Consider the following 121,896-nt stretch of genomic DNA (forward strand, 5'->3'; position numbering starts at 1 on the left):
ACCACACAGGAGATGGGCAGGACCAGAACCCCCGGTGCATGATCCTTACTCGGCGCTGTGAGGCTTCGGGGGGCACGTTCCCCAGGAGTGGGCTCCAGCAGCCCGCTTAGGGCAGGTCACTGCCGATGGGTCCAACCATGACATCCTGGTCCCAAGCAGGGCCTGGCACATAACCAGCTGCTGAATGCCACTCCGTCAGGAGGAAATGGGACTTGGGGACAAGGCAAAAGAGCCAGAGTGGCCTTGGGCAACCGAAAGAGTGTTGGGAAACCTCAGAGCAGGGCAGGTCTCGGGCATATATGGAGCCGCCTGGGGACCCGGAGGGCCTGACACACACATGCCATGTTTCCTGAGCTGGGATCACACCTGCTCGCCATCGTCTGCCACAGAGGAGGGAGTTGACCCTAAAGCCAGACTTGCTCCTGCAATGGTCCCCATTCTTTATAGTTTTGGGCACCAGATCACTTCTCTGGGGCTTTCGATGGAAGCAGAGCCCATCCAGCAAAGATAGCAAATTGGACAAAGATTATATTCGGGGCCCTTTCATTCCCTCTGGGACTTTAGGTCCCTAAGCCTTTTGTGACCCAGGTGCTTCCCCACCTTTCACTTTTCTATATGGCTAGCTGTCAGAGGGCAGGAGGAGGGCAAGCTAATACTAATTCTCACTAAAGTGTAAAAGATGGATCAGGTTTGTGTTAAGTTATGCCTCATGAGAGAGTCCCATTTAACCTAGAAACCAGGCTCTAACAGTGGCTCCCAGCCATTATTGGCAAGGCTAATAGAATTCATTCACTCATTTCACTGGAGAAGCAGATGAAACCAACCCCCTCCCCACCCCCAGCCCCCGCCCATGAAACCACCACCAAGGGGCAGGACACAGGCCATGCTTACTTCTGTGTGGGACAGTGATACCCTTTGCACTTGCGCTCCACAAGTGTTCCCAGGGTGGAGGCCGGGGAGGTGTTCCCCTGAACCCTCCCTCCAAGAAAGCCCCACCTAGGAAATAGGAATTCAGCTCCTGGGCAGTCCCCACCTCCTGGGAATAGCCCGGAAGGACTGCATTGCCCCTTTGCCCTTTGGATTGCAAACCAGTGTTCAGAGAGCCCTGAGGGAAATCAACTGTAGGACAGTCTTCCAGATAACTCAGCCAAGGCCAGATCTAATTTAAGAAAATGTTGGGGGAATCTTTAGCTCAACGGCTAAGAGTCTGGGTTTGGAATTCAGACTCTAACAGTCACCAGCTGTTGGCCATTGGACAATAAACTTACTATCCCTAAGCCGCCATAAAATGGGACGGGGGTGGTGCCTTCTCTACAGATTTATTTACCGTGATACACCTAAAAGCACTTATGATGGTGAGTCCTTCATCCGGCACACTCGACCTCTGCATGACCCATGCCTGCTTACTGGGCAGGAGCAGGTGCATAGAACACCACCGACAGACATCATCCGGTCCAACAGGCCAACTGCAAGGAACGCGTGCTACAAAACCATAAATTCTGGGGGTCTGAGCCCATCGAAAGGTCAGGGAAAGCTTCATTGAGGAAGGAAGGCCTTGAAGCAGAGCGGAGGGGGATTCCGGCAAAGAGGAGGGAAGAGCATCTAGGTAGAAGGAACAGCATGTGTGGGGTTCCTGAGGCGAGAGTGAGTGAGCAGTGAGTGTGGCAGGAAGAGAGAGCAAGGGAGAGTGTGCCCTGCAGCTGAGGGTGGATGAGACCCGGCATGAGCTTGAGGTAAGGCTTCTGTCTTTACTCCAAGCTTTTGGCAGGGTTTTACCAGGAAGGGGATACGCTCAGACATCAGAGTTTATTCAATTTTCCCCTTCTCACTATTTGTCTCCATGCATTGAATCTAAAAATCAAACTAAAATCCATATTTTCCTGATTATTCTTCATTAGATTATGGTGATGACTTTCAGCACACCACAACATTAATAAATAACATCTTTCCTAGGGGCACCTGGGTGGCTCAGTTGGTTGAGCGACTGCCTTCGGCTCAGGTCATGATCCTGGAGTCCCGGGATCGAGTCCCGCATCGGGCTCCCTGCTCGGCGGGGAGTCTGCTTCTCCCTCTGACCCTCCACCCTCTCATGTGCTCTCTCTTTCTCTCATTCTCACTCTCTCAAATGAATAAATAAATAAAATATTTTTTAAAAAGTTTAAAAAAAAAATAACATCTTTCCTAAAGATCAAGTAGAGTAAGTGGGTCCCAGAACACACACTATTTACACAACACTGAATTTTGTGTCATTTCAGGGAGATCCCGATGACAAGCCGTGAATTCTGCCAGCCAATTGTAAACACAACCTTTGGGAGACATAATTTAAAATGCATATTGAGGGGCGCCTGGGTGGCTCAGTCGGTTGAGCGGCTGGCTCTTGATTTCGGCTCAGGTCATGATCTCAGGATTCTGAGATCGAGCCCTGCATCAGGCTCCGTGCTCAGCAGGGAGTCTGCTTGAGATTCTCTCTCCCTCTCCCTGCTCTCTCTCTCTTTCAAATAAATAAATACATCTATTTTAAAAATTCAAAAAAAATAAAATGCACATTGACAGTTGCTTGAAAGACTACCGTATAATAAAAACCTGTTTGACTCGACTCTTCAGACTGATCCACTACATACTGCAACACTAACATCTGAGTAATATTATCGGGAGACCTACTCAGAGTTCTGGGGAGAAGAAGAGGATCACGAGGGCATGAGCAGCAGGTGATGATTCCACATGGGAACACGCCGTGTGTTGATTAAGGACAATGCCAGGGCACCAGGAAATCAGGTACCTGTTCTTGAGCTGTTGGGGATGGTAAATCATATGAGAAGACAAGGAGAATAAAAGAGGGGACTCCCCGAGGAAGTTCACGCTGCGCTGAATATCCCTCAGACGCCCTTTGATTAGAAAGCTCTAAAAAAATGATCATATTTAGCAACAAGGAAGCAACCAGGCGCTGGGGAAACTCTAGTTTCTAGGGACAAGTGACTCATAAACCACACCAGTCACCCCGAGAAACCAAGCATTTTGCCGAAAGGTGGAGAAAGGCACGAGGTGTCACAGATGGGGCAAGTGTGTTGTAGGCATTCCCTGGGAATTTACAACAATTATTCTAGTGTCTCTCAGCAAGAAACTGGCCGTGGGCAAGGTGAAGGTGACCAGGGTCGCTCACTGGAAATGCCAGACCCAGAGTCAGGTCTGGCTGCAACCCGCCTGCCCCTTCTCCCCGGGCCAGTCCCTGAGAGCAGACCTGCGAATTCCAAAATGTTTTCCTTCACAGAACATCATGATCCCCAAGCTGAAAGTACACGCATGAGGTCTAAAATTGAAGTGAGTCGTAGTGAACCTCTACCTCTTTCTAGAAGCATCATAAAAACGAAGCATGAGGGATGAAGGAGGGCACCTGCCGTGATGAGCAGCGGGTGATGGATGGAAGTGTTGGATCACTCTATTGTACACCCGAAATGAACATAACCCTGCACATGAACTCTACTGGAATTAAAATACTTTTTAAAAAGAACCCATGAGGGGCACCTGGGTGGCTCAGTCATTAAGCGTCTGCCTTCGGCTCAGGTCATGATCCCAGGGCCCTGGGATCGAGCCCCACATCGGGCTCCCTGCTCGGCAGGAAGCCTGCTTCTCCCTCCCCCACTCCCCCTGCTTGTGTTCCCTCTATCGCTGTGTCTCTCTGTCAAATAAATAAATAAAATCTTTAAAAAAAAAAATAGATAAAAGGACCCATGAAAATGACCCAAGGGGGTGGAGGCATGTGAGTCTTCCAGATACGACCATAAGAACACCCCCCTGTCCCTCTCCTCGGTCATTGCTGGCCGTCTCCGACTTCTGTCCCCTTCCGTATCCCAGCTTGGTGAACATGCCGGTCACCCAGAAGACTCTGAGTCTTGGAGGCTCCCCTGGGACCCGTCCCCTCCCTCTCCCCGTCTCAGAGCCTCCGGTTCTCAGGGTAGCTCTTCCTTACTTGCCCTCGAACGTCCCGAAAGAGCAGTGCCCCGCAGCTTCCCCACCCACCTGCTCTGTCTGCCCAGCTGGCAGCCACCGAGACACGCTCCTCGCTGCATGGAAACTGCTGGAACGAGAAGCTAGAAAAGACACCTTCCTTCCAGAGCTGCTTCTGCTCCACCAACTGGGGCCCCCACTCCACCCCCTCCAGGCCCCTTGAAACCTGGGGGCTAAGGATCTACCAGCTGGGGCTCCCGGGCCCCCTGGGCCACAGGCCACCCCCGGCTGGGGGAGCAGGGAGGCCTGGCTGTGTGGACGCGAGAGCAAAGGGAGGGCAGAGGCAGGACGGGAGAGGCGGCGGCTCCCGGTGCTTTCCGCAGGGCTGGAGCTGAGCGAGGGGCAAAGAGCCGTCTTTTCTACCCTCTGTCTTGCGGCCTCTGCTCAGCCGTGTCACCGTGGAGCCGCAGGTGCCCTGGAGTAGCCCCTCCAAGGACGCGGGGGGGGAGGCTTCCTGGTCCAGAGCTGCCCGAGAGACAGAGCGTAGGATGGAGAGGCGGAAGGTCAGCTGGTCAGAGCAGGACACACAAGGATGCCAACGGGCAGAGTGTCGAGGGGAAGAAGTGAGGAGCATGGAACCAGGGACTCCTCGATGGCATCCCTTTGGAGGCGTGAAGGAGGAGCAAGCAAGGGCCACAGCGCGAGAGAGGCAAACATTTCGAGGACGCGCACCTGCTGGCAAAGTCAAGGTCCGGGGAGCATGAGGACCGCGTGACGGCTGGCGGACGGACTGAAGGGGGGTGGTGTCAGAGCCGTCTCAGAGCAACTTCCAGAGTTCCGGGTGGACGCCGGATGGCAAGACATTGCAGAGCGGCAAGCAGCAGGTACCGCGCCGGGAGGTTCCACCGGACGGGCAGGGAAGGGACGGTGTGAGGCTGGGTAGGCCTCAGTCCAGGCCCCTGCAGCCGCGTACCATACGCTGGGGCTTAGAGACGACGGCGGGCGTTTGTCCCTCACAGTCCTGGAGGCTGGAAGTCCAACATCCGGGGGCTGGTGGGGCTGGTGTCTAGTGAGACCCCCGTCCTGGTTCCTAGATGGCCGTGTCTTCCTGCCGTGGCCTCACGTGGTAGAGGGTGGCAGGGAGCTCTCTGGGGTCTTTTTTATAAGGACGCTAACCCCATGCAGGGGGGCCCTGCCTTCATTCCCTGAGCAGCTCTCAAAGGCCCACCCCCTAATACCATCACCAGGGGCGGGGACAGGATGGAGGGTGTTAGAATCTCACATAGGAATTGGGGAGGACACAAACATGCAGAGCACAGCAGGGTCAGAGTGGACATCACCTGCCGCCTGCAGGAGCCACATCCCCATGTTGCTGACCCCCCGAGGCAGCATTTGTTTGGAGACAAGCCCAGCCCTTGAGGAGTTCGGGGGTGCTGGAGGGATCCAGCGAGGGCAACTGTTCATAATTCTCTTCTTCTATAGAGTGGCTGCTGGGGTTTGCGTGTGTGTGTGTGTGTGTGTGTGTGTGTGTGTGAGAGAGAGAGAGAGAGAGAGAGAGAGAGGCAGAGAGTGCTGTAAGCCCGTTACCTTCCCTCCTGAGAGATAAGAGATGAGTTGGCAGACTCGCCAAGTTCCATTCAAGACAAGCCCTGAGCAGGGAGGGTGACCCTGCTGCAGGGAGAGCCGCTCTACGAGCAGGGGGTGATGACGGGGCGGCGTTTGGGGTCCCTCCCCACCCCCACCTCGGTAGGGCGACAGACCCAGGCTCCAGACAAAGGTCTCATCGAGTCAACACACCGCAGACATTCTGTGCTGAAGGAGAAGCCCTCAGATTGGTGGGAACCGGCTCCTCCCAGGCGTCCACACAGGAGAGTCTGGTGAGGCAGGAGGAAAAGGGGCGAGGCTGGAGGGAGCAGACGGTCCAGAGGAGGCCAGCTTCTGTCTCAGTGCGGGACCAGGGGGTGCCAGTCGCCTCTGCGAGCCTCAGTTTCCCTATGTGTAAAACGAGGGGATCGAACCGGCCCAGCGCTCTCAGAGACACACTAATAACCCAGCCCTCACAGAAGCACGCCCTTAGCGGGGACCCCGAACGGTGCCATCAGCCTGGCCCCGGATGGCCATGCAAGGTGACAGTGTCACCATGGCAACCGAGTCTACAGCAACGCGGCATGGATACTCGTCGCGTGTTCCAGGAAAGAAACCATAAACCATTGTTCCGTATCCTCACGGCAGCTAGTCAGCTAAGCGGTGGATTTCGGGGCGTTGCGGCAGTGACCCCTGCTCTGGGGACATCAGCCTCAGGAGCCGCACGGCAGACACACCCGGCCGTCGGAGGAGGATGGAGCCTGGGGGAAGGCGGCCCCAAACCTGCAGAGAGCGGGGTCACGTTTCTCCAAGTGGGACCACTGGCTCAAAATGCAGATTCCTGGGCCCTGCCCCGGGCGCACTGACCCGGAGCCTCTGAGGGTAGGCCTGGGGAGTCTGTGTTTTGCACCAGGTGCCCAAGTGGTTTTCATGCACAGTAAATGTGTCGGAAACACTGACAAGCCAGCCAGCAGAATTTGAGCTTTAAAAGGGAGTACCTGAATCCTTCTAAAGTGGGCCAGCTTTTATTTTATTTGAGTCAACAGATCTCACCTAAATCAGCCCAGAAATGCGCTGGTGGAGGAGACAGCCGTGTTGATGAACACCTTGATTTGAGCGCGGACACAAACAGCCTCTATTAAGGCATCTGCACCCCCCCGCCCAGGATCATTGTCCGTTCCTTAGGCATTTAAGTTTGCAACTCCTGTTCCAGGAATGGTTATTCGGGATGGATTTCAAGTTTCAGGGCAGGGATGGTGTCCTATTCATCCTAGACTCGGCTGTATCAGGGCAAGAGGCTGTATGTAGTGGGTGCTCTGTGTAAATAAATGCCTGCTGAAATGAAATAAAAAGAAATGTTTGGACAAAAGTCACTAGGCTTCCACAGAAGTCCCAGGTAACCACCCTATCTTCCATCACCACCCAGTGCCTTCCTGAGAGCACGATATCAGGTGACTCCCTAACCACATGTACACTCGGGACTGGTCAGGCCTCCCCACCTCACTGTTAAGGAAGTAACCCCAGGGCGCCTGGGTGGCTCAGTCGGTTAAGCGACTGCCTTCGGCTCAGGTCATGATCCTGGAGTCCTGGGATCGAGTCCCACATCGGGCTCCCTGCTCAGCGGGGAGTCTGCTTCTCCCTCTGACCCTCCTCCCTCTCGTGCTCTCTGTCTCTCATTCTCTCTCGCAAATAAATAAATAAAATCTTTAAAAAAAAAAAAAAAAAAAGGAAGTAACCCCAGCAAACAATGACTTGATTTGTCCAAAGTCCCCCCAGGTAACAGCATAGCTGAGATAAGAGTTTTGAACCCATCACGCTCCCACGAGCCGACAGGGGCTCCAGACGTGAAGTGCAGAAGTGGGTCCAGGAGAAAGAGAAGTCAGCAATACTTCAAACTAGCTACAAATTCTCTAGATAGTGCCAGTGAGTCCAAAAGACATTAATTTGGTTAATGCATGAAATCTTTGTCTAAAATAATCGTGAAAATGAGCCATATTTGTACCTTTTAAAGGGCTCGGCAATCCATTAATTCTAGGTTTCCAGAATGGTTCAGTCCCTGAGTCTGCTTCCTCTGCTTGTTCTCATGTCCTTGGCAGAAAATTCCTAACTCAGTGGGTCTCCGTCTCGGCTGCCCTTGCGGAGATCTGAGAGCCCTGTCACTGTGGCCTCACCCCGTAGGCGCTAAAGCGGAACCTCGGGGCGTAAACCCTAAGCATTAAAAGGTTTGAAACACTCCCCAGGTGTCTCCAGCATGCTGCAAGACGGGATCCGCTGCCTTCCTGCGTGGACTCACGCCACTGAACAGACCTTTCTCCTCCAAACAAAGGTCGATCCTGTAAAAATTCACCTGATATAGAATGAAGCCAGAGAAATTAGATTGTCCAATAACCAGCTCACCCAAACCGACGAAGTTATCGTGGAGGATTTTTTTCCCCCAAAACAATAGTCCATGATATTAACTGACCTACTTTATTGATTCCTGTTCTCTTGGGAGCCTCTCCTGGATCCGTTCTCCTTCTTCCTCAAGTTTTTAGGTAGCATAGTGATTTCAACACGGGCTGAACGTTGGACCCACCTCGGGAGACATGAATGAGCTGACGCATGGCTCTGGGTGTGGTCTGGGCCCTGGAATTTTTTAATTTCCCCCCAAGGTGGTTTAACGGGCATCCAAGGTTGAGAGGAAAGCCACTGATTTTGTCTTTCTTTCATCAAAAGCCTGTGCTAAACTCTTCATTCTTTCTGAGTCTGAAGTCTTTCTTCTGTATTTGATCTTAATAGTAATTTGGTCACTTGTGGAATTCTGGGTTGGAAGTCATTTTCCTCTGCCTTTTGAAAGCTTTCTCTCACCACCCTCCACTGTCAGTGTGAAATGTCGGCTATCGGTGTAAGTATCATTCCTTTGTGTAGGTTGTGTGTCTTTTTTCCTCCCTGGCACCCCTTAGATGTTCTCTCTGTCCCTGACGTTCTGCATTCTTACTGCAATGCATCTGGCTGGGGGGTTGTTGGTGCGTATCCTGCTTGCTCCTCGGTGCTATCTTTCTATTTGGAAAGTCGTGCCTTTCTTCAGTTTTGAAAAGTTGGCAGCTATTATAATTTGGACACTTCCTCCACCCCTTCTGTCATCTGTCATCCTGGAACTTCTATTAAGATGCATATTTCAGGGCACCTGGGTGGCTCAGTTGGTTAAGTGACTGCCTTCGGCTCAGGTCATGATCCTGGAGTCCCAGGATCGAGTCCCGCATCAGGCTCCCTGCTCAGCGGGGAGTCTGCTTCTCCCTCTCACCACCCCCCTCTCATGCTCTCTTTCTCTATCTCATTCTCTCTCAAATAAATAAATAAAATCTTAAAAAAAAAAAAAAGAAAGAAAAGAAAATCCTTTAAAAAAAAAAAAGATGCATATTTCAGCATCTCATTTCATCCTCCGTGTTATGCCATTCTCTTTCACATTTTTCCTTTTTCATCTGTCTCATTAGCATGAATTCCCCGGCGCATTCTTCTATTTCACTAACTCTCTCTTTAACTATGTCTACTTTAGAGCAGTTGTGTTTCACTAAACCGTTTATCTCAGTATTTCCAGTTTTCTTTTTTTTAATTTCCAGGCTCTCCAATCAGTCATTTTTCTCACCCACTTCTTGATCCCTAGCTGCGTGAGCTGTTAGTTTCTCAACAAAACCTCTGCCTCTGTGTGTTTGAAGAGTGTTACAGTGAGTTGAAGTTTGGATTTCCTCCGAGGCATTGTCCCATTTGTTGTACTTATTGGAAGTGCTTTCAAGGCATTTATTTCTCTCCTGTGCTTGGGGACATTATTTTGCAAGCTCCTATTGTTTTGTCCTTAGTGACTCTCTCCTATTATGGCTGCAGGCTTACGGTTAACTCCACCTGTGTCTCCAACCCTCCTCAAAGCCAGAAAAACAGCCTTTATCGAAAGCAATCAGTTTTTTGTTCACAAGAGGAAAGCCATCGCCCTGCTCTTTATCTCCCAGAGTGAGCCAATTGCAGGCTCTTGCCACACATGGGGCACCATTGGTGTCCTTTCCTGCTTACAAGTTGATGTCCCGGCGGCACTGCCTGTGTCTAGGCCTGGACACCAGTAGGCAGGTTGTTTTGGGCCCTTCTATGAGTTTGCACAGTCAATTTATAGCCAATATATATTTATATATTTAGAATAACTGTGTATATAAAGTATTTTGTGTGTGTATATTAAGATGCTTTGGGGTGCCAGAAGGAGAAAAGCCAATTCAACTTGACTTTAAAATAAGGAACTTCGCTGTGTCATGCAGCTGCAAGCCTGGCTCTACTTGGTCCATTTGCTCTGTGATGTGTGGGGAAGCTTCCATTCACCCTTCCAGACTGCCTCCCAGCCGTCTCTGGGCTGTCTACCCCAGAAGTCTGCCTGGATGGACGTCCAGTTGAATTTTCCTAAGGGCAAGCATCAACAGAAGATCCAAATGGGAAGTGGCTGTGAGGTTGGGCATTTTGTCTCCCAGCTCTCTCCTTGCAGGGACCCCTCAAGCTGGCTGCAGCCCACACAGATGGACCCAACTCCTCAGAAGGCCATCTTCACACAGCCCCTCTGCCTCCAAGTTCTGGGAAGGATCCTCTCCCCTTTCAGGACTTGAAGTGTGGAGGTCAGGACGGAACAGCTGTCCTCATTGCTACTAACTCCAAGTGGGTACCGTACTTACCTCTTGTACACTTTTTAAAACAGTTACATTATTAGAGTCCCCCACATTATCCCAATTCTTTTTTTTTTTTAAAGATTCTGTTTATTTATTTATTTTGAGAGAGAGAATGAGAGACAGAGAGCATGAGAGGGAGGAGGATCAGAGGGAGAAGCAGACTCCCTGCCGAGCAGGGAGCCCGATGAGGGACTCGATCCCGGGACTCCAGGATCATGACCTGAGCCAAAGGCAGTCGCTTAACCAACTGAGCCACCCAGGTGCCCACATTATCCCAATTCCAATGTGCCATCTACTGGGACTTTGCCTGGTTAAAAAACAAAGTCACCAAAGATCAAGGTATTTTTGAATCTCCAATCTGCCATCTACAGAGCAACCTTCCTCCTAACAGTGGTTGGTTGTCAGATGGCGCCAGCAATAACTGTGCATACATGTTAACATTCAGTGAGAGAGAAGAGACCATCCCTTCAAAGACAAAGGAGTCTTTCCCAGGGGCTGCCGACCAACTTCCCTTGATGTTTCGTTGGCCAAAACCACTCATGTGTCCATGCCTGAGCTAACTCCTGGCCACCAGAGAAAGGCCATGTATTGGTTGGCTTCCATAGAGTGTTCAGACCCAAGCTGCTATGGTTGGCTTAGGTTTTCTAGCCCTGAGATCCATCCTCCAATCACAGGGCTGTTGCTACATAATGGGGCAGGGATGGAATGGGTGACAAGGAGTCATTCACCATTTCTGCTAAGTTTGGAGAGACCAGAGGATGACATGGTGAATCTGAGGATGTATTTCCATGACAACTCCCTTTGTTTGGCAGTCCATAGAATTTTGTGGTTCCTTTTTTTTTTTTTTTTTTTTTAAGATTTTCTTCATTTATTTGAGGGGGAGCAGCAGGGAGAGAGGGAGAGAGAGAGAAGGACAAGCAGACTCCCTGCTGAGCATGGAGCCCAACACAGGGCTCGATCCCAGGACCCTGAGATCATGACCCAAGCCGAAATCAAAAGGCAGACACTTAACGGACTGAGTCACCCAGGCGCCCGGAATTTTGTGGTTCTTCTGAAAACACTAGTTATTTGAAAGTAATGACTCCTGAACCTTCATAAGTCCCCAAATCCAAGACTACTACCAAGATGCAAAATGCTCTCAGTTTCCTTAACTGAGAGCATTGCCTTGAATCCTTGAATGAGATCTTGTGTCCCATAAGGACGTCCACACCAGGTAGGGTGGCAGCCAGCCAGGTTCAGGTATAGCTCTGGGACTGGCTCTTATCCTGCTCTGTCCGTGATGCAGTCTGACCGTGGCAGCATTCCAGAGGACCATTGTCAAAGGCTAGGGGGGTTGCTCATGATGGGTCCAATGCCAACTGAGTGTCAAGTGTCAGGTACCACACCCTCTCTCTCTTTTTGTGAAACCAGACCTGGAGACAGTTTTATTTCAAGATCCATCATTTACATAAGTTTCTTCATTAGAAGAGAAATGAGAATTTACATGAACTACATCAGATCACCACATATACCTATAAAAGGTGATTACATATATCCAGTGTATGAAACTTGTAATGATTCTTCACCCCCTTTCCTTCTTTCTTCCTCCCCTTCTCCTGTCAGCAGGAAAACTTGAGGCCAGCCCACTCTCTCTGGGTGAATCTTGACCTAGAGAATAAAATTGTTTTTTCTATAAAAAAAGAAGGACTTGGTGACTGCAACAGAGATGAACAGAAGTAGATACTCAACTTGCCCTAGAAATGTATATTAATCATTTAGTTACACCCCCATTAGAAAAGACTACCAGTCTATCTATACTACTTGATATTATAAACAACACTCTACAAAACTCTAAATCATCCAATAATTTTAGTATGCTTTCCCTGAGAGAATTTTGCAAACACTTTAATCTGTGTGGATTCACAGGCAGCACGTTGTCATAGCTCCGAGCATGAGCCTCCATCCACGCCTGCCTGGAAGGGGGCGGGTAACACACGTGAACGCCAAGGGTACAGGGCTTAGTTATTAGAAAGTTCTAGACCAAAAATCCAATTAAGGCATTACTGTAACCAAACAACCCAAAACCAGTTAAATTAATAATAAAACTAACCTAACAGCAATTGATAAGCAAAAACCATAATAGTGACAACTAAAAGCCACTGATGATACCATGACATCCAAATCTTCAGCAATCACAGTCACTGCTTATATCCCTCAGTAAAGTGGTTTCCCCCCAAAAAAGTCATCCCCCAGAAAAGATTAGGTTGCCTTCTATTAAAGTTCATATAAAGTTTCTCATATTATAAGGCGCTCCTACTCGCTTTTCAAACAATGTTTGTATTGTGAAGTATAACATTAGCTGCTTTTTCACAAAAGGCAAACTTCTGTTTCCTGGAAGCATGATGGCCTGAAATGACCTCAGTCCATGCTCATTTGGGATGCTTTGAGTAGCCACCTCCTTGAATCACTAACAAGAGATAAAGAAGAAAAGATACTTAATGCGGGTTGAATGATTCCAGAAGGTATGACCTCACACTCAGAGGACTAGAGTGTTAAAAGTAAGCTTTTTTTAAAGACCACATTAAAAGCCATAGGGTGTCCATGTTATGCCAACTCAACTACAGAAGGAATGACAAAGAAACAAAGTTGTTATGTAAGTAGTACAGTTTGAGATAAAGTTTCTCATGACAACACCCTGCTCCGGTCAGCTGGCTTTAGCTCAAAGGAATTAGAACTGAAGACCATATATATGATGGAGAGCTGGATTGCTGCCCGGCGGCTCAGCCCACAGCACCCCTGCACATGCGTAGAGCCCGACAGCACCGCTCATTCAGCGGGGCACGGAAAACCAGCCCTATTGTAATTTGGAATTTATTTGTATGATAGCTGATTTTTTTTTTAAGATTTTATTTATTTATTTGACAGAGAGAGACACAGCGAGAGAGGGAACACAAGCAGGGGGATTGGCAGAGGGAGAAGCAGGCTTCCCGCCGAGCAGGGAGCCCGATGCGGGGCTCGATCCCAGGACCTTGGGATCATGACCTGAGCCGAAGGCAGACGCCCAACAACTGAGCCACCCAAGCGCCCCGATATCTGATTTTTTTAATGTGTGTAAGGAAATTAATAAATGCTATATTTTAAGTAAAGTTTCGACTATTTAATCTGTCATTAAATCCTTTATGGGCTTTCTCCACTTGATCTTAGCCAAAAGGCCGAGAAAATGCCTTTGATGGTCCGTGTCCCTTGTCTTCAGGGACATGAGGCAACTGTGTGAATTTAAGCAAAGTCAGAGGCACTCCGGGCGTCAGCACTGGTTACTGCTTTTGATTTTCAGCAAAGGAGCAATACGTTAATTGTATCTAGTGCCTATAAAACATCAGTAATCTTCACTAATTCATTTTATAGGCCACAAGTAAATAGCCCACTGTTTTGCACAAAAACAAAAGTCAACATAATTATGCCTTTTTTTCCAGATAAGAACCAAAAAAAAGTCTACTTCTTTCCACCCACCTTGGCTCCTCAGTAACGCCCTTCCTGCCCTCTGGCTCCTCTCCTTGAGACCCCACTGGGGGGCAGCTATCTTCAAGTTTTCTCTTGTATAACTTCTGAAGTATTTTTGCAAGATCATGTGTCCCTTGTCTTTCCTAAGCTGATAGGTAAACACCAGCATACATTTAAGCAGTGAAGTATGGAATCCAGCCCATTGTGAATATTGACATTTTTCAGAAAATTTTCATCATCTTTAAAGTGTATCCAAGTGAAGGCACCTGGGTGGCTCAGTGGGTTAAGAGTCTGCCTTCCGCTCAGGTCATGATCCCAGGGTCCTGAGATAGAGCCCTGTGTTGGGCTCCCTGCTCAGTGGGGAGTCCGGTTCTCCCCCTCCTTCTACTCCCCCCCACACTCCTGCTCTTCTCTCTCACTCTCTCTTAAATAAATAAATAAATAAATAAATAAATAAATAAATAAATAAATAAAATCTTTTTAAAAAAATATAGTGTATCCAATTGAATCTAAATAACTCAGCGATTTGACACCAAGAACCAGCTCTTCTTGGATAGTCAAAAATTTTACGTGGATCCTTTTCTCTCTGAGCTTGCATCTCCACCCTCTTAGCCCTACAGATGTCACCCCAGTGTAGTATATTAAATACTGACAGTGTTGAATTTTGCCGGAGGGTTAAGAAATCCCCTTTCCGGGGCGCCTGGGTGGCTCAGTTGGTTAAGCAACTGCCTTCGGCTCAGGTCATGATCCTGGAGTCCCGGGATCGAGTCCCACATCAGGCTCCTTGCTCAGCAGGGAGTCTGCTTCTCCCTCTCCCGCTCCTCCCTCTTGTGCTCTGTCTCTAAAATAAATAAATAAAATCTTAAAAAAAAAAAAAAGAAATCCCCTTTCCCTTTTATGTCTCAGTAAATGATTGATTCCAAGGAATGCCTTTCCTCACGTGACTTGGTAGGACTCACAGATGTCCCCTTGTTTACCCGGGACAAGTTCAGGCACAGATCTCCAAATTCCCATTCTTTGCCTTATAAATAATTAGCTCAACTTCTCATCCCCACTGATCCATTGAAACAAAATGTTTGTTAACAGAGTTAAGGTCCTTTCCTTCCAGGCCACTGAACTTTGGCCTCAGTGGGCAGCAACCTCTCCTAAGAGTAGCAGGTGTCTCCAGCTTACTGTGGGATCTTGCTGTCTCTCCGCCACCTCACTTCCCCATACCCTGTTCCTTCAAGATTTGTCTACTCTGTTCTAGGAACAACCCTCCCCCCTTGTGTGGCTCTTGAGATTCGGCCAAATCTTCAGTCAGCGTGACCTTACTATGACCACGGTCCACTCCCCTTGGTCAGTGTCCCTTTCCTCCTTTGAGACTTTGTTCAGTCTCTCCTTACTAAAGTCCAGATTGGTTTTTGATTTGATAATATATATTTATGGCTATCTGAGTTAACCTGACATGCTCTCTTAGTAGAAAATGAAATTTTTAAATTATCTGGGACATAAGGCACTGAGTATGGGAAAATGGTCCCTGCTTTGTAGTTGTCACCCTGATTAATGCACAGCTGGGGACAGTGATGATGTAGGTACATAGTACAAACTTTGACATGGTTGTAGCCTCTAGCTTGACTGTTTATCAGAAATGCATCTATTAATAAGATGAACTGATTTGAGAACAGAAACCACACACACCCCTAGGTCTAAGTGAAGGATACCATCCCACTGTGTTCACTAGCATGACTTTACCACTCCTGGCATCTGCTTCCAGGCAAATTGCTTGAGCTTTCAGTGTAGAAAATTCCTGAATGACCCATCAACCTTTCAATGGGCAGTATTCACAGACAGCCCAAATAATCTCTCAATACCCTCTCAAAATCCTTTCCTGTCTGATTCCACCAATCCTGTGACTCTAGCCAATTCCAAATCAAGCCCCCGCCTAGACGGACTTCAAAGTTACAGTGAATCCTGACCCTGCCTTCCCCTCAGTGACCGGACTCTCCTGGAGCCTCTGCCCACCATCGACCGTCCGCCCAGTCCTAGAGCAGCCGGGACTCGAGAGGGACCCGACAGAGTGACCTCATCCCACCATCCCTTGCGCTGGGTCCATGGAGACAGTGCCCCCTCTGTTGAAGGCACCCTCAAGTTGTGACGAGGTTACCTACATCACAGGTCAGCCCCTGAGTGACATGCAGGAGAAGAAAAGGCATTACCCAGAATCGTCAGGCGATGGTTCCCAAACTGTGCGCCGGGGCAGCCTGGGGAGCCTCCGCAAACTTGCAGGGGCACTTGTGGCTTATTTAAGATTTCTCAGGGGTACACAGAGACACCTGAGGGACACCACACAACCTCTGTTACTGAGCTGTTTGGACCTCACAGCAACAAGTAATCGATGGAACTCTCCGGTATTTCTTTTGGTCGGGGTGAAGGGGCCGCTTGGCAGGAGGATTGTCTTGAGCTGAAGGCAACCGAGACCCTGCGGGCTCAGGAGAAACTTTGCCCCTCCCTTAACTCCATACAAGAATCTGAGCTGGGGGTCTTTCCAGAACAAGGGTTCTCAGCAGGGATACATTTTATCTATATGGCGGGGCAACCATCTAATCAGCAAACAGCTGCCCTTCTTGCTCTTCTTGTCGCCCCGTGAAGGGCGTCCCTCCAGAGTCCCAGACCCCCGGCCCTTCCTCCTCCGTTCAGGCTGACATGTGTGCCTCCCGCCGCCTGACCGTCCGGAACATCCATGTTTGTGTGGATCCCATACGCACGCTGTTAAATTAGATTTTCTCCCGTTAAACTGCCTCGGGGCAATGTGATTCTCAGTCCAGCTTCAAGGACATTGAAGGGCAAGAGTTCTTGCTCCCTGACACCCTGTGCCCTCCCCTCCGCCCGTGGCACCTGCAGCCTGCGTCCGTCCCCCGGCTAGGGTGGGGCTGCCCAGCAGCGGGCTTTCCCCCATTTCCTGCGACGGCTCCCTCGTCCCCAGGCCTCCCGGGTTTGTAAGAACACCGTAGGAGAGAGGTCTGTACAGATCTGTTCCAGCCCGTGCGTCAAGCCCCAGAGTCTGATCCCGGTTCCGCATCTCTCCAAATGGCCCTGGGTGTCCATGCCCCCCTCACCGGGAGCCCACCCCAGGCCCCCTCTGGTCAGGCTGTGGTGCTGAGCACTCTGGTTTTCAGCCTACGTCTGTCTTCTCTTTACATACTTCTTTTTTTTTTTAAGATTTTATTTATTTATGTATTGAGAGAGAGAGGACGAGCAGGGGAGGGGCAGAGGGAGAGGGAGAGAGAGAATCTTGAGCAGACTCCATGCTGAGCACGGAGCCTGACATGGGGCTCGATCTCACGACCCTGAGATCATGACCTGAGCCAAAACCAAGAGTCAGACGCTCAACTGACTGAGTCACCCAGGAGCCCTTTCTTAACTTAATAACTTAATAACTTCTTGTTATTACTGGGTGTTCAAGACAATGAAAACGTTTCAAGATACCAGATACTGTCGAACCTTCTTATTTCTTTATAGATATATAAATTTCTGCAACATTTGAACTATTTCAAATATTTATCTGCCCCTTTGTTATCAGACAAAAATGCAAAATGCAAACTGGGAAGGTCACGCTCAGTCCTCACCTGACTTGACCCCCAACAGCTTCGTGACTGATCACCCCCTCCATGGGGCACAATTTCTCTTGGGTTTCCACACCCCTCACCCCAGAGGAGTCCCGCTGGGGCCTCCGGCACAGTCCTACAGCCTGGGAGGCTCAAACAACAGGAATCTCTTCTCTTACAGTCTGAAGGCTGGAAGTCTGAGACCCAGGTGTGGACAGGACTGGTGTCTCCTGTGGCCTCTCTCCGTGGTCTCTCTCCACGGCATGCAGACAGCCGCCGCGTCCTGTGTCCTCACGTGGTCATCTTCTGTACACGCACCCCTGGCGTCTCTGTGTCTCTGCATTTCCTCTTCCTCTGACACCAGTCGGCTTGGACTAGGGCCACCCTCATGCTCGCGCTGTAACTGATCACGTCCTTCAAGGCCGGGCCTACAAGCACAGTCACCTGCTGAGGTCCCAGCAGCCAAGATTTCAACGTATGAACTTGGGGGGTGGCGCACAATTCAACTCAGGACCCCACCCTCTCCCATTTCCGCCCTGCCCCACTCTGCATCCTCTGCTGCCCCCAGGGCTCCATCCGAGCTGCCGCCACCAGCTTGATGCTCAGGACCCCGTCCAACCTCAGGCTTTACATTCGCCATCTCCACTTCTGAACACTAATGATGCCAACATTTCCAGCTCCCCCCAGGCCTCTCCCCACAGCAACCCCAGACTCAAGGCTTCAGCTCCCTCCCTCTCTGCCCTCTCCATGTGGGCCTGCAGGTGGAACTTGTCCAAGCCTGAATGAGTCCCTCCCCGCCCACGCTCTCCTTCTCATGGGGGGTCCACCACGACGCGCTCCGTCCTCCCTCCTCCCCGTCAGGCCCAAATGCCTGAGGGCGCTGCTCCTTCCCGCTCATCATTAGGGAAACGCAATGAGCTACCGGTGCCTTTCTTCTAAACTAACCAAATGAGGCTGCCGAGAAATCAAGGCACAGGGGCTTGTAATCATAGATGGTGCTGGGAGGATGGGGTCTGGGCTCAGTCGCGTCTCCTGTCACCTGCAGAAGCAGGCACCAGAAGGGCTGGGGTGGGGGCAGGTGGAGGCCTTCCCAGCAGGCCCGCGCTGTCCTTTGGCAACAAGTTCAGCCCTTCAGGGCCCTGCAGAGAGGCCGGGCTTTGTTCCAGAGGCTCGCGGTGGAGCGCAGAGCGGGGTTTCCCCGGGAGCCCGGGAGGGCGCTCATGTGGTCACAGCTTTTTGTGAACATGGCAAAAGTGAAATATTTCAACTGCCATCATGAGGACCACAGCCTCTTTCTGCTCACAGCTTCCGTTTATTCCAGCTCTCTTGGTGATGCTACAGCCACTTGGGCATTTTTGGACAGGTGCTGAGGGGAGGCAGGGTGGGGGGTACGGTTCAGCTGGGATGAGTAATTTCTACATTGTCTGCCGTCATGTGTAGGTAATTTGTTGGTAACTGGAAGGGGTGGGAATGGCTTCCAAGGATGCTCCTACCACCCACAGTGCCGGCCGGGTGCGCCGATGGTGCCCAGCACCCTACGTGCGTGGGTTCTAGATGGACGGAGCCAGAAGCTACCAGGCTGAGGAACGGCAGAAGGGTCCATCCATTCCCTCCACAGAAATGCTGTGTTTAAATTGTGGTCATAAGAAGTAAGCAAAGCATATGCACCCCAAAATGGAGTTAAAATGTTATTACAGAATTAACAACACTCTTAGGTCGTTTTTCTGGATTTATGATATTGTGGTACTGTTCGCTTTTTAGCATTCATCATTTACTGTGGTTTCTTGTCTCCTTTGAGATACCTGCTTCGGATCTGCTCTTGTATTTATAATTTTGTCTCTTACTTCTTAAAGACAATCCTCTTCCCTTGGATAAGCTTCAGTCCCCGCACAATACGGGCCCGACCCGAGTAGGGCCTCTTGCAAATATGCCCTACCCTCTCCGGCACCAGGAGATGCTCAGGCCTTGTGTAAATAGACTGGTTGTTTCGCCATCGGTCACTTCAGGCAAGAGCTTGAATACGCCAAGACTGAAGAAAACGCAGTCCCACCAGCCCCCAGTGACTGGGTCCTGCTGGTCAGGGTTGGGATTTTATGTTTGGTTCTGTGCGTTGGTTTAGCGCTTTTATCTCTTTTTAAATCACCTTCAGATCCATCATGTCCTGGGACCGCTGGGGCCATGACCGGCCGAAGTGAGGACTCAGTCATTGGCAATGGGGGCTCAATCCTTGGGTCCTGGAACCCGAACCCGGGCACTCAGTCCTCGCCTGGATGCATGTCCAGTGAATATGGACATAGCCAGTGAGGGTCACGGTCTGAAATTTCCAGGGACAGCCAGGATGTGTGCAAGGAAATATTCTCTCCTTCAGGCCCAGAGGAGGATGCTCACAAGCCCCAGGGGTTAATGTACCTCAGCAGGCATTTTCTGGTCCAACTGGAAAAACCAGGCCAGGCCCGGGGTGATTGCAGGCTGCTCAGTGGGAAGAGGAGAAGTTTCTCCAAGCCAGCAGTGAGAAAAGAAGGTAAGAAAAGAAGCTGAATCACTCAGCAAGTAAACACACACCACCCAGATTCCCACTAGCAGAACCGGTCCTGGGGGGCTCTGGGCCCCTCACCCCAGGCACCCTCCCTGGCTGCACGCCCTGGCTGAGGAAGGGTCAGGGTTCCCGCAGTCTCTTCTCCTCACTGATTCCCATTTCTACCTGCTCCCCTGGCTCTTCATCCTGTCTCCCCGCCGCCCACGCAACTCCCAGATAGGACCGGTGATCCTGCGCCTCTTCTAACAAGCTGCCCAGCTCTCCCCTTGTGGCCTAGAAGTAAACTTGGAAATGTGAGAGACCCAACCTCCTGAGAGAGGCCATCGGGGTGTTGGGGGAGGGGGCGACATAGTCTCCAGGGCTGAGGCCTGGGCCTGATTCTGTTGTCACCCACCCTGAGGGCAGGGGTGCTGGCCCAGCCTGGTGCCCACCCCCACATCTCACCCACCTTGATGGTGGTACTGATGTGGGAAACAGAGACAGAAGAAAAATTATTACATTTCCTTACTACCTACAGCCTACTGACAAGTCCTTGAAACAAGCAGAGTGACCTTCCTCCAGGGACTCAACTGCCTCAATGTCAATACTTTGCTAAGGGCAAAAGGCAGTCCTAGCCTGAGGCCCCCAACCCCCACCCCGCCCCCACCCCCAGGATCCTGTAAGTCTACTTTAACGTATAAAAATTCCTTTGGAAACTTCCTCTATCTCTACCTTCCCAAGATACATGTTGACAATCATCCCCCAAGCATATGACCCACCGATATACATGCGAAGGGTCTCATGATTAATTACAGTAATAAATGACCTTTTCCTAACAACAGCTAGCCGCCTTAAGGTCCTGGAAACCTTGCTTCCAAAATTCCTTAGAGACTGACGCTCTCCCTAACCGCCTCCCAACTTGAAAGTATATAATGGGCCACTGTTCATGACCCCGGTTCAGCTTTTTCTGCCCACGGGTCCCGTCCCCAGGCTTTAATGAAACCACCTTTTTGCACCAAAGATGTCTCTAGAATTTTTCTTGGCCATCGGCTTCGAACCCTAACTTCTTTCCTACATCAGTACCACACGGTGCCCAGCCCAACTACCCAGCTGGAGGACATGCAGGAGACGTGAACTTCACTCCGTCCCCTCTCCCGAATCCTGGCCCAGCCCCTGACCACTGTGCAACTCAGAAAGACACGCTCAAACTCTGTGCCTCATCTGTAGAACCAGCTAATAGCCCCTGACTCCTAGTATCTGCCCAGAATCTAAGGAAGTCACATTCAGGAAGCACCATCAAAGTCCTGAGCACAAGGTAAACCCTCTTAAAACTTAAAAAAAAAGAAAAAAGATGAAACTTCTTGTCTTAGTCCATTCAGGCAACTACAACATAGACTGGGTGCTCAAACAACAAACATTTCTCACAGTTCTGGAGGCTAGGAAGACTCAGATCAAGGTGCCTGCTGCCTGTGAGGTCCCTCTTCCCGGTTCATAGCTGGCCGCCTTCTCCCTGTGTCCTCACATGGGGCCAGAGGCCAGGGAGCACTGCCGGGGGCCTCATCCGTGAGGGCACTGACCCCACTCGTGGGGGTGTCATCCTCATGACCTACTCACCTCCCAGAGGCCCCACCTCCTACCACACTGGGGGTGAGGATTTCACCATGCAAATTTGAGAGGGGGCCAGAAATATTTAGTCCATAGCATCTATGTGATTACATTTCCATTAAAAATAACAAAAATTTGGGGCGCCTGGGTGGCTCAGTCGTTAAGCGTCTGCCTTCGGCTCAGGTCATGATCCCAGGGTCCTGGGATTGAGCCCTGCATCAGGCTCCCTGCTCCGTGGGAAGCCTGCTTCTCCCTCTCCCACTCCCCCTGCTCGTGTTCCCTCTCTCACTGTGTCTCTCTCTGTCAAATAAATAAAATCTTAAAAAAAAAAAAAATTTAATTTGTGTATTTATTGTACTCATTTAGTATAATTGGTATCACAGATTCTATGTTCCAAAAATATTGACCATAAACTCTCCCTTCTCAAGTACTCCTCCTGATGCTTTGGGTGCCTTTTGTTGGCTGCCACTGAACAAGAACCAACATGGCGCCCAGAAATTCCTTTATCCTCCCAAACTCCTCCCTGACAAAAAGGTGCCTAGTTACTACCTTCCCACAGGAAATTACATTAGTCTGGGGTTTGTAAAAATAAGAACACACATGGTTCTCCTTTTACCACCTCTTCATTACATTTCAGGGGGAGGGAAGACATTTCACACACAGAAGTCAAGCTATCCTTGGGTAGGAGTCAAGCTTCATGTCCATATCACCAATGCCATGGTGAGATTACGAGTTTAAAGTTCATAAACAACCACACAAGAATGCCCAGGTTCTGAGAATTGGGCCACAGGCTCCTTTCTCAAGACGAGGACCTCGGTGTTTTTAGTCCTTGGGAGGATCATCCCACTCACTCCCACCATCACTGTTATTCTGTAAAGATAGAAAGACTCTTCCTTTCCCTCTCTATCTTCTTGGTGGCCGGGGCCTGGAGAACACCTGTGAAGGAATTCTGACATTTTTCAGATGCCATCCAAATGTGGTAACAACAGGCTGGGTACAGCAGAGCCTGGCAAGTGCGTGTTCTTGCCTTCTACACCTGTGTCCCTTGATCGTCCTCATAACCCACTGTGTCCGGCTTGGAGAATTTCAGCCACTTTTCATGACCACATTTCATGAATGACGGTGCCAGGGCTTAAAACCAGTTGTCTGGGGCGCCTCAGTGGCTCAGTCGATGAAGCCTCTGCCTCTGCCTTCAGCTCAGGTCATGATCCCGGGGTCCTGGGATCAAGTCCCACATCAGGCTCCCTGCTCGGCGGAGAGCCTGCGTTTCTCTCTCCTTCTGCAACTCTCCCTGCTTGTGCTCTCTCTCTGTCAAATAAATAAATAAAATCTTAAAAAAAAAATTAAAATAAAACCAGTTGTCTGACTTTAACCAGCTTGACCTGAACACACTGGTCAGCCAGCCCCTCTCCAGGGAGCACCTACGCATCCCAAGCAAGAGTTAATTATTGGGATCAGAAGGCGGCCGAGGGGGCCATGGCGTGTGGCTTTTAGTTCCAGCAAAAGTGTCTTTCAGGTAAAGAACCACTTTTTAATGTTTTTTTGTTGTTGTTGTTTATTTTTATTTTTATTTCATTTATTTTATATTTTATTATTTATTATTTATTTTATTACTTATTTATTTGATTTATTTATTATTATTAATTAATTAAGAACTGCTTTTAAAAAAAATTTTTTTAAGATTTTATTTATTTATTTGAGAGAGAGAATGAGAGACAGAGAGCACGAGAGGGAAGAGGGTCAGAGGGAGAAGCAGACTCCCTGCCGAGCAGGGAGCCCGATGCGGGACTCGATCCAGGGACTCCAGGATCATGACCTGAGCCGAAGGCAGTCGCTTAACCAACTGAGCCACCCAGGCGCCCCAAGAACTACTTTTTTAAAGACCAGAAATCATCCTGGTCATTCACTTTTTTCAGTATGCTTCTCTCCCTGCTTCCCTTTCTATCTTACACTGTCCAGCCAGCCCCACCCCCAACCCCCGCCTCCACGGGGAGGCACCACAATGGATTCTGCTCCCAATCCCTCTCCAAGCCTCCTCCAAATGCTCTACTCTGCCTGGCACCCCCTGCCACGCCCAGCAGCCCCCTTCAGTCCCTGTCAGTCCGCCACAACGCCCCCCACATGTCCTCCAGTACCCGGTGCAGGTGAGGCTCCTCGGGCGGGTTCCCCACTCAGTGCTTCCAAATGCTCACATGGGTCATTTAACAGGAGAGCCCGGTTGGCTCTCAATATGACTTGTAAAATACAAGATTATCAAAAATACTGATTATCAGTAGTGGATGTGGTCCCTTTGGCTACTCAACCATGGAACAGAGTCTAAATCCAGTCCTCTCTTCATCTCCGTGCCGAGGGCATCCCAGGGACAGCATGCTGGGGACAAGGTGGGGAGGTTTGTCAAAATATTGCTTCATGACTTGGGATTTAATCTTAACCATCACAACACCGGTGTGAAAGCCAAGCTGTAAATGTGTCACCTTAAATATGCCATTTTCTTTCCTGATGATTTTTAAAAAATTTAAATTAACCAAAGAAAGCCAGCAAGACAGCAGCCTCTGGGGGCCTTTCGGTCCAGGTGGTCACCATGGAGGACAGGAGGATAGCTCCCCAGGGAAGTCACAGTGCAGAGCTGGCCCTCACCTTCCAGATGAAACCCCACTCATCTGATGACAAGACAGAAAACCCTGCTTGGGGCAGCTTCCCATCCCCCAGACCCCGGGGCGGCTTAGAGGGGGTGTACAGACTGCATTCCAGACCACCAGCATCAGCCTCACCCCTGAAACCACTGAAGAAGGCTCTCGGAGGCAAGCCTCATGCATTTGCATTTTTTTATCGAGCTCTTTAGGTGATACTTCCAAAACATGACATTGGAGAATGACTGGAGACATCACACTCATACATACATGCAGATGACCTCCACGATGGCCCTTTTCCCATCTTCCATGTGTGAGCAGCCCTCTCCTGTTTTGTTTGTTTGCTTGTTTCAGCTGTATCCACACGTTCGACTGAATTCAGGTAAGGTCTGGTGCCTGGCTATTTTATCTCCAGCATGTGGCATTGGCCACCTATGCTCTCCTCCACTGTGAACTGACTTGCACAATTTTACTGTCAGAAAGCAACTGTTCGGCGCGCCCGGGTGGCTCAGTCGTTAAGCATCTGCCTTCGGCTCAGGTCATGATCCCAGGGTCCTGGGATCCAGTCCCGCATCCAGCTCCCTGCTCAGCGGAAGCCTGCTTCTCCCTCTGCCCCTCGCCCTGCTCATGCTCTCTCTCTCTCTATCAAATAAATAAAGCCTTAAAAAAAAGAAAAAGAAAAAGAAAACAACTGTCCCATTATTTTCAATTTCTTGGGTCACCTCCCTGTCCCTCCGTGTAGGACAAAAAGGGCTTTTAAACAATCCTGTTGTTTTTTACTAATCTCCAGTGACAAAGGAGTCTGCGAAGCCACCTCGTCCAGTGCGGTGGTATTATCTATGGTTCCGTGTGTGGCTGGATAGTTTTAAGCATTAATTCATATGCTTTCTTACTCTCCCACTTTCCTCCCGGTCCGGACCAAGCTGGCTCTGGACTTTGTTTCTCTGAGCTCAAGGTAGACTGAGGGAAGTGACCAGAAGCGGGTCTTTCTGGTTAGAGTCCAAAAGCCTAAATCCTTAGGAGAATGTTCTAGAAGCGCCCTTTTAAAAGGCTGTAAAATGAAAGGAGGAAGGGAGTTTGCTTTGAGGGAGAGGAAGTTCTCTTTGCCAGGGCAGGTCCTCCTCCTGGCACTGCAGGGCCCAAGGGGACAGCGCTTTGCAGGCGGTGCTGGTGACAGTTTCCCGTCATTCTCAGCAAAACGTTGAGGCCCGACGTGCTACCTGGCGGCAGCGACCCCTTATCTCCAGCTGTGCTCTGCGTTTGTGCCTTTCTTTCTAAGCCACTGCGAGGTATCAAATTGTAAATTTTTATATTGAAATGAGGAGATTCATTTGGTTTGAAAATTCGAGAATTAGATGTCATCGTCATCGATGTGATGAAAAAACATACCCTAAAAATAAATCCAGGGGCACCTGGGTGTCTCAGTCAGTTAAGCGTCTGCCTTCGGCTCAGGTCATGATCCCGGGGTCCTGGGATCGAGCCCCGCGTCGGGCTCCCTGCTTGGTGGGGAATCTGCTTCTCCCTCTGCCTGCTCGAGTGCTCTATCTCTCTGTCAAATAAATAATTAAAATCTTAAAAAAAAGAAAAAGACCTGAACAATAAGGTGACTGAAATAAACAAACAACAGAGCGTGAAAAGCAAGCAAAACAAAGCAACGGACTATAGAGGGGGACACAGTCAATTTGCTTCTGAGCTTCCTGGAAACCAAGGGCAAGGCAGGGGGGAGCGCTCTGAGTCATATGGAGGGAGAAGCAGAGTAGCTCACCGTAGCGGATGATGGTCCTTTCCAGAAGGACCCGATTCTGCGCTGCCATCCCCCCGCCGGCATAGACAGGGCTGCGTGGGGTCTGGGAGAGCCAGTAGGAATGCGCATTCTCTACACTGGCTGTTCCTTCTATAGACAGCGTAGAAGGAAGTCCTCTATTGTCGGAGGGCCCTTAAGACTATGCTTCAGAAGGGCATAAGGTGTCACCTTCTCTCGTTCTCTCCTGACTCCCCAGCCAACCAAGCTTTTGTCACCGCAGGTCCCCTAGAATTGTCTCCGCCACGCCCCCTGGATCGAGTCTGGCCTCCCGCACGCCACAGTCCGCTGCTTCCTTCTCCTTGGACCCTTTTGTCACTCAGCCTCCCAGGCGCTTCCCTCCCTGGGCCGGCCCCCATCCCACCTGATGACGGGCTGCCCCTTCTCATTCTCCTTCCGTGGGTCCCCCTCACCCTCACGCAGGTGCTCCTAGTAGCATCTCTCTGCTGACCCCCACTCTGTGTCCACTCCCTCGACTCCAACGGCGTACTGACCATCTCCACTTAGAGGGCCAATGGCCTCTGGGTTAATTTCCCAGGGCCACCGTAACTAAATACCGCAGACCGGGCAGCTCAAGGGATTTCCTTCCTCACAGTCCTGGAGGCCAAAAGTCCAAGATCAAGGTTGGTTTCTCCTGAGGCCTCTCTGCTTGGCTTTTGCGTGGCGGTCTTCTCCCCATGTCCTCAAATGGTCATCCCTCTGTACATCCAAATTCCTCTTCCTGTAAGGACTTGAGTCAAACAGGATTAGAGCCACCCCAAGGTCCTCATTTTAACTGAATCACCCCTTTAAAGGTCCTATCTCCCAAGTGCAGTCACTCTGGGGCCCTGGGGTTAAGGCTTCTGCATGTGAATGGGAGAGGGAGAGGAGAGACAATTCAGCCTTTAGCAGTATCTCAAAATCAACATGCCCACGGGCCATGTTCTTGGTTTCATCTCCCAAATCTGCTTTCCCCATCCCAGTCTATGGCACCTGGTTTCATCCCGCAAATCTGCTTTCCCCATCCCGGTCAACGGCACCCCCGTTGCTCTATGTTGTTCAGACCGAAGTCGCTGGGGACCTCTCTGACTTCTCACTTCAAGGCCCACATGCATTGGGCTAATGTGAATCCTATCCGCTCCAAACCCGTCCCCAGGCACCATGACCCTCTGGGCACCGCTGGACGCACCTTCTCCAAGGACCCTCCTCACCTGCATGGCTCCCCAACAACTCGCTCATCACAGGAGAGAGCATAGTGCTCCTTCCAAACACAAGCCCGGTCGTGTGATTTCTCTGCCACCACCCAACTCAGAATACAACCCCAAATTCCTTTTCTTGCTCTGAGGATTTGCATCATCTGCCCCACTCCCAGTCTCTTATATTTTACGGTTCTTGTCTCTTGGGCTTCTCCTCTGGGCCCCATGCCTACTCCTGCAGGGACCCCTGCCTGGAAAGCTTTTCTTCTGGCAGATGCACCTGTTACCTCTCTTGCCCTACTGAGGGCCTCGCCTTGCCTCTGGTATGATCCTATCATCAGCCCCTATCATCACTCTGCCGCCTTGCCCTGGTTTTTTTTTTCTTTCTAGCCCTTAGCACCATCTGATTCTATGTATTTATTGTTTATGAGTTTCTGCCTTCTCTGATGGACAAAAGCTGCAGGATGACTCACCGTGGGCTCCCTCTGTGTCCCCAGCACAGGGCCTGGCACTCTGCAGTTGCCCAGTAAATGTGTGTGGCCACCCCGCAGGTCAGAAGCAGAAGTGTGCGAGTGGGGACCCCCTGCTGTTTTCCTCCTTGCCTCTAAGCTGAGGAATTTAAGAGGTGAGGAGGGAGGACAGAGAAGGCAAAGATGTTTCCTACTTAGCAGTAGCTTCTGACCTCAGCCCTCCAGGGAGGCAGGGACTCTGGGACAGGCTGCGAGGCATCAGGGGTCACCCAGACCCAGCACTTTCTGGAATAGCCCATGGCAGTTCCAAGCCTGTCCCACGCCAGGGCCAGCCACTCGGAGGCCATCCCTGCTCCCTATGACCCGTGCAAGCCGGCAGCCAGATCTTCCAAGTTGTAAAGAGAAGGTGGATTTTTATGTGAAGTTTCTCGATTTTAAACTATTAGTGCAAATGGTTTTAGCATTCTGTTTCTAGTAATACATGTCACACTGGGTTTGGCCCACCTCAACCAAGTAAGAGCTTTGTTATAAATCAATCTAAAGTGGCTTGACCCATTTTTAAACTGATTGATTAATGCCTTTACTTCTGGTCTCTAATCATATATTTAAGTCAAAGACTGATTAAGATACAAAACCATGATTCAACTTTACAGACCACGACGTGGAGGAGAGTACTGCTGTATGGTTAGTTTCTCCTGTCTTACAAGACAGTGCACGGACAGACAGCCTCACGAGGGGCTCGTGCAACACTTTCATATGAACTGGAATAAATCACCTTCTCCACTAGACATTTTCTGGCATCTGCCGGAAACCTGACATATTAAAACTGCCATCCAGGGGCGCCTGGGTGGCTCAGTCGTTAAGTGTCTGCCTTAGGCTCAGGTCAGGATCCCGGGGTCCTGGGATCGAGCCCCGCATCGAGCCCTGCATCGGGTTCCCTGCTCTGCAGGAAGCCTGCTTCCCCCTCTCCCACTCCCCCTGTTTGTATTCCCTCTCTCGCTGTGTCTCTCTCTGTCAAATAAATTAATAAAATATTTTTTAAAAAAACTGCCATACACATGACCACAAAAGTGAAAAGCACTCCCTGGATTTGCACAGTACGCAACCTGCACAGCCACACAGGACAACCCCGGGTATGGATGTCTCTGACCAGGCCATCCTAGGCCTAAACTCGTTTGAGAATTGTCTGAATTCTCCCTTCCTTAGAAAAGATGACAACTTTTACTTGCCTAGCTCTTCATGGTTTGCAAAGTCTCTCTTCATTCATTGGCTAATTGAATCCTGTGCAATACAGAAAGATGTTATTATGCCTATTTTATGGATAAAGGAATTCTCAGAGAATTTAAGCAATTTGCCTGTGAGATTCTGCAAGTACTTAGAGGCAAAGTGGAGCACCAACCCCAATGCAACCCCAATGCTCTGACCTAAGGGGTCCCTGAGGTCTGGGCTGCTCCATCTGACGTGGGTGGCACTTCACCCTTATCCTTTTGGCTGGTGGGCACTCTCACGCCCACTCGGCCCTTTGGCTCACTCAGCAGTGATCTCCAGTCCCTCCCAGGGCACACAGCCAGGGAGATATCTGGGGGGGACTGTGAACAGTCCTTTTTGCAGTCAGCAAAGAAGGAAGTAGATTTTTGTTTTCTTCCTTCTTTATAGTGGAAAAATTTACTGTTTTACAACCGACATTTTGTACCCAGGACTGAAAGACTTTTACAACCGGGAACATGACCACTGTTGTATTTTATTACTTTGCTGAGTAATTTATCACTCTGCGGGGACCTTGGGTGGCTCAGTCGTTAAGCATCTGCTTTCGGCTCAGATCATGATCCCAGGGTGCTGGGATCGAGCCCCGCATCGGGCTCCCTGCTAGGCGGGAAGCCTGCTTCTCCCTCTCCCTCTCCCCCTGCTTGTGTTCCCTCTCTTGCTGTGTCTTTCTCAGTCAAATAAATAAATAAAATCTTTAAAAAAAATTATCACTGTGCATCTACATAAAATTGTCCATTATTGTGAGGTGTCGGCTTCCCAGATAACCATCAACACACCAAGACAAAGACCAATGTATCAGTCATGGTGATAAAGAAGAGCCTGCGAGCGATGTCTGGGAGAGGGGAGGCCCGGCAGGACCGACTGAGGACTGGAAGTTTAGCTTAAGGCGGGGCCTTCAGGGTGGGGTGGGGGATGGTTTGAGCGGAATTGGGTGTGGATCTTGGACTCTAGAAACAGCCCGGCAAGGGGTTTGAGGCAGGGATTTGAAGAATCTCGGGGCATAAACTGTTGCTACTTGCCACTGAAGAATTGGTGGGCCTTCCCAGAGGCTTCAGTAATGAACCATCAAGTCACTGGCCTGGGCCAGAGCCTCCTGGAATAGGGAAGTCACGCTACTGAAGACAGCAGAACAGTAAGACCTTGTTAATGGAGACAGTGAGCTGTTTTGGGAGTGGGCCTGAGTGGTTTCCGTGCTCATTCTTGAAAGGACAGATTCACTAAAGCAGTTGTGGTTTCTGAAAACCAGTGAGAAAAAGCAATATATATATATTTACACATACATATACATATTGTATATATGTGTGTGTGCGTATTTAAATTGTGCTCAGCATGTCCTAGATCCCAAATGAATAGAGCAAGAAGCATTCAAGTCAATATAAACTATGCTGTTTGTCGACCAGCTACGGGTCATTTTCTAAGTGTACGTAGGTGTGACAAGCCAGTTGCAATGTGGAGTGTCCTCGTGCCTGAAGAAAGGGAAGGAGGAGCAGGGCTCACAGCAAGCTCTTGGCTGTCCCGTATGTTCCTGTTCTGTTTTGGAGTGCATTGACCCATCCCAGCATAGCTGTGGCCCACTTCACATGTTATAGTGGCTGTCATGGATGGACATTGTTTCTCTGGGGAGAAAGATGTAAAGGTTTTATGAAACTCTGGGCCAGCCATTACCAGGAAAGAGACAGAGAACAGGTACAGCTCCCTAAGTTGACTTCCTAACTCTGAGTAGTAGATTTGGAGAGGGGGGCGGGTCAGGAAGGGATGGTGGTAAATTCAGCAGCTGTACCAAGGTCTGGCTATGGAGACTTTGGGAGTCCCAAATGTCCACTCAAAGTCTGAAGGATATTTAAGTGTGAATACCTAAGAGATCATCTGTAGAATCACCAGGCTGGTTTAATCTTTTTTTTTTTTTAAGTTATTTTTGAGCATTTTAGCCAGAAAAAAGAAATCATATATAAGCAAGGCGGGGGGGGGAACATGTTTAATGATGAGAAATACCTTTAAAAATTTTTTTAATTTTAGATCTTTAAGAACTTACTATGGGGGTACCTGGTAGGCTTAGTCAGTTAAGTGTCAGACTCTCGGTTTTGGCTCAGGTCTTGATCTCAGGGTCATGAGATTGAGCCCCACATCAGGCTCTGTGCTCAGCAAGAGGTCTGCTGGAGATTCTCTCTTCCTCTGCCTCTCCCCCTGCTCACTCATGCCCCCTTTCTCTCTCTTTCTCTTTCAAAAAAAAGAACTTACTATGAATGAAATATTTCTAATTCTTCTCTCATTCAAAGAAAAAATTTATCCAGATCAACACCCCTAAAAAGACTTCTCTTTGTAAGGTGGGGGTGACAGGAGGGCAAAACTCCAGGGGTCACACAAGGGGTTTGGTGAGACCCATTTCATCAGAGCAACCTTTCTTGAAATAGAATTGCATTTGGTAGTTTAATACATTTTAATTTCTCTTGATAGACCAGAGGTAACGTGCTGATGGGGAAGAAAAATTTTCCTGTACCCTTTCGAAGTTTTTCGAAGTTCTTGCGGCTGGTCTAAGAATTAAATTGACATGAGACAGATTAACAGGAAAAAGTAAAATTTAATTTCATAACTTGAAAACCCTACATCTATGAGAGATTCCAAGACAGAAAGGTAAAATGAGGTTATCTAGTCCCTCTTGAGCTAAGGAATGGGATAGGGGTCTGGGTTTCAAAGGGGAGGAGGGCACTTCACAGGGAGATAAGATGAAGAACAGATGTCTGGTAATCAGATGTCCGCCCTGCCCGCAGATGGGTCACCCAGATAAACTTATCTCTACTAATAACACCAATTCTGGGAAAGACCCTCAATTTGGATTCTTCTATGTAGTTAAGGGAGGGGCAAAAGTTTCTCTTGAGCCCAGAGGGTCTCAGCTGCCTTCAGCTCAAAATAGTCCACATGCCAAAGGGGTGCATTTTGGGGAGACTTACTCTGAACCCCTTCAGTGCATTCTGAGATGAATAATAAAACCTGCACTACTCATTTAGAAACAAATTTAATAAAATGCTAAAAAAAAATAAGAGGGATGGAAGAACATTTGCTATACAAATGAGGCTGAACACTATTCCTGGCTTCTAACTGCTCCCCCGCCCTGCAAACACCGCCCCTCCCTGCCCTGCACCTGAGTGGGGGAAGGGAAGGAGGCAGAAGCCAGAGGTGCAAATTCATCTCACCTTCCCTCTTAAACCCTTAAGGATGCCCCCCCCACCCCCCCCACCCCACCCCCGCACTGAGATCAAACCAGATTCTTTGAATGGATCTTGGAGCTCTGATCCAGCCCACTTTCAAATGTTGTCAAATGTTTGTTCTTCCAGTGAAATCTGGTGCACCCTCTGCAAAACGCACCCCAGCAGAGGACAAAGGAGGGGATTTGGACCTGCCAGTGCCTGCCCTGCCTTGGTGCCCACCACAGGCATCTCCACGCCTGAACAGGAGCGGCCCTGCCCTATGTAGTTTGTCCCAGCACACACAAAGTGAGTGCACAGGTCTCCCTGTCAGGGGGTGGGGTGGGGAAGCGGCTCCTTTATGTTCCCTGTCCCATACTGGAGCCACTCACTGCCTCCCTCTTGCCTCACCTTGAGGAGGCTGCCAGTCTGGCTTTGTACACGTTTCTGGTGCAGAGAGCTTCCAGTCCCTCCCTGAAAAATCCCCATGGACAAGATAGGCAGCAGGTCTGCTGGGCCCTGGTTCTTCTGGAAAGCAGGACGTGCAGAAGAAAAGGCTATGGGGCAGCCATCCCACCTTGCAAAGTAGCCCCGGTATGCCTCTCCAGTCCTGACTTCTATCACCTCTCATTCAAAGCCCAGGAGGTGGGCTTGAAATAGAGTTCTGGAGGCTGGCCTTTAATGAAGTTTGTTTAACGATAAATTATTATCGTTAGAGCTGGTGCTGCATTTATTAAAATGTTTTAAAGGGCCCTGCAGGTACCCGGGTGGCATCTGCACTTTCCCAGGAGCCTGTGATGATGCTGTCATTTATGTCCAAAATGTTGGCATTCAACAATGGAATGTCAACCTTAGTCTTGACACGATGAAAACAAGTTTTGCATTCACTAACACAAACTGAGCATCTTCCACTGGGCCCCCTGAGAGAGAGTAGATGGAGTGTAGACTGCACTGGGGAGGGCAGTCTTGGATGCTCCAATGCAGACATGTGGCTTGACAAGAGGCAGAACTTAGGACTCCCCAGGCGGAGGTTGGTGGTTCATCCACCCAGAGGCTAATTGTAGAGTGGATTAATTAGAAATGGATTAATTCACATAGGTAGGAAGTGAGTACCTTTATTTTATGGTTTTTAGAGCCACAGGTACCATCTTGAGAGTCTGGAATATGTCCCCAACGTGATGAGGGTAGGTGTTTTGCTAGACGTGTTTTAGGAGAGGCGGTGTAGCTGAGCGTTTTCTAGTAGTAGGAGAAGTAGCAGTGGTAGTAACTGGCATTTAGTAGGTGCTGGGTGCTCTTCGAAACCTTTAATATGTTGTAACTCCTTTAACCAGAGTTGCATCTCTATGAGACTCTACAGAGGAGTCTGGGGCATCGAGAGGTTAAGTAGCTTCTGTCCTGTTCTGGGTTCTCTGGGAGGCAGAAAGTTTCTTAGGGAGTGGTACTGGGGTCGACCTTTCTGGGAGTGAAGGTGGCACAGTCAGGCAGAGGAAAGCATCGAGCTGTGGGGCCGTCAGCCCTAAGGTGTCCTACCCCACCCTGAGCAGCTCTGGCTCCCAGGGCAGCCCATCCGAGTTGTCCCGCCTTGGAGACAGGGGCTCCAGCCGACCAGCCATTGGATGCAGATGGCCTCAGAAAGGGGCTGAGCTCGCAGGTCAGGTGGCTGTCGGCAGGGTAGCTGTGGATTTTGTAGGCCGGGGTGGGGCGAGGTGGGGGGGATTAGGAATCGGGGAATCAGCTTCAGTGCAGGGGCTGGGGGAGGGGGGCGGGCAGGCGGGAGGTGGGCGCGCGTGGCCAGGAGCTGACCAACATGCAAGTGAAGAGCCCGCCCTCTTGGCGGCACAAGCCCGGTAGCTCAGGAATTCATAATCTGTAGAGAGAAGACATCAAGCAAGAGAAAGGTCGCAAAGTCCTGTGAAAGGCCAGAGGGTGGCCTCCCCTTCCAGGCCTGGCTGGCAGAGGGGGGCGTCTCCCAGGGAGGCAGTGGGACCTCTTTCCTGCACCTCTGCTCTCTGTGACAGGACACCGACCATCAAGGCCAGAGGCCCAGGCTTGAGTCTAGCTTGGAGGAGGTGTCCGACCAGCGCTCTGGCAGATGGATACCGCACCCCGGGAAGCCTGGCACAGACCTGAGGCCAGAGATGCCCTGGTCTAGCCCAGAAAAGCCTGTCCTCCCTCCCTCCCCCCACTTCCAAGTGCCTCCCCCGGGTAACAGAGGGTGGCTCAGGCAGCTCCGAAGCAAGCAGAGCCCCCCACCACCACCCCCAGCCCACTGGACCCAGGAAGTCCTCTGAGGGCAGAGCTGGGGGCCACCAGGACCTCTCAGGTTAGCAAGGCAGGAATCCTGGTCCTTCCTGCTGGACAGGGTCCGAGGGAAGCCATGCGACCACCAAATGCTGCTTCTCCTTCCCTCCTTCTCAAGCGAAAATTTTTTATCACAATTACCCTATTTTCCATCCATCGTTATGAATCAGGTGTGTTGGGGACAGTTAAAGTTATAACTTAGCCTCCGGAGCCAGGCCCAAGGAAACTCACTGATCTCAGCAAGGGCACACCAGCCAGCACCCCGTCCTACGTCCTGCCACGTGGGGTGTCTCCCCCTGGAGGGGAGAACACCTGGGAACGAGGACCGAGGTCGGCTGCGTGGGACTTGGGGCACGGCGGGAGGCTGACAAAGGGAAGCGGGAGACGAGAGGGGTTCTTCCGTCACTAACAGCTTCTGTGGGCTCCCCGCACTCCCCAGCTCACCCCCTTGCCCCTGGAACTGCCTGCCTCTGGGTTCTGGAGCCAAGGGGCCTTTAGGATTTGGGGGCTCTGAGAGCAGAACGGCCTCCCTTGCAGGAGCCCCAGCCCCTCGTTCCTCCTTAGCTGTCCAAGAGACACCCAAGACCAGACACCCAGTTCTGGTCTCAGCACACCTGTGGGACCCTGGGAGCTCTGTGTCCTCCCGGAGGCCGTGTGTCCTCAGCTGTACAATGGGGATCCCCATGCGCCCATCCCGTAACGAGGTCACCGGCATGCTGGATGTTTAAGAAAAGGTCATTGTTGCTTTTACAGAGCCTTGGAGCCAAGCCTTGCAACTTGCTTCAACGGTGACAAAGAACAAATACTGCAAACTTGTTCCTTGTTTGAACAACCGGGATGCGGATTCCTCTGAAGAACTCGCTGAGAGCAAGGTGTGTGCCGCAGGGGGCGTGAGGAGTGGTGGTGCTTTGCCGGGAGTGGTGTTCAGGAGGGCCCCGCGCCCATCTCTGCAGGAGGCACCAAACCTCCTGCGCTCACGTTTCGAGTGGCTGAGACACTTGTCACTCCTCAGAGAGCGCCCCGCTGCGAATAAATTCTCTGTCCCATCTTTTCCAGGGATGTGTTCATTCTCTTTCGCTCCTGCTGACTGTGGGTCCCAAGGGGACTCTTGGAGCTGGTTAACTCGACAACTAAAGTACAAAATTATCTCCTCCATCATGAGTAGCATGGGGCCAAAGTTCTTATTAATGGCAGACCATGAATTATTCCCATCAACAGACTTGCTTTCAGGGCACACATTTTAAAACCAGTCAGTTCAATGGCTATGTGTACAACACTTTTTAAAACTATGAAATATTCCATACATAGAACAGAATGCATATAATGCAAAAAGAAGGTATAAAGAGAAAAGAAAGGGGACACCTATGTCGCCCTGGTCCTGGCTAACAGATCGTCACCAACACCCACCGGTCAGTCCCCTCACTTCGTGTCCTCTCCCATTACACGCCCCTCATTCCCACTGGGGGGAACCACAACGCCAAATCTGGGTTTGCCCATTTCTTTCTATGGGTTTAGTATGTATGTATATCTGTAGATACCTCTAAGCAATATATCATCTAATGTTGAACGTTTAGATATTTATGTAAATGGAATCACCTGCGTGTGTCCTGGGACAACTTGCTTTTTTTTTTTTTTTTTTTAAAGATTTTATTTATTTATTTGAGAGAGAGCATATGAGAGGGGTTAGGGTCAGAGGGAGAAGCAGACTCCCTGCCGAGCAGGGAGCCCGATGTGGGACTCGATCCTGGGACTCCAGGATCATGACCTGAGCTGAAGGCAGTCGCTTAACCAACTGAGTCACCCAGGCGCCCGACAACTTGCTTTTTTGCTCAACGTTTTGTGGGATTTATTCATGGTAATGGGTACAGCTGTGGTTTACGCGCTTTCAATCTTTTGAACATACCAGTACATAGGTATCCTGTTTCTTATTAGAAAGAGCTGACAGGAGTTTCCTGTCAGCCTTTGGGTGATTTCCAGGTTTCTGCAATAGAAACAGTGCTTCTGTGAACACTCCCGTGGAAGTTTCTGGGCACACTGCAAGAGTGTCTTTAGGACGCACACTCAAGAGGAATTTCTGGGTGAAAGGTTTACCTATCTTCAACATGATACTGAAAAGGTTTCCAAAGTGGTTCTAGCACTTTAAACCCTCCTCCCTTCTCGCCATCCCCTCCACCCGCCCCACTCCTCTAGCTGACTCAGTTTGGGCCATACATAGTATTGAGCAACTTTAATTTTTGCCAGTCTCGTGTGTATGTTTGTGTGTGTATGTGTGTGCGCGTGTGTTAAAATATGCACTACATAAAATTTACCATCTTAACCGTTTTTAGGTGTGCAGTTCAGTGTTTTTTTTTTTTTTTAAAGATTTTATTTATTTATTTGAGAGAGACAATGAGATAGAGAGAGCATGAGAGGGGGGAGGGTCAGAGGGAGAAGCAGACTCCCTGCTGAGCAGGGAGCCCCATGCGGGACTCGATCCTGGGACTCCAGGATCATGACCTGAGCCGAAGGCAGTCGCTTAACCAACTGAGCCACCCAGGCGCCCCAGTTCAGTGGTTTTTAAATGTATTCACTTTGTTGTGCAGGCATCACCACCCTCCATCTCCAGAACTTTCCATCTAGTCCAGTTGAAACTGTTCGCCTTAAACAGTAACCCCCTCCCCCCTGGCACCCCCCGCTCCATGAATCTGACGACTCTGGGGACCTTGGATCAGTGGAATCGTATAGGATCTGTGCCTTCGTGTCTGGCTTATTGCACTCAACATAATGTCCTCAGGGCTGCTCCACGTTGGAGGACTCGCCGAGTTTTAATCTGTGGTCCATGTACTATGATGGTGTGTGTGTGTGTGTGTGTGTGTATTTTCCAGGGGATGGGTTAGAGGACTTGAGACCACGCAGTTGAGGGAACTGCCCACCAGCCCCTGTGCGCCCCTTGTCTTCACATGTGATGCGGAAGCTTGAAGAGCACAGGGCAGGGAAGGATGTTGTCTTGGTCAGCTCGGGCTGCTACAGCAAAATACCACGGGCAGGGCACCTTCCTTAAACAACGGATGTTGATTTCTCAGAGTTCTGGAGGCTGGAAGTCCAAGATCAGGATGCTGGCCGGTTTGGTTCCTGGTGAGGGCTCTCTTCCTGGCTTGCAAATGGCAGCCTTCTTGCTGTGTCTTCAGCGGGCTTTGCTTCAGGTGTGCGCATGAAGGGAGGGAGACTGAGACAAACAGACACACATACAGAGATCTCTCTTCCTCTTCTTCTTTTTTTTTTTTTTTAAGATTTTATTTATTTATTTGACAGAGAGAGACACAGCAAGAGAGGGAACACAAGCAGGGGGAGTGGGAGAGGGAGAGGCAGGCTTCCCGCAGAGCAGGGAGCCCGATGTGGGGCTCGATCCCAGGACCCTGGGATCATGACCTGAGCCGAAGGCGGATGCTTAACGACTGAGCCACCCAGGCGCCCTCTCTTCCTCTTCTTATATGGGCCATCAACTCTTCCACCCCATGACCTCAATTGTCTAAAAGCCCTATCACACTGGGGGTTAGGACTTCAACATACCAATTTGGGGGATCATAATTCAGTCCACAACAGACGTAAGGTGGGGGACAGCAAAGACAAGCTGGAACCCATATGCGCGGGCTGGAGCCCATCAGGCCAGACGGTAGCCCGTGACCTTGATGAGGGTGTCCTACGGAAGCTGGGGCAAGGGCTCATCGTTGCAGAGCCAAACACACATCTGGCCCAGGAGCTGGAGAAGCCGGAGGATCCGGGGGCGAAGCCTGGCTCCTGCTCGTGCACGGCGGTGTGTCAGCTGACCAGCAACACGCAACAGGAGCAAAATCCAGTCCTGCTTCACTTCTGCCCTCCAGACCCCCCAAGATCCCTTATGGCCCAACCCCATCCCCTTCGTGCACACAAAGTAGGGCATCCTGGTGAAGTCATGTCATTGCAAAGCTACCATATCTCCCAAAAGTTCTAGCACTTTTATTTTCACATATGGTCTTTAATTTACCCGAATAAACTCACACGTCTGACGTGACATAGGATTCTAACTCCATCTTTTTCCATGTGATACTCGGTTTCCGTGAGACTTCTCCACACATCTGTACGCCACCTGTTAACACTTCACATCTCCATACATATGTGGTTCTGTTTCTTGGCTCTCTGCTCTTCCCCATTCACTGTTTCTTCTTTTCCCCATGCCAGGACCTTGTATAGTTTTTTATAATGAAGTCATCAGACTCAATCTCCTACAGTTGGTCTTCTGAGACCAATTTGGGAAGAATCCTGCTGCGTCAATGCTTCTGACTGGTGTGTCTTGGCCCTTTGCTCCTTCATGCTCTTGCATAGACATTTTAGACTAAGCTCAGCGATGAGCTCCAACACACAGGTGTCAGAATTTTGGCTGCAGTTGTGTTAAATGTATGACATCGATTTGAGGGGACAGTTGACAACCTTATAATACTAATCTTCTATACATGAATTGTATTTCTTTCTGTTTATTTAGTCTTTAATACCTTTCAGTAAAGGCTTATAATTTTTTCCGTAAGAGTTTTCCCATATTTTGGTAAGATTTATTCAAGGTAACTTATTTTTTATTGCCTTATTAAGTGGTATACCTTTGTAGTTTTCTTTTTCAACTTTTCATGATGACACATTTCAAAGATGCAGAAAATCTGAAAGATTAGTACAATGAACACATGTACACACTCCTCCTAGAGCCAACAACTATTAACATTTTCCCATAGGCGGCATTTTTTGATGAGCCATTTGAAATTAAACTTCACACATCATGACACTTCATGCCTTAATATTTCCACATGCCTCTTCTGAGAAGGACATTCTCCCACAAAATCAGCTACCAATTGTTACGGTAAACGATACATTTAAAAAGAGCACTTCCAGGGACTGGTTGGAATCATCTACAAATAATGACAGACTAGTTCCTTCCATTGTAATTCTCATCACGTTAATTTCTCACCTTTGCTGAAACACTCCATACAATGTTGAGTAGAATGCTAGCAACAATCCCTTCCATTTCACCATTAAGGGTGATATTTTTGGAGATTTTTATGGATCTCCTTTAGCATGTAAGAAAGCTTCCTTTTATTTCATCTTTGCAAAGGACTTCTTTTTTTTTTAATCACAAAGGCATGTTGAATTTTATTGAATACTCTTTTTAAATATATTAAGATAGCTTTATGATTTACGTTATTGTGTTGAACTATACCAATAGCTTTTCTAATGTTAAAGCAATATTCTATTACCAGGATAAATCCAACTTGATCATAATCTTTCTTGTAGGGTGGTGGATTTGTTTTGTTAATATTTGTTACATTTATATTCATGAGTTAGATTGGCTTGTAATTTTCCTTGAACTATTTTTGCTGGTTTAGGTATTGATAAATAAGTGAATATTTTCTGTTTTTCGATTCCTTGGAAGAATTTCTGAAAGACTAGAATAATAAGTTTCTTAACTGTTCCTAGGAGTTAACCTGGAAAATCATCTGGTCAATTATTTGGTGTAAGTGTCTATTTATGTTCATTAATATAGTCTGCTCATTGTGTTGACGAGGGAGCAGAAAGCTAGCTGAGGAGAAAGCAGACACCCTCCCCCCACACCCAGATGGGATATATGTGACATTCTTCAGGCACACCCGGGGGCCCTAAAGCTAAGGAAAGGAAAAACAAATAGTTAACTTATTGAGATCACAATCCTGCAAGACAGAAGTCTCCCTCAGTTTACAAAAGTCTCAGCAATTTACAAGAACAAAGCATTTCTATCAATAACCTAGCTTCCAGAAAGAAAGGTAGATACAATTAAATGTCCTTATAACCTGCAGCCCATTGAAAGATACTTGAATTGGGCAGAGTATACTGTTCCTCCAGGAAGCTCCCAACTATTTTAATGTTAATGTCCTGCTAGAGGGAAAAACAGCCTTCACTTGACAATGGCAAAGCCTCCGGTATCCTGTGAGTCTTTTTTAACATATGAAAATCCTTTTGAGGGCGCCTGGGTGGCTCAGTTGGTTAAGCGACTGCCTTCGGCTCCTGGAGTCTCAGGATTGAGTCCCGCATCGGGCTCCCTGCTCAGTGGGGAGTCTGCTTCTCCCTCTCACCCTCCCCCCTCTCATGCTCTCTTTCTCTATCTCATTCTCTCTCAAATAAATAAATAAAATCTTAAAAAAAAAAGAAAAGAAAATCCTTTTGAAATCTCCCTTTTTCTTACCTCCCTCAACTCCCAAGTATATCATCAGCCACCACTCACAACCCCGGTGCAGCAACTCTTTCTGCCCACCGGTCCTGTCCCCTGGCTTTAATAAACTACTATTTTGCACCAAAGACCTCTCAAGAAGTCTTTCTTGGTCGTCGGCTCCGGACCTCACCCCACCGAACCACACCTATATTCCAAAACTACATCAGTGTTGTTCACAACTTCTGTATTTTCACTGATGTTTATTTGTTGTATTTGACCTTTGATGGCCAAGAGAGAAGGTGGTGGATTTGTAAAGATCTTGTAATAATAATAATAATATATCCCCAGGTCTTTATTCCCAGGTCTATTTTGTCCATTATTAATGTAGCCATACCAGCTTTCTTTTACATATGTTCATTCTACATATGTCTCATAAATAGCATAGCGTATGATTGTCTTTAAAAACTAGACAATCTGATAATCTATGTATTTTTTAATCCATTCATATTAACTGGACAGTTTAGAGTATTTACATGTATTATGATTGCTGATGTATGTTGCATACACTTCTCCACATATATTTTGCGCTTTCTTTTTGTCCCTTTTTTTTCTGGGTTGAGTCTTACTCCTTTTCCCCCCTCAGCATTCTTTGTTTCATTTAGTTTGGCTGCATTGAGTTCTTTCCCACTTACTCCATTTTTTCTTCTTTAGGTTGGACAGAATCAATATACACTTTATTTCTTATTCTTTTTTTTAAGGTTTTATTTATTTATTTGGGAGAGAGAGCATGTGAGAGAGAGAGAGAGCGTGCGCGAGCATGATCTGGCGGGGGGGAGTGGAGGGCAGAGGCAGAGGGAGAACAGACTCCCCACTGAGCAGGGAGCCCAACACAGGGCTCTATCCCAGGACCCTGGGATCATGACCTGAGCCGAAGGCAGACGCTTCACGACTGCGCCACCCAGGCAGCCCTCTGCTAAGTTATCTTTAAAAATCCTTGCTTCTAGGGGCGCCTGGGTGGCGCAGTTGGTGTCCGGCTCTTGGTTTGGGCTCAGGTCATGATCTCAGGGTCGTGAGATCCAGTTCCATCTCGGGCTCTGGGCCTGCCACTACGATGCCTTCTTCACTTCCCCAGATACATACTCCCATTTCACTTTTGTTGCTGAGGATTTCCCCCAAGTTTTCTTGCACATTCGGCTGTAATTTTAAAAGACATTAATAATATACACTCTAGCCAGCCTTGTTGGTTGTTTTGTAGTGTGAGCATTCTTTCAGGATATCTACTCTGCCATATGAACAGAACTCTGTTGTCGATTTTTAACATATAATAATAGTATTTTATTTTCATTGTATCACAGCTACTGCCCTTGGTAAGCAATTCTGATTTTCCACTTGTATTCATGAACGAAGTGGTAATGTGGGCTTGACTTCAGAGTCGATTTGATTCAGTGGTTCAATGATGCCAGGAAGAACTGGTTTCTAGTGTTCTCTATGCTGTCATTTTTTATGGAGGAGCTTTCTTTATCTGCAGCTAGCTTCCTGGTGATGGAAAGACGGTGATCAACAATTCCTGAGACTACTCGCTTCTCCCTCCAAGCACAAGGAAGTGGGTCTCTGCAAGTTCCCTTAAAAGAGTGCGAAAACCCCCAAACCTCCTTCCCTAAGCCCCACATCTCACTGGTCATAAGTGGGTTGTGTGTTCATCCCTGAAGTGGCAATTCTGGCAGGGAATGAGATTAAGCTGCTGAGCCAGAGACTGGCTGCATGCCCACTTCTAGCGCTGAGCTCAAGTGGGCTACCCAGGCTGATAGCCGGCTCCAGGGAGGTGTATATACTCCAACAAAAATTCCATGAAGCTGTCAAGAGAAGGGGAAATGCACGTTGAGAGAGTAACCCGCAGAAGAGGACTGGATATAGAGACACACAAGCCACCTGGTATGAATGTGGACATCAGGGGTTTGGTGGAACAATGGTGTCATTCCTAGACAGCTCCAAGCCACTACACAGAAATAAGTGACTTGCCAGGAGGACACAGTCTGACCTATCTGCTGTACCTGGTCCTGGAATGTCTTCTACTTGGGACGACCTGGACACCCATGAAGTACGAGAGATGGGTGGGTCCTGGCATATTCAGGATGGTCCCCTTTGTGGATCTAAGCATGGGAGCCCAAGGACAGTGTGGGAGGGAAGAATTTACTAGGAAAGTCCAGCTCCCAGGCCAAAGAGGCATGTGATTTGGAATGAATTGGGTTTTCGTCTTCCACTTTATTGGAGAGCAATCCAGGTTGCTTTGTGTTTTGCAAACAGCACTGGAAAGAGCTTCTGAAGGACAGGGAAAAGACAGGCCTTTTGGACTAAGGTTTATCTCACCCTCTTTCCTCTCCCCCGTCCCTTGCCTGCGGCGCGTGGGAAGGCCTCTCGCCACTCCTGGGGGCGTCGGGGGGGGGGGGGGGGGACTTGGAAGCTGAAGGCAAAGAAAGGCTGGCCCAGGCAGGCTGGAGGGTCCTCGGCGCACAGCCCTGTGTCCTCGGCGCTGGAGCCTGGGCCAGGGGTCCTCAGGGGCTGGCTCTCGGGTCCAGGAGCTCAGGGGGAGCAGCAGCTCCTGGGGCTCACGCGGGGACCCAATCTCCCCAGAATTCCCTTCCTTAACCCCAATTCGAAGCGCTCACAACAGGAGCGGTCCAGGGGAGGAGGGGAGGGAGACACGCTCCTACCGGCCCTACACTGCCCGGGGGGTGGGGGGTGGGTGGGGAACGAAGCCGGGAGCTTCAAGGGGTCCCCCCAGCCGGCCTGAGTCAGGAGCGCTTCTCGGGCTTTCCCTGGGGGAAACTCCTCCTCCCGTCACCCCTGCCCGGACCCGCCCCGCGCGGGGCCGCCGCACCGGCCAGTCCCCTCCCCCTGCCGGAGGTGACCCGGGACCGCGTTTAGGGGTGTCGCCCTGGGCACTCGGACACCGCCTCCCGGGATTAAAGCGAGAGCCGGGGAGTGTCGGGGAGCTGGGCGCCGGGCAGGGGAAGACGAGCTCCGCGGGAGGCGGAGGAGGTGGAGGAAGAAGAGGAAGGGCAAGGGGCGGAGAGCGCCGGGCCCCGGAGCCCGGCAGGTAAGCCGCGCGCTGCCGGTTCTGCGTGCCGAGTCTGGGGTGCGGGTCCCGGGCGCGAAAGGAAGGATCTGGGCGGCGCTGGGTGGCGGCGGCTGGACGTGAGGCCGGGCGTGAGCAGCGCGAGCGCAGCAGGTGCGTCCTCCCGCCGGCGGGCGCTCCGGGCCGGGCCGGGCCCCGCAAGGGCCCTCGGTGGGGTGGAGGGCGTGGCGCGCCTGGGACCCCTTGGTGCGCCGCTCGGAGGCTCCCGGGCCGCTGCGGTGGCTTCGCGCGGCCCGGGCACGTTGCTCCGAGTCCCTGGCTCATTGGTCGGAGCAGAGGGTGCCTCGGGGTCGGCCCCCTCGGCCGGGGTCAGAGTCGGCTCCTGGACCACCTGCCCCCTGCGGCCCGGGGCTGGGGAGCAGGGGAGCCTTTTCTTTGAGGGCGACAAGGAGGACAGAGAGTTGTCTGTCCGTTTCTTTGTTTCGGGAAAATCTCTGCGGCCCCGGAGCGTTACCTGAACTCCTCCTGCTTCTTGGTTCCCTCCCGAGGTGGGGAGAAACTGGAAACTCGCTGAGATTCCGGGAGCGATACGGCGGGCGCGGCGGGGAAAGGCTCCCCGAGGGCCCCCGGGCGAGGCGCGAAGCTCGCCGGTCCCGGGGAGGGGGTGTCGGCAGCCCGGACCCCGGCGGCGGCGCCCAGAGTCAGGCCGCCCGGGCACCGGGGTCCGCAGGAGCCCGCCGGGGAGGAGCGGTCCTGGCCCCGGGCGCGCGCTCCCTGCGGGGGACCAGGCCGGCCCCTGGGCGCTTCCGTGCGCCGCCCGCGGTCCAGCGGGACTCTGGAGTGTGGCCGCGCGGCGGAGCGCACCAGCCTGGCAGCCGACGTCCTGCCCGCCGCCCCACGGGCCTGCGGGAGAATTGCCTTACGCCCCGAAGGTCGGGCGTCCCCGCCTCAGAGGGCACTTGGGTGCCCGGAGCCCCGAGGGCACAGCGTGGTGGCCCAGAATTGCGAAGCCCGAATCCTTTTTCCAGCGCAGCGGCGGCGGGCCTGGTCAGGAGGAATCCTAGTGGCTCGCGGCCCTTGGTCCACCTGGTGGTCAGGCGTCACCCCGGGCTCGGCTCTGACACAGCGCACTCCTCGAGTCCAACTGGTGCAGTGGTCCTGGGACTAGGATGGGGGCGCCCAGGGGGCACGCTGATCTTGGGTCGTGGAGCTGGCAGCTGTAGAGGGTCACCCGAATCATGGAAAATTACAAAGGCTGCCACGCCGAGATCAAGGTGTTGAGGAAACCCGAAGTGAGCGGAGGCTTGTTGACTTAGCCTAGGAGGTCGGGGAAGGTTTTCCAGGAAGTGAGGCTGGCACTAGTCTCCCCTGAAGCCGGGGGGCCGCTAGGAATGTGGGCAGAGATGACCCAGGCCCAGGAACCTGGGGGCGCAGGCCCCCACGGAGCCCAGGCTCCCAGCCTGCCCCTGCTGTGCCTGGTGAGGGGAGTCTGGTGGGCCCGGTGAACGGCAGCTGCTTCGGTTTTCCCAGCTTTTGCAGAGCTGAGGCTTCCTCCCTGCCCCCAGCGCAGCAGACCTTAATGGGAGGTTGGGGTTATCTGGAAAGGCAAGGGCACCACCAAGCAAGCAAAGGCTAAGCTCCCTAGTTGGGGGAGTCCCCTCAGTGGCGGGCTTGTGCCTGGAGGTCCGTCATTCAACACCTTCCTCTCTGTTTTTGTTTTGCTTTTTGTTTTTAAATATCAGCGGGTGGGCAGCATGGGCCTTTGCTCTTGGCCTCGACAAGTCCAGCAAGCAACTTTCCTCTTCAGCATTCCCAAGGTCACCCTTCTCCGGCCGAGTCTGCGCTGCTGCCGGAGCCCTGGACAGGGCTCGGAGCTCGGGCCTCGCACCCTTGGCTGCTCACCGGGATTGTAGGAGAAAATGTGGCCACGTTGGTATTATAATAACAGCAAACATGGATGAGGCACTTTCTTCCTGTCAGGCGTCATTCCAAACTCTTTATAACATCCTTCACTTCACTGTGAGTTAACTGAGGCAGAGAGGCAAGATGCTTGCCCAAGGTCTGTGACCCGTGGGGAGCCATGGGGCTGAAGCCTGGGCATCCGGCTCTGCAGGGCTCTGGCCGGTCCTGTGACTGCCTTTTCCAGGAGATTGGAATGTCACAGGTACTAGTGTGGAAGGCCAGGGTAGCTGAGAATGGGGCCCAAGGACTCCTCAGGCAGCAGGGGCTTGCTGGCAGGTCGGGCTGGTTCCCCCTGCCCACAGCCCCACCTGGGCTCTGTGCTGAACCTTCCAGAGTGACCAGGGCAGGAGGGTCTGGGACTCCTTGGTGGGGCAGTGCAGAGGGCTGAGCTCCCTGGCTAATGGGGCGATGAGGAACACGACTCGGGTCGAAATGTCCGGTAGACAGTGCAGCCCGGACACATGCGGGCCTCCCGGGAAGTGAACACCAGGAGTCCAGGCTGGTGACCCTCACTCTTTCCCACCCACACCCTGTGGCAGGAGTCCCGGGAGAGCTCTGTGATCATATGGGGTCACTGCCCCGGTTCCAGTCGCAGCAGCAGACGGCCAGGGGATCTCAGTTCTCTATTTTTCTAAGCCCTCCAGAAAAATCTCAGGTTTGTGGGGCTGGGAGTCAAGTCCAAGCCTTGGTAATGGGAGCAGGAAATGGAAAGGAAATGGACTGGGTCAGTTTAGTGGTCAGTCAGTTTTGGTTACTTAAGGATTAGAAGCTGGCCTGCTGGTGAGGAGGGTGAAAGGGGGTCTGGAGAGGCACTAGGGCTCTGCACGCTTTCCCACCTCTGCTTACTCCCCCTGCTCAGGATCTCCTGGGGTCATCCCGCCCCACAACTGCTGAGCCTTTCCTGCTTTTCCTTGCCCCCCTTTCCAGGGCAGCTGCAGGGACCCCCCTGACGTTGGGTCTGCCCCAGGACATGTTGGTGGCCCCTGGGGATGGGGTGCAAGGGCATCACGTGAGTCCCATCCTGGCTTGGTACCGGGGGACCCTAAAGGCCATCTCAGGGAGCCCTGGCTTGCAAGCCTCCAGGAGTAGTGGGCCTGGCTGTGGAGGAGGGGACTCGTACGCTCTGTGCTGTTGACCATCGTGGCCCCAGCTACGTGTGGAATGCTGGGGAGTCGCAAAGGGCTTGGCTGATCAAACAGGCAGTTTCGGGGGACAACCTAGAGGCAAAGCTTGAGGTCAGGAAGGAGAAGAGCCAGCCTAGGACTTGGTCTGTCCTGGCCACTGGACAGTGGTCGGGAGCAGAGGACCCAGGGCATGTGGAAATGTCACGGTCAGCCTTAGAGGCATCGAGGAAGAAGGCAGACGCTGATTTTCTGGTGGGGATGTGGGCAGTTACTTGGATTGTGAACAGGGAAGAGGGAAGGTGGCTCAAAGACACACTTGTAAGGGCACCTGGGTGGCTCAGTTGGTGAAATGTCTGTCTTGGGCTCGAGTCGTGATCTCAGGGTCCTGGGATTGAGTCCTGTGTTGGCTCCCTGCTCAGCGGGGAGCCTGCTTCTCCCTCTCCCTCTGCCTCCCCACCCCCACTCCTGCTCTCTCTGATGCGCGCTCTCTCTCTCTCCCTCTCTCTCAAATCAGTGAATAAGATCCAAAAAAAGGAAAGACAGGTTTGTAGAGGTGAGTGCAGGGGAGGAGGATAGGGCTTGCTCTGGGTGAAAACTCCAGGCATTTTGTCAGTGTGGACTGCGCTCAGCTGTGAGGCATCACCGGGGTGTGTGTGCAGGGGGCCGAGGGTGCAGAAATAGGATAAGAAAGCACAGAATGGGGGCACCTGGGTGGCTCGGTCGTTAAGCGTCTGCCTTCGGCTCAGGTCATGGTCCCAGGGTCCTGGGATCGAGCCCCGCATCGGGCTCCCTGCTCAGCGGGAAGCCTGCTTCTCCCTCTCCCACTCCCCCTGCTTGTGTTCCCTCTCTCGCTGTGTCTCTCTCTGTCAAATAAATAAATAAACTCTTTAAAAAAATTTTTAAAAAAAAGCACAGAATGTTTAAAGGGCACCAAGTCTTGGCAGGCACCACGGCTGAAGTCTGGAAGTTCATGGAGGTTCATGGAAGTGCAGAATTGACAGAAGGATCAAGTGGATCCTTCAAGTGGAACCGGGAAGAGGCTGTGCCATCAAGTGGACGCTCGACAGAGAAATATCTTCAAGTGAGAGCTGAACTGGAAAATGAAACAGCCCGGGCTTCATGTGGCATGAGACTCAGCGCCAGCATCCCCCACGGCCACTGCTCCCCAAGGGGCCTTCCTGGTGGGACACCACACTCACCTCACTTCAACCCTTGATCAGAACTCAGGGGATGCGGAGCCTGTGTTTTCTAGGGATGTCAGGCTTGGAGGTCCTTCTGCGAGTGTCTGACCACAGGCAATATAAGATCATCCTGCCTAATCCCCCAGCCAAAGCTCAGTTCTGTTCTAGAACATGCTTGGATAAAATACTTGTGGATAGCCCGCCTTCCATATTGGATCAAACATTTCTCAGTTTGAAGAACTCTTCTTTCGAAGGCAACTCGTCGATATTTTTTTGTTAAAGATTTTATTTATTGGGGCGCCTGAGTGGCTCAGTCGTTAGGCGTCTGATTTTATTTATTTATTTGACAGAGACATGGCAAGAGAGGGAACAGGAGAATGGGGGAGGGAGAAGCAGACTTCCCACTACGCAGGGAGCCCGAGGTGGGGCTCGATCCCAGGACCCTGGGATCATGACCCGAGCTGAAGGCAGGCGCTTAATGACTGAGCCACCCAGGCGCCCCCAACTCATCGATATTTAAACCTGCATTGTTGGAAATGTGGTTTTCCCGGGTTGAGTTAAACCTGCCTTTCTGATAATGCTGACCATTTGGATCCTGCTTGCTTTTGTCCTTTGGATTTGCACAGAATAACTGAATCTATTTTGCACGTAACCGCCCCTTCCATACTAGCAGGTAAACCTTAGTTGCCGTCATGATGTTATTATTGTGTGCCCATCATGTGTGTTGGCCACGGTGCTAGAAACAGACACACTTGGTCCTCGAAACAACCCTGTTTATTGATTATCTCATTTCACAGATGGGCTTGGACGAGGTCTTGAACCCTTGGCCGTGGCCTCTGCACAGCCTCGGTTCTCCTCCCTCCCGGAGGGACCTGGGCTCCTCTCCAGCCAGTCTGTCACATTAGGTATGCAGTCAGTGCTGTTCACCTGCGACTGTGAGGTCACCCATGCCCTCACCTTGGAGGCTGGTTTTGTCCAGGTGTGGACTTCCCAGCCTGCTCGCTCTCTCTCGAATTCCATCGTACTCATTTGGCCTCTGGAACTCGGAAAATATCGGAACACTTTCTTGTCTGCTACAGAGCTTAGCTTGAAAGAAAGAAAGCAAGAAAAAAGGACCCGACCCAATTCTTGCCCTAAAAAGTTTGCAGTCACACCGGGACAATGAGGCATTCATAGAAAAAGAAACGTTGAAGACGCAGGCAGAGCCTCTCCTGAGATTCTGTCTCTGCCTCTGTCTCTGTCTGTCTCTGTCTCATTCCCGTGTGAATCACTGTGCGGACCTCTCGTCCATCCATCTTAACTGTTACTTAAACCCACCACTGGCCCATAACCGGCATCGAACTGGGCTTTGTATCCGCAATAGGATGTGACAGCAATTTTTTGGGTGATGTCATTTTATGCGGTGGTTGAGACATTAGGGGCTCTGAGCGACCATTTGTTTATTGGATAGGGAGTGTCTGTTGGCCTGGCTTGCTTTGGAGTTTGAAGGAGGGGTACGGGGGTCAAGGACGGTGGGGCCTCGTCATCCTGTCACACCTCATCCCGGGGTCTTAAAGGCGTCCGGTGGGGTTCCACAGCAGCAAATGCTTGAAAGGTGGTGTGCGGTGAGCTCAGCGGGGACTGCATGATAAGGAAGACCCCAGGGGGCCCCCTGGATGGGAGTTCGAATCTATGCGATTGGCCTCATTTGCATTGATTTGCTTGTTTTCAAAATACGTCTCCAGGAAATGCTTTCTGAGATCCCCAGAGAAAAGACCTTTGTGGTTGGAAAGGGCTTCGTCACGCCATGGGCAGGCAGGGACTGCATCGCATGGCCCTGGCACTGTCCTGCTCAGCCGCCGCCCGGCAGGTGCTCAGGGATGACTCAGCTCTCCGAAAAGAGCCCGGAGTGACTGAAACCGCCGGGTTGTGTTGTGTTGTGCTGTGTTGTGTGACTCAAGTGGACCACTTTGTCCGTGTTGGCACGGGAGCCGGCCGAGGACAAGGAAGGACGAGGAACTTTGTCACATATTTGCTCTTGTGTCACTTGCAGGAAAAGTGCATTGTTATGGCTGCCTTTCTGGAATCAAGGACAATCATCTGTGTCCTCGAAGTGACAGGAAAGCATTTGAGAGACCGTGTCGTCTCTCACTCCCTCGGCTGTCTTGTTCTGTTCAAAACCCAGGGGCAGAGATGCATGTCACTGCGGGGATGCCTGTGGTTTGTGTCTGTGTGTTTTGCTTGGTTTTGTGTGTTTTTTGGGCGCACAACGTTATTTATGTAAATGCCTGTTTTGAACATGAACGGACCCAGTGTGGCTCCTGGTCCTGTTGGACGACGGTGGCTCTTGCAGATCCAGTTCCAGAGGGAGGCACTTGTCCTTCCCTGCTTTTCAGCCAGAGAAATTACAGGCTGAGCACCACTCCTGTCTCCTGTTCCAAAGTCCACGGGGGCCCATCTGGGCGCACTGGGTGTTTCTGGCTCAGGTTTTGCGGGCCGTGGGAACTCTGGACGAGATAGGATTATCCTGTGATTACTTCAGGGTCCTGTGGCTTTTACTGGACCGTTCGTGGCCGCGGCCGCCTGCACTCCTTCCTCCCCTGGCTTCCTGGTCTCTCGCTATTAGGGATCACGAATGGATAGGAAGCGTGGATTTCGAGGCCTGACTGATCGTTCCTTTCAGAGGGCTCTTAAACTGGGAACGCCGCCAGGGGGATCAAATTCTCATTTCCTGAAACTGCACCCAAGCCTAGAACTGGTGAGATAGCTCAGAGGCCTGAAAATGCTCAGGCAGGACGCTTCGGAAAGTAACCCCAGGGATGTGCCGCGATTTTCTGCCCCGTGTGGACCAGCGTGGAGTGGGGGTACTGTCTTGATGTATCTAAGGAGCAGAAATAGGACAGGTTTATTAGTAGGTGAGGATCACACCATTTAAAGGCTTACATGGTGATCCTCCCACCTGTATATTGGACAGTGTACTTTCCTTGTACCCAGAAAGGTGTTGACCTTTTATTTAAATTAAAAAAAATCTCAGAGCTGGGGCGCCTGGGTGGCTCAGTCATTAAGCAGTTGCCTTCAGCTCAGGTCATGATCCCAGGGTCCTGGGATCGAATCCCACATTGGGCTCCCTGCTCCGCGGGAAGCCTACTTCTCCCTCTCCCACTCCCCCTGCTTGTGTTCCCTCTCTCTCAGTGTCTCTCTCTGTCAAATAAATGAATAAAATATTTTAAAAACATCTCAAAGCTATTAATATGAACTCATTCTTGTATTTTCTTTCTTTCTTTTTTTTTAATTAAGGAGTCTTCAAAGCCCAGCATAGATCCTGACACGGGGCTTGAACTCACGACCCTGAGACCAAGACCTGAAATGAGATTGAAAGTTGGGTGCTCAACCGACTGAGCCACCCAGGCGCCCCCTCATTCTTGTATTTTAGCTTTACGTGAAAAGTAAATAAATGACCTGTGCATTTTTATTGTGACGTATTCATTGGAGGCTTCCCAAGACCAAAAAGCCATACTCGCATTTTTATTTATAGCAAGTTGATGGTTTTTTTGGTGGGTTTTTGTTTGTTTTTAGTTTAACGAGTCCACTAATAATTGTGCTTTGGGGATAGAAGGCAGTAAGTGGGCTGGGGCTGGTTCTATTGCATTTAGCTCCACCAGCTTTTCAGAGCTGGTGGACTTGGGACTTTGGGAGAAACACCAGAGGAAATCTGCAAACCTGCAAACGCCGCATATCGGGTGCCTCCCCCTTGCCTGCTGGAAGCAACATCTATCGGTTTTATAATCACTTTTTTCTTTTAAGATTTTTATTTATTTGACAGAGAGACAGCGAGAGAGGGAACACAAGCAGGGGGATTGGGAGAGGGAAAAGCAGGCTCCCCGCGGAGCAGGGAGCCCGATGCGGGGGCTCGATCCCAGGACCCTGGGATCATGACCTGAGCCGAAGGCAGATGCTTAACCGACTGAGCCACCCAGGCGCCGCCCCTATAATCACTTTTTTTTTTAAAGATTTTATTTATTTATTTGAGAGAGAGAGAATGAGAGACAGATAGCAAGAGAGGGAAGAGGGTCAGAGGGAGAAGCAGGCTTCCCGCAGAGCAGGGAGCCCGATGTGGGCCTCAATCCCAGGACCCTGGGATCATGACCTGAGCCGAAGGCAGTCGCTTAACGACTGAGCCACCCAGGCGCCCTATAATCACTTTTATTTGACAAAAACAGAGGCAGCACTTACCATATGCCAGGCACTGAGAGCTACATTGGTACCAACTCATTTCACACCCCAACAGCCCTGTAGTGGGTGCTACTCTTAATCCCCTTTTGCAGATGAGACCACTGAGGCACGGGAACATTAGCTGACGTGCCCCAGGCCACAGGTCCCAGAGGTCATGGGCTTAGCCACCACACTGCCTGCTGCCGTTTGGGCAACTACCGTGTGCCGGGGGGTTTACAGGTGGTGTGAAGCCCAGAGCTTTCTCATCGGGAATGTGGTCTTGCGGATGCAGGATCTGGAAGACTATTTCTCGAAGTATTCTTTGGTCATTCCAAGACAGCAGGGAGGGGCGGAGAGAAGCCCTTCACGTGCGCTCAGGAGGGAAAGAGTGATGCCAGAATGGAGGCATTCCGTGCTGATGGTTTTTCTAGAAATTACTATTAACTGTTCACAAACATCTGCAAACAACAGATTTTACTGCAAACGCTAGAAACTGTCAAAATTAGTTCTGAAATGTTTTCTTTTCTGGATTTGGGGTAGTATGTGAAGAAATGGGTGCGTGTGGATGTGTTTTATGGAATTTTCCCCCCAGGTGTTTATTAAGAAGTGGGAGATTGCATATGGCTTATTTAGAAAGTCAGGTGTGGCCTCCATCTGGTACTAAGTTCTGGGCCACCTGCTGCACAGTGGGTGCCCACCCCTTCCTCCCCGTGGACTGTCTGCAGGAGCGAGCCAGGGGCATCTCAGGGCCTGCTGTGGCTCACTGGACCCCCTCCTTAAGTCCTCACCCGAATGGGACCGTGCCCACCTCCACATCCATTTCTGTCCCAGATTCAGAGAGGTGCAGGCACCGGCCTGATGACGCAGGGAGTGGCAGTGCCGTGAGCTGACCCCCAGTCTTTGCCCCCCCTTAACCTCCCCTGAACGTGAGGGTCGGTGAGTCACCTTTGCGTGCTTCCAGTCCCTGCGACCTCCGTAGCCAGAGGCAGCCTGGGGGACCTCTCGGCCGTGAGAGCCGTGGTACCTACAACCCATCCCCGGAGCTAAGGCAGGTGAGCACCAAGCTCCTTGCACGTGCGTTGTGTGGGGAAGAGGTGGCCAAAGTGAAGGCCAAGGTGAATGGGAAAACTGCCCTTTGTTCCGGAGAGAGCTAACTCTCCTCTAGTCTTCTAGTTCTTTCTCCATGTGTCTCCTAAAAACGAACTGGTATCGAAATAACACAGTCTTATCGTTCTTTCTTCTAGGTCATCTTAAACGTCCCAAATCTTTGCCATTACCTGATGCTGCTGATAAAATCAGGATGGCTTTAAACTCAGTAAGTGGTTAATTATTACCTTCCCAGACTTCTCTTTGTTTCCTTATCCCCACTGTGATTTTCCAAAGTGTGTGCTGGGCGGCATTTTAAGCCCTGGCTGCAGGGACAGCGAGTGCTCTGTGGATGCTGGTCACGGCGCTCTCTCAGGTAGGGTGCGTGGGAGCGGGTTAGGGTGCAGACACACCACAGCTGCTCCCGCGGAGAGCGCCCCAAAGCTGTCGGGTGGGTGTAAGGTATGTGCACTGCTCAAACCTGGGCCTCTTCTCTTCCTGCCCTGCGGGTGAGTTTCAGGGTGAGCAGTCGGGACAGCCAGGGGCAGAAGGGTGCTGGGAGGGAGTAAGTCCCAGGGGAGAACAGGTGTGTGGGGCATCACCAGCCGGCAGACCCCTGCGCAGCCCGGTGTCCTGATAAACTGGGGGCGGCCGTGATGGAATGTAGCATTGGGCTGACTGTCCCTCGCCCTGGATGCTCCCCAGCCCCGCAACAACTCTGGAGACAAATGCAGTATCTTTGTTCCCCATTATATCTCACTGGTTCATCTTATCCCTGCGAATGGGTGCATGCAATACAGAGTTGTGGTCAATAACCAATATTTTCCATATCTTGTATCTGGAAAAGAGCCCTTTTGTTTTTCCTTCTTTAGCAGTTGCTGGTTTTTAATTTTCACTGGTTCCATTTTAAATTGCATATCCCCTGCACAGGGCTTCGCCGGGACAGACCGCCGTGCCTGCCACAACCTTTCCTGGGTGGGACAGCATGTTCTTAGATGCTTCCGATAGAGACCAAACCCATGTGCTCTTTTTCTTTTGGCCTTTGGTGCCCCATTTAGATTAGAGATTACACTGTTTCCCTTTCTGTCCACTGCTCTGGTTCAGAGTTACAATCTTTGCACTTCTGAAGGAGAGCATCGGTGACTTATTAAGCAGAGGTTAACTCTGGCCGACGGCACTTGGCTCATTCCGGTATAATCTCGCTTCCCTGGAGGCCCCCCCTTTAAAATGCTAAGCATTGCGTTGCCTCGGCTCAGAATACCGGCCCTGTCCTGAGACCACGGTCAACAAGAAGCAGGAGAAATGAATGAATGAGTGGGAGGAAGTTTGAGGGGCCCTCAGATAGGAGGGCAAATGTGGCCTCCCCACATGGCCCCGCCAGTGGGTGATTGGGGAGGGCGGAAGCAGGGGACATGCAGGCTGGCCGGCGGGGGTCTTGCAGGGGCAGCCAGAGAAGGCAGTGTTTAAGTGGGCAGAGGGCGAGGAGAAGGGTGTTCAAGGAGATGGATGAGGCAGGAATAAGAGCTGTAGCTGGGGCAGCACCTTCCATGTCGTGTGCGCAGGGACCTGGCGGCTCCCTGCAGAGGCGCTCGTGCCTTGGGAGGATGCTCCTCGCAGCAGGACTGAGCTGCAAACCCTTTACATGTCCCGTAGTAAATGGTGACACGTCTCCTAAGGGAGGAGGAGGTAGAAAAGGAGCTTTTAGAATAACATGTATAGTGTGAACCTTCAGGTAAATTTTTTAACCTCTATCACTCAACGTTCTTCTCTGCAAAATGGGTCCACGAGTCACGCCTGCACCTTCGTAGGGGTGTGGTCGGGTCTCCAGGAGGCGGCGAGTGCAGACGCCTGGCGGCCCCTCGACCATTACCTTTCTCGCTATAATCTCCATCTCAGGTTTGGGTGTCAACCGCTGCCCAGACTTCCACACATTTTTTTCTTTAAATTTTTTAAAAAATTTTTTTAGTAAATCTCAGTGTTGACCATTTACTTTCTCTTTATTTCAAAAAATGATCAGTGAACGAACAAATGCAAAAACCGTTGGCAATTAATTGAAAGTTCTGGTTTAGTCAGTCTGGGTAAGTTCAGAGAAGAATGCAGCAGCTTTTCGGCCCCTTGTCTAAGTGTGACGGACGCGCGCCTAACCTTGAGGGTAACCGGGGTTTTATATCATGCACCTTCTCTGTCATTGTTTAGGGGTCACCGCCAGGAGTTGGACCTTACTACGAAAACCATGGATACCAGCCTGAAAGCCTCTATCCCCCGCGGCCCGCCACGGTCCCCAGCGCCTACCCGGTGTATCTGGTCCCGTACTACCCATCCGAGGGGCCCCAGTCCACCCCGAGGGGGCTGACGCACACTTCGACACCCACCAGCCGCGTGCAGCCCAAGTCCCCATCGGGGACGGCGTGCACTGCAAGTAGGACCCTTTTGCGTTTCTTTCCTACAACAGAACCGGCGCTGGGGTCTGTCTTCTCCAGGGGGCTCTGTCCTCTGTCGCTGACTGCCCTCCTCCCTCTGCCGGGGCTGGTCCCATGCTCTCCCCCTCTCCCTCGATGTCCCAGCTTTCACCCTCTTGCCTCCTGCCTGGGGCCCTTGGAGAGCTGCCAGGCTGCAAAGCCCTTCCTTCACTTTCCTTGACTCTCCTGGGCCAGCTTGGCCCATACCACCCAGGGTGGTCTTCCAAGCCGGGCCTCTCTGCCCTGTTCTTACCGGCGTGGCTTGTCGGTGCGTCATCCTGAGTGAATGGTAAGCTCCGATGCGGGAGTCACCTACCCACCCTTTCTCTGTGGCGTGGTTCCCTGGACCCAGCAAGTCACGCTTAAGGTGCTGGACGAGGGTGGCTTGGCGCTCAGCGAAGGAAGTGGCTGGTGTGGTTGGCACTCGGAAGGATGTCTGGGCTTTAAGGGTCTCGTGGACAGAGCAGAGTGGGCGTAGAGCGGTGAGGACTCCAAGCACTGATCCCTCCAGTGCCACGTGCTTCTAACTCTTACTCATCTCCTTTCTTCTTGCAGTCCTCCCAACTTTTTTTAAAATTTTTTTAATTGTTATTTTTTTCCCAGCTTTTTTTTTTAAGATTTTATTTATTTATTTTTTATTATTATTTTTAATATTTTATTGATTTATTTGACAGAGAGAGAGAGCAAGAGAGGGGACACAAGCAGGGGGAGTGGGAGAGGGAGAAGCAGGCTCCCCGCTGAGCAGGGAGCCCGATGTGGGGCTCGACCCCAGGACCCCGGGATCACGACCTGAGCGGAAGGCAGATGCTCAACGACTGAGCCACCCAGGTGCCCCTAAAGATTTTATTTATTTGAGAGAGAAAGAGAGAGAGCAGGAGCGGGGGCGGGGGGGAGGGTGCAGATGGAGAAGGAGGTCCCCGCTGAGCAGAGAGCCCGAAGGTGGGGCTCGATCCCAGGACCCCGGGATCACGACCTGAGCCGCCCAGGTGCCCCGCCCCTCCCAGCTTTTAGTGCCAGCCAGTGCGAGTGCTGAGAACTGCCGGGTACCAGCCAGTCGGAGTACTGGTGGCTAAACAATTAATGTTTTTGCTGACGATGTTTTCTCTATTTTGCGAGCGTGCATGTACACGCAGGGTGCACAGTTAAAGAGTGAATTTCCACGTGCCCCCAGCACATCATAAAGCATGGAAAGGAGTCCCTAACACCTGTGTTGCTAGAAGCCCCGGCGTGCCCCTCCCCAGACCCCGCAGGAAGCCCCGGCGTGCCCCTCCCCAGACCCCGCAGCCCTGAGCCAGCGCTGTCCCCCTTCTTCCCGCCTGACGCTGGCCTCCGCGTCCCTCACCCTTTGCAAACGGCTCTTGGTCCGTCCTTCTCCCCGTCAGCGTCTACTCTTGTTTATTCCCTCCTCCACCCGTTCCTGCCTGATCAGGGAAGTCCTGGTCTCGCGCTTTTGTCTCTCTGGTGGCAGCTGGGGATGCTGAGACCAGTGGTTCTTAATCGGGCGTGATTTTGGCCCCCAGGGATCTTGAGAGTATCTGGAGACAGTTTGGGTTTGTTGTAACTGGGGAGAGGCTGCGACTCTGGGTGGGTGCCTGGGATGCTGATGACACCTATGTGCACAGGACGGCGTCCCACAACTGGACACCTGGCCGAGAAGTCAGTAGTGCCCCGCCCCGGGGTCCTGATCTGAGGTTGTCATGGGGGTTGGGAGGAAGCCAGGGTCAAGAGAGTTCAGGAACCCCGGACAGTGGTATCTGCCTCCCCCCAAAAAAGGGCTGTGGTCCGAAACCAAGGGTCCCCTCTAGAGGTTGGCACGTCCAAAGGGTGGACTTCATACGAGTGACCGTCCAACCCAGGCGGACAAGATGAGCCCACTTGCCTGACGCCTGCATCTCCACTTTCCCGGGGAAAAACCTGGTGATGGCAAGCAGTCGGACGGGAACCTATCAATCCCTCATCAGTGACTTCATAAGGGAAGAGCACCAGCCTATGGTTCTACATGATAAAACCGGCCTTTCAACTCAAAAATTGCTTAGCGAACTTATCTTGCTATTTTATTTTTTTAAAGATTTTATTTATTTTATGTAACAGAGAGAGAGAGAGGGAGAGCGCACAAGCAGGGGGAGCGGCAGGCTTCCCGCAGAGCAGGGAGCCCGATGCGGGGCTCGATCCCAGGACCCTGGGATCATGACCTGAGCCGAAGGCAGATGCTTAACCGACTGAGCCACCCAGGTGCCCCTAGAATTTTATTTCTGGGTAGGGAATGAGGTAAGGGTCTTTCTATGTTTTCACATCAGAAAATAGCAAACTACATAAACAGTGAATTCAGTAAGAAATGCTTTTCCTGCTAATTAGAAATATTACTTCAGTAGCATATTAAATTCCTATATATATCTGAATGTTTCTGGACTCTGTCTGGTTCCATTTCTGTGTGAGTACGTTCCGGGGTTTTTATTCAGGTTTTTTTTTTATTAAAATGTTTTATTTATTTATTCATGAGAGTCAGAGAGTGAGAGAGGCAGAGGCAGAGGCAGAAGGAGAAGTAGGCTCCCCGCCGAGCAGGGAGCCCGATGCGGGACTCGATCCCAGGACCCTGGGATCATGACCTGAGCCGAGGGCAGACGCTTAACCAACTGAGCCACCCAGGCGCCCCTTACCTTGCTATTTTAAAAACCATTTTATTGACTTACACAGAAACATGTACATTTTATAAGTTTAATGTTTGGCCTTGGAAGTATTTTTTTTTAATTAATAGACTATTTTTTAGAGTAGTTTTTGGCTTACAGAAAAATTGAATACCAAGTTCCCATATACCCCTTCTTTCACCTCCAAGTTTTTCCCATCATCTTGCCTTAGTGTGCTACACTGTACTAAGTCCATAGTTTTATTAGGATCACGCCCTTTTTGTTGTATATTCTGTAGCTTTTGACCAATGTATAATGACATGTCCATCATTACAGTAAAATACAGAAGAGTTTCAGTGCCTTCAAAATCCCCCGTGCTCCGCCCACTCGTCCCCGTCTTGTTCCCCCAGCACTTGGCAACCGCTGATCTTCTGTCTCCGTAGTTCTGCCTTTTTTCACAGTGTCATGTATCTGGAATCATGCAGTACGTAGCCTTGTCAGAGCCTTGATAGTGTTTTGCAAGTTACTTAAATAGCACAAATCCAGAAGAACCCATCAGGAGTGCAAGGGCCATCCAGGGACTCCCTGGATCTATTTGCTAGAGCACCAGCCCTCAGTGCTTCACACTGAGTCCCCACGCATACACATCTTCACATCTGGGGTTTGGAGAACTGAAGGTCAACAGTCTGTGATGCAGGTGGTTGGCCCTGGACATGGTAGGGCTGAATCAACCACAGACGAAATTGGTAATGATGAAGGCACATGAATAGTATGTTGTAGTTAAACGCAACAGTGGTGCAATTGTCAACCAGACAACTGATTGCAAGATGCCTGCCCACCAAAAGTAGGATCGGGGGTTCCCGCTGCCTGAGTGCTCCTCGCAGGAGCTGGGCGGATTGCCATACGCTCGGCGAGAGGTTCAGAATACTTCATTTAATAGCTCTTAGCTCACCAGGCATGTTATTTTATGCTACAACAGGAAGCCCCCCCCCGCCACAGGAAGAAATCGTTCTTGGCTAATGAGTCAAATTGGGCATTTGGAATTTCCCCTGAGTTTCCTCTGCCACTCCGCCCTGCCCAGCCCTGAGACATAATCACTGTAGGCCCAGTTCTGATCACGTGGCTCGGTGGCCCGTGGCTCTCCTCAGACCGGTGGCCTCCCCCGTGAGCCTGCTAGGACTGCAGATTCACACCTCCCCTTCCCCAGCAGACTCTGAATTCCCGGTGATGAGGGCCAGGAAACGGGGCGGGGGGGTCCCCGGCCTCCCCCACACTCCGGGACACCCAGCTGGCTGTCCTCCTGTAAACTGAGGGGGTGGGAGGGTCTATGAATGCCCCCCCCCGCCTCTCCCCGATTCCTCTGAGGAAAGCTTGCACCTGCGTAGGAACTGCTGGGCGTGGTGTGCTTGGCGCTTGCTAGGCTTTTGGTTTACACGCTGACCAGCAATGACCTGTCGGCTTGTTTTAACTGGAGAACGTTGGTGACCTTCTCCAAATGACTTTATTCTTAGGTGCGATGTGAGCCCAGTGCTTGCTGCTCCTGCCTCAAACCAAAGGGCGGATGTCAGCCCTGCCCGGTGGAACATTCCACAGGGACGGGATTGGTCTAGCTCTGCCCTCTCCAGTAGGGCAGCCCCCGGCCACAGGGGGCTGCTGAGCATCTGAATTTACATAACTATGAATAAAAGACTTTAATAAATTTCATGATAAGTGACTGAAGTGCAAAAAGCCTCACGTGGCTAATGGCTGTCGATGGGACGCTGCGGGTCTGCGTCATCTGTTCCCTAAACTGTCTCGGGTAAGACCGTTTACTCTGCCTTGAGCACCACCACCAGGGAGGTGACAGTCGGGGACGTTATTGTTTCCCATGCTAGTGATCACCAAAACAAGGCATTTTTCCTCTTTCAGGCAGTTTTTTACATGAATCATTTATTTGACTATTCTTTTTTTTTTTTTAAGGTTTTATTTATTTGACAGAGAGAGACACAGTGAGAGAGGGATCACAAGCAGGGGGAGTGGGAGAGGGAGGAGCAGGCTCCCCGCAGAGCAGGGAGCCCGATGCGGGGCTCGGTCCCAGGACCCCGGGATCATGACCGGAGCCGAAGGCAGACAATGACTGAGACAGCCAGGCACCTCCTTATTTGACTATTCTAAGACCATACTTTTTTTTTTTTTAAGAGTTATTTATTTATTTATTGGGGGTGGGGAGCCCAATGCAGGGGTTGATCTCACAACCCTGAGATCGTGACCTGAGCCAAAACCCAGAGTCGGATGGTTCACCGACTGAGCCACCCAGGCGCCCCAAGACCATGCTTTTTATTTATTTATTTATTATTTATTTATTTATTTTTAAAGATTTTATTTATTTATTTGACAGAGAGAGAGAGAGAGAGAGCAGGAACACAAGCAGGAGGAGTGGGAGAGGGAGAAGCAGGCTTCCCGCGGAGCAGGGACCCCGATGCGGGGCTCGATCCCAGGACGCTGGGATCATGACCTGAGCCGAAGGCAGACACTTAAGGACTGAGCCACCCAGGCGCCCCAAGACCATCCTTTTTAAAACTTAAGTATAGGTCGCTTCATATCATGGCTTCCTGCTTTTGTGCTCTAAAAAACTGAGTGCTGTGGGAGAGGTAAGACCTCCCCAGATATGTTCTTAAAATCGCAAGTCTCAATAAGTGTCTACGAAGTTATTGCTTGATATGCTGTCCTCTAAAAGTAGTGGGTAAAATTTGAGAGTGTAACTTCTAAGAAACTCTGCAACTCCATTGTGCCCCCCTCTTTCCCCAGAGGCCAAGAAAGTGCTGTGCATCACGGTCTCCCTGGGGGCTGTCCTGGCAGGAGCCGTGGTGGCCGCCGTCCTGCTCTGGAAGTTCAGTAAGTGTCACAGGGGGGCCCAGTCTTCCCGATGTGCCTGCTCTCCGTGGGTGGACCTCCAGCCCTTCCTGCAGTTTCTCTCCCCCAACCAGCTGTCTTGTCTTTCCTTCTCTTTGGTGATGGGGACACATGAGTAACCATTCTCGTCCGATCGTATTGTCCGGGTGGTTATGAGCGACTCTTGTGCTGTGAGTGGAGTACTGACCCGCTCCGACTACATCCAGTGCTTTGGGGCGCTGGGCACTGCCCGGCACCGGGGAAGCACGGACTCCCCGCCTTGGGGCCACACCTGTCCCCGAATCTCAGTGTGCCACATCACCTGCTAGGTGCTGGGGCGTGCCGTCCTGTGCCAGCTCGTGAGCCACAGCCAGCCTTTTCCGTCAGCCCGGGGCAGTGCACACTCAGGCTTTGATGGGGCACAGATTCACTGTGGCAGAGGGGACGTGGGCCGCTGTCCGAGTCCAAGGCCACGGGCCCCTCCCACTCGATGCACCGGGGGCTACTTCGCTGCTGACTGCCGGCCCTGTTCGCTTTGCTGTCGGTGGTGGCAGGGACACATCTGCTCCTTACTAAAATAAACGGGGGAAAGGTTCTTCTCTCCTGTTGCTTGGGGCCCGGAGAGTGGACTCCAGAACTCGTGGCGGGTACGTGAGGTTTTCTTGGCGTCTCGGGCTGACGGGGTCTCCCTCCTGTCTCTCTGCAAGTGGAGAACAAATGCTTGGTGGCCGGGGTAGAGTGCGGCTCCTCGGGAACCTGCATCAGCTCCTCTCACTGGTGCGACGGGGTCCTGCACTGCCCCAGCGGGGAGGACGAGAACCGATGCGGTAAGTCAAGGCACCGTGTGCACCTGCGGAGGCCACCAGTCTGCCCTGGTGCCCAGCCTGCGGCCCGTACCCGGCGTGGTGGCCAGCCCTGTGTCCGGCGTGGCCGCCCAGTAGGTCACCGAACCGCGACCTGGAGGCTGCGCCTTTGGTCTAACCCCAGATGAGGAGCCAGGCTCAGAGAGGGTGCGCTCCTGGCCCAGCATCACACAGCGATGGGAGGGAGGCGGCGGGGCTGGGGCCGCTCGGACGGTGCGCTCCCGAGCGGAGTTGGGAGTGCGCTCTGCTCTGTATGTGTGATGTGTAGGTCTTGTCACAGAGCGGGCACCTGGCTCTGGCTTTTCATTATTTCCTGTTAATTGTTAGGAGTGATTTCAAGGGTGGTGAAGTGGATGTCCTGGAAATGGTGCCTGAGCAGGCGGGGTGCCCATATCCACTGGCGGCCACCCCCAGCGTGACCCTGACCCCGGGGTGGGACCTGTTTCCCAGTCGCCTCCGTGTCGTGCGGGTGGGCGGACCCGGAGGGGCCAGCCTCGTCCGCCGTGCATTTAACTGACCCCCACCCCTGCTGTGGAGCTGGCCCATTTCTCCTGACGAGCTTTTAGTTTGTCCTCCCGCAGAACGTGTTAACCAACCAGCCTGGCCGGACGCGCGGGGCCGTGGCCGTGGTGCTGTGGGACTGCGCCCCCGAGTCCTGCTTCCTGCTGCACGCTCTGACGTGCTTAGCGGAGAGCCTCTTGTTTTCAAACAAACAGGCAATTCAAAATTGCAGCATCAGAGGGATCACCAGGAATACCACGAGCAGCTTTCCTCTTCTCCCCTCGGGTTTCTCCTAACTCCTCAGGGTTTCATTTAAACACGGGCGGGGCCCTGGCGGGCGGAGGATGGATGCAGGTCCCCTTTCTTGTCCTGCACCATCCCCTGTGGGGATGCTGCCCTGCACGCCCTCCCCGCCCGGTCCCAGCTCTGTGCGGCCCTTGGGGTCACCTGTGTCCAAAGTGGATGCCACTGTGTCCCGCGATCTGCGCCCGCGTCCCAGGGACTGTCTGCACTTGGCAGTGACCCACTCGAGCCTTAAACTTTCAACACAGCGCCTTGCCTGTGTGTTGGTGATGATGTGTTTGTCACCATCCCTTAAGTAGGGGGTGTCGAGGCTCATAGTGCGTGGTTAAGCTATCACGCGTGATGGCTTTTGTGTTTTCATACATGTGCACGCATGTGTGCAAGGAGAAACTCGAGCAAGACAAACTTGTTCTGTTCCCTGCAGACTGTCCCCTCCCTCCCCCTCTTCTTAATGTTTAAGTTGTGTTTATTTAAATACTTTGAGTTAATATCCTCAAATAGATCAAAATCAGGAAGTACCAAAGGATGTACAGGGAAAACTTCTCCCCCACTGCGCTCACACACACACACACACACACACACGCCCATTCACCAGCCAATCACGCTTCTTTCTCAGGGGCAACAAATACACGTTTCTTGCTTCTCCTTCTGGAGAGTTTTTAAGTGCGAAAGCAAAGACGTGTGTGCGTATTTCCTACTGTCCTCATCGCTCAATGCTCACTGCCCAGCTGACCGCACAGGTCTTGGTGACACATCCTGGGGACCCTTTGTGGTTGGGACAGGAGCCCCCGCTTTCCCGTGGGGGCACACCCCATGCTCCGGTGTATGGCTCCAGAGCCCTGGGCGTCCTCTCTTCTCGATGGACAACACGCGTGTTCCAACCGTAGGAGCGCATCGGTCGGGAACACCCCCAGAAGTAGAACTGCGGGGTCCGGAGCATTTGCACATTTGTAATTTGGTAGACCCACCTGAATTGGGGATTGTAGAATTTCCACATCAGTTATTTATATAAAACAAGATAGATGAACACGGCATTGTGTATGTATTCTGTATCAGATCAGAACACACATTTGATGTGCTTTTAATTTGTCCACCTGTCGAGCGGAAATTATTCTCAGTGAAATGCACATCTTCTGACGATAAAGAGCATCACCCGTCCCGTGGATAAAGTTCAAGTATATGTGGAGGGCTTTCTTTTCCTAAGAGTATGTGCGTATATGTGTGTGGGGGGGTGTATGTATATATATATGTGGAACGTATGCACATCGTTAAGATTAGTTTACTTTCTACATCTGTTGCCATGGTTTCGGTGACCGCTCAATGTCACAGGAGAAACTGAAGGGCGGCTCGGGGTGACCCAGTGAGCACACGGTTTTGTACACTTGAGCCTGGCTGAGAGGGAAGACCTCAGGTGTTCTCACCACAGAGGAAAGTGGTAGCTGTGTGAGGCGACGGGTAGGTCACCCAGCCTGATCGATCGTGGCACCCACTTCACAGCGTGTGCGTGCCTCCGAATGCCAGGTCATACCCCTTAAGTATATACCGTTGTTCTTGGTCAGTTGTACCTCAGTAAAGCCGAAAAAATTCCCAAGACTTAAAAAAAGAGAAGAACTTGAGCTTGAGACCATCTCCAGCTCTCCTGTCATGTTCTCCTAGTTGGCATTTTTTTTAAGTTTTTTATTTAAATTCCAGTTAGTGAATGTACAGTGGAATATTGGTTTGAGGTGTGCAACAGAGAGATGCAACCCATGCTCATCACAGCATGTGCCCTCCTGACTCCCCATCACCTCTCCTAGTTACATTTGACCGCAGAGACACGGAAGGGAAAAAAAGTCTCTAAAATGACCGTAAATCAAGAAGGCAATGTCTCCTTTACTTTCTGCTGTGCCGCAGCGTCTGTTTTATTTTTAATTTTGGAATTATATTTAATTCCAGTGACTTTTTAAAAAATCTAATGAACTTTATTTTTCAGCAGGGGTGAGTGTATAGAAGATTAAGCAGATAGTACGGACTTCCCGTGTCCCCTCCCCACCCCCACACCTGCCGCATGTTTAACACCTTGCGTTGGTAGGGGGCTTTCATTTTAATTGATGAGCCAGTGATTAATACATTCTTCTTTTTTTTTTTTTTTAAGATTTTATTTATTTATTTGAGAGAGAGAGAATGAGAGACAGAGAGCATGAGAGGAAGGAGGGTCAGAGGGAGAAGCAGACTCCCTGCCGAGCAGGGAGCCCGATGTGGGACTCGATCCCGGGACCCCAGGATCATGACCTGAGCCGAAGGTAGTTGCTTAACCAACTGAGCCACCCAGGCACCCCCAATACATTCTTCTTAATGGAAGTTCTTAGTTCATACTAGGGTTCTTTCTTGGCGTATGGACAAATGTACAATGTATTTACATTTGGACAGTGGGTTTGAATAAATGCATCATGACCCATATCCACCGTTACGGTATCATACAGAGCATTTCCATTGCTCTGAAAACCATCTGTGCTCTGCCTATTCACCCCTTCCTCCCCTGGCCCCTGGCAACCACCAATGTTTTTACTGTCTCCATAGTTGTGCTCTTTCCAGAATGTCACGTGTTGGAATCATATACCTTGTAGCCTTTTCAGATTGGTTTCTGTCACTTAGTGACAAGCACTTAAGCTTCCTCCCTGGCTTTTCCTGGCTTGATGGCTCATTTTTTTTAGCACCAAATAATATTCTGTTGTCTGGATGGAGCACAGTGTGTCTATCCACTCATGTAGCACGTGGCTAGCTTGCACATGGGGTTTGGGATCACTCGTCCCGGAAGCATCAGGAAATAATCAGACCACGGCTGTTCATTTCACAGGGAATGAGCCTGGAGGTGTCGGTCAGAAGGTCAAGGGAGCTGTGGCCACAGAACGGGGGATGGGGGTGGGGAGAATGAGGTCTGTGATAACCAGGTCCTCATTTTATATTTTACATCCCGTGTATCCACCCCCCCCCCCCAGACCTCTGAGCACGGTTTCACATGCTTTTAGGCTTTGCATAAGTGACACCGTGTGGAACACAGCATTCAGCAGCGTGCCCTCACGCTGTTTTCAAGGTCGTTTGTTAGTGCCTGACTGGTCAATCCTCAAGCCACATGGGATCCCGCTCTGTGGCTGTGCCCCTCTGCACGCAGCCACCCACTCAAGGAAAATTCTCAGGATTCTGGATTGTGGGAAAAGGCACTGGAATAGAGAGAGGCTTGAACTACGTCTGTAATGTTTCATTTCTTTAAACAAAAGAGTTGAGGTCGTTTGGGCAAAGCGTTGCTGGATTTAGAGGTAGAGCCGGGCACCAGGGCACTTGGCACATCTTGGGGTGCTTTGCCAGGATCCAGGGTGTTGGGCAAGAGGGGTCAGTTTGTTGTTCAAAATGATTGTTTAAAGATCATTTTTAAAAAACCCTTTACCTTATTCATTTACTTAAAAAAAAACATTAGCTTTTTCAAGGTATAATTCACATACCATAAAATTCACCCTCCAGAATATAAAATTTGGTGGTTTTTACACGTCCGCGAGTAAGTGCGGCCATCCCCACGTCAGTTTTGGAATACTTTCATCACCTGCTAAGGGAACCCTGAGCAGTCCCCCACTTGTCCCTCCTCCTGCCCCCAGCCCCACCCCAGGCCCCAAGCAACCACTCATCTACCCTCTGTTGCTGTGGATTTCCTACTTGGGGCAGTTCATAGAAACAGGGGCGTACGCGGGTTGTAGCATGGGCCAGCGCTTGGCTCCTTCCAAGGCTGGATGATGTTCCATGGTAGAGATGGACCACACTGTGTTCGTTCATCTGCTGACGGTCGCTTAGGTTTTCTCACCCTCTGGCTATTGGGAATAGTTCTGTTGAACATCTGCAGGCGAGTCCTTGGCTGGTCACCTGCTGTCAGTTCTTTGGGGTAACGAGCACTTGAGGGCCCGGGAGGGATAGAGCAGGGACACCCCTCGGGTGTGATCAGTGCCTAGGGAACAGGGGACCCAGTGCGGTCACCTTCGAGCCTTTGTGTCGAGGGCTGGGAGGGCTCGGGTGGTGTTAGGACAGCCTCCCGAAACTCACAGAGCCTCTCCCCTACTGCAGTTCGCCTCTACGGCCCGAACTTCATCCTCCAAGTGTACTCGGCCCAGAGGAAGTCCTGGCACCCAGTGTGTCAGGACGACTGGAATGACAGCTACGGGAGGGCCGCGTGCCAGGACATGGGCTACCGGTGAGTGTGGTCCCAGCCGCAGAGACGCAGGAAAGATCCTCTCCGCCCCTCCCTGGACATGCCAGCACACCGATGCTGGGGACAGTGGTCTCCTGCCCGGAGCTGGTCGGGGAAACCAGCAGGTGCCTCACCACACCCCCCCAACCCCCCGGCATCCAGTGATCAAGACTCACTGCCGCCTCCTGGGCCTCCATCCACACCCGGTTACTCGGGGATGGCCGGTGCTGCAGCCACAAGGTCCAAGGTGCCATCTGAGGGCCTTGGTGGCTCTTTTGTCCCAGAGCCTCTGGCAGCGTTGAAGCCTCACCTCCCCAGCCGCCCTGGGTGGGACCTGGGTGGAGCCAGGCGGGGGCGGGGCCAGAGGGAACAGATCGTCCTTGACCTTCACTGTATGCACGCTTGGGGGAGGCCCCAAGCTTTTGAACGGGAGAGAAGTGACATCAGATTTATATGGAAGAGAATTCAGTCCTGCATGGGGCCATGGGGAGGGTGGAAGAGGCAGGAGGGCCCCTCCCAGGGATTCCCAGCTGGGGGTTCACCAGAGCATCCCTTGAGTGCATGGCAGCCGTCTGACCCCATGGGGTAAGGCTGTGTGATCTTATTGCCACCACCTCTTCCTTGGGGTGTCCCCATATGACTTCTGTGCAATACTAAGGGGTTCTCCATATGCCAGTTTTTTAAATTAATTACTGCTTAATAAGAAACTTGGCATCTTAGCTGGTAAAATATTTCCAAATGCCATCCTCAAATTGCAATTGAATGACATAGTGAGGCCCCCGTCACAGTTCAGGACCTTATGGGATTTTATAGCTGAGGGTGTTTTAACTTAAGTTACATCTACTCACACATCCCTATTCTCATGGTTTCTTTATCCGAACCCAAACCAGATTAGAAAAAGACCAACCGGGAGCTTTTACCCGACATTTCTGGGTTATTGTGGGGAAAGATGGTTCTAACACAACCTCACTTGATTAGAACTTGTGATTTTGTTTTCCAAATGCTAAGGTGTTCCTCTTAATCCGAACACTGTGCAAGAGAAGTATGATGATATCACAGGATTTGCAATTGCTTATAACGAAGACATTGTTCTAATTAACATTTTCTGCCTCTTTTAGGAATAGTTTTTATTCTAGCCAAGGAATTGTGGATGACAGCGGAGCCACCAGCTTTATGAAGCTGAACATAAGTGCTGGCAGTCTGAATCTCTATAAGAAACTGTACCACAGGTATTCGGTGACTTCTTTTTTCCTTTAAGAAAATTTGTAATGAGAGCGAGTAGGAGACACCATGGAGAATCATGGTGCCGAGGCTGATTTCTCTGAGCCGTAATTCTGGGTATCGATGACTTTCTCATTGGGAGGAGATTGGACTCTAAGCGGGGCTGGTTGTTCTGGGTTCATTCTTGGGAAGCAGCTAAGGGTTACTGGCCATTTTGTTTATGCTCTTGATGGCATTGGATAACATTGTAAAATGGAGAGTCCTCCTTGCTGCTTTTCTATTCTTTTTTTTTTTTTAAGATTTTATTTATTTGAGTGAGAGAGAGCAAGCATAAGCGGGGGGGGGGGGGCGGGGAGGGGCAGAGGGAGAGGGAGAAGCAGGCTCCCCATGTAGCAAGGAGCCCAATGCAAGGCTCGATCCCAGGACTCTGGGATCATGACCTGAGCCGAAGGCAGATGCTTAACCGACTGAGCCACCCTTTACTCCCTGGACTTTAGAGACACACATGCTACGTGAAAGGGTGTGTCTCCAGGAATCCCAGAGAAAGCCTCAGGGTCCCAACCAGGGTGACCAACTGATCCTGCTTTGCCCTGGACTTTGCCAGTTTCAGCCCGGAAGTCCTACTTCCCAAGGATCTCCTCAGACCCAAGCAGCAGGGACAGCTGGTCCCCCAGCCCTAAGCCACCTTGTCAGATGATGCCGTGCCAGGGGTCGGCATCATTCTGGGGGCCTGGGAGGGGGTGACTAGTTCAGTTTAGCCGATGTATCCTGGACCTCGAAGCCAACTTGTGGGCCTGGGCAGGTCATTGTGTGTCCAGTGGTTGGAAATGAACCTGAGCAACCCATCACATGATTGATGGCTTAACTGATTGGGGGGTGGAGGAAAGGGTGGGTTTAAGCTGCTTGTTCTGTTTTGCATATATGTTTAAAGCCTTTGCAGTCTCCTAGGATCATCATTATTATCTGAATGTTCTCTAATGTAAAGGTCACACAGCATCCTTTGTGCATGAGCCTTGGTCAGCTCCCAGGTCCCTATCACTCATCCCCAGGTGGCTAGCCAAGCCATCTCCTCCCTATCGGCCAGGTGCCAGGGGCTGCACTTGACGGGAGAATGTGGTAACCAACCATGCCGCCCCTCCTTTCCTTTGAGTGGGAGGCTGGGAGCAGTTTGCATTCCTGGTGCCTGCTGACGGCGGTGGCTAGGGGGCTGACTTCCGCCCAAGCCGCTCAGCCTGGCTGTCCCCAGGAATGTGACAGGGTGAGCCCAGGAGGAGGGCTGAGCTCGCCAGGTGCACGCAGGAAAACAGCGGGGTTGTGTTCTGCCTGCCCGGGAAGCTAAACACAGCTGCCGGGGCTCTTTGTAAATGCTGGGTGTTTCTGTTCTTCTGCGAACACTTACATGCAGCATCGGGGCTGAGCAGGGACGGAAGGCTGCCTCCTCTCCACAAGAGCCCCGGGGACTCACCGGGTGGCTGCTGGGTTTGGAGGGAAGACGAGGAGATCATTGCCTGGCATGGGGTGTCCCATACATGTGGGGGGGGGTGGAAGGCTCCTTTCTCTTTGCTTTGATACCTGAGTTGCGGGCTCCCAGTGGGGCTCACCTGAGCGGCCGTGGCATGCCCACAAGCTGGTGGCTGCACACTGCACGTCCACATAGAGGACAGTCGGCTTTACGGTTCTTAGAAAACGTCTTCTTTTAATGGGAACGTGTCTTCTCTTGGCATTGTTATGCCCCGTAGCCGAAGACCACCAGGACCCGCAGGGTCCGTGGAACCGTGGGGCCTCTCGGTGTGAGGGTGTCAGAGGGGACTTTGTGTATAGGACTTGGGCTTGTGTTGGATCATTTTGGGGAGGTTCAGGGAAGCGGGGCTTTGCTTGGGTTAGATGCTATTAGGAAGCGAGGTGATTCTGTGATTGGTATCTTAACGCTATTTTTCTAGAAGGGGGCGGGCATGAAGGCGGGCTACCTCGGGATTGGCAAACAAGTGCCATCACTCGTGGTGGCCAGCAGAGGGGGCTGTTGGTCACCGTGTGGCTTGGACATGGTTCGTTGTCTGGCCCCGTGCGGACCCTGAAATCGCCGTCGTTCAGGGGAACACACAGCCGGAGGCAGATGCCTGCATGTTAGGGCTGCTTCTCTCCCTCACGATGCATTAGGGGAAAATTCCCTTTGAGACAGACTGCATTGGTTATTCGTCTTTCAACTGGAACCTCAAACACTTACCTCGCAAACGAGTAACTTTTCTTTGGCTCCCGAGCAGATGATTGGTTGTCTTGCTTTCTGTGCAGTAAGTTGTAAAGCAGTCATAGGAACCCAGACAAAATCAGAGGGTGATTTCAAGGTCTGGGAATAAAAATAGAAGCTCATGTTATTGGGTGCCTGCCCTGACGGCCACTCTGATGGTACCCTCATTATCCCACTCTACAGATGGGAGAAACTGAGGCACGGGGCCACAGGGTACACAGCAGCAACTTGAAACCGGGCTTTGACTCGGTGTCTGCTCTTGGCCGTGTCCCCCGTGCAGATCTAATCTCCTCATCTGAGTCCTCAATCGTGGGCCCTTCCACGCCTGGGGAGGCCGGGGCCGGGGAGTGAGAACATTGGAAGAAAACGTGTATTTCTAAGTATTTTGAGAGTCAAGCATCTCCTACTTATTATAGTGACCAGAATGCTCCCTGTTCTTTTGCAGTGATGTCTGTTCTTCAAAAACGGTGGTTTCTTTACGCTGTATAGGTAAGTGATTCTTGCTTGCCCGCTTTTTTTCCTAAATAGGGAACACACTGAACCTTCAGAAACACCTCCCCTGTGTCTAGGGAGGTGGGGTGATGGGTTGGGATATGCCCAGAGGCTTCACACCATCTGCACCCCAGCTGCCCCCCAAGGAACACCTTTCTGGAATTGCGGTGTGCTGGAGATGCCTTCAGCCTCGGGTCCAGAAACAGCCGTCCCGTGAAGATGGGCAATCTCAGGAAACTGACGGGCGCCCCTCTCCTGCCATCCCCAGCCGGGGCTGTTCCCATCTTCATGCTGGGATGAGTTACAGCTTCCAAACTTTGATCAGTGTGGGAGGCACTGTCCCTGCGCTCCCCTCTCTGGGGTGGACCAGTCCTGTTTTCCAACGGGACACTGGTTCCGAAGCTCAGCTTTTCAGCATGAAGAGGTGAATCTAGCAGCTGCTCCCGGGGAGCGGGAGGGGGGCTGCGTGACCCAGCGGTCCCGGCCGGCCGCCACTTCCCAGCCAGGCTTAGCTCAAGCTATCTCAGGCCCCAAGAAAATGTGCCCGCCCCACCCTCCAGCCCTCGCCATCCACCTCGTGGGGCATGAGGCCCACACACTCGAGCAGTTTGCAGGTGCACTGGATGAACACTCACGGAACCCCAGCGTCTTTACGCTGGCGGTGAAAGGGACAGGACAGGGGACTGGAGGGGCTCGGAGATTGATCCAGGGAAGCCCCTGGGACTTCAGCACCCCCTCTAGTCTCCCCTTCTCGTTTGGTTCTGGTCCACCGTGAACTTCTCCCTGTGCCTCCGAGGCCCCCGCACCATGTGCCCCCTGCCACCAGGAGCCTCTGTCCTGTAAAGTGGGCTCTTTCCCCACCGGTGCTCCCGAGTTTCCACAAAGGAAGCCTCGTTGCCCTTTCTGGCCAAGAACTTGGCACAAGTGGGACCAGGCCAGGCCTGGCACTGAGGGTTCACACTCTCTCCCCCACCTCCCTCTCCCTCCTCCCTCTTTCCTCAGTCTTCTCCCCCACCTTCTTCCTCCCCTTTCCTCCTCCTCTTCCCTCCTCCCTCCTTCCCATCTTCCTTTGCTTTGTTCAGGAGTCTTGGGGCCTCTGAGCCTTCAGTCTCCCCATGAGTCAAGCAGGCCCAGGCCCTTTGTTATCCAAGACCCCCACCTGGGTATGCAGGAGACACTGATGGGATCCATGCCCGATCCCGAATCTAGTGCCAGCAGAAGTGCGCTTCCCCGCGGTCTGGGGGGCTGGCGGATCCTCTCCTCCCCTCAACCAGATTCAGACCCCAGACGAATGGGAATAGGAGTCAGCTACAGTGGCCCACCAGCCTGGCAGGAGACCGGATGGAGCCGGCTGGGCGCACGCTGCGGGGGCCGTGGGGCGGCCCTGCTCCTGCCCACGGGTACTGTGCTTGTCGCTTTCAGAGTGCGGGGTCACAGGGAAGATGATCCGCCAGAGCCGGATCGTGGGCGGGAGCAGCACCTCCCTGGGGGACTGGCCCTGGCAGGTCAGCCTGCATGTCCAGGGCACGCACGTCTGCGGAGGCTCTATCATCACCCCCGAGTGGATCGTGACGGCCGCCCACTGTGTGGAGGAGTAAGTCCATGGGGGTGGAGGGCTCAGGGGGGTGGAGGGCTCAGGGGCGTGGCTCACGGGTTTGGAGGTGGCTCGGGCCGTGGGACCGGGAGTGAAGTGTCTGACCTCTTCAGGCCCCCCGGTTTCTTTGCCTGTTCGTGGGGCACAGCTCCCGCTTCTTGGCCTGCTGGAGGGGCAGGTGGGCGCATGCGTGGGCACCGGGGGCCGAGCCCATCCCCCACCCCTTCAGCAGGTGTGTGCGGGCATCCCCAGTGGGCAGGGCTCTGGGCGGGTCACAGTGTGTGAGGGGAGCCTGCATCCTAGCTGAGTTCTCAGGAGCCCTGACCTTGTGGGAGGCCTGGTCTCCCCCGATGCTTGTCCTCAAGACGGCACACCAGGGGACCTCACATTGCTCTGCCCGAAGGTTCCCTGGGACCCGCAGTTAGGCAGCCTTGGCCACGGCGTTGCCCACACAGATGGGTAGGGAGCGGGGAGGGTAGCCATCATTTATAGTGTTGGCCTTTATCCTTAAACGTAGAGTTTTTTTGTCACATGCCTATTTTGGAAGAAAGTTCGCTCCGCAGAGCTGTCTTTCTGATTTGTACCTGGCTTGGGTCCTGGCCCTGCCATTCTCTGGCTGTGTGGCCTCAGGCCAGTCACACAAGGTGTCTGACCACGGCGTCCCCTCTGCACACCTGTAGGACAGGCGAGCCTGCTCGTCGCAGGGGCTGTGGGGAGGGTGGAGGGAGCGATGTTTCCTTCCTTACCTCCTCCCACCTCCTTCCTCCTTCTGATCCCAGGATCTGGGATTCTCTTAAAAAGGGAACACCTAGATAAAGCTAATGCCCTGATGACTGTTTGACCTAGAGTCTAGGCATCCACATACATTTATTAAGCACCTATTGTGTGCCAGAAGGTACCCTACCACATAAAGGTAGGTAAGACCCAGTCCTGGCAGAAATGAGGTTTGAGGGTGCCTGGGTGGCTCGGTCGTTGAGCGTCTGCCTTCGGCTCAGGTCATGATCCCAGGGTCCTGGGATCGAGCCCCGCATCGGGCTCCCCGCTCAACGGGAGGCCTGCTTCTCCCTCTCCCACTCCCCCTGCTTGTGTTCCCTCTCTCGCTGTGTCTCTCTCTGTCAAATAAATAAATAAAATATTAAAAAAAAAAGAAAAAGAAATGAGGTTTGAAATCTCAGGGAGGCATCAGGCCCAAGAGAAAGTGTTCTTAGAACCTGGAGCAGGGCACAGGAGGGACGGGCTGCGTGGGGATGTAGAGGGGGCAGGAATGGGGGCCACGGTGTGGTGCCAAGGGAGGGGAGCCTGAGATCTCGTCAGCCTCGCCATGTAGCTTCTCGCGGGTCCTGTCACCTCTGGGAGACTTGGCTCCAGGGTGTGACTTCCGGATATCACCAAATGAGTGTTCACGTTCGTGCTTCTGAGACGCTGAGTGGTGTTCGGCGCTGTCTTCCAGACCGCTCAACAACCCCCGGTATTGGACGGCCTTCGCAGGAATCCTGAGACAATCTTTCATGTTCTATGGACGTGGATACCGAGTGGGAAAAGTGATTTCCCATCCCAATTACGATTCCAAGACCAAGAACAATGACATCGCTCTAATGAAGTTGCAGACACCTCTGACTTTTAACGGTACGTACGCGTGTCCGTGGGGCTCAGGGTGCGTGGACGACTTTGACCACACCTTACGGACAGAGATGGATTGGAACGAACCCCGGGCCGTGTTAGCCGGAGGGTGGGATGCGGAGGGCTGGCTCACAGGGCACCCTGCACAGCCGAGAATGTACCTGCGGCTCTCGGGGGAGGCCGTCGGCGGCTCGGCCGTCCTGCACGGATCAGAGTGATGATTTCACCAACGCGCGGAAGTCCAGAAGGGGTTTCCAGCCACAGCACTGTTGACATTTGGGGTTGGCTGCTCTTGGGTAGGACAGGTAGCAGGAGCCCTGGCGTCCACCCCCTAGATGCCAGTGGTGCCCTTCAGTTGTGACAACAATGTGTCCCGTCCCCCGGGGGCGATGTCACCTCTAGTTGAGAACATTCGTCAGTACTTTCCTTTTTCACAAGAATCCTGAAGGTAAGATACTTCACCATTTACAACAATAAAAAACACACATGGTTTCCCTTAGCTTCGTACTCGGCCCCCGTTCTGGACCGTCCAAGGGTCCCTCTGGAATGTTCCAGCCCACATGGATACAGATGAAGCAGAGCCTTGTCCCTCTCCTCGAGGTGTTTAGATTCAAGTTGGGATACAGTTTAGACCCAGAGGAGCCGGTCGGGGGGGGCTGGTGTCCAGCAGGGGCCTCCGAGGTGCAGGCTGGGAGCGCCCGTAATTGTGAATATTTAGAAGCAGAACTAGCACATAATCCCATTTCCAAGCAGCATACCTTCCAGAGGAGGGAGCAGACTGCCTATAAGAAGGCAGGGCCGCGGGGCCGCGGGGCCGGAAAGTGGGAGTGCCAGGACACGTCGGAATCTGGAATTTTCCTTGAGCGATGGTGGCAGTCCCAGGCCTAGCTGCGTACAGGCGGCGAAGGTCCAGGTGAAGACTGTTGCGGGAAGCCTTGCGTAGACCGGACCCGTTCACCATGCTTTCTCTTCCTGGAACAGACAAAGTGAAACCAGTGTGTCTGCCCAACCCAGGCATGATGCTAGAGCCGGATCAGTCCTGCTGGATTTCCGGGTGGGGGGCCACCTACGAGAAAGGTGAGGCTCCAGGGCACGCAGCTCTGCGGGTCCCCCAGGACAACAGGATGGGGTTTGGAAGTGGGAGGTCCTGGGTTTAATCCTGGTTCTATTACCACATGATTAGATGACTTTGGGTGATTCACCCAGTCTCCATGCCTCAGTTTCTCCACCTGCTGAATGGGAAAAAATCGTACCTGCCCTACTTAGCACAGTATTCCGATTAAGCTCCAGCGGAACAGTGTGTGGCAACTGCTTTTCTGAACTATAAAAGCCACGTAACTGTGAGAGGTGTACAAGCCCTGTGATCGCACCCCCTTGTTGCTAACGGGTTGCCCTGGAAGCCCGCCATGCCCTTCGATGGCTGAGTGACCGTGGGCTCGCGTGCCCCATGATGGCCAGCGGCAGGCTGCCAGAGCTTTGTCCCCGTGCCCTGATGCCCCAGAGAGACAGGAGGGCCCGCACCGTCCCGGCACAGGCCTGCTCAGCTGGCTTCCTTATAATTTGCTTTCATCTCCGAGAATACTTTTCAGATCAAGGAATCCTAGCTGTTTCATGTTTATGAAGTGCTGGAAGTGCTTACTGGTACAAAGAAGCATCTTATGTATGGTTTACACCCTTCTGAAAAGTGTTTAAGGCACACACACACACCTCCTTTAAAGCAAGGTGAAAAGTACCAGGCAGGGCGATGTGGGGGGGCGTGTCAGGGAGGTGGTGGTGGGCTCGGCATCCAGGCGTCTAGCGTGAACACAGTTACTGCAGGTGAGCCTCCGGTTGGTGTTCGTGGCTTCACAGTGGCCAGGACAGATGGGAAAATCACGGATTTGTGGGGCACCTCCCATGGGCTGGGAATGCAGCACTGAACAAAATAAGGCAATCTCCATGTTTTCTCGTGGATATCTGGGGGCAGAATGTGGTCAGACAAACAGGAAACAAATGACGGAACTAGGTGCTTTCAAACAGCAAGAAGTTGTGACAGCAGGGGCCTGGCTGCTTTGAAGAGGTGATCAGGGAAGGCTTCTTGGAAGAGGCAACATTTCAGCTGAGATCTGAATGACCAGGCTGTTTAAGGAACAGAAGGGTCAGTGTGGCTGGGGCACAGTGAGCCAGGGGTGAGGGTGTAGGCCATGCAGGGCCTCCTAGGCTATGGGGAGGACACTGGCTTTTATTCTTAGTGAGATAGGGAGCCATCAGGAGGTTTTAAGGAGAATAACAGGCACATGGATGGCTCAGTCAGTTAAGCATCTGACTCGTGATTTCGGCTCAGGTCATGATCTCAGGGTCTTGAGATGGAGCTCGGCTTCGGGCTCCATGCTCAGAGAGGAGTCTACTTGAGGATTCTCTCTCCGTCTGCCCCTCCTTCTGCTCACGCATGCGCTCTTTCTCTCAAATAAATCTTACTTTTAAAAAAGGAGAATGACATGATCCGGTGGCCCTTTGGGGAGTAAAAAGGATGCCTCCTGCCTGCAGGAGGGGGGCTGAACTCAAGTGTGGGGAATCATTGCTGTGGTCCTCCCTGACCAGCTCAGCTGTGGGTGGTGGGCTGGGAGGTGGGGACACCAAGCATGTTCGGTGCCACCACCTTGCAGATGGAGTGAATATCAGCAGGGGGGAGAGTGAGGGATCCAGGGAGGGCAGCTCTTTGCTTCGTGATCTGAGCCCCAGGGTGGGCGGTGGTGCCACTTCCTGAGCCAGGGAGTACGGGGTGGTGAGGATTTGGGGTGGAGGAGAGCAGTGAGAGGCTCTGTTTTGGCTCCTGAAGCCCGTGGTGCCTGGAGGACAGCCATGTGGAGGCGGCAAGATGGGAGGGGAGTGGTAGAGATGACAAGGGTCCACGCTGGTTGACAGAAGTTTTAACGTGCATGGAAGCCGAGAGGTGGGGCGGTATGTGGAGGGCCACGGGGCTGTTGAAGGTGGAAACACAGAGCACCCCGTGGGCCCGGGAATGGTCTGGTGAGGAGGGAGCCCCAAACCAAGTCGCTGGGTGGTGAGAGAGGAGGTTCTAGAAGACGGACGGCATTCCAGAGCCCCCGGGGGCAGGGAGGTGTCCCTGAAAAGGAAGAGCCACGCTCGGCACACTGCACCCGTAGCAAGGATGACCCAGTGTCCCGGGACGAGACTTGGGGGGAGCAGTGAGGGCGGGGAGGGGCCGTGCCCATCGGTCTCCTGTCGCAGGAGCATGTCCCCAGGAGGGAGTCCTCTGTTCCCGTGGGAGCTGCTGGCCCCACAGCAGCTCTGTGTCGACCTCTGTCTCAGGGAAGACCTCGGACGAGCTGAACGCGGTCATGGTGCCCCTCATCGAGCCTGGGCGCTGCAACAGCAAGTACATCTACAACAATCTGGTCACGCCGACCATGATCTGCGCGGGCTATCTGCAGGGAAGCATCGACTCCTGCCAGGTGACTGCAAGGGGTCAGGCCCGCCGTGGCCCACCCGCCCCCACCGAGGCGGGGTCCGCGCTCCCGGACCGGAGGCAGCTCCGGGGTGGCCGTGGCCGTGGCCGTGGCCGTGGCCAGGCTCAGCGCTAACGCTGGGGAAGCGCATGCTGCCCCCCACCAGCCGCCTCCGCTTCCACCGCAAGGGTTTTATTTTGTCAGCTTGTCAGTGGGACAGAAATATGCTTTTGAACTATTTAAAAATACGGTCCACAATTTATTTAGTAACTCCTACTTGGTACAGACTAAAACTCGTCACCGGCGCAGCCTCTGGGGGATTATATTGCTGTCCCTCGCCGGGGGAGACACGAAACCCGCACACCCACTCGTAACTCACATGGGGACGCCCACCCCGACCCCCACCCTCGGTGCGTGGCCAGTTGTGTGTGCGGGTTGTGGTCTGAACTTCTGCTCTTGCCGCGTCCCCCAGGGTGACAGTGGAGGTCCCCTGGTCACTTTGAAGAGCCGCATCTGGTGGTTGATTGGGGACACGAGCTGGGGATCCGGCTGTGCCAGGGCTAACAGACCAGGAGTGTACGGAAACGTGACCGTATTTACGGACTGGATTTACCGACAAATGAGGGTAACGTCCCTGTCCCCCTCCTCACCGAGCACTCTGAGTCCGGTGTCAAAGCCCAGAAGTCTGCGGGGTGTGGCCTGCCTGCAGGAGGCTGACGGCTGACCCCCCCCCCCCCACCCAGCACCGCGCAAACTCTGCCTCCCGGGGCCCCGGTTTGCAGTCGGCATCGCCCTCCCCGTCCTCCGCCGTCCACCCTCACTGCTGCCCGGGTGCAAAAACCCAGGGCGGAGCCTCTCCGAGTCTGGAGCCGAGTGAACACGGGCTTCCCTGTGCTCTGCTGACCATGCTTAGCTCTGACTCAGCTGGCTCTGCTCACCACCACCACCACCCCCGCCCCCGACTCATCAAATCAAATTCCGGTGATGGGCAGAGAGCAGAGCGAGGCAGATCAGCCGGATCTCTGTGCCCCGGGGTGGAGGAGCAGCTGGGGTTCCCTGGTACAAGGAAAAAGGGTGAAGACCAGGATTTGGGTATAGCTTCCCTGGGAGCCCAGGAGCAGGGCCCACAAACACGGAAAGTTGAAAATATCCTGTATCAAACCAAAGGGGTGCCAGCCCAACTCCTTGACCTTCGTGCCGTGGGAGAGATATCTCTTGGTCCCGCTCAGCTTGCTCATTTGGTGAGAAGTCAGTCTAGGAGAAAAAAATAATTTGCTACTACCGTTTTATGGCTGAAGAAAATAACATCGTTTCTTTTTTCCTTTTTGAACAGGCAAACAGCTAATCCATGTGGTCTTTGTCCTTGGTACCGTTCTTCGAGGAAATGAAGGGGCTGATTCTTCATTCCCTGAGCATAATGTATTTTTAGAAAAGATTTGAAGGTCCTTTCATTGTTATTAAAGAGTGAATTCGTCTGTCTTTGGCACTCTCCACAGTTCTGTGCAGGCCACAGACCCTTTGCTCCCTGACCCCTAGTCTAAAAGGGGTGACCAGGCCCAGCTGGCTGCGGGCGCCTAGGGGCCGAGGCAAAGCAATGGGTTGGAGGCTGCTCCGTTGGGATCTTCCTTCCGAGCCCACTGCGGGGGCCGCTTCTGGATGTACCTGGGGCCGGTGACTTCTCAGCTGCTGGATGGCTGCAGATAGAAAGGGAGAAAGCTGGGTGGGACCATCAGCGGCAAGCTTCTGGGGTCACTGCTGGGGAGGGCTGCCCGCGGCCAGTCTCCCCACGGGGGTCTTCGCTGATCAATTTTTAGTGCCTTCTCAGCAGCCCCGGGTGGCGGCTGGAAACAAAGGGACCAGCCCTTCATGGCTGAAGACAAGAACCTCTGCTCCTGCTCGCGAGGGCGAGAGTGTGGACAGTTCCCCTCCGAACAAGGAAAACCATTGCAAACACGAGCCCCCTGTGCGCAGCTGGGCTGGCGGCCGCCGCGTGTTGGGGAGACACCCCCGAGGGAGACCCAGCCTCACTCCCCACCCTCTTCCTTGGAGATTGTGGGGTGCCATGGTGACCCTCTTGAGGCCTTGCTGATCACATGGAAATTGAGGTCACCCCAGGGGAAATCAGGGATGATCGAAGATACACTGTTTCCATGTCAAGCTGCTGCGTGGAACTACCTCAGTGCTCAGCGATCTGCCTCTAAGTAGTTGCTACTTTTGGCTCTTTGAAACTCTTGTCCTTGCCAAGTGCAAACAGCAGTGGACTTGAGCTGCTTTGCAAAGCGTTCTGTACACCAGCGTGCTGAAGAGCAGCGCCTAGGCTCGCAACAAAGAAGAGAAAGGGGTGTTTTGGACTCTGCCCCTTCCTGCCCTTCAGGCTTCCCCTGGAGGGAAGGGCCATGGTTGAATCGCCGAGCGTGGAGCATCAGTGGTCATGCTGTGAGTACTGCTTTCCTGCCTCCACTCTAGCACACTGGTTTCCCAGAAGAAAATGAATGATTCTACTGCTGCCACTTAACCTTAAAGCGGAAGGTCGTGGGGTCCCGTTCCCAGGATGCTTCTGATCCATGTGCCTCCTCGGCACCATCCCCGGGGACCTTCCAAACCCTCCGCACCCCACCTGCCCCTCAAGCCAGATTTTAAAAAACATTGTCGTGGTGAGAACGTGTTCCTTCCTTAGCGTCTTTTTCTGTGACCACTGTTTGTCTTACTTTGTATCTTCTTTTGTTTTGTATCTTTTTTAAACTGTGAAATTCAATTGTGAAATATTGTAAAGATAAATTATACATTTTTTTTCCCCAAATGTTTATGGATTCTCTGGAGATCTGCATGGTACGCAGAACCAGTCTGTATCTCCCTGTAAGGCAATGATGCTGGGTAACTGCTGTCCAGGGGAGGCAGGGGCGAGGGGGGCTGGTCTGAAGGCTGAGGTGAGGCAGGGAGCGCGGGCAGATGTGGTCTTACGGTTGGTCCGGTCGGCCCCCGGGGCTGGCCTGTCAGAGATGACCCGTGGTATCTCCTGCATGGGCATCACCCATGGCTCCCACTTGCCCCAGACTCAGACCCTGAGACCCAACTCTTCCAGACCTCTCTGCCCATTATCCCACACATCGCAGGCCCAGCCTGTCCAAAAATGCATTCAGCATCTTGTCCCCTAAAGCTGTCTTCTTGAAGTCCTTGTCAGTTCTTGGGGACAGTGCCACCCTCAGCTCTCATGGATGCTAGCCCCGTGGAGTCAGGGACTGTGAGCAGGAGAGTAAGACTGGATGAGTTTTTTCTCTGCCTGAGAACAGAAATCCATTCGAATCCTTTGCATTCCGCAAATCCCGTGGGTCCTCCATGCATGACAGGGAATTGTCTTCATTATATCAAGATGTGTTAAAATTATGGAAAAAGTTGTAATAAAAGGTAAAACACGCCTTTTTGTTAGGCAATAATACCCTTAAACACATCTGAGTCATTCATGGTAATTATGTACCGTAAAATCAACACAAACACTGAAATAGCGAATCATTGCTATTGATTCCCCACAAACAGGGACAAGGTCAGGTGCCCGTGAGCCTCCAGTCTTTGTGAACCGACCAGTTCATGACCTTGTTTTGTGGGTGTTTGTGTTTAAGGACACCTAACTGAATATACACTGTTGTTGCATTAACACTGAGCTCACGGCCAATGGCACCATGAGTCCTGTAGGAGCTTAGCCACACACGTGCTTTCTCTCTGAAGCATGTCACAGCCTGGGGCTTAGGACAGCACTTCCCCACGACACCTGGGGCCATTTTAAACAGCGAGATCACCGGCAAAAATACCAAAATGCTGGAAACGTGGCACTAACTAGACCAGGAAAGCATGCTTGTTCACAGCGGGAGCTGAAACCAGGCGGTGCTTCACCTTGTCAGTCCTCAGCTGGGAACATCAGGCGCCCCACGTTTTTGGCCGCTATACACATGTCCACCAAAGCGCTGCGAGTGTTGAGTATGAAATTGCAAATAGATTTTAGCAAGTAGGTGGATTAGCAAATAAAGGATCCGCGAATAACGGATCACAATTCCTAGAATGTCCACATGGCATGGCAGCTGACAATCTCAGTTATATTTTCCATGCTGGAGTCGCCTTGTGAGTGGTTTTACTTGTGGGTGAGGCTGTTTTCACTTAGAAGATCTAGCCAGAATGCTGAAGCTAGGGAGATACTGATACTTTGTATTAAAATCTTTCTAGGAGGACCGCCTGGGTGGCTCAGTCGTTGAGCATCTGCCTTCGGCTCAGGTCATGATCCCAGGGTCCTGGGATCGAGCCCCGAGTCAGGAGCCCTGCTCAGTGGGAAGCCTGCTTCTCCCTCTCCTTCTCCCCCTGCTTGTGTTCCCTCTCTCGCTGTGTGTCTCAAATAAATAAAATCTTCAAAAAAAAATTGTCTTTATTAAAAAATAAATAAATAAAATCTTTATAGGAGCACGTGGGTGGCTCAGTCGGTTGGGTGTCTGCCTTCGGCTCAGGTCATGATCCCAGGACCCTGGGATCGAGTCCCGCATTGGGCTCCCTGCTCCGCGGGGAGCCTGCTTCTCCCTCTCCCACTCCCCCTGCTTGTATTCCCTCTCTCGCTGTGTCTCTCTCTGTCAAATAAATAAAATCTTTTTTTTTTTAAAGATTTTATTTATTTTTTAGAGAGCGAGCGAGAGAGAAACAGCATGAGAGGGGAGAGGGTCAGAGGGAGAAGCAGGCTCCCCGCCGAGCCGGGAGCCCGATGCGGGACTCGATCCCGGGACTCCAGGATCATGACCTGAGCCGAAGGCGGACGCTTAACCGACTGAGCCACCCAGGCGCCCCTGTGTTGAACTTTCTATGGGTTTTGAAAAGCGTGCTGTGGGGTGTGTGCATCATGATGGTTCGCTGCCCTGCAGGGCCACCCGCCCCCTCTCCCCCTTCCTTACCCGTGACTTCACTGGAGTCCTAGCAAAGGGTCTGAACAGCTTTATAATCCCCGTTCCACACTGCCCCTCTGCTCGACACGCAGATTTCTTTTGCCATGCCACGTAGAATGTAGAACTCTGTCCCTTTCCTTAACCCTTTAATATTGGATTTTATTGTTTTAATTATTGTAGCTAGCTTGAGATTAAACACTTTATTTATTTTTAATTTTTTAAAAAAGATTTTATTTATTTTTTTAGAGAGCGAGCGAGAGAGAAACAGCATGAGAGGGGAGAGGGTCAGAGGGAGAAGCAGACTCCCCGCCGAGCCCGGAGCCCGATGTGGGACTCGATCCCGGGACCCCGGGATCACGACCTGAGCCGAAGGCAGACGCTTAACCATCTGAGCCACCCAGGCACCCTAAATAAAATCTTTAAAGTAAAATAAAATAAAGCCTTTATAAACGATGTAAGTTAATTTACTTAATATAAGTAAATCCCAAATAGTAATTAGAGAAAAGTGAATACACCAGTGTTGATTAAAGTGAATAATCTGTGCTGGTCATTATGTTGCCTCTTGATGTGGCTCTGCAGGTCAGTTCCCAGCATTGAAACCTGTGCCTGCCTCGATGTCCCTCCAGCTTTGTTAATGGGGGACAGTCCTGTCTTGAACCCAGGCTCTGGGCCGGTTCTCAGCCCTTTCTTTCTGTTCTCCTATGGCTTACCTGATCCCGCTCTGATCCCAGAGTCTCTTCCCTTCCATCCAAGCCCTCACCCTGAGCCTGGCTTCGTAAGGAGCTGCACACGCCCCTGGTTGGAGCCAAACCCCACGGCCCAAGCCCTCTGCCACACTGGACTCCGCGAGGGTGATGCATGATACGACACACGCCAGAACTCCTTCTCCCAATAAACCCGGCGTTTTAAGAAAAGTACCAGAGTGAAGTGACATCTAAAAATTCACTAATGTCCCAGCTGCCCCATTTTTTAAGGGACCAACCCCAAAAATGGTGTTTGCTAGAAGCTCACTGTGACGACAGAGACTGAGCTTATAGCCAACTGAAATCCCACAGAACCACTTAGAGCTTTCTTCCCTGGGAGGAAAAGAGTAGGTCTGACAAATGGAGAGCCAAGGTCCCTGTGCCTTTTGCTGTCTTCGCTGCTCCGTAGTGGAGGATTTGTCACCTGATTCTTGTCCTCTGAAACAAAAACTGGCATCTGGGGGACTTTTCTGGCTGGCTGGCTGCTTTCATCTTCGCTTTTCCTCGAGAAGGACAGTAATAAAAGCAAGGGCTCTGAAGCTTCTCAGAAGACCTTCAAGAATCCAGAAAGTCCTCTGAACAAATGCCCAGTGTATCCCAGACCCCACTCCCTCTTACAGCATTTATTAAGCGCCTACAGCATGTCAGTCCCTGTGTCCTGGAAAAATCCAGACTTCCTATTTCAGTCAGTTCAATTCCATCCAGCCCTTGTCCTTGCTCTGCTCCAAACTCAGCCCCATCCTGTGGGGTCATCGGAGCCCCAGACCAGACTTACCCAAAGTGAGGGTTCATGAGTGGACATTGTAGATATTCTAGCATATTCTTCACAGAGAGATGGACCTTCCTACTAGTGTTCGAGAGTGGGCAGCAGAATCTGGAGAGGCAGACTCTGATCCTGGCAGCGTCCCTCCTGTGTGGGGTAGGGATGGCGGATGGGAGAGCGGGGAGGGCACTTCCACCCCTCGTCTGAGCCTGGCTGTCCTCTGAGCGAAGAAGTCACACCAAGTGGACTCCAGAGCTCTCTCTCTCCGAGTCGCGAACACATGGGAGAAGGGACAGTCCACTTCTCCCTTGTCGATGACTGGTCAGAACAAGCCTGGGGGATCCCTAGACACCTGCTGTTTGGGGCCAAAAAGAAAGTGACTGCAAGCACCTTGTGAGCAGGCGTGCTCCCTGGGGAAATTCCATTCTCCAGAGCACATACTCTCCGTTTTCTCCCTCTCGCTTCTCTTTCAATCTCCAGGAAAAAAAACCATAGCAAAGAAGACCCCTGAGCCACACTGACATCTCTCGGCTGCTCCCGGAGATGTTAATCAGGCCGGCCCGGCGGGGGGAGCAGAGAAGCTGGCCTGGATCTATGTGCTCAAGGGGCACGTGCCCCCGACCGCCTGCTGGAGGAGCGCCTGCACCACCCGCCTGCCTTCACTCTTGCAAAAGTCTCTGTGCATTGGTAACAGCGTTTCCTTTTAGCCCGCGGGAAACCCGCCCCTGCCAGTGGTCAGTAGGTGTGTAACTGGCATGAAAGGCCTAAGGTGCTGCCCCACGCTGGGAGCTGATTGCGACTTGTTGAATGCCCATTCTTCTCCCGGCATCCTCTCTTGTAAGCAAATTCTGATTGTGCCAAAGCACTGGGGATTGTAGCCTCCCAAGGGTCATAAGGGACCTGGGAGATGGGGCTGGATGGGAGGGGACGTGTCACTAGTCGGCTACCTGGGAGAGGCAGTCGCCCGGCTCGGCCTGAAGCCCCCAGTGCCTGGGAAGGCACGGCTCCTGGGCCAGCTCTCCCCTTTCTGGACACCTGGTAGAAAGTGCTCCCACTGCCCACACTGGTTGTGTAGGATGTCTCCCCGGAAAGCATTCGCTCCCAGCGCTCCTTTGGACGGCTCTCTTGCAGGCAACCCGACCCTCTTTACAGGACCTGCTGGCAAATCCCTTTGTGCCCCGCCTGGCCACAGCCCGCTGTTCGCGTTCCTGCGCCGGAGGCCCCCGCGGCTGGGTGTCTGCGTGTGTCCCCAGCCCTGGCCAGACCAAGGAGAACAGTCGGGACTCTGCAGGGCTCCCCCAGGGCAATTCAAGGTCAGACATCTGCCTGCAAAACCCCGCCGGGCGCCACCCCCCCACCCCCCCAGACGGGCTTGAACAGTTTCATCGCCGAGCCGGCCACCAGGCGACAGGAAAGCCGGGCACGTGATCCACCACTGACGCGTTTGCTCGTTTCTTTTTGTCTTTTTGTGAAATAATCAGTTAACACCCACCACCTCACATACTTAACAATTCTTTTTCTTGTGATAAGAACTTTTAAGGGTTACTCTCTTCGCGACTCTCAAATGCACAACACAGTATTGTCAACGTGTTTATCTTCTAACTGGAAGCCTGGGCCTTTGACCCCCTTCACCCACTCCTCCTGTTCCATTTGTATTCCATCGCTTTACCTTTAGTCCCCGTCTGCCCCCGGCCGCTCGTGAACAACCACGTTCTCCGCTCGGCCGCGGAGGGGAGCGTTAGTGCCCCAACGTTTGCCCCACTGGGGTCCCACCCGCTGTCATTCTCAGGCTTCTCCCCCCAGAACACAAGGCGTCAGAGCCATGTCTGGTAGAAACGGGTTTATTACAAATCGGTGAAATACAGCTTCTAAGAGTGCCCACGCACATGGCACGAATGCTCCCAAAACATCAGCTGCATGAAAGCAAGTGGCACAAAGCAGAAACAAAGCCTCCTACGACGCTTCGCATGCACCGGTCCCCGGTGGGAGACGGAGAGGGCTCGGGAGGAACAATCCCGGGGGTGGAAAATCATTTTTCCTAACTGGGAAGGCGGCGGCGGCAGCCCTCCAGGACAAATCCCGATCGCCGTCACGACCTGCATCCTCTTGCTAGCTCCCTGCCCGCTCAGGGACAAGCACAGACAACGACTGGAAAGACTGGCTGCTAACTCCTGTGACGTGGTTGGGGGGCCGGGGGGCGGGGAGAGCACAGCCCGCTCCCAGCAGATGTGCCCCGGAGGCGCGGGTGGGACCGGGAGCCCGCCTTAGCCGGGGAACTTGGCCAGGCGGCGCCGAGCCTGGGCCAGCCGCGAGAGCCGCTCCTTCAGGAACTTCCTTTTGTCACTGGTGTCACTGTGCTCCTTCAGGAGCCAGTTGTAGGTGTCCTTGTCCTGGAGCAGCTGCAGCATGCCCTTCTGCAGCTTCTGGCCGTACACTTGCAGGATGAAGTACTGGATGATCAGGGGGATGTGGCTGGAGATGCGGTTGGTGGCCTCCTGGCAGGGAAGAAGAGGTCACAGAGAGAGGGGGCGCTGGCTGCAGCCTGCGAGCGTCAGGAGGGGCCGGGCGGCTGGCCGGGCAGGTGCACGCCCCTGCCTGGGTCTCCAACCCAGCACTGTCGTCTGGGCTGGAGGCAGCGAGGAACCGGGTGCAGGGAGCCCCCCAGCCCTGACTCCACCACCCCACTGTGGACTCCTGACCATTCGAGTTCCTTCTGATCAGAGAGGGTAAAATGGGCTTGAGGAGGGTCAATGGACGGACTGTGTACAAAAACCCCATTTCCAAGTGATTAGCAAGTCTGCTGGAAAGATCTTACGACTTTTATTTTTAATCCACACTAAGATTATTTAGAAGAAAAAAGGCTGGGCTCTCAAAAGCCGCAGAGGGGCACCCTCTGCCGTCTCTGCGTGTCTAAAGTCAGTTTTTCAACCCTCCCTCCTCCCTCCCCAGGCCCCACCTGTTGGTGAAAAGCCTCTTTCCTGGGACAGGCTGCCCTCACAGGAAGCCCATCCACCCAGTCCCTCAGCAAGCTTGTGCCTCCACTCCCTCCCCCAGAAAATCGTGAGACAATGAGCACCCGGCCTCATGAGATGGTGAAAAAGATGAAACAAGCTGAAAGGGAAAAGTTGGAAAAGAGGCCAGGTGTGGGGTAAGCGCTCGGTGAAGGCCTCTGGACAGGTGATGTGGCAGAGCTGGGACACTGCTCTGTGCTCCAGGATGACAGCTAGCGAGGGGTGTGGCCGGCCACCACGTGGAGATGGAGGGAAGGGGATGAGGAGCCAGCAGGGGATCCCACAGACGGGCCATGTCTGCAGGAAACGATCTCTTCGGGACTGGGGAAGAAATTTCTGAGTGGTGACAGTCAGCTGCCCTGGCCCTCTGCCCTGACCCTCCCGGGGCCCACGGGGCCATTGTACCAATCGCTGACTTAGGGTCACCTGCCCGATTTCACGATGATAAACGCACAGGGAGAGGGACAGCTGCAGGGGCGTCTGCATCCTGATCACGGAACAGCACATGCCCTCTCGCTGCAAAGGGGAGTTGAGGATGTAGGTGGAGTTAAGCTCATCAGCTGACGTTAAACTAGGGAGAGTATCCTGCATTATGTGGAGGGCCCGTGCAAAGGAGGGAGGCAGGCAGCGGATTCGGACGGGGTGTGGTCCGGAAGGAGGTCTGAGATGCAGCATCGCTGGCTTTGGAGATGGAGGAGGGCCGCGCACTGAGGACCACGGGCAGCCTCCAGAAGCTGCACGAGGCAAAGAGACAGATTCTCCCCTAGAACCTCAAGAAGGAGCACAGTCCCACTGAAACCTTAATTTTAGCCAGGGAGGATCATACTTAACGGAGAAAAGTTGCATTCTCGTTAAAGTCAGACAAGACGAGGCTGCCTGTTGGCTCCCCTGTTGTTTCCAGTTGTACTGAAAGGACCAGAAGAGGAAGCTTCGGGTATAAGGGGGATATAAAGCCACTCCAGCGTGGTGAGTGTTCATTGGGAAAATGCACAAGAACTGGCTGCAGAAACCACATCTAACAACAAACAGAAGACAAAATGGAAGAAAAGACTCACAGCAGAGATGTAGGAATCAACTTCAGAAGTGTGCACAAAATCTATGCAAAGAAAACATTAAAACACTTCTGAGGCTCCCCCAAAAGGAGATCTTCAAGTGGAGGGACCCTCTATGCTCTTGGACAGAAAAGTTCACGTCATAAAGATGTCGACTCTCCTTGGCAGACTGATAAGTGAATATAATCGCAATAAGGATGCCCAGCAGCTCTCTTCTCATGAGGAACGGGATAAGCTAGTTCTACAATTCATACTGAAACTGGAACAAACAAGAAGGGGCAGAAAATTTCTGCTTAAAGAGAGGTGGGAGCACAGATCGTTGCCTGCCCACGTTCACAGCAGCATTACCCAGAGTAGCCCGAAGGTGCAAACAAGTGAAATGCACATGGACAGATGAGCGGATAAGCCAAATGTGGTCAGTCCATATGACCGAATATCACTCTACTCTAAAAGGAAGGGCATTATAGCAAAGACAAACCTTGAGGACATTATGCTAAGTATAAGCCAGACACAAAAGGACAGAGATTGCACCAAGTCTACTTATCCGAGCTACCTAGAATATGAAAATCCATAAAATTGGAAGGTAGAATGGGAAGGCCAGGGGTGGTGGGAGGGGATGGGGAATCAGTGTTTCATGGAGATAGGGTGGGGACAGTCCTGGAGGTGGACGTGGGGACGGCTGCACGACCGTGGGAGGGTGCTGAATGCCACTGACCTGGGCACGTAAAGATGGTTAAGATGGTAAACGGTATGTGATGTGTATTTTGCCACACTATAGAAAAGAAGAAGAAGTAGGCAGCATTTGGGAGGGTACCAGCTGCGCTGGACATTTAAGCCTTGTATAAAAAGCTGCTAATATAATCATGTCGATACTGACATGTGAAAAGCAAACCAACAGAAAAGAATTCAGGATCTAGAAGAAGACCCCAGGACACACAGGAAGAGAGAGGGTGATTGATTATGGGCATATTGTGCATGAGTAGGCCCGGGATAGGGTCTTTGGTGATGGTTCTAGGACAACCATCAGCAATCTAGAGCAAGCCTCATTCTGGACATCAAGTAATTCCAAATGGATCACAGGTTTAAATATAAAAGTTGAAATGATACGTTACTGAAGAAAATATTGTAGACTTAGTTTCTAAATCTCAGAGACAAAGTCCAATGGTGTAAGTGGAGACATTATAAGACAAAAAAGCACGGAAGCCCCACAAGGAAACAACTATTAAGTCCAATCCATAAATCTAGAAACCTCCAGCATGGTCTAAAACCACCATAAAGAAAGCCACAAGGCAGATGACAAACTCTGGGGTATTTGCACCACAAATCACCGGAATCTGAGACACTGCTCTACAGAGTTTCTGCTGGAGGGATGGTTTCCTGAACAGGAAACAGAAATAACTCTTATGCTGTGAAACCATGTCCCACCTAACTGTAATAAGAGAAACTACAACAAGATGTCATGTTCCACCGGTCATAATATCAAAAAGCCAACAACTTCAGTGGAGACCAAACTGCAAATGTGGAGGCAACAGGCCATCTGTGGGGAGAATTTACCAATGCAATTGAGTGTACCCTCACCCAGGTATGATACTTTCATAGATCAGCGTGGCCCAGCTAAAGGGCTCAGTTATTCAATCAAACGCTAACTTAGGTATTGCTGTGGAGGTATTTTGTAAATGTGGTTAACATCTCCATTTAGCTGATTCTGAGTAAGGGAGGTTATCTAAAATCATGAGGGTGGGCCTCATCTAATCAGTTGAAGGCCTTAAGAGCCAAACAGAGATTTTCCTGAAGAAGAAGAAAGCTTTCCCTCGGAGATGTCAAGAAAGCAGAGAAGGACCTCTTTTGGGGGAGAAGAGCTGGCTCAGGACGGGGTGGGTGGGGGACCCCTCTCGCCATCGACTCATTTTCCTCTCGGGATTCTGTGTGTGCGTGCATTACCTCCTCTCAACGCCTCTGTGAGGCACATGACCAGACAGGTGGTAGGCTTGACTGCGGGAGAAGCCAAGGTGCATAGGTGCCTCCTGACTTGCCCTTCACAGGCCTCACTCATGTGGGCGCACATCCCAGTGTCTGCAGTCAATGGCGTCTGACCCTTGGTTTAGAGGCTGCGCCCCCAAGTGTGGTCTCTGTCCGGTAGTGCGGGCATCCCCTGGGAGCCCGTTAGAAATGCAGAATCCTGGCCCCACCTCAGACCTGCAATCCACATCTGCATTACAACCAGATCCCAGGAGACCTGTGTGCTCAGTCGAGTTTGAGAAGCCTTAAAGCATTCAAATAGTGAGCTGATGGAGATATCTGGTAAACCAAGAGATGACTACTTGCTTTACACGTCCAGATTCTGACCTATCTCAATGGCTCTGAGGTGTGCATCCTTCCCCAGCATGAATGACACTGCTTTTCACATTATCTGAAACAGACAGTAGCCATCAAAGCATGTGTCTCTGTGAGTGGATTCTACTGGGCACACAGCCATTGCATCCCAACACTGAGCTAAGGCGCCCTACCCACACTCATCTCACTGAAGATTCACAAGAACTGTGAGGAGATACAGCTTTACAGAGAAGAAAGCTGAGGCTCAGAGAGGTCAAGTTACTTGGCCAGGGCCACACAGCCTGTTGACACCAGAAGGGAGTGGCTCCGAGCCACAGCCCCTGCTCTCCTCTCCCAGGCTCGATGCCTCCATGGAGGCTCATGGAGAGGCCTGGAAGACGAGCCGGCTGGTGGTCACCACACAGGGACCAGGAGGCCAAAGAGAGGCAATCACAAGACAAGGACACGTAATGAAAACCGCCTCCCAGAGACGCCCGCAGACTCACCTGACGGTAAGCCAGCAAATGCTCAAAGATTTCAGACAAGGAGATGTTTACTGAAGAAACTTCCTCGGAGCTCATGCTGTTTATTTTTTTGTTCTTTTCCTCGCCCGACACCTTTTCTCGGACCCTCTGCAATGCACGCTGATACACCTGGTCCTGGCAGTAGACGATCTGCTCCATTTGGAAGTGAAGGCGGATGGACTTCTCAGCTTCTTCTTCTAGCTCAAATTTAATGTCTTCAATTTTGGACTATGGCAAAAGAGAAGCACAACGAAGCGCCCTCAGAAACAAATCACCGGCTCAAGGAAGGAGGTCCTCTGTGGAGCCCACGGCTAGTTGGCTCCCAGGTGAACCAACACAACACCTTGCTGTGGGGCAGCCTTCTGCACCCCACACTGGCTTGTCTCGGATGGGGCTCCCACCCCGGCTGGGGCTCGGGACCTCTGGGAGCCCAACCCCCCACCTGAACCTGGGAACCCGCATGGGCCAATGTCTCAGCTTCTTTCTTTCTCTTTGGGGGGCTTTCCCATCGAAGCAGGACTATACGCCCCATCAGAGAGCTCAGGAGGGTAAAAGGGGGGGGCAAAATGTAAATCTGTTCAATTCTGTACGCTTCATGTTTGGAGAATCTGGCTGCCACCAGGCCGGGGTGTAGATCTCTCACACAGAAAGTATCTGGACTCCCCAGAGCTCACACTCGGGGCCACTGAGTGGGACATACAGTGCGAGGTGCACCCCAAACATTTTCTTCTGTGTTCATTCTGTGTTCATTCCAGGCAGCGTAAGTAGCCCACCCCAAGCCCCCGAGCCTGCACAAGGCCAAGCCAGTCCTCCCAGCGGTGCTGGGTGCTAGGGGTGCAACGTGTGTGTCCCCGCAAATTTATATGTTGAAAGCCTAATCCCCAGTGTGATGGCATTGGGGGGGGCCTTTAGGGGGTCAGGCCATGACAATGAAGTCCTTACAGATGGGGTCCATGCCCTTGTAAGAAGAGACACCTGAGTGCTTTCTTTCTCCCTTACTCTCTCCCTCTCTCCCTCTCTCCCTGTCTCTCTGTGTCGTGAGGATACGAGGAGAAAGCAGCCACAAGCCAGGGATCGGGCCCTCATCAGACATGGGATCTGAAGCACCTCGATCTGGGCCCTCCAGCCTCCGCAACATGAGCATTCAGTGGCTATCACGTAAGCTGGCTAGGCTGCGCTCTGGGCCACGGGGGCCCGAGCTGAGCCGCGGGGGAGCCCCTGTTTCTGAGAGCGGAAGAGTCTCAACAGCGTGAAGTGGGGGGTCTTACTTCCACCTGACTCTTCGCTCTTGGGAGACGCCATCTGCTCGTGCGGCCTCCTCAGTGACTTTCAAGGTTAGGGCCATTTTCTTCAGAGGCAGTAATGTTCCACACAAACTATGGGTCTCCTTCGTTCTTGTGATTTTGAGGATTTTATTTCTATATTCCGTCTCACTCACTCGGTCTGCCTTACTGCTTCTAACCAGACATCGCTGGTGATACCACAACTAAAGTTCACTAATGAGCTTGACTATTTGCTTCTCCAAATACCCAGTAAAGTTGAAATGGTCTTAACCCAAGAAATCTGTTTTCCAGCATCAGGCTGACTTTTTTGTTTTTTTTTAATAACATGTGGTCAGTTTTACCTTGGTAGTTCTGTAAAGGTTGAAAAATTCAGCAAAATTTGCTTTCGAAATATCTGTGAAGGCAGCTTGGACCATATCTGAGGAAAAAACAAGACTCATACATAATCATAGGTTGCAAACAACAACAACAACAACAACAACAAAAGAGGATGAAGAAATGTCCAGAAATGGAAGTTTCCTCCCCTCCCTTCTGCCCCTTATTCCCACTCAGGGACGGAGGCGTGCCTTTTTTGCTAGAGAGTTCTCTGGAAGAATTTCAAAGTCCAATTGTCCCCTGGCATATTTCTTTGACATTTAAAATTTTTATCCTGGGGCGCCTGGGTGGCACAGTCGGTTGAGCATCTGACTCTTGGTTTTGGCTCAGGCCATGATCTCAGGGTCGTGAGATCGAGCCCCGAGTCGGGCTCCGTGCTCAGCAGGGAGTCTGCTTGAGATTCTCTCTCCTTCTCCTTCTGCCCCTCCTGCTTGTGCTCTCTCTCTCAAATAAATAAAATCTTTAAAAAAGATTTTTTTCCATCCTAAGCAGATATAGTTGCAAAGAATGTAATCTCTGGTAGGTTATAAATATATTAATATTTTATAGTAAGACACAGCACTCTCAAATATATCAATGGGCTCTAAATGTCCATGTTATCCATTAAAAAAAAATACGAACCTGCTCTTATTCAATCAGAAAATTTACATTATTTCTTTCTATTTTTGAAACTCCTCATATTTCCGTTTTACTTCCTCACAGAAATTTTATCCTAATATGATGTGCAGAGCATCTTTATGTTTGAAAAATTTTTTAAAGTAGGCTTCACGCCCAGCATGGAGCCCAACACTGGATTTGAACTCATGACCCTGAGATCAAGACATGAGCCAGGATCAAGAGTTGGACGCTCAACCGACTGAGCCACCCAGGCGTCCTGAAAATCTTTTATTGACTCCACATCATATTCTTCTGAAACAGAAATAGGTATATATATATAATATACCCATATACATATATATATACACACACCCACATATATATATGTATGTATATATATATACTCATATAAAACCCATATATATACGTGGGTTTCAAAGTTTTTTTAGTTTTAAAAACTGAAAGTTTTTAAAAGTTTAAAAAAGTTTAAAAGTTTTTTAAAAAAGTTTTTTAAAACCCATATATATATGGGTTTTATTTTATTTTTTTTTTATTTTTTTTTTAAAGATTTTATTATTTATTCATGAGAGAGAGAGAGAGAGGCAGAGGGAGAAGCAGGCTCCCCGCCGAGCAGGGAGCCCAATGTGGGACTCGATCCCAGGACGCTGGGATCATGACCTGAGCCGAAGGCAGATGCTCAACCATCTGAGCCACCCAGGTGCCCCTATATATGGGTTTAAAAAAATTTTCTGTGACTTTAAGACTCTAAGCACTACAAATTTTCTTTGAGAGTAAATTAAGAGTGCAAAATGGATCAACACAACACAATTACCAATTTTAATATACAATGATTAAGACTAAAGGTAAAATTGTATTAGAAATACATCTCTTAAGGTGCTGTCTTGGGACTGTCCCCAACCTCTATGGGTTCGTGGATCCAGAATGATTATTACTTCTTGCTGAAATGAGACAGCTGAGGTGTGAGTGACAATATGGCGTCAGCCACGGTGAGGACAAAGAAAAGCGATTCCATGGGCGCCTGGGTGGCTCAGTTGGTTGGGCGACTGCCTTCGGCTCAGGTCATGATGCTGGAGTCCCTGGATCGAGTCCCGCATCGGGCTCCCTGCTCGGCGGGGAGTCTGCTTCTCCCTCTCCCGCTCCTCCCTCTTGTGCTCTCTCTCTCTCTCTGACTCTCTCTCTCAAATAAATAAATAAAATCTTTAAAAAATAAAAAATAAAAAATAAATAAAAGCGATTCCAGTGAACGTCTGGGAAACCAGAGAGCATGGCAGTTACAGGAGAAAGGAGCGGTCAGTCCTGTGGAGGGCTATGTCTCTGCTCAGTGGCCGCTGACGCTCTCCCACCTGCCGTGACAACACGTGGGCCACCTAGATTCATACGGCCCTCTAGAATGCTCAGAACTCTCCCGCAATGAACAGTTATTTAGCTGTCAACCTTAATCCTCAGAGGTTTCAAATAAATGGAGTATTTTGAGTGCTGTGGAAACGCCTGGAGGTATGGACAATAAGAAATATGTATCTGCTCTGTGCTCCTGGTTCCTGACATGGAGCTCCTAAATCCCTTAGACGAGGTGACTCTTGGTGGGCCCTGGACAGCTTCAGGATGGGGGGCGGTCACAAGATCTGGATGAGAAGCCTGGAACTTTGAGCCCCACCTTCACCCACCGTCCCACCTCGCCACCTCTGGGGAGGAGAGAGGGGCTGGAGATGGAGCTGATCATTGATTATGTCTTTGTGATAACTGATTACCCCTCCTTTAAATCCCCTAAATGACAGGGTTCAGAGAGCTTCCAGGTTGGTGAACACACCCACATGCCAAGAGGGTGGCGCCCCCCCATGGGACAAAAGCACCTGTCCTCTCGGGACCCTCCCAGACCTCCTCGATGTATCTCTTTCATTCACATCCTTTATAATAAACTGGTAAAGGTAAGTACATCCTTTAAAATAAGCCAGCAGAGATAAGTAAAGTGTGTTCCTGAGTCCTGTGAGCTCTTCCAGCAAGTTATAGTATCTGAGGAGGAGGCTGTGGGAACTCCAATTTCTAGCCTGTCCATCAGAGGCACGGTCTAAAGAGGGGGGCAGTCCTGTGGGGCCGAGCCCTTAAGCTGGTGGATGGGTGCTAACTCAGTTATTGTCAGAACTGAACTGAAATGTTGAACACCTAGTTGGTGTCCAGAGAACCAGAGAATTAATTGGGTTCTTGGAGGTTAAAAAACACCAGGAGGAGAGCTTGGAGCTTAAAAAACACCCCAGGAGGAGAGCTGTAGAGTTCAACACTGGTTTGGGCTCAAGCCTTTCGTTGCCCTAGAAATAAAATGCCTAAAAGCAAAATCAAGAACTCACCAGTTACCATGTGCAGCATATAGACAGCTGGTTCTTCTAGTTCTTTGAGTTGCTGTTTTATGATAATCTCAAACGTCTTGTAATTGACAAACCCTGGCAGCTCTCGGCCACGATACCGATTTTCAAATTTTTCAATTTGTTTATATATAACTTTGTAACCTGGAAAAGAAGAGTTCTGAGTTATTTTACCAAAATAACCTTGTGGGGTTTTTTTTTAAACACAATACCATGCTGGACTTTCTGAAAACACAGAGAGGCAAGGGAAAAAAAAACAAATCTGATTTGCAAATTGAAAAAAGAATTCAGGGATAGCAATAAAAAAAAAAAAAAAACAGATCTCAAGACCTTTTTCCTTAAGTCATCTCAAGATGGTTAAGTATGGAGCCAGGCGTGAGGCCAGAGGGCAGTGAATTGCACAAGCCAGGAGGAAGAAAGCGGGGAAGGAATTTCCTCTTGGATAAGAAATTCTATAAATGTTTACCAAAGAAATTGTACCACCATTCAGAATCAGCGACACGTCACATATCCACATATCCACGTACAATAGCAAGAGTAGAAAGTGTTTATAAATCAGATGAGATAACAGAGTAACCAGGTACATAAGATTACTGCTCGCTACATAAAACACTTGGTTTCTTCTTTATACTTTGGGAATTCTTTTTATTCTCAACAAACTGGACTATGGAGGATACCTCCGCTGGTGGAAGTTCAGAGGGCTCTGGTTCCTCTTTTGAAGAACTAACCAGAAATCGTGGTCTGGGTCTCCTCTTTTGGTCAGGAGAAATTTTCCCATAGGTATTTTTTTTTTGAGATCTAATTCACATACTATAAAATTCACTCTAGTAAAGCATACAGCTCAGTGATTTTTATTATAGTAATGACATTGTGCAACCATCCCCACCAGCTAATTCTCAAGTACTTCTATCACCCCAAGGAACCCTGTGCCCATCAGTGCACGCTCCCCATTCCCTGTCCCCCTCGGCCCCTGGAAACCACTAATCTACTTTCTATCTCTATGGATTTGCCTGTTCTCGACATTTCATATCAACGGAATCAAAAGACCTGTGGCTTTTCGTGTCTCACTTCCTTCACTTAGCATGATGTCTTCAAGGTTCATCCATGTTGTAGCATGTTTAGTGTTTCATGCCTTTCCATGGCTGAATAATATTCCATTGTCTGCTGTCAAAGGCTGAATTGTATCTCCCCAAAAACTGGTATGTTTGAGTCCTAATCCCTAGCGCCTCGGAAATGTGATGGCGTTGGAGATACGACCTTTAAAGAGGCGATCAAATCCAATCTGACTGGTGTCCTTATAGGAAGAAAGTAGGACAGAGACCCACACAGGAAAGACACAGGGAGAAGGTGGTGTCTACAAGCCAAAGAGAGAGGCGAGGCGTCTGGAGAATCCAAACCTGCTCGTAATTGGTCTTAGACTTCCAGTCTCCAGAATTATAAGAAAATCGGTTTCTGTTGTTTAAGACCCCCAGTCTTTGTGATGAGAACCCTAGCAGAGCAGTAATGAGTACACGGACACATGCTAGCCGTCCTAGTGGGTGTGAGGTGGGGTCTCCCGCGGCTTTGGTTCGAGTTCCTCTGGTGGCTAATGACGCTGAGCATCTATTCCCGCATTGTGAGCCATTTGTATGTCTTCTTTTAGAGAAATGTCTACTCCTTTGTCCATCTTTAATTTGGATTTGTCTTTTTGTCGTTGAATCCTAACAGTTCTTTGTATGTTCTGGATACTGGGCCCTTATCAGATGTGTGATTTGCAAATAATTTCTCCTGTTCTGTATGTGTGTGGGGGGGGTGCCCTTTGACACACACACGTTTTTAATCTTGATGAAGTCCACTCTGTCTATTATTCTATTCGTGTGTGCTGTAGGTGTCCTATCTAAAAACCGCTGCCTAATCCTAGGTCATGAAGATTCAAATCTACATTTTCTTCTAAGAGTTTTATAGTTCTAGGGCTCACATTTTGGTTTCTGATCCATTTTGAGTTTCTCTTTGTATAAGGGGTGATTAAGGGGTCTAAATTCATTTTCTTGCATGTGGGTGCCCAGTGTTGGGAGGAATTTAGCGTCTTAATTAAAAAAAATGAGCTATTTTCTCATGGGCTGTGTGCATAAGCTTGCTGAGCAATGCAGGAGGGGGTTGTTGGAGGTCAGGACTGTTGTCTTCCTTGAAAGGGACAGCGGTCCTTCCCTGATGGAAGATCACACCACACAGCAGGTGTTCAACCCTTTGCACTGTGGATTTAGCTCCAGTAAGCAGCATGGGAGCTGTGCAGATGGGGCAAGGGACCACCCCATTTTTCCAACAAAGAACACTGTTATTTATCTTGTCCTGCCCTCCATGCCTCGGCCAAGGAACAAACAGGACTGACAGGTTTGGCCTCTGAATTATGTAAAAAATGTCATGACTTATCCTCCTATGTTTATTACTCAAAGCCAAGGACAATGGTCAATGTGAACGTTCAGTCAGCTGAAATAAGTTACGGCACCCACCAGGCTGCCTGAATAAAAGCAAAGTTCCTTAAAATTTCCCTGCAGCTTTATCACTGGTCGGTATAGGATTTACTTTAAGCTTCTTGAGATATTAAAAAATAAACTTTAGGGGCACCTGGGTGGCTCAGTCGTTAAGCGTCTGCCTTCGGCTCAGGTCATGATCCCAGGGTCCCGGGATCGAGCCCCGCATCGGGCTCCCTGCTCCGCGGGAAGCCTGCTCCTCCCTCTCCCACTCCCCCTGCTTGTGTTCCCTCTCTCGCTGTGTCTCTCTCTATCAAATAAATAAAACCTTTAAAAAAAATAAAAAGAAAAAAAAAATAAACTTCAGGTCACACTTCCTGCCTTTCTCGGACTCTTGAGAATTTGGTGCTGCGGGGGGGGCCTAGGTGGGTTTCATTTCCTTTGCATCACTGCCGCAACTATGAAATCCGCTGAGATACACAGGCTTCAAGGCCGTGGCCCGCTGACCAAGACCCAGGTGACTTCATCCTGGGGCCACAGAGAGCACGTGGCAGGTTGACCCGCTATTGTGGAGGGAGGGCTGATTGCGGTGGAAGCCTGGGTGGACCCGGGCCGACCCCGTGGCGTGTTCCCTCCAGGTATCCTCTCAAGTCTGCAGCTGATGCCCAAGTTCAGTGACATGGGCCGGCATCCATATCAGCCGCACCACCTGCCCCCCGCGGCCCCCCACTCGACGGCAGTGCCTCCGACTCACCTTGTTGGAACTTCTTCTCAATCACAGAGCTCCACTTGTGGAACTCGTTTCGGATTTTGGTAAAGAGCCGACTCTCGTCCTCCCCCACAAATTCTTCCCCTTCGATTAAGGAGTTGATGTCATGGTTAAAGGCATTAATTTTCTGTCAAGAAGGAGAACAGAAGTATAAGTGGGGGTATTCCATACACAAGTGAGGGCGTTTGGAGGTCGCATGGAGGCTGAGGGCGGGCGAGTCACTCCTCGCCACCTTACGGGGTGACAGACCCCCACACTCTGCCCTGACTGCCTCGGGGTCTCGGGGAACGCACACGACACTGGTCAGTCCCTGCCCACTGTCCCTCCACCCCGGCCCCTCTTTGGTGCTGAGTGGGCCGACCGAGCCTGGGTTAGCTTTCGGGGAGCAAGAACAAAGTGTGTGAGGTACAAGATCCCTTTCTGGACAACGATGTCCCGACTTGAGGCGACGGACGATACTCACCTCTATCAGAAAAAACATTTTTTCATGCTCCTCTTCGGGCACGTCAGAGCCGTACTTTTGTAACTCCTGTGTTATTTTCTCATGATTTTCCTTTATCTGATTTTCTAACAGGGGCAAAGTTTTCTGAGGAAAACAGGAAATAATGCACAGACGTGAATATGGACAGGGAAGGAGCAGGAGCTCCCAGGCCTCCTTCTGCTCCTGACTGCCTCTCAAGAGAAGAAGGAGAGGGGGCGTGTTAGTGGGTGCCGAGGCCCCCCAGCCCTCCCCGCGTCCCCGCTGCCCGGGGGACAGCCTCACGGATGTGCTGAGGCGTCCACTCCGCGGGGCGCTGCCCCCATCAGAGCAATGCTAGGAACGATTCCTTCTGTGCAGGCAGGTTAGAAAGAGCCACTCATCTGGTGGGCTCTGAAAAAGCGGCAGTTGGAACAATCCGAGATTCACCCACTCTTACGCTGTTCGCAGACGAACAGCATCGGGGACTTCTGTCTCTGATAACATGGTGGACGGCAGGCACCAGCTCCCTCTTCCACCGCAAACACCGATAAATGCTGGCTGACACATGGAAAGCATCGCTGGAAATGCATCAGTGAGTGGGCAGGGACAGGACAGACACTCCGAGGCACGGCCAGGTGACGTGAGCGCCCGGGGATGGGCGAGGAGAGCAGGAGTAGAGCCAGATTTGGCTGGGGCAAAGAATAAATCTGGGCAGGCTTGCTCGAGGCAGGGAATCTAATGAGCCAGCATCTTCTTTCTACATAAAGCTGGGACCCCACAGAGCCATGCTTTCACTATATGGGTAAGCTAGGAACAACCCTGCCCGCCCTCCCTCCCCATTCTTGGGGACTGCACGGGACGCTGAACCTGGAGCTGAGTGGAAGAACATAAAATCTCTGTAACCACAAGCCAGCCCTCAAACAGGTTTACCGCCCCAATGTGCATTCCTTGAGGGGTCCCCCCAAACTTCAAGCTGAGAATCTAAAGTGGTTTAGGCAGGAGGCCCTTCCAAGGGGCTGGCAGAAGCAAATCTGCCTCTCCCTGGAGAAACGGATTTTGAATCTGGGCTTCCATGAATGCCCACAGATCAAGTTCCAAAACAGGCCCAAAGTCAAAACCCTAACCCAGGTCACTGTGTGGGATGGCCAGCGGAACCCAGTGCACCAAGGCTTCTGACACTGGAATGATCAAGCACAAAATACAACAGAGATGTGTGCAAAGAAATCTTTTCAAGGGATCGCAGACAGGAAACTGCAAGCGATTGTGTCTAGACAAATTTGAAAAAGAGCCACAGAGAGATCTAAAATATGAAATATATGATCATTACAATTACCAAGACATTATGACAGTGGCTAGTAGGGAGAAAGGAAAAGTTGGTGCATTGCCCATAAGATTTTAATTTTTAATTAGGCCAAGTGGATCTAGTCTATCAGCTCCCACCCAATGTGTGGGACGAGCAGCATCCACACCATCTGGGAGTTTGCTGGAAATGGAGAATCCCAAGCTGCACTCGAGACCCACTGAACCAAGCCTGCACCTTCACACGATCCCCAGGAGATCTGTTAGTGGGTCAGTCAGCCCACATGGTGGAGCTTTGGGTTTGTGGGAGTCTATTCAGAAAACAGACAGCTCTGCAGGTGCTTACACAGATGTGCGTGATGAGTTCAGAGGTCAGCTTGTCTGCCAGGCAGGGGACTGTGGCCCTTCCTTCCTCCAGGAGGACCCTGCAGACAGAGAAGAGAAGACAATGCCCACATCCACCTTGGTGTGGCCAGAAAATGCAAGTCAGCTTTCTGCTGCAGGGAAAGTCAAGTGACTTCCATCCGGATGGGATATCTTGTAACTGGTACCCAACAGATGTTCAGAACTGGCTTGCAGGGAATGAGGATTCAGTTGTAGTTATTTTGGATACTTCAAAAATGGTATAGAGTTGTATAGAATTGTTGAGTCACTACACTGCACACCTCAAAATAATTCAATGCTGTATGTTAACTAAGTGGAATTAAAATTAAAAGCTTAATTTAAAAAAATGGTATAGGGGAGCCTAGGTGGTTTAGTCGGTTGAGCATCCAACTCTTGATCTCAGCTCAGGTCTTGATCTCAGGGTTGTGAGTTCAAGCCGCACTGGGCTCCATGCTGGCCATGGAGCCTACTTAAAAAAAATGCTATAGGTGATCGCTTCCAGCTGACACATTGTGTTTCATGACATCTGACTATAAAACTGATCTTTATAAAAATACACGTGGTCACCTACAAATGTGTTTTCATAACACACACACCCTTCTGTGCGTAATACACATGCAAGTCTACGTGATACATGGCAGTATAGGGCTTCACAAAAATACACTGTTGTGGGGCGCCTGGGTGGCTCAGTCGTTGGGCGTCTGCCTTCGGCTCAGGTCATGATCCCAGGGTCCTGGGACCGAGCCCCGCATTGGGCTCCCTGCTCAGCGGGGAATCTACTTCTCCCTCTCCCACTCCCCCTGCTTGTGTTCCCTCTCTCGCTGTGACTCTCTCTGTCAAATAAATAAATAAAATCTTTAAAAAAAATACACTGATGAGTATCTATGTAGGAGTGTGGAGGATACTGACGTAGGGGACACACCCTTCCCCAAGACGAGAACTTAAACCATGAGCTGCTTGGAGGAAGGAAGGCTCATTCGCACTCTATCCAAATTTGTGTTCGCTGAGTTATTACAGGATTCCTTTTATTTTAAAGGACTTTTTAGGATAAAAGGCAGCAAGGAACCATGAGTTTACAAGCCTATTTGTGAGAGTACACTCACAGCTAAGTGTTGGTCTCCACATCTGCCAATTTTTAAAACTGTGTTTACCACATGTACATAAAATTTACAATTTCCCCCAATGCCACTGATTGATAATCAAACTGATGTGGCCCATGATTTGAAAGGCCTCACTTATCATACATCAAATATGTGTACCTGGGTCAATTTCTGGGCTTTCTGATTTTTTTTTCCTATTCTGAGGTATTTATGTGTTTATTCTGGTTGCAGCACTGTACCGTGTAAATGACTAGCAAATTCCCTCCTTATCTGATCTTTTAAAGGTATTTTTTCTATACTTTGTCAATTCCTCTTTTATTTTTCAAGGCAAATCCTGCAGTCATTGTCAAGGTGCAAACACACTCACACATAGACTCCGAATGTCTGCTTTTGGACAGCAACCCTTTTCCCCAGGAAAAACCGAGGCCCCAAGTTGCGGTTCACCCTTGCGAAAATGCAGCCAGCGTACCTGAAATGTGGGTGGTCCTCAAAGAAGTCTCTCTCTTTTTGCAGAGCCTCGGTCAGGGTCACCTGGTCCTGGATATCCTGCTGGCCCCGGCACTTGACAATCATGTAGCCCTTCTTCAGGTGACAGACAAGGTTCTGTGCCACATCCACCACCTTGCTTTCAGTACCTCTGTCCACCAGGTCAGGCTTTGTCAAGATTCCTGCAAGCCGGAGCCTTCCGATTAGAGACTGCTCACCGCTCCGTCTCAGCCTGCTGGATGGCACACAGTAGCCCCCGCAGGACCACCGTGCGGGCAGAGCCCCCGGCTGGGGACAGAACCACAGCTCGGGCTGCATAAAGACCACGAGCCCCCATGAGCAGCTGGGGGACTGGCTTCACCCAGGTCTTGGTCCCCATGCCACAGACACAGCGGCATGTAATGGCCTTTTAATTTTCTTTCTGCCCAGTGGAAGCATTCATTCTCTATTGCACTGGTTCTCAAACTTCCCCGTGCAGCAGAAACCCCTTCCCAAGGCAAATCTTAGAATGCAGGGTCTCGGGCCCTGCCCTGGAGATTCTACCTCAGGAGGTTTGGTGGGGTCAAGGGCCTTGCATTACTGAACATCCTCCATTCGAGGGCCTTGCATTGCTAAACATGCTCCAGTTCTTTCTGGTGCAGGTTGCGGGGGTGGCGTGTGGCCCACACTTGGAGAAGCACAGGTCCGGCCAGGACTGGCAGCCTCATTTGCTTAGCCCACTGCAAAGTGACGGTTACCACCTACGGTTGTTAGGTTCTTCCCTCTTCTTACCTATGGTCCTGTCTCCATCGGGGTCCACCTCCTGAGCCATGCTCAGCGCCTCTGTGGTGGCGATGTCCACGTTGCAGGGGACCACCACCAAGTTGATCGTCTCCTGCTTAAGGATGTACTTCTTGATGAGTTGCTTGGTCTGTGAGAAGATGAGAGCGTATGAGAGCCAGGACAGGTCCTGATCTTGCACTTGCTTCGGGACCTCAGAGTCCCAGGGTATCTCCCCCAAAGAAATGAGCCCGCAGCATAAGCCTGGTGGCATTGTCCAAGCCAGAGTTAAGAGAAACCGAGTTCTCCACGGCAGAAACAGAGCACTGGGGGCGGGGGTGAGGAAACCACCAGATCTTAGCTCAGGAACGGTCTCCTAAGACTCCACAGCTGATAACCACAGGGAAAAACAAGATGCCAAGAAGTGCCTGACTGTGCCCTAAATCTTTTATCCCTTGGATGACATTCGCTAGTATGAAAATGTCATTATACTTGTTTCTAATGTTTTCTCTCCCCACATAAAACCCCTTCCTAATACACACCGGCTTAGATACGCCAAAAATGTAACTAATAACCATAAATGGGTCACTGTGTAAATCCCACACACGTGTAAAACGGATTTCCAGTTTTGCCAGTTTGCCTTACACTCCCCCAGAACGCCTCCATCTGACTCCACCACGTCAGATGGAGGCCACAGAGACCACCACTCTCTCCCAATGCCCCTCACACCTCCCGACGTCCACTCTCCCAACTCAGCCCTGAGCCCGCTGCTGTCTGGGGCACCGCTCCGCTCCCTCCTCGCCCTGGAACCGAGGTTTTACCTGGCGTCCGATGTCAGCCGGCTGATTGCCCACGGCCACCCTGGTGATGCCAGGGAGGTCTATCAGGGTCAGATCCGGGACATGAGGGGAGCTGACCTCCAGGCTGATTAGTTCATGACTGATCCCCTGTCCTTCCCCAGCAATGACATTCTGGGCTAGGGAGGGGGGAAACGAGAAAAACTCAGTAGAGCTTAGAGTGGAAGCACCTCCCTAACAGCAAATCCTCCCTGTGTGAGTCACAGATAAGACGTATCTGGAGCAGATTCCCTTTTTCTGGAGCTAAAAGGAACCTCAAAGGATAACAGTATTTTCCTTGCCAGTGGCCGGAACTGTCTCCAGAGAAAAAACGTCTAGTGAAAACATCTCTCAAGATCACCCCCACCTGTACCAGCCCAGAGCTGGGCAGACCTGAGTTCTTCCCGCTGTCACACCTAAATCTTCCCATTGATGCCATTAGGAAATTAACAACAAAGTAAAATGAAAGCAAATAAAAACACATGGGAACTCTTGAAACACGATCTGGGAACTTATGGAGGGCAATTTTTCTTGTGGAAAAATTGATGAGCATTGGTATTCCAATACGGAATTTCATTTTGCTCCTTTCTCCTTAATAATGAAAATTTCAAGATATAAATGTATTTCAGGGGCACCTGGGTGGCTCAGTCGGTTAAGCGTGTCCCTTCGGCTCAGGTCATGATCCCGGGTTCCCGGGATCTCTCAGTGGAGAGTCTGCTTCTCCCTCTGCCCCTCCCCCTGCTCGTGCTCGCTCGCTCTCTCTCTCGGAAAAATAAACAAAATCTTTTTTAAAAAAGATATAAATGCATTTCCTCAAATTGTTAGCTAATGTCACTGGACTCCTTTCTACAAATCCAGAATGGCTTCTTTTATAGCAGTCAGGAACTCGGGACAGGAGTTACAACAATGGCCTGTGTGTCATCATCTGCTACTTGTGCCCCCAATATCCATTTCCCGGACACGCGGTTGTGAGATTAAGTCTGGTCCAGTGTGACAAAGGCACAGGAAACCTCCAGAAACTCTGCTGGAAAGGGAGAAGCCTTGTGCTGGTGTCCCTCCAGCTGGAATGGGGGCTTTCTGACTAGATCAGGTGGCCTTGGGAGTGACCGCCACACACAACGGAGAAACAACATGGGAGTCTGGTTCTTGATGTTGGAACCCCCAAACCAGCTCTGGGCTGCCTGCCTCCAGACGTCTACGTGAGAGACAAGTAAGATGGGCAGATCGTGGGGCGCCTGGGTGGCTCAGTTGGTTAAGCGACTGCCTTCGGCTCAGGTCATGATCCTGGAGTCCCGGGATCGAGTCCCGCGTCGGGCTCCCTGCTCGGCGGGGAGTCTGCTTCTCCCTCTGACCCTCCCCCCTCTCATGTGCTCTCTCTCATTCTCTCTCTCTCAAATAAATAAATAAAATCTTTAAAAAAAAAAAAAAAAAAAAAAGATGGGCAGATCGTTTAAACCACCGTGTTAGCGGCCCGCTTCCCCAAATGGCCTCCAGAGACCCTTCCATCACTGTATTCACGCTCCTCTACAGGGCGACCTTCTCCCATCCAGAGAGTCCATCCCGCAACATCGGGCTCACCCTGTGACCCCCTATGGCTGACAGGACATCACAGAATGGATCCCAGTAGAGACTGAGAACTCACGCATGGGGGCCCCTCCTCCTTTGCTGCCAAGAACCGCCCCCCCCCCCCCAATCTAAAGAGCCCAGCCTGGCGTCCCGGAGGAGGACAGCCACCACGTGGTCATTCCAGCCCTGGGCTTGGGTAGGTGACCCAGGCCGTCCTAGACTGACGGCCCCAGCCAAGCCAGCTGGGGGGAAGAACTGCCCAGCTGATCCACGGAATCATGAGGAACGAACAGTTCCAACCCATTAGGTTTTGAGGTCAGTCTGTTATGCAGAAAGGGCCAACCGGTACACACGATGGTTTTGAGTTTTCTGCCCCAGGAGCCAACCTGACCCCAGCAATCACACAATAACATTCTGACTATCCAACATCCTTCAACTTTGGTAAAACAGTCTGTGTGACTTAGGGCCTCCACCTTCATAAAAGCCAAACTCATTTTTTTTTCTCCTGCTGAATATGAGGTTATGCTACCTTTGTACCCTCCTCAAATGACTGAACCTTCACTGTGACGAACTAGGAAGAAAGTCAAGTCAACATGGAGAAGCTTATTTATTCGCCTCGCTCATTCTTAGCAGCAGTCAACAGGGTCACTATGGGTCCTGACCGACTTCAAGTGTTACTTCTCCTTGCAGATGCTTCCAGTCGGCAGAGTGACCTGTGGGGTTTGCATTCACTGAGACCTACCACCCATCAGCCTAAGCTAGGATTATGCACACATGTACATTTCACTCTTGGAGGAAAAGACCCAGGAAAAGTTTCTGAAGAGGGTTCAAGGATGGTCCAGAATGCCTTTTTACCAGGTGAACAGGGAAAGTGGTTCCCCGGCCCCACACCCCGATCCTTCCTCTGTCAGATCTGTGGAGTGGGAAAGCCCTTGAGCAAGGGACAGATACTCCTTGTTTAAAGTTTTTCACATTACTCTCAGATACTTACTTACAAACTCAGCAAAAAACAGCTGAGGTCAGATTCTTGTCCAAAGCGCTGGTCTTCACAGGGGTCAAAGAAGAGAAGCTACAAGGGACCTGGGGCCTGATGCAGAGACGGGGGGTTCCCAGGGGAGCAAGAAGGGCCCAGACAGGGAAGGGTAGGAAAGTGAGAGATGGATGCCCTCTCACTTCACACAGGTGACCAGAGGTCCAAAGAGGTGATGATGAGTGAACGTGAGGCCCTCACCTTTACTGATTTCCACTTCCACCTCCGAAGGGTCTGAAATCTCCATCTCGAAGTCCTGGTAACTGATTTTTCCCCTCCACTCATCCTCGTTCAGGAGCTTCTTCAGCTTCAGTACCAGAGGACATCTTGTAACAATCCCTGGAGACCATGTCCACATCAGTCCTATATTCTGCTCTTAGGGGTCCTAGAGGGTAGCCTTCAACTTTTCCATAATCATCTGGGCAGACCACTAAAACTTTCTGGTCTTGTTCTCTGATACTTGGATGTCCTATGTCCAGGGTGGCCTTAGAAATGTGCATCTTGAGTAGGCAACCCAGGTAATTTTTTGCTCACTAATGCTTGAAAGCCACCACTCTAGGCTTCTTGCTTCATCTCAGGGTTTTGCCATCCACTCCGGTGGCATGCTACAGTGGGAAACAGCCAAACTCAGGGAAATGTGCTCCATTATTCCCCAGGATACATCATTCGCTACCATCAGGAATGCATACTGCTCTCACGAGGCCACTCACCACAATCCCCCTGCTGTAAACTTCCAGATCTCACCCTCCTCTACATCTGACCTATATTTCAAGGCCCATCTCAGGTCTGCCCCCTCCCTTTGAACCCTCATGGATCCCTCAGCCTTGGTGCTCAAACAGCACCACCAACCAGAGCACCAATCTTTACCTCCCATTCAGAAGGTCACTTCTTGAGAAGGGGCTCAGGAGAGACACCCACATGCACATGGTTCTGGGGGCCCAAATACATTTATTTAGACCTGCCACAAAGCGCAGGTTACATACAATACACATAAAAATGTGCAACATCAGCTATGGACTGAATTGTGTCGCCCCGCATTCATATGTTGAAACCCTAACCCCAATATGACTGTATTTGGAGATAGGGCCTTTCTTTAAAAGGGTAATTAAGGTTAAATGAGGTCATAAGAGGTGGAACCCTAACCAATATGACTGGCATCCATACAAAAAAGGGAAGAGACCCCAGACATGTGCACACAGAGTAAAGGTCGTAGGAGGAAACAATGAGAAGGTGATCACCTGCACGAGGAGAAAGGCCTGGGGAGAAACCAACCCTGCCAACACCTAGGTATTGGACTTCCAGCCTCCAGAACTGTGAGAAATAAATTTCTGTTGTTTTAGCCTCCCAGTCTGTGGCATTTTGTTATGGCTGCCTGAGCGGACTCATACAGAGGACAAGTTTTTACCGCTGCCTCTGGGGAGGGCGACCCCCGATAGAGCCTCCAGCACGGAGCTCTTGCCCGAGCTCTGGTCCCCGATGACGGCGATGGCGGGCAGGGCCAGGTCCTGTTCCACGCCCAGCGCCCGCAGGGAGTCGATGAGGTCAATGCAGGGGCGCACCTTCTCCTCGTACGGGCTACAAAGGCTGTTCTCGGGCTCCTAAAGGAAGCGGAATCAAAGAATTCTGTTATGGCCTGCAGGTCATGTTCCATCAAAGTTGGACAACTTCAATCAGCCTAATACCATAGGTTCATGGAGCTCACAAAAGAGAATGGGAAAGGAACAGAAAGAAATATTTAAAGAAATAATAGATAAAAAATTTTCCAAACTTGAACAATTAACCCAAAGACGAAGAAGCTCAATGAACCCCAAACATAAGAAACATAAACTACATCAAGGCCCATTTTAATCAAATTGCTCAAAACCAGTGATGGAAAGTGTTTCAAGCAGTCAGAGAACATGTTTATGCGTTGAAGAGCAAAGATAAAATTTACAGCAGATTTCTCATCAGAAACAATACAAAGAAGAAGATAGTGGAATAACCTTTTTTAAATCCTGGGGGAATAATCCATCAACCTAGAATTGCATACCTAGCTAAAATATCTCTTTAACAAATGAAGACAAATGAAGACTTTTTCAGACATAAAAAAGTGCATGAATTCATCACCAGCAGATCAGCACTACAGGGAATATTAGAGTCCTTCTGCCAGAAGGAAAATGATACTGAATGAAAATCTGAATCTACAGAAAGAAATCTATGACAGAAATGGTTACTATACTTTTTTAGAATAACTTATATATCTTTAAAACACATATGACCAAACAGAAATAATAGTAACAATATGTTTGTAAGTCAAATTAAAATTCATGACAAAAATAGCATGAAGGCAGGCACCTGGGTGGCTCAGTCATTAAGCGTCTGCCTTCGGCTCAGGTCATGATCCCAGGGTCCTGGGATCAAGCCCCGCATCGGGCTCCCTGCTCGGCGGGAAGCCTGCTTCTCCCTCTCCCACTCCCCCTGCTTGTGTTCCCTCTCTCGCTGTGTCTCTCTCTGTCAAATAAATAAATAAAATCTGTAAAAGAAATAACTCTGTATCTATATTCCACACCATATAAAAAAATCTTTCAAAAAGACTGTTAAGAGAATAAAAACAAGCCATAATCTGGGAGAAAATGTTTGCAAAACATATATTTGGCAAAGGATTTATGCCCAGAATATATAAAGAACTCTCAAAACTTGACAAGAAAACAGACACCTGATTAAGAAGAAAATATGAGAATGGGCTTTATAATATACCTAATTTTTTATAGCTCCTTTATATCATGGTGAGAAGTTATTTATATTTTGTTCATCCAGAATCCCCTCACTGTTGAGAGCTAATCAATTTCCTACCCCTGGCCCCCTTGATGTTAACTTGCTCTTCGTATTTCTCCCTCCTCTCCCTCACCCTTCTGGCTATCTATATATCCCCACCTTGTCCTCCTCATATACTACCCTGACCTCAATCTCTCTCCCTTATAGTGATAGTCTTGAATAAAATCCTTCTGGCCATGGGGTGTCTGGGTGGCTCAGCTGGTTAAGCATCTGCCTTCAGCTCAGGTCATGATTTCAGGGTCCTGGGATCAAGCCCCATGTTGGACTCCCTGCTCAGCAGGGAACCTGCTTCTCCCTCTCCTCCCTGCTTGTGCTCTCTCTCTCTCTCTAATAAAAAAAAAAATCCTCCTGGCCATGTTTTCAACAAGCACCTGCTGCAATTTTTCTCTATGACAAACTTCAGAAAGGTCTAGAGCACACTTCCCCAGGGAAAGATACAGGTGGTCATGCCAGGAGCCTGGCTACACCTTTGTACCCACCAGCCTCCATCTTAGCCTTCCTCATGGGTTCTTTTTTGTTTTCATTTCTTTATATCACCCATTCACAAGAGTTTATACAACATGAATAACAGTGATAGTGCATGAACCAACTACCTGAATTAAGAAAACACATCAGCCAAAAAAAAAAAAAGGAAAGAAAACACATAATCCCAGTATGTAAGACACTCCATGTACGCTCCCTCATCACCTTCCTGCTGTTACCCCCACCAAGGGTCCCTCCATCTTGAGGCTCATGAGAACCATGTTCTCGTTCTTCTTGATGGTTTTACCACCTACCCATCTTTGAGCAATACATTGCTTCCTGCTGCCTGATTTGGAAGTTTATATAAATGGCACCACGCCATACATTTCTTCTATGACTTGACTCTGTTTCAGCACTGTTTTTTAGATTTCAGTGCCTTGATTCCCACTCCTATACAGAATTCTGCCACATGAGCATTCCGCTGTCTACATATGTGTCCACCATTCCCGGGCACTTGTGTTGATTCTGGGTTTTGCTATCATAAACACCATTATGAACATGGTTCTCACCAGGTACCCGCAAGAGTTTGTATAGTGGTTCTCAAATTTGAGCACAAACAGTATCTCCTAGAGGGCCTGTTAAAACGCAGGTGGCAGACCCACCCCTGGAGTTCCTAGTTCTTTAGGTTTGCCGGAGGTGGATGCGTGGGGAGAGTATTTATATTTCAAACTTTTCAGGCCTTGCTGAGGATGCTGGTCTGGGGACCACACTTTGAGAACCAAGGTTTACCCTTAGAAAGGAATTGCTGCATTATAAGACACACCCATTCAACGTGACTGAAAAAGGCCAAGCTACAGCCAAGCACGTGGGTGTGGGTGGGGTGAGTTCTTACTGCCCCATAAGTTGCTGGTTACAGTTGGGCAAGAGACACAGTTATATTAGGGACAGTCTTATCTTTCCATGTCCTTCAATGTGGCTTTTAATATTGTTCCAAATATTGTTTAGCATTGATTATGAAAATGGGGTCAACTTGAAAGAGGCTGATGATCAACGACCTTAAGACACGTGACAGCAGTCAAGGGGGCTGTCTCTCTCAGTCACACGAAGTAAATACTATTATCATTCCCACCTGGGAGATGGGAAGCCAGGCTTAGAAACCAGGGAGGAAGAGCTGTCTCATAAATGAGATCATACAGCTTCAATTGTCTGCATTGGGATAAAATTCAGATCAGACTGATTTCGGAGGCCAAGTTTGGTTCCCGCCAAAAATAAGTCTTGATTCTGGGGAAAAAAGGCACCCCACGTGAGGGTCTTACAGTGACACCTCGGGGTTGCAGCTGGAGGGCCGTGGCGTGGGACAGCACAGTGGTCCTTGCGCCCAGAGCCCAAGCCAGTTCCTAAGGGAGCCCGTCAGCGTTCAGCGTCTCGCCTGGCTTCCCAGGCTGAAACTGTGCCCCATCCACCAGTGTCGGCCAAGGCAAAGCGTGGACACCACCCTGGGCGGCCAGATGGGCTCCAGCTGAGCAAGTGAGGGATCACATCGGCAAGCATGGTGGGAGAGATAAGTAAACAGCATCTTGGGGGGCGGGGGGTGGGTGGGCAGCAGAATCACGGTCTACAAGGGCAGCCCTCAGATACAGCTCCAGCCCACACAGATAGAGGTTTTCAGGCAGCAACTTACAGTGTCCTGATTTTTGCCTGCCTTATCAGGAAGTCCATTTAGTAACAGATGATTGGATCCAGGATCTGAGTCAGTGATTTTTCCTTTAGAATTAACCATCTTCTTCCTTTATGAGTGCGGCCTAAAATCAAGCACATCAGGATTCACACAATGCAGAAGCCAGGCACCTTCAGCCCCAGAACCACACCCACTACGAGACCCAGTGGGACAGCCTGTGGGCTCCTTAACTCTTTAGGGACTGGGAAAAAAATTGACCAAGAGCCAAATGATGGATGGAGACAGACCTGCCTCCCAGCTCAGCTGTCTTCGGGAATGTGCTCCCAGATCCCCAGTCTTTCCAACTAGGTATTTCCTGTTACAATTTTAGGTTGAACATCAAAAATTTCTTCGCCGTAAATTTAGTGGCAAAGAATGAAATGACAGATGCGTTTTTAAGATTCACATGTAGGGGCACCTGGGTGGCTCAGTGGGCTAAGCATCTGCCTTCACCTTGGGTCATGATTCTGGGGTCCCAGGATAGCGTCGGGCTCCCCACTCAGCAGGGAGCCTGCTTCTCCCTCCCTCTGTACCTCCACCCCCACCCCCACCCGGCAATGCGGGCGTGTGCAGATGTGTGCTCTCTCTTGCTCTCTCTCTCTCTCTCTCAAATAAATAAAATCTTTAAAAAAATAAAATGAAATAAAATTCACATGCAAAAGTAAAATTACTGGGGCACCTGGGTGGCTCAGTTGGTTAAGCGACTGCCTTCAGCTCAGGTCATGATCCTGGAGTCCCGGGATCGAGTCCCGCATCGGGCTCCCTGCTCAGCGGGGAGCCTGCTTCGCCCTCTGACCCTCCCCCCTCTCATGCTCTCTCTCTCTATCTCATTCTCTCTCTCAAATAAATAAATAAAATCTTTAAAAAAAAAATTACTATAGAACCACTTGTAATGTAGCTGCAACATTCTGAATATTGTGATTTGATACCCAAACTTATAGTTGAAAAAAAATACCTGAACTTTAAGTTCTTTTACTCTGTTCCCTTTGCTACTGACTTCATATTTTTATTCCATTTCCCCCGTGTAAGTGTATCTTAATGTCCTTTACTTTATTCTATTTTTTCCAGTTTTATTGAGAAATAATTGACATCCATCACTGCAAAAGTTTGAGGCATACAGCATGATGGTTTGATTTACATATTTTGTGTATTTTGAACCTCTTCTGATGACCACAATAGGTTTGACTAGCATCCACCGTCACATACAGATACAATACAGATACACTATCATTTTGTTTTGAAAGAAGTTAATCAACAACCTTAGCATACTTGTCTGTATCCAAAAAATACAAACAGAGATATTTGAAATTCACTTTTAAAAATGTCTGGAACCACAAGTCTCTAAATATTAAATTTTACACATCTAATAATCTCAGGTAAAAGTAAGTGAAAATTTTTCTGTAACTTGAAATAAATGTTATGAAAAATATAAAGCACCTACTTACCTCCAATACACCTTCCTTTTAACTTGACGACGTAACGCTGACTAGTTGGACAGAAATGCAGAGCTGTTCTCCTACACCTCCCTTGAAATCATGCAAAATTTACAAATTAGACCACAAACGGGTGAATAAATGTGAGTGCTCATCAAGGTCCCATTGCTGAGAACGGTGGGCAGGGGACGTGCATTGAAGCAAGGTCATAGTTCTCCGTATCCTTTTGGTAAATCTTAAATATTTTAGTTCTAAGATAGATGGATAAGGCAGAGAGCCTTACTGTAAATTTACTGCCTGAATCAATGATTTTTTTCTGATGCTCTCTGTGCTTCTTTTCATAAGACCCTCCCCCAAGAGCTATGCAGCCTTCCTTTTTTTTTTTTTAAGATTTTATTTATTTATTTGAGACAGAGAGAATGAGAGACAGAGAGCATGAGAGGGAGGAGGGCCAGAGGGAGAAGCAGACTCCCCGCCGAGCAGGGAGCCCTATGCGGGACTCGATCCCGGGACTCCAGGATCATGACCTGAGCCGAAGGCAGTCGCCTAACCAACTGAGCCACCCAGGCGCCCCTATGCAGTCTTCCTTTAACATTGGGACAGCTGAGGGGTGCCTGGATAGCACCTGCTTGGGTCGTGATCTCAGGGTAGTAGGATCGAGCCCCGCATTGGGATCCGCGCTCAGTGAGCGGGGTCTGCTTGAGAGTCTCTCTCCCTCTGCCCCTCCTGCTCATGCTCGCTCTCTCAAATAAACAAATAAATCTTAATAACTAAATAAATATTGGGCCAGTTGAAAGAGCCAGGTTAAAAAAACAAAAGGGAGAGAGGGATGTATTCCTGTTATCGCAAGTGGGAGAAAGGTTTTTTGAAAGGCAATCAATTGTAAAGAGTACTTATGGAATATGGCAATCTGGAAATTTATTTTCTTACCTCCCCTCCTCCCCCACCATGCCTTTGGAAATGCTTTGTGTGCTCAGGGAGTCCCCGAATGGGGCCCCAAGTTGAAGACCACGCTGCCTCAGTGGGCCCTAATGCACCCAGACAGGAGGCATCGGTGGTCCCTAGGGCTTGCCACCCCCATGACCCCGGGTTATTTTCGGTCAACAGAGGATTTTGTGAATATACTCCCCTCCTCTGTTTCATATAATGACATTCCTTTAACACAAAGTCTTACCCATGCATCTTAAATGTTTGCACCTTTCACGGATCATCTTTGAAGATCACTTTGGATGTCAGGAGCAGGGCAATCTCAGTAATTAAAGCCCATTTCTTACTCATCCATTACACTCCACATCCTGCTGCACTTGTCAAACCGAACTGAATGCGTTCACCCATTTTGGCCTTGATGGAGTCAAGTTCTCAGACCCAAACTGCTCGTAAAATGTCTAAGCCATACCGAGTGTTTACAGACAAGACTGCGGGGAGTTCTGAGGTAGGCACGCCACACCTCTGTCCACGCTCATCTTCCTCACCCCCCAGCAGCCGGGGAGGCCTCTTCGCTCACTGCCAAGGTTTGGGGCAGGGCGTGGAAATACTAGCTAAGGCGGGTCTGTGAACTCTCCGGTGTCTGCTGTCCATTGGAGGTGGCCGTCCAGCTGCCCCTTGCACTTTGGATTTCAGAGGGGGCAAGTCTACCAGCGGCTTCCAGACCCAGACACCATCCACCAGCAGCGTCACTGGAGAATCTCTGCGGCGGGGGGCGAGGGTGGCATCCAGGGTGCCCAATGGGCTGCTCCCGGTGTGGGAAAGCCTTCTCAGCCCAGACCTCACAGAGGTCTCCCAACCCCTGATGAGAACCACCTACCAGTGCATCCTGCTGAATGCCTGATTGATTCAAAGTCCAAAACTTGCCCAATAAAATTAAGTCCAGTTTTAAACATAATCCTGGCAGAACTTACATTTACTTTTTCTCTGGAGAATGTTTTGCCTTCCAAAAACCCACTGACATTTAAATTTTTCATGATGGAAGGGGAGAACATCTTGTGCATTAGACCTGACGTACTCTACCGAGCCATGCTGAGCTCAGTGCAGGGAGGTGGGGGGAGGGAAGCCAGGGAGGAAATGGGGGCGGGGCTGTCCACATGACAGGGGTTCCTGGCCATCCTGGCCAGCAGCTCTGTTCCAAAGTGGAAAACTGACATAGTTAGACATTTTAGGAGCCGTTTGGGACTGACAGCTGGGGGTTAGCATCACTTGACCCTGCTTCTGACAAAAACCCGATTTAAAATTTGACCAAATAATTTCGAGAATCCTACATGCACAGCTCAGCGCTCACCCGTGATGGAGAGTTCAGGTCTCAGGATCTGGTTCCCTCTGTCAGCCCCCAAGGCTGTCTTACCTTCCTCCATCCCCGAAAACTAGGATGTCCCCCGCTCAGTCCCACCCCGCTGCACAAGCCACAGCGAAGGGAGACTCTGGGCAGCCCTCCATCTCCCGGGTTGGGGGTACGCTGGGAAGGGCACCTCCCCAGACGCCTTGGTCCTCCCACCTGCCGCTCCTTCCTACTGGGCTGCTCAGCTACTCAGAACGCCCTCTAGCGGGGACCCTCCACTCCAACCTCCCCGTACTCAGCGGGATAGTGCAGACCCCTTGTCTACGCACTCCCACTGTTGACTCGTCTGGTTGGCACTCCTCAGCAGTGTGAAAAGTAATAAAATTAAAACCTCACTAAGGTAGTGGGGAGGCCGGAAGGGGCCTGTGCCTTCCTCCTCAATCATACCAAGGACTGTCAATCACAGACCCCAACAGCAGAGAATCATCAATTAGGGGCCCCAACCGGGAAAGATGCACACTGCATCTCCTACAAGAAGAGATCGGCCACTCCTGCAACTCAGCCAACAAGAAACTGCCATCTCCCTGAAACCCTTGCATTTCTCCAGTGGACTTATGTTCAAACAGCCCCTCCCAACCCCGTTCCAGAAAACAACATTCCTGTCCTTTTGTTTGTTGGACTTGTCTAGGGTTTGGCCAGAGCTTGCGCGTCCCGGATTGCGGATCTCGGCTATTCCCAAATAAACCCTCTTTCGCTGGCAAAATTAACTCACTGTTTTATTTTCAGCGGTAATAGCAGGAAATATAAAAGGAACCAAGCGATGGGCCACCTTTAAGGTGGGCTTGGAGGCCCCGCACGGGTGGAGATGAAACTTTCTCAGTGCGCACCCCTTGACTAGCTCCCTGGGAGACCCCCTGGCCGCCATCCCCTCTGCTTGCGCACCTCCCCCAGCAGAAAAGCCCGCAGGGCTGGGGGGGGGGGGCTGTTTCTGATGAGTCATCAGCAGCATTAGCAGCCTGTTGGCCAGGAGCAGAATCCGGCGTGCGTGAGTCCAGCCAGCATCTCCATCACTATTATCATCACCATCATTACCGTGACTAGCTTCTGCAATCCCCCGAGCCCCCCTGGGGAGCTGGTCTCCGCAGCCACCAACCCGCCCCCCCGCAGCTCGCTGGAAGGGGCCGGGACCCAGAAGGTGCCGGATCCAGGAGCGCGGCACTCACCTGTCCCCGCGCGGCCGCGAGCGTCACCGGCAGCCCCTCCGCTTTTATGCAGCGCCAGGCACCGCCCCTCACTGCCCGGCCGCCCCGCCCCCGCCGCCGCCGCCGAGAAACGAGAGTCCCTGGAAGCGAGGGAGGGGGGCCGGCGCGGCGCAGGAGCGAACCGAACACCCCACCCACACTGCCTCCCCTCGACCGCCGGGAGCCCGCCGGCCGCTACGCCCCCGGGCTGGGCCCATCTGCAGCCTCTGCCGGGCGCTCGGGCTGTGCTCGTGCCCATCCCGGGCCCGCGCACTCGGATCTCCGGGAGCTGGAGGGACATGCAGACCCCGGGGCTACGACCCGCTGAATCGAAACTCAGGTGCAGGCCCAGGAAGCCAGTTTGAGAACGGCTGCTCTGCTAGCCCGGAGTCATCCAGAACTGAAGGTAGCCTTGAACCTAGGCAGACCTTACTGCCTGGTCTTCGGAACAGGTGCACTGATAATTGGGTGTCTTCAATCCCTGCTAGTAGTTCCCCCGGATCATTCCAACCCCGGCAGGGATTCTCAAGCATTCATTCTATGTTAAGGACCGACAACCGCCCTCCCCTTCCCCTACAGTGCTCGCCCAGCCAACTTCCCCTCCCCATGCAGACAGTTGTCCTTAAAAATAAAAACATTATTTTACCACCAAAAGATGGGTTTATTTGGGAATAGCAGAAACATTGTAAATCGGGACAAGCAAGCTATGGCAAAACCATAGGCAAGTCCAACAAACAGAAAAGGAACGATATGTTATGGAGAAGATGCAGGAAGTCGGGAGGGGTTGTTCTGAACGAAAGTCTGTTGGAGAAAAGCAAGCGTTGGGGGGATGGCGGTTTCTGGTTGGCAGAAGTGCAGGGGTGGCCGATTTCTGCTGGGAGATGCAGAGTGCACGTTTCCCTGTTGGGCCCTAAACTGATGGTTCTCCCCTGTTGTGGAGTCTCCTGCTGGGTCTGTGATTGGCATGTGATTGATGACCATTCCGGTCATGACTCCCAGGGCACGGCTCCCCTACCAGCCTCCCCACCTAGCATCCGGAATCCACTTCAGTGAGCTTCTCTTTATTTTCACTAGACCCGCATCATCTTTTTCCTTGCCCACCTCAAGTCCTCTCTGGCATTGGGCTCATCTGATTTCTCCAGGATGGCGACGGGTGGAAGGCGGAGGCCGAGGGCAAGCAGGCCCAAGAGTGGCCCTCCGTGGGTGGGGAATACCATTCTTTTTGGAAGAGGCCGGCCCCTACCTCCATTCCCCTTAGCTCAGCTCGGAGTCACAGACAACAAGCTCCCCAAAGACCGTGTTAGGAAGGGTCAACCCCCACTCCACTCGAAGGCCCAGAACCTGCCTCAGCTCCAAGCCTGGGGTCAGGGAAAGCGTAGATGGAAGGGAAGGAGGCCCCACAATGCGGATGAAGTCCCCTTGCTCTGCAGGGCCTGGTGCTGGGGGCCGGGCAGGCCCAGCCAGGATGGCCTAGCGGAAGAACACAGGCTCTCCCCATAATCAGTGAGCAACTTTGGTCCAGCCACTCATCCCTCTGGGCCTCAGTTACTTCCTAGTCATGAGGAAGAGTGACACCATTTCCTGATGGGCTGTGAGCAGGCTGGAGGAAAAAGTGCACGGCTACACGGGAGAGTGTGAGCTGGCGCGCAGACAGACATCAGTCCGAGGAATGATGGGACTTTTTCAAACACAGGACGCTCTCCCCAACCACTCTTGTTGAGGAATGAAATCAGAAAGGACCATGGGCAATAGTGACAACCGGGTGGAACCAGCCACCCCCCGGGCCAGGACTAGGGGAGGTGAGTGATCTGTCTGTCGTGCGAACTGAAGGCGCCACTCGCCCACTGGCTCTCAGCGGTGCGAGCACCTCCCTACATTTGGCGCCCAGACACTCCACAAGCCTCCCCTCCGCAACTCCAGGGACTCCTGGTCTGAGATTTTGGTACCTCGCTGTTTCTAATGTGCTCATTATATGAAGTTCCCTGAAGAGCCCAAGGGCTTGTGAGGGGTGTAATTCAGAAATAATACGATAATGACTTCCATGTGCTGAGTAAGTATGTGCTACATGTCAGCCTATGAGACTAAGTCACCTTCACATCCATCCTATGAGAGGAGTAGGGTTATCACTCCCTTTTTACACGTGAGGAGACGGAGACCCAGGATCAGGTCACTGCTGGCTCGCATAGCTCCGAAGTGGCCAGGAAGCAGGAGAGCTAAGACTGTAACCTTGGGTTTTAGTCCTGTGCTCTGGAGCATCTTCCCTTCTGTCTTCCAGAAGCTCACAGCCTTCCACGTGAATTACTGACGATTCCTTCTCCACTAAAAACAAACAACAAAAAACCCACGGATTACTCTCTATTCTACCAAATAAGTGTCAAACTCTTAGCTTTTGAGAATTGTCTTTCAGGCTCCACACCCTATTCAGACATCCCTAAATGCAGCCCACAGTTCTGTTGCCTGTCCTTCCTCCTAGGCTCCCAGAGACATTCTCCTCCCCTGCCAAGTCCCCCCCGCCCCCCACCCCCGGTGATATTCCCTGTCTGTGCAGCTGCCCTGGGGAGCTCCTTCCAGCCCCCCACTCAGCCCCCTATCTTAGCTCAGTCTCAGATGCCCTTGCATCTCCGATGGATGTTGTGGATAGTGGGGGGAGGCGACTATCACCTCGAGGGGGGTGTCACGTCCACAAAGGCAAGCTTGCATCCCTCCAGTGCCTACCACCCACCGACAGTAGGTACTCAGTAAGCATGGGCTGAATTTAACCGGACTGAGGGGCCCAGCCCCCCCAGCCCCTGGGGCTCCCACCATGGTCAGCCGGTACTGTCCTCTTACTATTGTTTTCTGCGTCCATGGGAAGCATGGTAGCCGACAATGACAGTGACCCCACCCCCGCTGCTAGCGCGGTCACACGTGCCCAGGGCACTCCAGGTCTCGCTGGTCCTTGTCCAGCCCTCGCTTCACCTGCCAGGCCCGGCCCTGACCCGTGCTGGGGTTCGTGGGCAGCCACGCCTGGCAAGCTCCGGAGCGTCCTCCCTACCTCCAAGCCAGCGCATTTCCGCCCAGCTTAAATGTAGGGTGCCCCACAGCAGGGGTGGGAGTGGGTGGGGTGTTCCTAAGTGCTTAGCTTGGTGTGCCAGGCCTGCCCGTGGCCAGCCTCACCTGGCTCAGCCCCGCTCCCACTGCTTCATTAACACCTTGCCCGCCACACACAACTCCTCCCGCTCAGGGGCGCTCCTCCTTCTACCCCTGCACGCTGGGCTTCTTCCCAGCTCACAGCCTCCCGCCATCTTTCCCAGACCTGGCGGACCTGCTTCCTCAGGGCCCCAGGTTCCCTCCCATCCCCACCCCAGCGCAGCCTCATCACACTGCCTTGACCTCTGTGAACGCCCGTTCTGCCACCAGGTTGTCCACAGGGCAGCACCAGGCCCGAGGGATCTAGCAGAGTTCGCGGCACATAGTATTTCCATGGATGTTTCTAGAATGAACCAATGAATGACTGCGTGGTGGCTCCGAGGACAGGCTCTGATCCTACAGACAGGGGCCTCAGATGGCCCCCGGGGAATTACCCCAAGCATCTCCTCCCCGATCTCGCGCTTCCCAGACAACTCGGTTTCAGTTTCAGTTTCTTTTCTTCTTCCTGGGGAGCAGAAATGAAAGTCTTGAGAGCTGGAGGAACGAGGGAGGGCGGCGGACGAGGGAAGAGCGGAGCCGGAGGGGGAGGGGCGGCGCGGGTGGAGGCTCCCTGGCCGGGGCTCCTCTCGGATGGGTAGCTCGGCCTGGACGCGGTCCTGCGGGCGGGGCGGGGGGCGGGGCGGGGGCGGGGCGTGCGCGGAGGGGGCGGAGCCAGAGGAGGGAGCCGCACTGGGAGGAGGAGGGGCGGCGCGGGTGGAGGCTCGCTGGCCGGGGCTCCTCTCGGATGGGTAGCTCGGCCTGGACGCGGTCCTGCGGGCGGGCGGGGGGGGGGGGCCCTGGGGCGGGGCCGGGGCGGGGCGTGCGCGGAAGGGGCGGAGCCAGAGGAGGGCACCGCACTGGGAGGAGGAGGGGCGGCGCCGGTGGAGGCTCTCTGGCCGGGGCTCCTCTCGGATGGGTAGCTCGGCCTGGACGCGGTCCTGCGGGCGGGGGGGCGGGGCGTGCGCGGAAGGGGCGGAGCCAGAGGAGGGAGCCGCACTGGGAGGAGGAGGGGCGGCGCCGGTGGAGGCTCTCTGGCCGGGGCTCCTCTCGGATGGGTAGCTCGGCCTGGACGCGGTCCTGCGGGCGGGGGCGGGGCGTGCGCGGAGGGGGCGGAGCCAGAGGAGGGAGCCGCACTGGGAGGAGGAGGGGCGGCGCCGGTGGAGGCTCTCTGGCCGGGGCTCCTCTCGGATGGGTAGCTCGGCCTGGACGCGGTCCTGCGGGCGGGGGGGCGGGGCGGGCGGGGGCGGGGCGTTCGCGGAAGGGGCGGAGCCAGAGGAGGGAGCCGCACTGGGAGGAGGAGGGGCGGCGCCGGTGGAGGCTCTCTGGCCGGGGCTCCTCTCGGATGGGTAGCTCGGCCTGGACGCGGTCCTGCGGGCGGGCGGCGGGGGGGGGGGGCCTGGGGCGGGGCCGGGTCGGGGCGTGCGCGGAAGGGGCGGAGCCATTGGAGGGCGCCGCACTGGGAGGAGGAGGGGCGGCGCCGGTGGAGGCTCTCTGGCCGCGGCTCCTCTCGGATGGGTAGCTCGGCCTGGACGCGGTCCTGCGGGCGGGCGGGGGGGGCGGGGGGGCGGGGCGGGGGCGGGGTGCGCGGAGGGGGCGGAGCCAGAGGAGGGCGCCGCACGGGGAGGAGGAGGAGGGGCGGCGCCGGTGGAAGCTCTCTGGCCGGGGTCCTGCGGGCGGGGGGGCGGGGCGGTCGGGGGCGGGGCGTGCGCGGAAGGGGCGGAGCCAGAGGAGGGCGCCGCACTGGGAGGAGGAGGGGCGGCGCCGGTGGAGGCTCTCTGGCCGGGGCTCCTCTCGGATGGGTAGCTCGGCCTGGACGCGGTCCTGCGGGTGGGGGGGGCGGGGAGGGCCCTGGGGCGGGGCCGGGGCGGGGCGTGCGCGGAAGGGGCGGAGCCAGAGGAGGGCACCGCACTGGGAGGAGGAGGGGCGGCGCCGGTGGAGGCTCTCTGGCCGGGGCTCCTCTCGGATGGGTAGCTCGGCCTGGACGCGGTCCTGCGGGTGGGGGGGCGGGGAGGGCCCTGGGGCGGGGCCGGGGCGGGGCGTGCGCGGAAGGGGCGGAGCCAGAGGAGGGCACCGCACTGGGAGGAGGAGGGGCGGCGCCGGTGGAGGCTCTCTGGCCGGGGCTCCTCTCGGATGGGTAGCTCGGCCTGGACGCGGTCCTGCGGGTGCCCGGGAGGGGGCGGGGGCGGGGGTGGAGAGGGGGTGAGGTCTGGGGG

General features: G+C 51.7%; 2 protein-coding genes across 4 annotated transcripts; one reads left to right on the top strand and one right to left on the bottom strand.

Annotated features, from left to right (window-relative positions):
- The first annotated feature begins 53,241 nt into the window (after nt 1–53,241).
- TMPRSS2 (transmembrane serine protease 2) lies at nt 53,242–78,206 on the top strand. The gene is made up of 12 exons (XM_045863555.1): nt 53,242–53,256; nt 55,224–55,446; nt 60,898–60,984; nt 61,689–61,808; nt 66,738–66,864; nt 67,980–68,090; nt 70,773–70,816; nt 72,242–72,413; nt 73,864–74,039; nt 75,015–75,110; nt 77,346–77,488; nt 77,955–78,206. Exons 1-12 carry the CDS (start codon nt 53,242–53,244, stop codon nt 78,204–78,206), a joined length of 1,566 nt encoding a protein of 521 aa, XP_045719511.1.
- Nucleotides 78,207–85,729: 7,523 nt separating this feature from the next.
- Nucleotides 85,730–120,235, bottom strand: MX1 (MX dynamin like GTPase 1). 3 transcript variants are annotated; one of them, XM_064578673.1, is made up of 16 exons: nt 120,079–120,235; nt 118,606–118,834; nt 113,015–113,095; nt 111,534–111,654; nt 107,982–108,174; nt 106,778–106,915; nt 103,966–104,120; nt 103,157–103,295; nt 102,369–102,567; nt 100,762–100,840; nt 99,120–99,242; nt 98,642–98,783; nt 95,423–95,581; nt 92,429–92,505; nt 90,787–91,032; nt 85,730–86,399 (listed from the first exon to the last, which is right to left on the bottom strand). In XM_064578673.1, exons 4-16 carry the CDS (start codon nt 111,630–111,632, stop codon nt 86,169–86,171), a joined length of 1,980 nt encoding a protein of 659 aa, XP_064434743.1. In that variant the 5' UTR covers nt 111,633–111,654; nt 113,015–113,095; nt 118,606–118,834; nt 120,079–120,235; the 3' UTR covers nt 85,730–86,168. The 3 variants fall into 3 exon arrangements, with proteins under 3 accessions (XP_064434743.1, XP_064434747.1, XP_045758379.1); XM_064578677.1 differs by having other exon boundaries at nt 119,888–120,234; XM_045902423.3 differs by lacking the exons at nt 118,606–118,834; nt 120,079–120,235 and adding an exon at nt 116,498–116,619.
- Nucleotides 120,236–121,896: the final 1,661 nt, after the last annotated feature.

This window comes from Mirounga angustirostris, unplaced genomic scaffold, assembly GCF_029215605.1.
Source record: "Mirounga angustirostris isolate CCGP_5_RB_7025 unplaced genomic scaffold, mMirAng1.0.hap1 SCAF_1, whole genome shotgun sequence".
Lineage (NCBI taxonomy): Eukaryota > Metazoa > Chordata > Mammalia > Carnivora > Phocidae > Mirounga > Mirounga angustirostris.

Excerpts from the sequence above, each read along its gene's own strand:
- MX1 (XM_064578673.1), bottom strand. The coding sequence starts at position 111,632 with ATGGTTAATTCTAAAGGAAAAATCACTGACTCAGATCCTGGATCCAAT. Across the intron at positions 106,916-107,981 it reads CGCCCTCCCCAGAGGCAGCG|GGATTGTTACAAGATGTCCT; the intron begins GTAAAAACTTGT and ends CATGGTCTCCAG. Across the intron at positions 103,296-103,965 it reads CGGCTGACATCGGACGCCAG|ACCAAGCAACTCATCAAGAA; the intron begins GTAAAACCTCGG and ends ATCTTCTCACAG.
- TMPRSS2 (XM_045863555.1), top strand. Across the intron at positions 55,447-60,897 it reads GGGGACGGCGTGCACTGCAA|AGGCCAAGAAAGTGCTGTGC; the intron begins GTAGGACCCTTT and ends CTCTTTCCCCAG. Across the intron at positions 77,489-77,954 it reads GAAGCATCGACTCCTGCCAG|GGTGACAGTGGAGGTCCCCT; the intron begins GTGACTGCAAGG and ends CGCGTCCCCCAG.